General features: G+C 41.3%; 1 protein-coding gene across 21 annotated transcripts; it reads right to left on the reverse strand.

Annotated features, from left to right (window-relative positions):
• Window positions 1–350: 350 nt before the first annotated feature.
• TRIM9 (tripartite motif containing 9) lies at window positions 351–102,600 on the reverse strand. Of its 21 annotated transcripts, none has more exons than XM_059914210.1 (13): window positions 101,764–102,585; window positions 48,703–48,798; window positions 45,944–46,066; window positions 32,424–32,534; window positions 31,143–31,296; window positions 23,335–23,480; window positions 21,998–22,136; window positions 9,464–9,652; window positions 6,869–6,910; window positions 6,421–6,444; window positions 5,290–5,593; window positions 2,827–2,989; window positions 351–785 (listed from the first exon to the last, which is right to left on the reverse strand). In XM_059914210.1, the coding sequence occupies exons 1-13, from the start codon at window positions 102,583–102,585 to the stop codon at window positions 723–725; spliced, it is 2,376 nt and encodes a 791-aa protein (XP_059770193.1). In that variant the 3' UTR covers window positions 351–722. The 21 variants fall into 21 exon arrangements, with proteins under 21 accessions (XP_059770193.1, XP_059770194.1, XP_059770196.1 ...); XM_059914211.1 differs by having other exon boundaries at window positions 9,464–9,616; window positions 23,335–23,492; XM_059914213.1 differs by having other exon boundaries at window positions 5,344–5,593; window positions 23,335–23,492.
• Between the last annotated feature and the right edge of the window lie 15,147 nt (window positions 102,601–117,747).

Below are 117,747 nucleotides of genomic sequence, written 5' to 3' on the forward strand. Positions count from 1 at the left end.
TCGGTTCTCAATTAAAAACTTGTAAATAAATGAACCAAATCATGAAGTCCCCTGCCCTGCCTATATTTAGAGACCTTCGAATTTCATTCAGTGACCAGATTTTCTGGCCTGTCCTAATGACCTAGCTGTCCTGTGAGCCTACCCCTCTGTCTTTGTGTAGTCGTGTTGCTGATATTTTTGTGCTTCAGTGGATAGTAAAACTTTTCATTGCTGAAAAGACTAGCTTTGCAGAGCTAACGCTGCATGAGAGGTCACAGGGCAAGAACATTCAAGAATATTCTAAACGGCCAGCTCCAAATTCAGCTCATTCTTCCTTACCTCTCCCTACTACCTACCTCTTTGACAGAAAGTTTAAGAAAAAAGTTATCAGAAGAATTTTCTCTTGGCAGTGCCAGTTCAGTAAGTCACCAATGACATGATCAAAGGAGAAAGAAAAGATAACTCACCTACATAAAAAAAAATAATGTAAATAAAAGCAAAATCTGGCTGTGGAAACAAAGTGACATGGTGGGCTGTCTAGGTCTTCCGTTGGTTAGAATTGCTGAACATGGAAGAGAAAGCAGGCTTTACAGCAGTAGAGAGCCTGGAGGGAAAGGGGGGCTGCGGGGTGTGAGGACCAGCATCTCTCTCCTCCTCCCTCTCCCTCCAGCTCTGGCTGAGCTCCTTGCTGTTGCGCTCAGGCGGAGGTAAGAACAGGCAGCTGGCGCCTCCACAGCACATCTTTAGGCTATTGACGCTCTGCTCGAGTAGCAGTCGGGGACTGGGAGCCCCGTGTGAAGCGTGACCTGTGGGAAGAGACTGTGAGTCCCGAAGGCACTGCAGGATCCCCGCCTGCACCCCCTCCCCAGAGCACAGTGGGTGTGTTCCTCACTCAAAAGGGGATCTGTTCAGTTTTCTGTAACGTCTATTCTAGCAGACATTAAAGAGAATTCTAGTAGAGTTCAGCCTGTGCTAAGAACCTGGCCACCATGCTGGGCTCCCCAATCTTGGAGACACTTGATAATATGGTTCGCATCCACTTGCTTCTTCAACGGATTCTGGGGAGATTGTGTTCCTATGACTGAAGACACAGGCATTGATCTGCTTGTAGAAAAGCCTGTTGGCCACACGGCAGTGATCACTGCCATGTCCGTGGACAGAAAGCAGATGTGCAGACAACCCTTCCCCTATTATTTGTCCACTAGTTATTCCAGTTAGGATAAGCCTTTCATTTAGGGATGGACTACATGATTGCCAGGTATGAAGAAACATGGGCACTTATTTAATATTTCACTGAATTTTGTCCAACCTCATACTTCAGCTGCACGGACCAGGCTAGAACCATTTCATGCACTGCTGTCTGTCATCTCTCCCCTTCTTGTCTTGTCCCTGTCTTCCCCAGCCCAAGAGTCTTTCTCTAAAGATACTCAGAACGTCCTGGAAACCCCTAAAGAGCGTCGAGTACAATATTCTTTGCAAGGGAAACAGCTGAAAATGTGGAAAACTTTGAATGAGGGCTTTCTAAGACACACTTCTAGGGAAATCTATAGCTTTCTTTTGTCCAATGTAGAGGCTGCACTCTGATAGATTAGATTTCAGCCGTCCAGAAAAACCCATCTAGTTGCAGCAAGACAGAAGGGCAGAGGTCACTGGGTTGCAATCACTTCTACTGCACATACTGATAAACAACAATGGATTTTTAAAATAGCTCCCAAGACGTGGTTTTATATACAGCAAAAATCACCAGCAGTGTTTTGATTCTCAAGCCCTATCTACCCTATCGTAAGGCAGCCATTTGCTGAATGAGGGTCACAGTTGATGATGAGTTCTGGCTCAAGACGGAAGTGAAAGCTCCCGTCCCGGCAGAAGCTGGCAGGGCACACCCTCCCGCATGGCTCTGATCTTCTCTCCCACGGCCCCTCATCTGCCCCAGCTGCCACCTCCTGGCCCTTCCTTGCTTAAGTGAGGCCCCTTGTGCCTTAGAAACTTTGTCCCGGCTGTTCCCTCTGCCTGGAAAGCCCCACACAGCTCACTCCCTCACCCCCTTCAAGGCTCAGCTCACCTGTGACTACAATAAGGCCCACCTATGCTGACCACGCTGCTTAGGACGGCCACTGCCCTCCCAACCACGGCACTCTTGGTCCCTTACTCTTCCCTCAGTCTTCTCTCCACTGGATATCGCCTTCTAACATACTATATAATTAACATAGCAATTGTGCTTATTATTCACTGTCTGTCTCCTATAACTAGAATGTGAGCCCTGAGAGGGAAAGATTTTTGTTTTGTTTTCACTGGTAAACAACAATACTCATAATACTTCAATAGTGCCTGACATATTAAAGGCACTCAACAGATATTTGTTGAGTGAACGAATGAGAAGAACTTGTTGTTTTTATTTACAATAAATCATCAGTATGTGTTTTCTGTCCCCAAAGCGCCTGACAGAACTGATAAGAGTGCAGAGAAAACGCCCCAAATTTCTGAGCGTCGTGCTAGCACTTCAGGCTCACACCTTCACTGCTCAGGCACTCACGGCGCTTTGCCTCAGTCATTTCATTTGTTTTCATGCCAGCTGATTCAAGAGTTTCCTTTCTACTAGAGAGGGATCTAGGGCTCAGAGGGACGATCATTAGCCAGCCACGCAGAGAATCCCATTTTCCCACCTGCTGTTCACTAGATTGTGTCTCAATATAACCGAGGGGCTTACGCCGGTCTGGAATCATCTCACTTGTCACGTCCATCCCACCCGGCGCCCCCCCTTCCTCCGCGCCTCGGTCTGGGCCTTCGGTGGGCAGGGGCTGAGTTCGCTGCCCGCGGGCAGCCTCAGAAGCAGAGTCTGCAGCTCACCTGCACGTTCCTGTTCAGGCTGACTGCCGGAAAGAACAGCCCTTCCACGTTCTCAAACGCGATGGGACCTTGCTGCTCGTCGTTGATAAAAAATGTCAAGGTTTTTCTATTTAAGTCTAGGAGGATCCCGATCGTGGCCCCCTTTGTGATCCCTCCCTCAGTTCTGTGGGAAAAGAAAACATGGGGTTTCACTTGCCTGTCATCATTCTAGAAGCTTCCCGTTTCGTATGGTTAAACCAGTATTTTTTAACTTGTTTAAAAGTATCGTTCCTCATCCCCACCCCAGGAGCCTTTTAAAACATTTTTCCGCCTAATCGCCCCTCCTCACTTACAATTTTAATACCGCAGATATACTGTGTATCTGCTTATGGGCTGTACGTGTATCTGTGCTTTATATATATAAAAAGTAAGATCTTTTGCTCGCTCCCTGGAAAACCAATTTTCATTCCCCTGTTGAGAATGTATAGGTTCACCGCGCTGCTCTGCTGTTGCTGAGAGTGAACTCCTTCATACAGGGTCTCTACACGCAGTCGCCTAGTAGAAAACAAAGCATCAAAGGCCAAGGGCAAAAAGTAACCTTTGGGCTATCAGAGCTCTGTCTAGAGCTGGGTCTCACGCTTTGCACATATGGTGTGAATTAAACATCATTAAATACAAAATGATTTAATTTGAAAGTCAAAGAAGCACTTAAGCTGAACCTAAAACACATGCATGAAAAATTGGATTTGGGCCCTTATGCTATCCATGAAACAGAAAAGCTCATTCCAGAAAGATGGTCATTTGGGGCATGCTGAATTTGAATTGAGAAGTTGGAGGCTCTTCATAAAATGGCAACACCGAAGAAGAGGAATCTCCTCTCTGTAAGGTGAAATAATTAATTATACTGTAGGAGGTGGAGTGACTGTTATTTGACCACGAATTGTGTCTTAACGCTTCCATTGATGGTTTCACAAAAGCCGTTAAGCATGGATGATCAGATGCGTCTTTTTCCTCCTCTTTGAGAGCTAGCAATACTGAACTTCAGCCTCATCTCAGCAGAGCACAGAAATGTTAGGGTGTTGTTCTTTCCCCCGGCACGCAGAACACAGACTGCACATAGTGGTTAAAACACAGGGGTATCAATTTCATCTTGGAAATTCACAGCTTCAGCAACGAAGGCACTGGTGACGTGCCGTTTGCGTGCAAGCAGAGGTGTTCTGCCTTAAGAAAGTGTTTCTCTGCATAGTGTGGCAGTTGTGTTATTACTCACTCCTTCACTCCAAAATAAAGAAGCTAAAACATGGTACATGGCATCAGGGATCTGGTGACAGAGGGTCCCCCCAGATGTGAATTACTGAAGACAATGGCTTATATACATCTAGTAGGATTTGATATCAGGCTGGAATGGCATGTGTGCTCACTTCAAGTGGTGGTGAATAATACACAAGTGAATGCAGATGTATAGAAACTCTCCAAGGGAACAGGAAGTGAAGGCCCTAGGAGTCCTACCGGCTAGAAGAGGGGCAGTGGTGAGGATACAGAAGAAGCTGAGACAGTGGAGTCCACTGCCTATCACTACCTGACTCACTTTCCTTGTGATCCAACTGAATACAACTGTATTTTTGTTTTTTTTCCCAGAGACACCAATGAGAATGTATCCTGGGGAAATCTTTGAGAATAAGGTGGACCAGGATCCATAAAAGACACTTCCCTACCTAGGAAATTTGTGACAAATACATTTGAGGAAGAAAACACAAACCAAATGAAAGAGGAGGTCTAGAAAAAATATGATAGCATGGGTTAAATTATACTTGCCTATATTTTGGTGTTAAAGCAAAACCTTTACCTTTGTTCTCTTTCCCCAGCAAACTGGGTACTCTGAATCCATACAATAATAAGAGGGTTCTTCAAGTATGAATCTCTCCAAATTGGCATCCATACGACTTAGTTTAATGAATGGCTACTATTCTGAGAGGTGGCATTGATAATAATCATAATAAGAAGAACAGTGGCTTCTATTTTCGGGTGGATGGGAGGCATTTTTGCATGATTCATGTAATCGTGGGAACATTTATGCGTGGAAAAACATGATTTTCCTAATTGGTGGATTTGCAAACCGATGTTCAGAAAAACTAAGTATCTTGTCCAACAGTGTTTCTCTGGTAAGTTGTAAGTCTGGATTTTAGAATCCTGGAAGGTTTTTCTATAATGCATATGCACGAGGATTCTTAGTTTCCAGCCCTGGGTGGAACGTAGCCATGAGGGACCTAGGAAAGTACTCACGTCTCTGTCATTATGCAAATAAAATAAAAGAAAACTCCAGGATGGACTCAGTCAAGAGCAGTAGGACTTCTGCTTAATAAAGATCGCCTGCCTGTCTTCCTTCATGTTGTCTGTTTAACAGGCCTCTGAACCTGGGCTCTCGCTCTCGACCGGAAGCCAAGGTGAAGAAGGCTTGGCTGGGGGGTAGGGGCTGCAGGGTACCTGTTGGTGTGCGAGTTGTTGTGCATGAACCAGCTCCGGTTATTATCCACATACATTGCCCAGGCTTTGTCGTCCTTTCCTAACATCACATCCTTCATCACGTCGATGCGAGCCACGCCAAAGGCAGGGTCTGGGTGGTTGTCATAGCGATCCACCGTGAGCTCCCAGTAGTGGACGCCCTTGGAGAAGCCAGTCTTCCCCAGCACCACCCGGTCATCGTAGCTACTGCAGGTCACAGTCAGGTTGTCATTGGAGAAGATGATGTCAGAGTGCGCCGAGCCAGGGTCAAAAGCAAACCAGGCCACTGGGAACAACAGAAGGGAGGGCGGTTACTAAGACGGACCCACTGAGCTCACGCCATAACGCACTCCTGGGCCGGAGAGGAGCGTCTTGTCCCGTTTTCATGCTTCCATGTGGGAAGGAGGTGTCCAGGGCCAGAAGGGGCTGTGAGTGAGCAGACGGGGGGCACTTCCTGGGAGCTAGGGCTCTCTGCGCCCAGAAGGAGACGGAGGACACACGACCGATTCAGCAGGGGTTACCTGACTCAGACTGCACTCCCAGCCAGGTGATCCGGGAGTGAAGTGGCATCGACTTTGGAAGGCGCAAGTCCCTTCACCCGGTGACTGGCAGAACAGTACACCAGAGACATAAGGGGAGAGGGCTGCGCTAAGATGCCTGTGTAACCCTGAGACGGGGAGGCTAGGAGCTAGAGTCCTAGATGGAGGAGGGATAAAACACACTCAGTGAAACAAGGAAATATCCCTTCTGCAGAAGTGCTCATATCTACTCGTTTGGAAAATTTCCTCAGTGTTAGTGAAAGCTCAAAAGCTCCAAAGCTATCAGCAACAGAAACTAATTTTCATGAGTGATTGTGACTTGGATGTAAGACAGGTTGCTTCCTTCACCACAAATGCAGTTTGCGTGTTACTCCTAAAACTAACGTGTAAAACGTTTTGGATGTTAGGTGCAGATGGAATGACGTCTTTGTACACAGCGTTGTGCCCGAGTTCTAAATGTCACCTACCCAGAACATGCTCTGGACAGACGAAATGGCTGATTTATCAAATCTGTGAGCCACCTCACATGCACTTTGGTCTCTGCTATTTGTAACAGAATAAGGTTATTCCATACCTGCCAACAGCTTTTTAATATCAACTGTTGTCATTCCGAGTGAAAGGCATGGGAGAGAGAAATAGGAAGCAAAATTGACATTGATAAGAAAACATGTCTCTTTTGATAGACTAATACCAAAAAAGGGCTCAGTTCAAAACTGCATACACTACTCAGTTTAAAACCGTATCGGTCTGATTAGTACCTTTGCCCACAAGTGCTCTGCTTATAGAGAGTGCTTTGCATTGATGTACAAGAAATCTGGGGGAAAAGTAATCTTCTCTGAGGCATAAAATTTAAAAATACAGACTCATTTTTCTGCGTATGTGAGAAACTGCTATAATGGGATTTGAATGACAATTAGACAATTTTATTGACATAGAATAAGCTGTCACCCTTTATTTTGTGACGGGAGTGGAGCATACCAAGCACATAAGTAAAAGATGACAATGACAATAGGTATACTTGCCTAATTGAGAGTAAGGTGCAGATTGTGTCTCAAAATTGCATCCTATAAAGAGATACTACACATCAAAGCTATGAAAAAACAACCAGGTCAATAAAAATTATTTGTATACATGTAAAAAGCACCAGCTGAAGAGAGTCACCAGAGGCCTGATTCATGAAAAACCAAAGCCCTTTCTATGTTAGTTTACTTGCCTGGGTAAAAATTGCCTCTCTGCTCTTTCAAAATGAATAGTACATCTTTTTTGTTTTGTTTTGTTTTCATTTAATAAAGTCTCCTCCAATTGTTTCTAAACTGTAGAGCTTAAATTTTCATCATCTTCCAAGTTTAATCTTTTCCACGAAAGTTTCCATATTCAGAAGAAAATGAGAAAAATTCATCCAATTGAAATGGAGAAATCACTGAATCTTGATAAAACTCCATTCTACATCATTATTCCATGTACTTCTAACTCTGGTTATGCCCAAAGGCCTTTGCTGTGACTTGGGCTCAAGTCACATGATAATTATATAACTAAATGTGTAATGTAATCCCTATGTTAATAAATACAACTGGTAATTATTAATAATGACATGAATTAAATGTAGCAAATATGAGAATGACCTCATCTCTTTCTTAGATTGTTTTACTACATGAGTGCTTTTCACCTAAGGGAGGGGCGGGGGGATGGTGCTGATTGGGGTGGGAGTGACCTCAGAGATGTATTGGAATCACCTGTGCAACTTTTGCAACCATCTCCCTCTTTCCTTAACATACCCTTACCTACTCCATGAGAAGTTTCATCAGGGTGGATGAAGCAGTCTAGTCTTAAAATGTTCAAAGGTGTGTGAACTACAATTTCAAGTGCTGTCAGTGACTGATCTAGGAAATGTGTTTTTGATGAGCACCAGGGTATCTCCTAGAAAGGATCATTTAATTTTTTTTTCAATTCAGTAAGACCATTATGTGCTAAATAAAGGATAATACACTGAATTAAAAGAATTTTAGAAGAATTAAGAAAGCACCTTAGAAAGGACTAATGCTTAAATTAAAAACAAAATGTAAAGATTATGATCTTACTTTTAGTTTTTTTTTTCTCTGGGATGAATTCATATGCAGAATAATCATTTTCTCCAACTCATGGCTGATACTTATGGTTAGTTTCTATCAATTATCACTTCAGTTCCTATTCACAGGTTAGAACTTAGTGAGTACAGGACACCTGGAGTTTTAAAACTGAATCTCATATCCAGCTTTGGAAATAAATTTGTAGAATCTGAATAGGGCTTTTAAATTTTTTAAATGAATCATGCCTTGTGCAAGTCTTTTTCAAAACAAGTTTTCTGAAATCTTTTTTACACTACTTTAAACACACCATCGTACATTTAAGTTTCAACGATACAACTAGAACAATGGTGTCAAATACAGCCATCAAATATCCCCAAACCCACATATTTTATTCTTGAGACAATATACATTACAAAGACTATAACAATATTTCAGTACATTAGACACAAGTGAAAAGGCTTCCATAACAAAGCATGTTTAAAAGCCAATAGCGCACAGAAAAACAGTAAGAAACATAAAAGCACAAAGAAAAATGTCGTTTTAAAGAGAGCTTGAAGTCCCTGCATCCTTTTTGCACTGTCATGCTGTGGCCTTCTTCATTCCAGGATGTGGGATGAGCAAACAGAATAAAATAACAAAAAAAAGAAACCTTTGGAAATATGAAATGTGCATCATGTGTATCCCTGATTACAATATAGTCCTGAAGAGATCAAATAGGACTGCAGTTTAGATATTTTAAGATTCTATTGGCTAGACAGAGTTCACGGCATAGTATCACCAGTCCAGCTTCCTGAAATCAGCCTGAAGCCGTGTCACAACCCTCTTGGCTGTGGGAAACTTTGGGAGGCCAGACTTTTCAGTGATTCTCATCTTTGGACCTTAGGCTAGTTGAGGGTTTCTGATTTAGCTGGTGGTGGTTCCTCCCCTTTGCTTAGAAAAAAATCAGCCATGACCCCGACTGTCTGACCAGTGAGCACAGGCTTCGGCAGGAAATACTTTCACTTTCTGCTCTCTGGTTTGCCTGCTTTGTATGATGCATTCTGCTGTTGGCAAGTTTTTTACTTTTATTTTTTTCAATAAAGATCTCTTGAGTCTATGTTTAATCAGACACTCCAGGCTGGATGCACTGATCCAGTCTCCCAGACACAGCTGGTTTCCTGGATACAGCAGGGTTGGGTTGCAAACCTCCATACTAAGGCCACAGCCTCCACTCAGCCAGCACCTGCGCGTGCTGTGGCATTGCATGTGATGACAGAGCAGGTTTCCCATGGTGGTACCAGCTTGTGCAAAAAGAACAACTTCACTCATCACTTTCCGACACCATTATATACATTGACCACAGCTCGATGGTTGGTCCTCACACCACACACACACAAGAATGCCACAAAGCTCCATCATCCAAATGCTCCTCGTACCGGAAGCAGGCCACAGACATAGAGACTAGCTCATCACACCCCCTGCACGCACATGAACGCCAAGAACGAAACAGGTATTCAGAGATGCCTTCAAGGCACAGAGATGGAGAGGAGAGGTCAGACGAGCTCAGCTCACCCGGTGCATTGAGAGACTGTAAAGAGGAATGCAAGCTCAGCTGATGGGGTGAGGGCCGGAAATCAAAGTAGGATCTCCTGGGGAAGCTGGGCTGTAGATTAAGGGTGGAGGAGAAAGGACTCATTCTACGGAGCGGCAATCTTTCCGAAGGCACTGGAAAAGGGACTGTCTGTTCTTCTGAATCTGTGTCTAAATGTAAGATCAATGCAAACTAGAGATCAGAAATCCGCCACCTGCTGTGCAGTTTTCCCCGAGATCTGCCTTACGGATGCACTTTCACAAAGCCTCATCCACCCCATAGTTGCCAATGTGGTTTGAGACTGGGAGGGAATTCTCGGCAGGTCGCAACCCATGACCAGAGGATACTTCAAATATCACAGGCAATTGTTTTCTCTTCTCCCAATTTTTAGTGGTAGAGAAAGTATTAGAGGTTTCCGTTTAATTAAATATCTTTAGAGTTGAATTTAGAAACCGTAGAGGTAAATTTTACCCATTGATGACCAAGAGGAGATTAATACTTCACCCTCTCTAGCTCCCTTGGATGTTACTACCTGTACAACAATGGCCTCTTAAAGAGTTTCTATTTAGGAGGTGACGATTTTGACCAACTCTTTGCTGTTCCATATTTTCCCTTTTGCCTCTTATTTTTTCCGTTTCTAAATGGACGAGATGGTTTTTCTATACCAACACACTCAAGACTTGCTCTTTGAATAGGAGAGGAAGATAGGGCTGAACAAGTAATCAGGGAAGGAGCCTTACCTTTGTTTCTGAATTAAGTTGAGACCCTAGGGATGCCCTTGAACATCTCTGGTTCTCTAACAATAAGCAGACCATGGGCAGTGCTGAGGTGCATTTGTGGCAAAAATGTCTTTATTTTCAGATAGTCAGGTCTGGCATGAAGATCACTATTATCCCAGAGTAAGGACATATCAACTACTTGATTTGGTTCTAACATTTAGAGTAATTTAGAGGTAGTTCCTCTAAATTACTAAAATCATTCCTTTCTCTTTTGTTGAACAATAGGTGGTTGTATGCAGTAGGGTTATCTGGTCAGAGACAGATGTTTTACCAATAGGGGTCTTCTTAGAGCTCAGTTTGATAGTAATAATTTAGGAAATACAGATGGCATGATGGTAGTATTCTATGTCCAAAACCACCAAGGAACTTTCTTCTCATTGAAAAAATAATTTTGTTTTGGTGGCCAGAGAGTGTTCCTGGGAATATTTTTCTGGTTTGAGTTTGTTAGCATGTTCCTCTGCGTTGAACACATCCTTATGCTATCCAGGTGCTGTTCTGCACATGCTCAGTGGAGCACGTGTGCGCAGAACAGGATTCTATTTGAAGAGCTCAGAGCAAGGGCATTGGCGGAGCATTTCAGTTTAATACTGCCAACCCAGTCTCATTTTCATTTCTGAACATATTAAAATTAGCTTTTCAGGCTTTAGACTTATCCTTGGGGGAAATTTTATTCTTTTTCTTTTTTTCTTTTTTATAGAAAAGTGTAAAGCAGATTTTCAGAGAAAAGAAATGGCTACTTATGGAGTTAAGGCTTTGTGTTCCCAATAATAATACATTCCAATTTTCTTCTACCTAAACTTCAAATGGTTTGGGTAATTTGGCATGTGTGATCATTTCCTTGTTCAGAAATAATTTACATTATAATGATCTCAGGGGGGAATTAGTCTTTTAGTTTAATGGAAAAATTTGAAAGACAATTGCACAGCACCACAGACTGATATGGGCTTCTTTTAGGGAGAGAATTTACAACTATATTTATCTCAGTAAAATATTTTTAACAAGAATTTGCTTGGAAATGTATTTTTCACCAAGTGATAATAATTAATTCATTATACTTAAAATACTTGTTGCCCTGAAAATTAAGGGAAAGGACATATATAGTAGAATGAATTTCAGAGTATATTGAACTCTCGAGTAATCTTCTGAAAACCAGTGAAAAGACATGTACTGAATCCAGACTCAGGGAGCATATCCAATCCCATCATACTTACCTTTTCTATTCTCAGCACCAGGAAGAAGCACTTAGAGTTGGTGATGGCACCACTCTGCGGGATGGGGCTGAGGGCAGCTATGGTTATTCATGGGATTAATAACTTGACACTAAAATGGTTACCTTTTCTATCCTTTTATGTAGATCCGTTATTTATTGATGACCCAATTGTCCCTGACTCCTCTCAATCTTGAACCATGCTCTCTATTCAAGCAAGCTCATTTAATATACATGTTACCCAATCACTCCATCTCTGTCTCTTGAGTTTTTCCCACCTATGGCCTCCCATACCCTACCAGCTGGGCTCTTACCCCATTTTCTCTAAGAAGCTCCTAAAAAAAACTTCCTACCTCGTCATGAAAATTGTCCAAATGAAGTGCAAGAGAGAGAGCACTTTCCACTTGATCCCAGCAGACTCTTTGTGCCCTTCCCCATGGGCACATGGTGCAAATGTTGGGTCAGTTGCCTACAGGTCATCTAAGTCACTTGATATTACCTTAGGTTGCAGGATTCTTAGAGGGAAGACACTTATCTCGATAAAATCTGAGCAGCAGTCACAAGCTTCCCCTTGAAGTCCCCTAGGTTGAGGATCTCATGGCCTCTGGGCAGCCCCCTCCTGTTGCAGTTATTGCTCACATTGGTCTGGATATATCTCTTTGGGAACTCGACTCCTTAATCGTAGCATTACTATCTAAGGGCCCTACAGAACGGCGCGCTAGTTCTTCAAATATCTGAGAGCAGTCACCAGTCCCCTTTAAATCATTCCTTTTCTGGGATAAATAGAATCGATTTCCAACCTTTCTTCTAGGGTGTGGATTTCAAATCTTTACTCTCCTCATCGTGCCCCTCTGGACATGTTCAAAGACATGAACCAAAGACAGTAAGACAATATTGGGAACAGTGGTGCCACACCCATGTTTAGCCAAATCACACAACTAACACTGAGCCTACACACAGCTACCCAAGAGTGTATTCTGTGTTATACCCAGGATGCAGGAAGGATGTACATCCCACTTCCTTACCTCTCCTTCAAAGCACAATTACTGAGATCTGGAGAAGGCTTTTCAGCCATTAATATTCTGTTAGTCACGACAAAGAGGAATTGGGTTAGTGCTTTTTTTCAGAATACATGATATGAAGCTACGTTTCAGGTCATAGCTAATAACCAGGATAACTATTATTAATTTTTCATGTATAGGTCGCTGGAGGAAGAAAAATAGCCCCTTCGAAGATTTTTAATCTCTTGTCATGTTTCATCACATGCACTGATCCTGTCTGCTGAAGAGCTTTGCTGAGCAAAAGAAGTTTAGCAGGACAGAGCAATGGGAAACAGAATGCCAGCGGAATACTGGTGTGGCAGCTCCGGGCATACCAGTAACTCTGGGATGGGGACTGCATTTATAATGGGAGCGTGACAAGACACACTTTCCCTCAACTCTGTCAGTGACCATCACTCTCCTCTTGCCTTTGCCTGGACTGCTTTCCCTTCCCACCTGGATTGGCTGGACTCTGGAGTTGGGGCCTCTGCTTGAAAGAAGTAATCAAGAATTATCAAAGCAGGGCTTCCCTGGTGGCGCAGTGGTTGAGAATCTGCCTGCCAATGCAGGGGACACGGGTTCGAGCCCTGGTCTGGGAAGATCCCGCATGCCGCGGAGCAACTGGGCCCGTGAGCCACAATTACTGAGCCTGAGTGTCTGGAGCCTCTGCTCCGCAACGGGAGAGGCCGCGATAGTGAGAGGCCCGCGCACCGCGATGAAGAGTGGCCCCCGCTCGCCGCAACTGGAGAAAGCCCTCACACAGAAACGAAGACCCAACACAGCCAAAAATAAAAATAATAAATAAATAATAAATAAAAAAATTAAAAAAAAAAAAGAATTATCAAAGCAAAGATTGGCTGGGGACCACACTTATTATTTATTTACTGACTTTTGGGTTTGAGGCAAAAAAATAATATTTAAGTGGTGTGCTCCTTTTTTGCCTTACTGTATATTTATTTTATGTGTTCATTAGCAGACATTGTGTTAGACCTGAGCAGCTGGGAAATGGGACACATGAAGTTGGGAGGAGAACTGACTGTATTTAGAGAAAATCTGTATCTTATACTACTAATTGGTTTTTATACTTCTGAGGGTAGAATTTCTTGACTGATTCCAACATGTACAGTGCACTAAAGATTTCTACAGATGTGGAATATTTGGAAATGTAAAGTACAGTCTTTGAGCTATTATTTTTGGAATTCAAAGAGGAAAGGCAAACTGACAGGGATTCCATACGCTAACCCAGCTTCTTTTGTGCTCTCGTAGAATTCTTGGTTATCTTCCTGTCTGGTAGTGAACAGCTTCGTAACTTAAGCAGTCCTTGGACGCTGGTTCAACAAGATGGTTGTATTTCAGAGTACAGTAAGGCAAGATATGTCACTAAGAGCTGCACAAGCAGCGTTAAAGATGAGTTTCAGTTCAATTATAAACCAGCTGTAAAATAATTTGCTTTTGTTGGGAAGACTTTAAAAGAGACAAAGAAACAAATGAAGGGGTTGTGTGTCCTTAAATGATCTAATAAGCATCCAAAGTCACAGTTATGTCCCACTGGTACATAATTTACAATGAAAGGTGGTATTATAATCTTTCTTAAGTGTGGCATTAATTGCAGTTGAGAAGTGAGAAACACTTCTGTTCTGAAAAGCTCCTTTTAAAAGAAGAAATGAAACAGCCTCTTTCCACCCTTGGGAGAGCTGCACACTCTGTCACCAAGTCCTCCACTCCAATTTAGAACACCAGGGCATTATTTATAAGGAACTATCATCAGAAGAACTGAAAATTTCTATATTTCAAATAGATACAAAAGATTCCAAAGGACTAAGCTGTTCCCCAGAGTGTCAAGTGCAAAGCACATTCCCCAAAAGCGAAAATAGGGTTTGGTTCCAATTCGGTCCTATGGAAAATCAGGCAATTCCCTGGGATGTCGTGCATGGTGTCAAAATTAAAAGGAGCAAAGCCCCTCTTTTCTGGGCTCTGAAAGCTGTCATGATGCCTCTCACCTTGGATTTCATAAAATCTACCCGGATTTGTTCAGGTATGGTTTACCTACCTTGAGGAATTTGTCCTGGAAACGCCTATCCCTCTAACTAGATACTTTTAATTGGGGCTGCGGGGATGGCTCTGGTGCTCGGAGTCACGAAAACTACAGCCGAGGCAGAGTGGACCATATGCTCTTCCTTGTGTGACCCTTTACCGGCTACTTCCCACTAGTGTTGAATTTTCAGTGTCACAGGCAACCTCTGAGACCCACTAGAACCCGTGGGGGAAGCAGGAGGCAGCTACGCCAGTCTATAGCGTTTCCTGAAATAGTAACAGCTTTCGGCAGTGATTTTGAAGAGAGAAGCCACAGAAGAAAACCAGGGGGTATTAACACTAAAGAACTTAGAGGTCATCTGCTCTAAGTCTATAGTTTTAGAGACAAAACAATCCCCCCCCCCAAACAAAACCCTGAAGTCCAGAGAGATTAAGGGACACATCTAAGTCACACTGCCAGCTGTGATGGGACAGGATAAGGGCCCCAGGCAGATCAATTCCTGGTAGATAAAATTTGAGGGCTGACAAGGCCATTGCTCTCTTTTGTGCCTTGGAAATGTATAAAAGGTAAGGTGGATGCTATAGGCCATGGAGCACATTCCAGTGGTCTCAGGGGTGACCAAGGATTGTGTGGAGGACCTAATTATCATTCTCCACACCCTGCATTATACTGAGGATGAATCTTTCTTGTCTATATAGAGTGGTTCCGTGGACTGTGGTGGTTAGGAATTGAACGGCAAATATGTCACCCTCCCCTTTGGGATTCTGACCACACGAGGCGGGCGGGCTGAAATCAGATGAGGTTCTTTTCCCCCCACAAGGTTACATATTCTCTGGTGGGAAGCGGGGCGGGTGTGTGTCTCAGTACATTAAGGTTTAAGAGTACAGCACTTATCCTGGCCCCAAATCACTATGAAATATCTGCAAAGAGACTTTTGAACAGATGCATCTGGGGTCATTCTGGGCCTATATTCTGCCTGCATCACTGAATATTCTCTGGGTTATTTTCTATGATGTGTGGGAGAAGGAGCTATCACGCTGGAAAGGGTACTGTGATGCTGAGAGCCTAATGGGAAAGAAAAAGGCATTTTAATCTTTATGAATAACACCTTCTATGTCCCCTTTTAGAAAGCAGTTTCTAAGATGTGATTTCGAGAGTCCCAACCCTTTTGTTGTCATTAGATGAAACAATCCTGGAAAGCATTGGGGAGATGGCTTTTACGGCTGTTCAAGTAAGACAATGCTTGAGAGCACTTTTGCTCAGTGCTCTGCACACCTGTGTGCAGAGAATGCTGCAATTTACAGCCTTATCTACAGCCTGATTCTCTCATGATCACTGATTACTCTCCCCACTTTTCCTCACAGTTGAGATCTGGAGGGCTGAGAGCTTCTGTGAATAAATAGCTCTGTGGTTTCAGCCCGAGCAGGGCTCCCCGTCCCAGACCTCACTTGGTGGGGCCTTTCAAGGACCTCAAAGATGTGCCTCTGACATCCTTTTCCTTCCCAGGCAGTGACCCATCACTGCCAGCTGAAAGTGTCCACGTTGGAGAGAAGCTCACCCCGGGGGGCTGGGGAGCCAGAGGGAAGACACGGAAAAAAGGACAGGACCCAAGGAGGTGCTTGGATATTATACTGGAAATGACAGTCATTCCCACATCTCCTTCTTAAAGCAGGAATATTATTCTTTAGAGCAAAAGTCTAACATGACTGAAAGTGTTAAAGTCCTATTTCTGCCTGGGGTTTCTGGATGAACATGTGAGGCAGCTACACAGTACTGCTTCTGCAAGCTGTCTTCAGACATCTAGCAAACAGACTTAGGATAGTGTTCCCTCTTTCCCTCTTTTTGGTTGAGTGCAAAGAGCACTGTTTTAATGTCAGCATCAAAGCATACTGTGCTGGGCATTGGAGCTGAAAGGCCCAGGCCTGGCACGTCATTTATCCTCTCCCAGGCTCCGTTTTGCCATATGTAGAGTGGAATAATAATAATACTACTTTCCCCATAGAGTGTGGTAGGCAGAACAATGGCCCGTCAAAAACTCTCCATGTCATAATCCCCAGAATCTGTGACTATGGCACCTAACATGGAAAAAGGAACTTTGCAGATGTGACTAAGTTAAGGATCTTGAGATGGGAGATTATCCTGGACTATCCAGGTGGGCCCAAGGTAATAAATCACAAGGATGCTTATAAAAGGGAAACAGGAAGGTTAGAGTCAGAAGAGATTGGAAGATGCTATGCTGCTGGCTTTGAAGATGGAGGAAGGGGCCACGAGCCAAGGGATGCCGGTGGTTTCTAGAAGCTGGGAAAGAAACAGAACAGATTCTCCCTTAGAACCACCTCCAAGGAACGCAGTCCTGCTGACATCTCACTTTTAGCCCAGTGAAACCCATTTAGGATTCTGATCTCCAGAACTGTAAGGTGATAAATCTGTGTTGTTTTAAGCTGCTAAGCTTGTGGTAATTTGTTAAAGCAGCAATGGGAAACTAATACATAGGGCAAATCTGGAATGTTGCAGCAACAGAACAGAAGGGAGGTTTAAACAATAGCAATGGGTACAGAGGTATAAGGTCTATATAGCAGTATTAGGGTGAAGAGAAAAGAATCCCTATTTTTAGGACCTTATAGTAAATGGATAGCTTTTATACAATTCCTCCGCTAGATTTCAGTATCCTAAAAATATTTGCTGGCTTTCATATTGCTGTCTTTTTTCATGGAATCTTTTAATGGGCAATGAAGAAAGTTCTTGGAAGCTCTACACAAAATTACCATAGCATTTTTTTTGGGGGGGGGGGTAGTTATACTGTAATTCCATAAAGCCTTCTGATATACTTAATACTCCATTATCAAGAGTTCCAGAATATACACTGACTTTTAAATGTATTAGGTGGAAATCTTTCTAAAATGCATTATATACTTTCTGACTTTCTGAGCATATGCCACAGAACATTCTCTCTCTCTCTCTCTTCTTTTTTTGGATTGTTCACAGTTTTTCCAGTTACCTTCCTTGCTCAGTGCTGCCAACAGCCTCAATTCACTTCTATATCAAATTCCTTTCTCTTCTAATGTGATGTTTCCGGTCTGCTGTGCTCTTTGCAAATGGGTCAATGAGCTCAGCGGAATTGTGCATAAAAAGAGTGAGAGCTGAGTGACAAGAAGGGCTCTGCCGTGAGAACAACGCAGGAGCTTCTGTGCCTGAACTTTGTCCTTTTTTTTCCTACCAATCACAGGTCATTGTTGCTTACATCTTGACTGTAAGATGACTACCTACACTGTAGGGTGGAAATCTTAGTTCTCGAGGGGTGAGGTGGTACCGTAGTTTTAGGCACTCTGAGCCAGGTGCCATGGAGTTCAGGGAAGGAGGAAGAGTAAAGCCCATGAGCACTGGGCAGGGCCACGCTGTATGCATCGCTGTGATTGTCAAATCGGCTCGCTCAATTAATGTTTTTGAGTGAATGAGGCTTCCTTTGCAAAGTCAGCTCAAGGCATATTTTGAAGTTTTTACCTCACCTACAGTTATTCCCTCTGTTAGGATTTCTCTCTCTCCCTTCTCTGAGAAGTCTCTCCTCCCCTTTAGATCATGTTCATTTTCCCTGTAGTGTGTTGCATTTCATGTAGCTATTAGATGTAAGACAATCAGAATATTATGTCTATGAAAATACGAATTAAAAAACCCTCTGTTAGAAACATTTTTACTTTCAGAAGAGGCTGCTTGTTAGTCGAAATTAAACTCTAAATAATAGAATTAAGGTGATATTAAAAATGGAATGGCTCATACATTTCTGGTGTAAAAATCTATCCGGAAAGCAATTTGCAAACATAGATCAAGGGCTTAAGAACGTTCATACTCTTTAGTCTGGTAATTCTACTTCTAAGAATGTGTCCAGTGAAATGATCTTTTTTGCAAAGATTTGGATTAAAGTGTATTTTTTGCACAGAAGGTGCAACCCTGTGTGTTCTAATTCCCTGGAAGGATTGGTGGGCTGCAGCTCCTCCTGAGCTGAGAAGGCTGCGTGAAGCAGTTCCCTGGCTCTGAGAGCTGAGGGAAGTCAGAGAAAGACCTTTCTCCAGCCAGATGATAGTCTCAGTGAATTATTTGAGCACCAGGAATATTATCTTTGGTCTATCTTATTTTTTCTCCAGATTTGAAAAGAAGAAAAAAAAGTAGTCTGTTTAGATAGGTAGAAGGAAAATAGAGAAAAATGAACAAAATTTTTTCTGTCCTATTCTCACCCATGTCTATTTTTCTTTGGGGGTGGGGGGGCAGGAGAATAGTCTCCCAGACACAGAATGAGCCCTAGAACTCTATGTATTAACAAGGCCTTGTCACATAATATTTTAAACAAATACTCTTTTGTAGATGGTTTCAGAGACCGTGACACAGCCATCACAGCTATTAAATGAATTACTTTAAAGATATATACAAACAGGTTGTGGGCCTTATTTTAAAATTTCATTAAAATTATTAATTGCTTACAGTTAAGTTTCTTCTTAAGTCAGGGTAATTTGGTTTAGATCTGCAACTGGCCTTATTCTCATGGCTGTTTTAGGTACATTCCCAAGAACTTTGCTTTCAGGGAACTAAGCAAACGTGAGCTCATATAATAATTTGTTTTCCTTTCCTTTTCTCTTTTGATAACACATTCTTTATAATTCCATTGCATTAAATTATTTTTCATTGTTTTCCTGACTGATTCCCTTATACAAATTATGTCTTCCTTATGGTCCCCTTTCCTTCTCTCACAGTGTTTATCATAATCTGTAAATATGCAATATTTGCGTGTCTATTTCTTTAAGGCCTGTCTCTCTTCCTAGACTGTGAACTCCGTGACAGCTGGGTGACCTCTGCTCAACACTCTATACCCGTATCAGACACTTATCAAATACTGCCCAACAAATAGACAAATAAACAAATTTGCTTTTGAAAAAAAAGGTCAGAATTCACAACAATGTGGACATTTGCTCTCCCCTGCATAATGTTACCTTTAGGTCAGCAGAAGGTTCTGTGATAGTTCAGAGAGTATGAGTGATAAGTGATTTAAACCTTGGACTAAATGCATGTAAATACGAGTTAGACTTGCTATCACATACGAGATCGTACCCTTCTGTGATACAGACTTTTTATTTTGAACCTTGGAAAGGGGTTAACTCTTGCTAAAAAGAACATAAAAGATTTTATTAAAGTAGAAAGCAAACCAACCATCCCATCACCCACAATAGCAGCAAAGAAAAAAAATCTCCAAAGCAAATCTTTCCAGGAATGGTTAGAAATAAGATTAATAAAGTATAAGTTCAGTTAACTTATTAAAACTCTGTTAATGGCATTTTTCTCATTGGTTTCTAAAAAACAAAAAAAAGAGGTATAATTCTTTAGTTCTACAGGCTTTCTCAATTGTTACAGATTGATCAAATCTTATTTTTCCTAATAAGCTATTCATTATATTTTTTCTTGCTTTCTAAATCTTGTCTCACTGTTGGAATGAATTAGAATGAGGGAGAAACAAATAGAACAAACCAAAGTTATGGAGAAAGTATGTGTGTGAACTTTATTTCATCATGAGAAAATCACTTCTGTGCAGTAACAGAGAATACTGATATCTACACGAGGATAGGGTTTTCTTTGTATTTAGATACATACCTTATATTTGTACACAATATATAAAATTCATGGAGGAAATTAATTTCTACAGTACAGTTTCTTTGTTGGAAGAGGACTTGTTCCGTTAGTTTCTTTTAGAAAATGACCCCCAGTTCTGTGACTGTGGTACCAAGGATCGCAGTTCCAATCCTGTAATTTATTAGACACCATAATCTTATGAACATTAATCGAAACTTAGAAACTACACCCTCCTGCAGGATGAAAAGAGAGACATAAGTGCTCAGGCTGCTATGCTAATAACTGATTTTAGCAGAATAGTATGATTTCCATGATGCATTATGAATAGAAATAGTTTTCCCGTAGGTCTGGTGACACATTAACAACGTTGCTGCAAATTGTCTCCCTGCTCTGATGGCATGCACTTCACTCTTCAATCAAACCGCTTTGTACACACATGGGAAACAAGGCCATCCCCATCAAGGGCCTTCTGCATTGCACCTAGGAACACTTCTGGAGGGCTTTAGCATCTAGCACGGTGCTTTGGGAAAAGAGGCAATTGCTCTCAAGCTGATAGCTCTCTTCCCAGAGAGAAGCTGCTAAAATGATCATCCCAGGGGACGCTTGGCTACCACATCCCTATAACCCACAGGGGGATAGGTATGTGGGCATTTCCCCTTCACCAGATCCTTCTCTTTGAGTAGCATCATTCAGAATTACAAGTGCTCCCCAAGTGTGGTTTGCACGACTAGGGGCCTTTCAACCTTGCTGTGGGATTTGAAGTTGTGCTTATTTTTAACCATGTGAACCATTTTAGGGGTGACTGGCACATGCTGAGGTTTGTGGGAAGCGGAGCACAGTTCTTTTAGCTAACATTTGGAATGTGAACAAAATCAACATAATCAGTTCTGCAGAGGGAAGTTACAGAGAATGCCATGGGATGGGGGTGGCTTCTATGATTAAAATGACACCCAGAAGGTCTGAAAATGCTTTGGCACCGACCACAAATACCTCGTCATAGGTTTAATTTCATGTGTTGCAATTGCTTTTAGAGTGAAAATGTTAAGAGCCTCAGAGGTTATACCTGGCCATCAAATCCAAGCCCCTCTCCTGAGATGGACGGCTTGCCTTTGATGACCAAAATATTTACAGTATAGCCAAGAAGCGAAAGTTGTCTGGAGATGGACCTTGTGCGGAGGCCCTGGGCAGCCTAACCAAACCTAGAGGTACTGGCAAAGGTGAAAATGGCGAGGTAATGCAGAGGCGCTGGCCTCTTCCTGGCTGGTGCCCACAGGGAGCCTCAGTCCCAGCGTGTGAAACGGAACTTTCTGGTTAAGCCAGGAGTGGCCGACAGGCCCTCTCGGAACGGCTCCTGCGCCCCACACCCCTTGGAAACACGTTCAGTCGGATAAATCCGCAGCTGGTAAGGACCTCGGCCCCGCCCTCAGACCCAAGCCAGCGCTACAAAGCAATTGAGAATCGTCTGGGCAAAACTGGCCAATGTTGTGTATCGTGGAGAATGGGAGCCTGCCCTAGAGCCTAGATACATCTGTCTCACACACCGCGGCACATTGAGGCCTTCACTTTTCAGCTTCTTCCGCTGCAGCTTATTTAGAGCGTTATCAAAGGAAGCCACCGGCCAAGGCCATTGGAACTGCCGCTGTGGACTCTTTGGTTTGATCACGTCCACATACCATGGGCTCGCTAAAGGCAGGAGAGAAACAGCGGCTCTGTGCCGGAATGCAGGGGAAGTCACGGAAACACTTGCGAATGTGGGCAGTGGTGGGGTTACCTCCGGGCTTGCCAGCCATGCTAGATGCCTCGCAGTTCTCGCTCTGAGGGATACTGCTGAAGGGCCTTACCCTCGGACGTCTGGAGGACCAGGGTCTTGCTGTACTGGCTGACTCCTGTTTTGTTGAAGGCCTTGATGCGAGCATTGTATGTGCTGTTGAAGTGAAGACCATCCACGGTGCACATGGTCTCCTTTCCAACATACACTTCCTGAGGGGCAGAAAAGAACAGGCCACCATTTAACTCCAACCCTTGCCCGGGGCTGGTCAGGAGGCAGTGTTGCAGGGTGGACAGGAGCAGGTGCTTTGGGGTCTGCCTGATCTGAGCTCATCCTGTGAGCTACTGGGCACTGAATTGACCTCTTTTAGCCTCAGTTTCCTTCTCTGTAAAATGGGGACAAAAATACCTACCTTATGAGGTTGGTGTGAGGATTATATAAGGTCATACGTGCAAACTGACTAGCATAGTGCCTTGTGTTTAGCATGGGTCTGGCAGCCTACTGAATGCTAGTTATTAGCAGATAGGGCTTAAAAGATTAAAACTGGGTACTTACAGTTAGCATTATGCTTATTATTATTATTGGCATTTATTCAGTATATTATACCTACTGAGCAATATCTTTATTCATCAGTATGATTTGTAAAGAACAGGTTTGAAAACATGAAGTGGTCTCTATGCTATGTTTATAACCCACTGATAACTTCAGAAACTGTCACAAAGCATAGGGGTTTTGTAGTTTAGGAAGGGAAATCACGAGTATTCAGATTTTCACCACAGTACAGAGGGAAGAGGGAGGAAACAGGGAAGGGAGGAAGAATGACATTTCCAAAGCTTAAAATAAATCCTAGCATAATGCATCCTTAGCATAGGTTAGGCAGTTGCCTCTCTCTTTAGCTGTACACGTTGCAACATTATGCTGATGTAATGAGTAAAAATAATTTGCATCCAAAGCACAGCCTTAAAATGACAACTTGTCAGTGGGATACTAAGTAGACTGGGGTCTGAGATTGCAGTATGCTAAGAATTTTATATGAATTATCTAAGTGGCTCTTAACAACAGTGCACGAGGTGCATGTTATTATTGTCATCCCCTTTTTCCAAATGAGGACCTGAAGGCTCAGAGAGCTGACAAATGGGCACAGTCCCACAGCCCAGTGGGGGAGTCGGGACTTGAATGCAGGCAATCTGACGCCAGCGCTTGCAGTACTGCACGTATCAATATTTCCTCTTCAGAAGAGTGCGGCAGTTTCTAGTCAGGGACCCCTTTGTCCTTCTTTGATGGGACATGGAGAAAGCAGGCCTCAGATGAAGAGCAGGCAGGCCCTGCCGGGATGGGTCGGAGACTCCATGGTGGGTCCTCCGAGGTCGTCACCGGTTTTGGCTGACAAGCCGTAGGTTCTCCACTTACCCGGAACTGACCACCATTGCCGTCATCCAGCTCCAGAATGTATCCGTCGGCGGGCACCGTGGACAGGGGCGGCTGTTTCCAAGACAGCGTAGCGCTGTTGTTGTGGGTGCAGCACTCCTCCAGCTGTAGGATGGGGGTCGCTGGGACTGGAGAGGAAGCTAAACAGAAATTAGTGTCACCCTGGCTTCTGTCGAGCTGCCAACATTTTCAGTATCTAGGAATGAGAAGCACGCCCTTACTTAGGCCAAGTGGCTGGGCTAAGCAGCTAGCCTGGGGTGCATGGAGGTGCGGGGCGCCTGAACAGGATCCCTCCTAGAGTCTCCAGGAGTGGCAGTGGTTTCTGGTCTACTGCGCTGCCTTTTCCCAGCTCATGGTGGCACTTCCTACCTTAACTGGCGGGGAGACAACGGCTCTGTTCTCACCCCCTTGAGCGCCGAAGGCATCACCCCTAAGAGAAGTGTTTCACGTGGGAAATGGATGTCCCATCCAGCCCACTGAAGCCTGTTTCACCCATAACATGCCTGATGAATTTATCATCGAGTTTACTCTGAGCCTTAAACCACATTTAATAAAATGGGAACTGCCTATGCTGAGAAATAGCTCTGAAACCACTATATTTCTAAGGTTCTATCATTTTTTATTAGTGATTCCACTCAAGGTTTTGTGCACATAAGTAGCTATAGCTCTGGATTTTTGAAAATTTGGTACCAAGTGACACAAACAGTGATTTCTCAGTTTTGAAACTTCTGAGGAATTTGACATCATTCTTTCAAAGCAGCTATACCTTGAAAAAGGCACTAGCTCAAGTCTGTTCTTTCTGTAGGTGTAGAGCAGTCAACTGTGAGCCTAGAGAGTAGTATGGGAACAGATGGGGCCTGGCAGGGAAGGTCAGAGTGTCCTCGTGACCTTGTGAGAATCTGTCACAGTGTTACTAGTCACAATACCCCCCTGCCCCCACCCCCATTTTGTGTTGAGTCTTGTATTACTTAAAACTGCAGATTAGTTGAGCCTTCAGACATACAGACATAGAAATGTCAAGGAATGAATAATCCTAGTTCCTAACATATGAACTCAATTTATGTACCTGGGAGCAGTGTTTTTACTAACTGCTTAAAATTATTTTTCAGCACCAAAACATGGATTTATTTTTGTAGCACCTTAACACAGGAGAGAATGGTGTGGACCACGTCCAGGGACATTCAGATGAACAAATGTTAACTGTGGAACACCTGGTATGCTGTACCAAAACTGGGCTTGGAGTGTCATGCACTGAATTAAATCTGCTCCTCGCCAGTCACCCTGACTAAGATGGTTCATTTAACAGCAGTTTAGAAAACAGGTTCTATGGTGGATTACCTAGAAAACAAAAGCAGTGACTATAAGTGATGTGAAGGGGAAGCAGGTCTATTATCTTATACTTAAGAAGGCTGGTACATGACAAGAAAACCATGCCTGAGTTATCAGATCAAACATAATTAAATCAAAATTACGACCAGTTAATTGGAGGTCATCAGTTTAGGAAGGGAAATAATGTTTCAAGTTTCAGTTGCGCGGGGGTTCAGGTGGAATCTTATCAGAGAACAATGGCTCTGCAGCCTCAGAGGAAATCTGGAATTGGAGGAAAGGAAATAAATGCACTGCCTTGTCCAATACATAGACTACAGGACTGGCTGGGAAGAGGAGACAGAAGACAGAACTCCTTTGAATGATTCTAATGACCATCTACATGTAATAGGTATCATCTAGGAGTTGTAATTGGAGGTTAACTTAAGGTCATTATTCCAGTTAGGAACTTACTTTGTCATTTAATTTTTTTTCCGTATAAACAGAATACATCTTAACATATTAACAGTGGAGTAAAATCTGACAAGTTTTAGCAAACCATTCTTCAAAGGGCTTCTAGAGACATGGAATGATTCTCCCTGGGGATATTTGCTCTTAGCTGTGCTTAATGGTTACAGCATTCCATAAAACAACAATTTCTTGGACTCTATTTCATTATCTGCCCTATCAGTCTTCATTTTCCCTTTGTTCATGTTTCAGGCAAGTCTACATTTCATCAATTTTAAAATCAAAGAATAAGATCACAAGATGTTTTCAATTTGAATCATACAAATACTTGCAATGTCTCTGATAAGAAACCTCAAATTTCCCATATAGACATAGGTATAATTAAAAGATTAATTGAAATACATGGTGTCATATGTAATTAAAACATGTGAACTTCATTCATAAGTCCTCAGTGGATACACTTTAAAAGGCCAAGGAGAGAGAAAAAAGTCTAACCAGTCACTAATCTTCAGATCGTAACACTGTCCCAAATTTAAACAAACAAGCAAAGAAAGCAAAGTGTGAGAGAGAGAGAGAGAGGAAGAGAGAGAAGGAAGGAACCCAGAAACATTTGCATGTATCTAAATCTATTTCTCAATGTGCTGAGAATTATTTTTTCTTTTTCCTTATTTACCCCAAAGTGATGTTGCATATAAAAGGAAATGTGACATAATTACAGCCTCATTAGCAAAGACTAAGGCTGGCATTTCAGAACAACGGATTTTATACTGCGTGTTATATTATTATTACCCTTTTTCACTTTATTAGGTATAAAATAAATGACCTACAAGAATCCAAAGTATTTTCAAATTGATTTGTCTCTTGTGTTTTGGAAATGGACAGCATTACAGCTCCTGGGCTGAACTCTGAGAGAGAAGGTTTTATTTTATTGAAATTCCTATCGTTGGAGCTACAATAACTATCTTAACACCTTCATGATCATTCCTGGACATCTTTATTTTTCCTAAAGAACTAGTTTCCCCTGACCTGATCAGAATTCTAGTACTCAGCATCCTTTTAGCCTGTAAAATCAAGCTTCAGGCTAAAAATTCTCTTCGACACAGGAGGGTAGCTGTTCTTACTGACTTCCCTGGGGTCTGGTGGAGCCTCATCTCAAAATTAAATTCTGCCACAGTGGCTTGTTATACCAAGGTTTTCAAATGTCTTACCTTTTAAAGGCCATTCTAGTTCAAATTATCTCTCACGTTTTTCACATTTGTTTACTTTCCCCTCTTCCCAGTACTTTTCAGATTGAGAGCACTCACAATCATCCAGAATTCCTCTGTGAGGTTTCACAGGAGTGTGGTGAGGACAATGGGAGAAAAGAGATCCCGTGATGTGGAAACACTGCAGAGGGCCAGACTGTGGGCAGAGGCTTACATGTGTTCACTCATTTAATTTTCAACATGACCCCACAAGGTAGGTACTGTTATTATCCCTATATTCGACAAAGAAACTGAAACACAGAAAGAGTTCACCACTAGTCAGTGGCAGAGCTGGGTTTTGATGCCCAGCAGGTTGGTTCCAGGGGCTGGATGTTTTTATCGCCTCTCCAGTCTGGGGTTCAGTAATAGTGAATGACAGGGAAAGTGTAGGCCTAATTCCAAGAGGAATGAAACATTTTTGGTTCCTATAATGTGAACAATAAAGCTTCTCAAGAATTGCTGGTATAGATTAAAGAAACATTTCACCTTAAGAGCTATGGTGGTTGGGAAAGCAATTTTACTCTGTCATGTTCTCTGAAGGTTCCTTTGTAGACTGTCTTTCCCTTTTATGGTGGTTGAACAATACAAATGGCATCTGAGGAAAGTTTAGACTTTAGAGGAAGGACAGGCTGTTTCTGGAAAGCTATCACTAGTACTTTGCTAAGGATAAACGTGAACACAGGCTTTGAGGACACGAATTCCAGGCCCTCAGACCATGAACAAATTTCACACGAGTCTGCATGTGTGCTCATCCCCAATCACTGCCAAAGCTCTATGCATTCGTTCTCCATGATTTATAGGAGGGTCTGTTCAGATCATACTGGCCTTGCCCATGACCTTGGTGCATACTCAGGGCTTTTAACATTCAACATTAGTTAATGAAGATAAATGTGTCCTTAGGTGAGTAGAGGCACTCAAGGGATTAACAGCCATTGATCTATGTGCTAAAAACGTTTGATAGACCATTAGGTCAATGTTTCATCCTGGGCTGGAATGAACACACTGGTGTTTCATTTCAGCACTGACTCCTGAACCTTGGAACACTTTGTGTACTTAGGCAATTCTGGGGTAATATTTTTCTGGGAGAGGGTAGGTATCTGAAATCTATTCTGAGCCAAGCAGCAGAGCGCTTGATAGACTGGGAAAAAAAAATTAAAATTTCCTTCCCATGACCTGGTAAGAGTTGAAAATAGCAATTTAGAATTAAGGAAAAATGTGTTTATTACTCCATAATAAAAACAGAAAACAAAGTTTAATCAGTTGTTTTCTACAAAAGAAAAGCCTGAGAGATCAAGCACAACTCCCATAGTCTAGAAAGAGGGTAAGATGATTTTCTAATCAAAATGCAACTGGAAAACATGCCATCACAATTTAGGGGTGTTTGAACAAAGAGGGTACCAGCATTCTCCACTCAAATCTCAATTGCTTGAGGGTGATGTGGAATCACAAAGAGCAGATCAGTTAAATCCTTAACTAATAAGAGAATAATTTTAGGCAATGCATTTTAGCTGAGTAGCAGCTGGCCTAAGTGGAAATATTTTAAAACCAACCACAGACCTATCTTCTTTGATATTAAAAAAAAAAGGCACCTGAGATGAAATTTCAAAACCAGAGAGATACTCAGATTTTGAGTCAGGAATTAAACAGATATTCTAGTTGTAAGTTTGAATCATAGCTTTAAATGCCTATTTCTAGTAACTTTGAAAATATTTTAAACTTTCTACTAATCCACTTCGCACAATTAGATATCATATATTGAAACTAACGTATTGTTAGTCTCACAATGGTCAGATTAACACCATTCCAAATGCTACTTAAATTTGGCCATTTGTACATGGATATTGGGGTGTAATTTCTTGAGATATTTTTACTGACAAGCTGTGAAAGCACAGTTTATTAAACTGACTATGAATATCCTAAGAAAATACAAAGACGAACATTACACCAGGCACGGTTGTGTATATACTAACAGATATCAAAGGGGCCAGTAGGAGAAGTCTTAACTACCATCAATCAAGTTCTACTGTGTCATACCTTTTGGCTTTTTCTTTCCATTGAAAGCATGACAGATGAAAATTATTCAGATTCTAAGGAGGACTGGGCTCTCACTGAATTAATTAAACTTAATGAGCACAAAGCAAAGCTTATAAATGAACTCTGCAGAGGGATACTTAACAGAAGTAAATTAACTTAACATGAAGTGTTGAAAAGGAAAATGGAATAATCCAGTCTCATACCAAATGACCTGCTAATATTAAATTCATAAATAACTGTTCTGGATAATTTTGTGTTCCAGGTGAATTTTTGCTGTGAGAGTTTTCTGCATTTTGGCCTTTAGCATGTGTGGCATTCTCTCCTGTGTGTACAGTCATGTCCACACTTAACTCCTGTGTGCAGCCCTAAATGGCCAAGCGAGAATGCTTTAGGAATGTGGTCTGTGATGCACGACACGTGAGCCTGCAGTTCCCACATCAGATGAAGGGCCAGTTCACTCCAGTACAATAGTTACCATGGTGCCAGCTGGCCGGGACTCCACCATGGCAGATGGACATGACTCAGGACGGATGGGGGAGGAGAGGACTCTCCAGCTGATTAAACCATCTGAAAGCCCTGAGGCTTCTATCCTCTACCTGCCCCTCCTCCTGCCCCATCACCAAGGCTAATTGGATTGGCTCTTTTTTTTTTTTTCTCTTCCACCAAAAGCCCTTACATTACCCTTTTGTGACACATTTTCTCCTCTGAGCTACTTGTGACATAACCTTTCAATGATTCTACCTCCTTGAAGGAACTGGGCAAAGAGAGAGGCTGATCAAGGGGGCTTTACCTCAGGCTCTCTATACTACTTGGATGGTGACACATCATAGGCTACCATGTAGGTGTTAAAGAAAAAAAAATTTTAAAGCTTGAAAGCACTGCTGCAACAAAAAATTAAATTTCTTAAGTTTAAGAGAAGACTTCAGTTATTCCTTGAAGAAGCCACTTAGTAAGGCATTAACTTTACAGCACAAACCAGCAGTTGTAGGTGTGGGTTCTGGAACCATGCTCCCCGCGTTTGAATCCCGGCCCTGCCACTCACTAGCTGGGTGAGCTCAGGCAAGTAACCCAGTCTTCCTGTGCCTCAGTTTTCTCAGCTGCCTACTAGGATTGTGAGAATAAAATGAGTTAATCCGTGGAAAGCAATTAGGAGTGTGTCTGGTTTGGTAGGCAGTCAGTAAATGCTAACTATTTTTGTTACTACAACGAAGCATTTTTATTTATAATCTATACACTGCTTACTTAGAAAATTAAGGCATTATCCCAAAGCAATACATATGAAACAAAAAGATGAGAAAACTGAAAATAAAAGAGGGCCAAAATCCATTAAAAAAATGAGGGAAGTACATGTACCAGGGACAGGAATGACTGTAACTGCACGATGTAGTCTGTAGCCCTAACACTCGCTGGGTTATATGGCTCTCTCTGTCTAATAAAAGCACGCATGCAGATTTTTCTTAAGAAACAAAAATGTTAAGGCACTGAATTCTAAGTTATTTATTACGCGGATGCTTAAATTGGGAGAAGCAAAGAGCAAATCAATTTCTTCAGTTTTAAAAAAAAGATCAGAAAATGACAAAGTCAGAGGGATAGAGGGCAGATCAGTGGTTGCCAGGGATTGGGGATGGGGGAGGGGAGGCGTGTGGGTGTAACTAAAAGGGGTAGCAGGAGGGAAATCTTTGTGGTGATGGAATCGTTCTGTATCTCGATTGCAGAGGCGGTTATACATGTGACCTGATGGCACCGAACTACACACACACACTGTACCAATGTCAGTTTCCTGGTTTTGATATTATGTGATAGTTAAATGCTAGATGTGACCACTGATGGAAACTGGCTGAAGGGTACAGGGGACCTCTCCTTAATATTGCTGCAACTTCCTGTGAATGTATAATTATTTCACAATAAGAAGTTTTAAAAAATCAGAAATATTTTTCAAATGGGCTATTACTTACCCTGCCATAAAAATATCATTGCATGTTTGGTTTGAGTTTTTACCTTTTTTTCAAAGAGTTATTTTCCTTAAGATAATTTTAAGTACTTGTTCTTCCCCTCATCCACCCAAAATCGCAAACAGATCTTGCCATATCCCTGAATTGCATGGACCAAAAAGTTTAAAAAGTTACAATTTATTTCATAGTTTCATTTTCCTTCTGTGTCCAGGCTCTCATTTTCCTGACCACTATAGGCAGGCTGACTCTGATCCTCTCAAATTCCCGCTAATCTACACTCAATTGTTTGCCACTATCTCTACTCCTGTGGAAGCAGTCTCAATTCTAACTCCCTTGATTTATATCAATATATCTGGGTTACTATCTGTAACAAGATTTTATTTATGTACAGCTCTCTCTCTTTCTTCCTCTTTTTATGTCAGCTAGTCTCTGATGCTGAGCATGTGAAATCTCTTAAGATTCTCAAAGAGGCGAGCATTGAGTTGATCTGGATTTATCTGACTTTCTGAGAGGCAGGTCACCCAGCTAAAAGGGTACATTTCTATTACATGATAAGATAGGAGCCACTCCAGATTTTTGTAACATTAACCAGAGGGGTGTGTGTGTGTGTGTTTGTGTATGTGTGTGTGTGTGTGTGTGTGGACTTTCCCACCTCTCAGCTGATTTATAAACCTGGAGGCTGCCTTTTGTTTGCTGCAATCTGGCAAGCCGCCTTTATCCTGCTTCCAGCACCAGGATCCACTCAGGGTACTGCTATGACTGGGTGGGGGGTGGCGCAGGCACTCACTTTTCATCTGCACAAAGTCGAGCTGGTGGATAGACTGCAGCAGAGGGCTGTTGTCCAGACTCAAGTCGAAGTCCGTGGTCATCCTGGGAGTGAGCGTGCCTTTCCCCCACTGATCCTCAGTCAGGTGCACTCTCCTTATGAGGGCGTCAGAAATCTATCGCAACAAAGACCACAGCCTAAGAAATACATCCCCACAATGGACACAGAGCTCTTTGGCCCTCCCAGAGCATCCCACCGAGTGCCTCGGGACTCACACCCTTCCTGTCTCTGTGCAGGCAGCGAGGAGCCTCTTATGACGAGGGTGACCCGTGATTTATCATGAAAATCTGAACACTTTAGGAGTCAGAGGGAGGCACTATATATAATTAGCTGCTGTTAATTGCTCTAATATATGATCTGGATATATGATCATGCTGTTTATGACCTATCAACTAAAAGCCAACAACATTAAATAATGATATGTTAGCAATTAGTTAAATCTACTAGAACCAATGGCCCTAAGTTTCTGATAGGAGCTGTGGGTATCCTGTCAAGACTTAGAAATTAGTTTTATTAAATAGTTCAGAGAGGCTGCATATGCTAACCTGTAATATAGAATTTCCTACACTTTAAGCATATCATCTTCATGTATGACTTTATTCTTTGGTAGAGGACTTTTTCATTCCTTATATTTAGGTCCCCTCTGTTGTTCTTGGCCAGTTTGGTAGAATGTCAGTTGGAAGGAATCTACACATTCCTTAATAAAAGGTCCCGTAATCACTGGGATCAAAAGTTAAGTAAAATTTAGCTGACATCATAACATGTCACTAAAACCACTCTGAAGAAGTCATGAGACATCCAAGGAATGAAAAAACTTCAATTTATTTGGGAAATCACTGACTTACTGGCCAGAAGGAGGTGTCAAAAAAGGTAGAAACCTTGCATAATTACATCTCTAGCTGACAAAACTGTCCAGGATATTAGTAAAGGGACCCAATTCTTAAGCAAGGCAATAACTCTGCTTTGGATGAACTTAGAGAATTATGTTTTAGGGAATTATGTTTTCATAATCAAACATAAACAAAAACAAATGTAAAAGCCCATGCACTTCTCAATCTCGTAGCACGTGGTGGCAGAGACTTCCGAGAAGCCACTGAAGTTCCGCAGGCACCCATGTCCACACGGCCGCACAAAGGTGGGTTCTGCTGTTCAGGGGCCCATGCCCAGCCAGGGCTGTTGGGAGTCTGGCCTTGGCGTCATAGACGCATTGAGAATCTGAAGCAGAAGCTAGTTGACGCTTACCTGCAAAAAGCCACTAGGATCATTTTCCTTAATCACCTCCAGGCAGTACTCCATGAGACCCGTGGTCTGGCGCAATTTCACTGTGCAGTGAGAGATCTGATCTCGAACCACCTAGGATTGAGGAGACAACAGAATGGTCCAAAATGGCAGAAGGTAGAAAAGAAAGCAAACTGGGACTTTGGAAAGCTTCTTTCAACCAGAATCCAAGAGCATCACGGAATGGAACTAAATTTATGAGAATATTTGTGGCGTGGCAATGTCTGCTGTGGACAATGGGTCTGGAAGACCGATTGGATAATGGCTCTTATGGGGAGGGGCTTATAACAACTGGACCCATCAGAAAGGCACGCAGATGTTGGACCTCTGGGAAGCGGGTTACCTTGGTGCCTCAAGGGACATCTTCCACAGGTCCCCCTCACTCCCCTCTTCTGGGAGCTGCTCTACGTGGGAGGTCGTGGAGAGCCTGTCAAGGAGCTGAGTAACCTGAGGTGCAGCGGCAGCTTCTGCTCTGGGACAGACGCCCTCTACTGGTCCCTCCTAAAGAGCAGACATCATCTGAACCCAGATCCTCTCTTGTTCCGATTCTCTTTTCCCTGGGTGGGTGGTACAATAGGGCTAGAGGTGGAACTTGCTGAAAGACAATGAGCTAATGACAGCAAGTATGCCAGAGAAAGATGGATACAGAATCAAGTTATAATCCACTTAGTATCACTCACTGCTTCACTTCGGAAAGCAGTTTCAAAGGCTATTTGCCGAGAGATGAGTCTACCTTAACCTAGAGAGGCATCTCTCTGAACATGCAGTTTTTGTCTCCAGGAAGTTGTCTTTGCCCAGTGTCAAGGGCATGGCAGTCCTTGAAAAGTTTCCTTCTTTAGAAATGTTCATCTTCTGTGTCCTCTGCTCAGTGACCCAAATCCTGAAGCAGTTTTTGAAGCACAGAGTTGAACAAGGGTTTTCTAGGAACCACAATTACTCATCCTCTATATTTATACTACTTGGCAAAAGCCTCAAAAACAACCACCATTCTGGATTTTATGGGTAATAACTAAAAGGGGTTTTAATAACAATTATTTTAAAACTTTTCCTTGTTCCTTCTTTTCAGTTTTCATTATAAATTTATTTTCCATGAAAGATTATGACATCCTCTTTCAAAAACAATAGGAAAATAGGTAAAAAAAAAAAAAAAAAAAAAGCAAATCACCTCACCACTCCAATGTAAATGGTTAAAGCATTTTGATATTTCCTTTCAGTTTTTTTTTCCGAGCTAGATTTAGTTATAGCTGCAATTATAGTATGTGACAATTTTATCTCCTCCCACTTAACACCATATCATAGGCATTTCCCGTGTTGCCGCCATCAATAAATGTTACTGGTTACATAAATATCTGATTGCGTGGCTTATCATAATTTATTTAACCTATTTTTTGACACAAAGTTCTTCCTAATTTTTTGACAGTTCATCCATTTATTATTGTTGATCTTCCTTTCTGATTTATTTTCATAAAATATACATAAAACTTACTATTTTAACTATTTTTAATTGGACAATTCCGTGGCATTACATACATCCACATTGTTGTGCAACCATCATCACCAACCATCTCCAGAACTTTTTCTTCTTCCCAGACTGAAGCTCTGTACCCATTAAACACTAACTCTACATTCCCCCCTCCTCCCAGCCCCTGGCAGCCATCAGTCTGCTTTCTGTCTCTAGGAATTTGACTACTCTAGGTACCTCATATGAGTGGAATCATACAGTATTTGTCCTTTTGTGACTGGCTTATTTTTCTTACATAATGTCTTCAAGGTGTATCCATGTTGTAGCTTGTGTCAGAAGTCCCCTCTTTTTAAGGCTGGATAATATTCCACTGTATGTATATACCACATTTTGTTTATCCATTCATCCATTGATGGTCACTCAGGTTGCTTCCACCTTTTGGCTGTTGTGAATAAAGTTGTTATGAACATGAGAATACAAATATCTGTGTGAGTTCCTGTTTCACTTTTTTTGGTTCTTGTTTTGGTATATACCCTGAAGTGGAATTGCTGGCTCATATGGTGATTCTGTTTAAAACTCTTCTTTTGAGAAATCATTATACTATTTTCCACAGCAGCTGCACCATTTACATTCCCACCAACAACGCACAGGGTTCCAATTTCTCTACATTCTCACTAACACTTATTGTTGTCTGTTTAAAAAAAAAAAATTGCCATCCTAGTGGGTATGAAGTGGTATCTCATTGTGGTTTTGATCTGCATTTCCCTAATGACTAGTAATCCTGAGCGTCTTTTCACGTGCTTATTGTGTATCTTCTTTGGCGAAAAGTCTATTCAAGTCCTTTGCCCATTTTTAAATTGGGTTGTTTGGTTTTTTTGCTGTCTTTTGATGCACAAAGTTTATAAATTTTCATGAAGTCCAATTTGTCTACTTTTTCTTTTGTTGCCTGTGCCTTTGGTGTCATATCCAAGAAATCATTGCCAAATCCAGTGTCATGAAGCATTTGCCCTATGTTTTCATTTAAGAGTTTTATAGTTTCAATTCTTACATTTCAATCTTTGATCTACCTTGGGTTAATTTTTATACATGGCTTTAGGTAACTGCCCAGCTTCATTCTTTTGCATGAGGATAGCCAGTTTCCCCAGCATCATTTGTTACAAAACTTCCTTTTTCCCATTGAATGGTCTTGGAACCCTTGTCAAAAATCATTTGACCATATGTGTGAGAGTTTATTTCTGGGTTCTATTCAATAGTGGTCTTTTGTCTATCTTTATGCCCGTATTATACTTCATAGCTTTGCAGTACATTTTGTAATCAGGAAGTGTGAGAACTCCAATTTTGCCCTTCTTTTGCAAGATTGTTTTGACTATTTGGAGTCTCCTAATATTTTGACAGCTGATTTGTTATTGCTTTTAAACTTTTAATATAATTAAAATAAAAAATAAAATGTAGGCTTTAAAATCTCTTTATCGGAATTGGTGAAAGAAACCAACTTTGATGTGAGGATTGTTTTGTGATTTTGACTGGCGTGGGTGGAGAGATCAAATTTTAAATTCACTGTTTGATTTATTTTCTTCTGACATCTAGCATGTTTCTGTCAAACTACCACCACCGTCTGTTGGTCTGGGCTCAAGGAATGCAAATTACTATATTTTATTATTTTACTTTAAAATCGGAAAGTAAAGAAAGGTTAAGTTTCTGCTTCTTAGGGGGAAAAAAACACCCACAGGTTAAACCCTTAAAAATGCAACACAGGTGACCTACAGCTAATACGCTACTCCTCTCTGCTATAGGAGGCTTGACTAAATTGTTCCCAGAAAATGTTTTTACATTTCAGCCGCCAGTGCATCAATGCTGCTAGGTAGCAGAAACCTCAGCAGTCACCATTCACTATCCAAATGGCATCTGGTCTAGACTATGCAGAAGTGACTGGTACTGAAAGTCCAGATAACAAGCACAGACTGGATCTGAGTGCTGTAACCCAAAGTAAGTCTGCTTTTGAGGCAAAAAAGACAGAATTGTGTTTACTTTCCAGAACATTCAGCTCAATGATCATTTTATGACCTAAATGTGCTGAAATAAATACATTACTCAGGCCTCATAAAATTCTATGTCTGCCTCTATAACTTTCCTTCTCAAGCAAGGTTTTTTGGTGCCAAAGGAGCTGTGGGAGTGTGGGGGGCTCTGACTACTCTGAAGAAGCTTCACTGTTGCACTGCCAAGAGTCTGTGAGTTTCAAGGCTGTTTGCCATTGGCTCCTGTAGTCCACGGTTCAAGCTTCTTGGAAGGACTCAACATCCTTAAATTCCTGGCTCTCAACTCCCCCTGTTGCCACAATGGATGCTGGTCCATTTTTAAAGCATTTTAATGAACCGTTTTGCAATGATCACAGTAGCCTGTGATAAAAATCACTGTTAAAAATTAAACAGTGGGGTTCCCAGAAGCAGCATTTTTGGGTGTTTCATAACTAACTTTTTTTTTTATAAGATTGAAAAAATTTTATTTATTTATATATTTATTTATTTATTTTTGGCTGCGTTGGGTCTTCGTTGCTGAGCACGGGCTTTCTCTAGGTGCTACGAGCGGGGGCTACTCTTCCTTGCGGTGTGCGGGCTTCTCCTTGCAGTGGCTTCTCTTGTTGTGAAGCACAGGCTCTAGGCGCACGGGCTTCAGTAGTTGTGGCACGTGGGCTCAGTAGCTGTGGCTCACGGGCTCTAGAGCGCAGGCTCAGTAATTGTGGTGCACGGGCTTAGCTGCTCCGCGGCATGTGGGATCTTCCCAGACCAGGGCTCGAACCCATGTCCCCTGCGTTGGCAGGGGGATTCTTAACCACTGCGCCACCACGGAAGTCCCTCATAATTAACTTTTAGTTTCTCAATTAATCTAGCAAGATCTCCCATCTTATGGAAATCAGCCAGATAATTAAATCTTTTAAGAGTATAAATATTTTTTTCTCTGAGTGTTTTTTTTTAAAGATCTTTTTGATGTGGACCATTTTTTAAAGTCTTTATTGAATTTGTTACAATATTGCTTCTGTTTTATGTTTCGGTTTTTTTGGCTGCAAGGCATTTGGGATCTTAGCTCCCGGATCAGGGATCAAACCTGTACCCCCTGCATTGGAAGGCGAAGTTTTAAACACTGGACGGCCAGGGAAGTCCCTCTCTGAGTGTCTTTATCAGCTTTCTTACTTGCTACCTTCTTTACTCTGTGTTATTTCTACCACTTATTATTATTATTTATTTCTACATTATATTTTTTTATGAAAAACAATTCTTAGGAAGCCAGGCCATATCACTTTTTCTTTGAGTTCCACATTTCTGTGCAGTGGCTCTGATGCTCCGGAGAAACCCTTGGCACCATGTTTGCAGCTGGCTGGATTTAAGGAGTTTCTTTTATTTATTTATTTTTTATTTAAAAATTTTTTTGACTGCATTGGGTCTTCGTTGCTACATGCAGGCTATCTCTAGGTGCTGCGAGCGGGGGCTACTCTTCGTTGCAGTGCGCGGGCTTCTCCTTGTGATGGTTTCTCTTGCTGCGGAGCACAGGCTCTAGGCCCGTGGGCTTCAGTAGTTGCGGCACGTGGGCTCAGTAGTTGTGGCTCGCAGGTTCTAGAGCGCGGGCTCAGTAGTTGTGGCACACGGGCTTAGTTGCTCCGTGGCATGTGGGATCTTCCCAGACCAGGGATTGAACCTGTGTCCCCTGCATTGGCAGCCGGATTCTTAATCACTGTGCCTCCAGGGAAGTCCGGATTTTCTTTTCTTAAGAAGGAAATGTACAAGTTGCAGGAGTGACACAAATAGGAACTTGGAAACAATCTTCCCTTTTTCATGTGCATTAAAGCCTAAACCAGCTCTTAGGGGACAATTAATCTGTGGTCCACTGTTTCAGAGAAGGCTTCCACAATTTTATAAGCAGTCACCATCTCTTCTGGATGGCAAGTCCTACTGATCACTTGAAGAGCTTTATTTTGCTGAGTGGCAAATTTATAAAGGTCATTTCTTGGGTCAGGATATGACACTGTACCTTTTTGGAAAAGGAGAATTTGAGAACAGACTGTTGTGCCCCTTTGAATACTTAGACTTTTTTAGTGTCAGAGAGTAACCCATGAGAGCTTATACGGTACAAATGTGAAATTTCATTCTGCCTATCCACAACTACATTTTCCCGCCACATCTCGAACAGGCCAATCTCTCGCCACTCAGCTCAGGTGATACAAAGAGCAGCAAGAACTGAGGTTAATTAAGGAGAATTTCATTATTTTATCCAATATTGACCTTGACACCTTTCCTCCACCTCCATTCACCTCTCCATCGTACATGTGGCTCTTTAAAAATTGTTCTTTAAATCTTCTTTTTAATAAATACTTTTTCTCATGTATTCTCTCTCATCATGGGGTCTGGAGGGATAACACTAATGAATTTTTAGTCTAAGTAAATACTAACATTCTCTCTCTCATATTTCAAGATATTCTTTCTTAACTAGAATCTATACATTTCCATCACCATTCAAAACAATTTCCTCTAAGTATAATGCAACTCTTTTTTTTTTCTGTCTAAGATACAAGTACTTTCAAGATACAGTCTTGAAGAATTTATTCTTCACAGGTCCCTTTGGTCAGTGGGGATAGTTTTTTCTGTGTGTTCCATAATGTCCTGAAGCAAGATGCCCAACTGATACTTGGAATTAACTCTTTGGTGAGTTACAGGTGAAGTACTTTGACCATTAGATTCATCTAGTAAAATAATTCTCTTGATTTTCTCCTAGAGTAGAATATTGTCTCCTATATTATTACATTCATTGAAACTTAGAGGCATTTAAATTAAGGAAGAACATTTTTAATTTCTCACGTGCCACCATTCTCCCACATGGTTTATGGAAATATGGCAGCTATTTCCCCCATTCTCTAGATACCATCCTCTGTACTACTGTTATTAATTTAACCACATTGGCAACTAATTATTTCAAAGACAAGTCTGAGGTTTTGAGTTTTTAATCAATAAAAGGATCATTTAGGCCTATTAAATAAATAAAACACATACCTGTTTTGAGGAAGGCTTGAGATTTTAACAGTAAAACTGTGAACTTTCTATCTCAGGAGTGTGAATGCCAATAACCCCATCAATAAACATTGAGTGGAATATCCAAAGCATGCTCTCAGTGTATAGAATACTGTATCCTTGTACAGAGAAGTTAATGAAGGAAGAAATACAAGGTATTTGGAGAGAGAGAAGCATCCTGGTGTGGTCCCACCCACACAGGAGAACATTTACAATTTATGGTGTTCCGCAATGAAAGTGATGCATCCAGTATGGTGTCTTGTAAGATGTGAGATATGGTGGATTATTCCATCATCTTCAAAGTGTGCTTTAAGTGTCCTCTGAAGTTAAGAATGTCACTCATATATGGGTTTAGGCAAAGGGCATTAAAGAAGTTCTGTGACTACGCTTCACTGGCATTGCCAGAGTGGGTTGAGGGTGTTTAAAGGTATGTCCTCTAACCTTGGTGGGTTCCAACTGTGGGTGGTGGCATCCTGATGATTCCACGGGCATCTTGGGCACTCTGTTCCTTACAGGCCCTCTGTGACTTTTGCTCCTACACGGTGGGAAGCAGAGGACCACAGAATTTGCTGAATGAATTCCCCATTAATGGTAGGCTTGTAATCAATAATAACTGTGGTTAAATTATGAAAGTTGACCCCCAAAAGACTTCTGCTGAGGGCAAAGGTTTCAAGCATTCCAGTGTGCCTAATTTTTCCAAATGTCTTCACTGTAATGAACTAATGGAACTCCTTGCCAGTAGTTTTATGGGAATTGAGTGGGTTATTGACTTTTTCTTTCTAGTTTGTTGCTTCTCTTTCTAGAAATGACTGTAACAGTCAAATCCTATCTAATTATTTTTAAATTCTTTGTGAGCTTGGTCATCTTTCCTTCCCTCCTTCCTTCCTGACTACCTTCTTCCTTTTCTTCCATTCTCTCTCTCTTTCTCTCTCAACCTGAATCAAAGGATTACTTGCCTATTATGAAGCATTGGCAAAATGCCTTAAGTAAGCCAGTAATATCCCTAGTGTAAATTTCTACTCTTAATGATATGGCTGTATAACTAATTTTTTTGCTAACATAATGGGGACATACAGGCAATATATGGTAAATAATAACAAAGATAACAATGACAATCGTGATAATGAATCTAACAAAACCCAATGGTACACTTGGATTCAAAATCAAGCATTCCATAGATAACTACAATTGGGACATGGAAGCCCTCTGTAAAAGTGAAAGCTCTATTAAACAGTAAGCTTTATGATTATCCCTCAGCATTCTCACTGAGTAATGTCATTGGTATGTTAATTTACCAACCACACATGGAAATTAAAGATTAGATTTTCTCAGAATATATTTGAATAGCTATAACTATTTTTTTTTCTTTCAGAGGCTCTAGAGTTGCAAGGGAACCAAGAAACCAAGAAGACACCTGTCACCTATCACCTATCATCATAGTTGTGTACTATTCAACACATGAATTCATTCTAAAATATTGGGGAGAGAACACATTTAAGATGATTTTGGAATTATTTCAAATGCTGAATGTTACATAAATAAAAATAATTCTCAGATATTTCTTTGGGCTTACCAAAAGAAAAATGACATTTGTAAAAGTTCCTGAAAAAAAGCATAGATCTCATTAATGGCACATTTTAAGTGTTGTCACAAATTCCCTCTGAGGATCACAGACAATGAAGATATTTTAAAGACTTACTCAGCTAAGGAAGACCTGGGAAGGATGTTAACAACATACGCAGTTCGTACAAGAAAACTGGGGACCCAGCTGACTCTGCTGATAGTGGGAATATTGCCCAAGTAGTACCAAATGTGAGTTAGTAATAGTTTTTGAAAGCTCAAAAGCATTTTTTCCCTCCAGTAGCTTTCTGACATTTGATTAGTTTACCACACCCTGAAAACAGACATTTGGCTCCCAGTGTGTTTTCAAACCACAGAACAGCATTAACTATAATTTATATTTCAGACAGTGTTCCTAAAATATGGTCACATCTGCATATGCCTCAAAGCCTTTTTTTCAGCTTTTAAAAATAGCTCACCAAATTTGGTGCACTATTTTATGCGATGATCAATTATACTCAAGCCGCTAAAGAATTTCCTAGGTTCAGAGACAATCACACCAGCACATAGGCTGATTTTACAATATGAACTCTGGTATTATGGAAAATGAGTCCCTAGGAGCACTTCTTCAGTGTGCTGAGTGAGACCATATTTCCAGTCTTCCAATGACAGCAACCATAAAGCTAATATCTTGAGTACTGTGCTAAGCGCTTTACAATGCCCTGTGAGGTGTCGACTACGTCTAGCCTTATTTTACACACAGGTGAAAGAAATGGAGCTGTAGACTTGTCCATGGTTAGAGATCTAGTAAGTGATAAAGTTTGTCCTCACACCCCATTCTCTATGACCCAGAATCTGGGCTCCTCATCCCTCAGCTCCATCTTGCCTCAGAACCAGAACTGTTCAATCTGCTCAAGCAATCAGTGCTTTCAGAGAGGGACATGAGTAGATTATAAAGACTGCCTTTATGCACACTTGCTTTCCAGCTCCCCTAGCCTTTTGGATGGCTCAAGAAGAGAAAGTTTCCAGAAAAACACACACATACAACTCTCCTCTTTGTCAGCAAAAAGCAGGCCCCCAAGAGAACTCTGCCAAAGGGAAGCGGAAGACCATAAGATTACCCCTGCCAGACCGTGAGTGATGGGCTAGCCAACAAAGACAGAAAGAAGTACTGTGCTTGGCAAGCGATGTCTATAAAAGGCCAGTCTTTTCTCACAAATCTGAGGAGCCACAGAAGTGACAAGAAAGGGAAGAGGCAGGAGGAGAAAAGCAGAGGGAGGGAGACATGGAGGCTGGCATCAGCAGTCACGGTGTCGACCTTGCTGGTTGTTTTCTGAAGCGGTGACATACAATCCGCTGAAAACAGCGGAGAAACAAATCACTCGAGACGACAGAACAGCTTTGCTGCCGTGGGCCACAGCCAGCCACCTGTCTCTCATTTCAGTAGCCCTTTGGGATCTGGGGCAGGGAACTCCACCCTGGGCAGGGTGTAATGAGGGCAGGCAGCTGTCTCTGCTCAGTGGTCCCGGAGTGCATCAGTGTGCCTGGCCGGTCAGACCACCAGCACCGATGAATTGACGCTGGACGTGGGGTCCCCGAGACGTATTTCAGCTATTCCTGTGCCATCCTCATCCGTACCCACAGCACAGCCTATAACTGATTTCCACACAGTCCCGTCCTGCAGAGGCAGCACTAAGGAGAAGGAGACAGGGGGCTCTGCATTTTTTGATATGGATAAATGATGTTTTCTCAATCCTCGATCCCCTATCTGTCCAGATTGCTGCCCTTACATCTCTCCCGTATAGAAAACCCAGAGTTGCCACTATCGTCACCCTATGACTTAACACAAACTGTTCCCAGTGTTCTGTTTAAAGATGCCAGGAAAGTGTCTGCAATGTGTCACAAAAGAGACGTCCATTAAGGAAAAAGTTAACATTTTATGGCTACATATTAAAACGGCTGGTCCACTATTAGAGGGAAAATCCCAGCTGTCCAGCTCATTACCCGAAGACAGCTGTGGTTTTATTTTAGATACTCTATGTGGTTCAAATGACATTTTAAGTTCCACTATAACAATAAAAGTTCTGGGTTTCTGCAGGGTGGTAAAAGGAAGGGCTCTGGTGATAATGTTTTTAGTAGTGTTAGAGCAGGAGATGGACACAGAAAGCATCCATCGGTCCTCATGACGAACTGGATGCAGCAAGACCAGGGTGCACTCTGCGGATCACCCTCTTCCTCCCGCACAGCTTGGCCCATCCCTGCAGGCAAGAACGCAAGTCGCCATCAACACACGCCTCCCAGAGTTTGGGCTCCTCCAATGCCAGCTTTTCCATGAGGCGCTCTGTGACCCTTTTAGCTGGAAGTAACTTTGCCCTCCTCACAACTCTATCGACATGGGCCACCTTCTCCTGGAAACTCACTTTCTACCTGTGTTGGAGTCATCTGTGGGTGTGACTGATCTCATCCACAGGACTGTAAGCCCCATAATCCTGAGTCACCTTTGTGTACCCCTCCCCCTGCCCCTGTGCCCAGCACTCAGCTCCTAGCAGGTGTGCCTTAGGTAGGTGCTGGCTGACTGGTGAACGGATTAGGTAAATCCCCGTATGCCTTCTCTCTGCATTGTACTACCAGCCAGAGGCAGTAGGGGGCCACGGTCCAGATTCTGGGTTCTGAAGCCAGGTTACCAGGACTGGAATTCTGGATCCTTGGACCAGTTCTTAATATCATGGTGCCATGGTTTCCTCATCTCTAGAATGTGGATAATAGTAATAATAACCCTGCAGAGTTGTTGTGAGGAATAGAGGAGTTGATCCCTGTAACACAGTTTGTATAGTGCTGCCTCAAAGAAAGTATCTGCGAACGTTAGCTATTGCTGTTATGAAAGCCAGGGCTTGGTCATCAAGGATGCTCATTCTGTGTTGCTCCTGGGTAACTACAGAATCACATTTCACAGCACTTCTAGATTTTAATTCAGATAAAAAATGGTGACTCCAGAAGAAATTTTCATTTAGGCCTAAATTATCTTGGATGAAAATGCTTATGGATTTAAACCCATTTCCCAGGTTGTTGCAGCTAAATGTATAAGATTAACATCCACATAGTACAACCTTCAGAGAACTTTCTGGGTAAAAAAACAGCATCTTTAATACACCCACACTTGTCTCCCACACATTTTAGGAATGACTACATATGTTACCATGAAACACACACACAGTCCAGTGGCCCTTTACAAAAGTCAAAAGCAAAAAACTTGATCACAGACACTAAGGGACAGGAGCCTGGAAACTGAGGAGCTAGAGAAAGTCATCTAAGTAAAACTCGCCCTCAGTCAGCACTTTGTGAGTCATGCACGACACGGGTCAGTGTGGGTGTCTCCCGAGGAAAACCCAGGGCTCTCTTCATCACCTGCAGTTCACTGCAAAGGTGCCACAGGGCTGGGGTTGGTGTGGTGCCCCTCAGGGGCTTGTGTCCATTCTAAGATGAAACTGGGAGGGTCTTCCAGTTAGGCCCACCACCCCGAAACAGCAATGGCCTATCTGGAAGAAACGGTAAGATCCCCAGCCTTGGTTTGCTGTCCAAGCCAACAGACTGAGGCTCTCTGAACATTCAATCCCCGGGCACTTTTCTTTCCTAACTCCTGGTTCAGATTCCAACTTCGAGACCTGCAATTGTCTTTAACAAAGAATCTGCTGTGCCTCTCCTTGATGCAATTGCTCTTCTGTGTCACATCGGGAACACTCAAAGGGACATGGCCCTGATACAGCACCAGTGAGGTCAGGCCGGCCAACTTTATCGTAGGGCACAGCCCTCACAGGCCCTTTCTGGCTTGGACCCTGTTGTCACAGCTCAACCTCCATGTCACAGGCACCTTCAGAATGACAGGTGGGTAAGTCACAAAGGCAGGGGAGAAAGGTTTATATTCCAGCCACATCACTGCCCTGGCTTTGGGGAAGGAAGAAGCGGGTATGTGGATCTAAATGTGTTTTGAGGAGCTGCAGGTGGGTAGCAGAGGAGGGAACCTTAAGGAAGAAGACAGAGTTGGGGTTTCCTTCAACTTTGGAGAGACCTGTTAAGCTTCCCTGGGGAAATGTTTCTCTTTTCATGCTGCCCAGCTCCCCATGTTCACAGCAGAGTCCCCTGGGCCCTGGGTGCTGGTGTGTGTTGGGCACAGATTAAGGACGGTGACTCCGCTGCTCAGGGCTCAGCATTGCCGTCTTGCTGCAGGTCTTGCTGAGGTCTCGTGCCCCAGCAGGCAACTAGTTTCTTGCCTTGTTTCTAGTAACCATGAACTGGGCGCTGGCCCTGCTTGAAGCTTCCCTGCCACCAAGCTTTGGCCCCAAATCTTGTAAGCTCTGTTGTCTTAGTTCTTCATTTTGAAACTCTCCCTTGGCTCTCCTACTGGAACCCCACTCTTTTAGAAATGGGACCTCCTTTGGTTCTTCAGGGACTAAAGCCTGTTCCAAGCCTGCTGGGGATATCTGCCACTTCCTGGGCTGCTCACCAGACGCCAGCTCCCCCGAGGCTGTGTCCACTCACTGTTGCCCAATACTGAAGCTCCCTGATGCTGACTGCCTGACCCCAACAGAGGACCAACGGTCAGACCTCACTTCTCCCTCCACCCCAATGCCAGGCCAACATGGCACACTGCCCACCCACCACCCTCTGGTAGCCACCCTGAGGCTACTGGTCATGTATGTGGCCCTCTCCTGATGGCCTACTTCTTGCTTCCTTCGGCTGGGCGCTGCCCGTCTACGTCTATCCAGCCTGCTCTCACGTGTCGTTGCCCTGCTCCAAGGGGGCAGTAGATGGGGTATCAGATGTCTCCAGGAAGATCAGTCCTCCTGCCAACAGGGCCCCAGACTCGTAATCAATTGATTTTACGGTGTGATGACCAAAGTCTGTACAGCTGTTCAGTTGCATAGTTTGCTTCAGAAGTTAAGACAAATCTTGTTTGTTTTCTGGAAAGTACAGATTCCATTTCCCAATTCAAAAATACATTTGCCTCTGCATAGTTGTCTGGCCACTCTGTCTAAAATTTCAACCCCCATCCTTCGTATTCCCCATCCATTTTTCCTTAGTTTTTCTTAGCACTTTTTACTAACATACTGCATATTTTACTTACTTATCTTGCTTCCTGTTTATCCCTTCTGGTAGAATATAAGCCCCAGGAGGGCAGGGATTTTTATTTATTTATTACGTCTGTACCCAGAGCAATTCCTGGTCCAGAGAAATCCCTCAATGAGTATCGGTGATGTAAAGGAGGGAGTGAGTGGTGAACGAAGGGACGTGCGTGCTTCTCCCCGGCTGGGCTACTGGCCATCCAAGGCTGTGGGCGGACGTCTGCCTGTCACACCCTGGGAATCTGGCTTGCTGGCCTTCTGCTTCCCCCAGGGCGCGGCACTCACCTTTAGCTTGTGCTCGTGCTCCTTGTTGACACGGGCAAGCAGCTGGGCTTTCCTCCTGTTGAGGGCGTCGATGAGGGCGTCACACTGAGCTACCAGGCAGGCCTCAAACTCCACACTGTTCTCCTGCGTGAGACAGCACAGCTCTCAGCCGCCAGGTGCCTGGGCACCTGGGGCTGCCAGAGACAGCAGAACCCCTGTCCACTCGGGGGGCGGAAATCCCTGCTGAAGGGAAGGAAGAGGAGCCCCGTCCACAGTGCACATTTGCTTTTTACAAATAACGGAATAAATTTTATTCCACAGTGGTGGTGTTTCACTTTAAATTTAGATTCAAAGGAATAAATGTTACTGAATACATTTATCCTTATCAGAAGGAAATCATCTCCACAGTTTGACTTGTACCAAGTAAAATAAAGTTTTAGTTTGTAGAGTTGAACATGAATCCTTTTGAGGGCTGGCATGTGCCCAGCTGTGCACGGTGGAAGGTGGCATTCAGAAAGGCTGGTTGCTGGGGGAATGGGGTATTGTTGAGGCATGAGGGAGAAAGAATCATCGAATCCAGGGGGACAAAGAAGAAAGCGGATGGCAATCGTCTTCGATATGAAACAATAATCCAATGACAACAGAATAATCATGGGCAAAAGCACTTGCTCCTTTCATTAAAAAAGCAAGTCATGAGTGCATGTAGGCAGTGAAGAATAACTGGTATACGTAACAGGCATCAGCCTGCTGTAAAAATCAGATGTGAACCAACCAGCTTGTGGGGAACAGTAAGCATGTTCTAAATGGATTATAGCTTTCCCATGACGTTTAAATTGAATGCTGGAGCTAAAATTTTTTACGTGATTTAAATCTGTACATGCTATAGACATTTCTTTTAAGCAATTCGCTCCCTAAATTATAAGCATTCATTAAAGGTAACCCTTTCAATAAGTTACATATGTAATTCTGATTCTCAAACCATAATCTGGAAAACAATTGTAATTTACAGCAAATGAAAGCTGAATACTCGTCACATATACAGTAATAGTATTGAAAAAATAGCAGTCAACTGAGTAAACTGAGTAAAATTTGGGGGGCTGGAAAGGAAGGAACATCTTAGCCTATCGAATTTTAATTTATTCCCAAAGTCATCAAGAACTGTGTCTCTCTTTTTTTTATATATATATATTCTTGGCTCTGAAACTATGCATTTATTTTATTGTATTTAAAATTTTATTTATTTATTTAATTTTTAAATTTTTGGCTGTGTTGGGTCTTCGTTTCTGTGCGAGGGCTTTCTCTAGTTGCGGCAAGAGGCGGCCACTCTTTATCGCGGTGCGCGGGCCTCTCACTATTGCGGCCTCTCTTGTTGCGGAGCACAGGCTCCAGACGCGCAGGCTCAGTAGTTGTGGTTCACGGGCCCAGTTGCTCCGCGGCATGTGGGATCTTCCCAGACCAGGGCTCGAATCCGTGTCCCCTGCGTTGGCAGGCAGACTCTCAACCACTGCGCCACCAGGGAAGCCCCAAGAACTGTGTCTCTTAATATAAGGATCTATGGACAGGTATTAAGTCACTGTCTCAAATGCAAGGTCTTATACACGCCTGTATAAGGCGTGTATTTGTAATTGCTTCAGCAATGACTTCTACAAATGTTAAGTTTTGGTGTTCATGGCAATTGCTTTTGAGCTCTCACAGAACTCTCCTGGAAAACATCATTGAAGAGCTCTCTATGTCCCAAGCAGGGTAATATTGGTAGGGAGGGGGCAGCTGTCTTCATACAGGCTCTGATTTAAAGTGGAAAGAAAGCTTTGCTCTGATGAAGAGGTGAGGGGCAGAGGCAAGCCTGGGGCTGCACACTTTATGCCAGCAAAAGCAAAGAAGGGACCAACTGATAAACTCCACTGCTTTGGAAAACAGAAGGAAGTGTACAACCGTTAGGTTGTTAGGGAATAAAAAGTTTTAACATGGGCCTGCACGCCAACTAAAGGCAAAGAAATCAGTGTGAGATGCTCTGGAAGCCAGGCTTACATTTAAAAAGCCATTTCTGCCTTGACATAGGTTAAATATTAACTCAGAAAGCCAATCTACTGGAGGCCAGAGCTCAGGTTATTTCTGTGAGGCAAACCTCAAAACATAAGAACAGTAAACAGTGAAGAAGGTCATTATTTTAGCATCTCATGCAATTTCTGGCTTCTCCCCTTCAGCTATAGTAGAGAGCTCACAAGCTCTCAAATGTCAGCTGATCTGTTGGTCACTGTGCAAATTATAGCTGTCAGGGGATCACGGTTGAAAAACATTTAAGTATCTAAGTAGAGGAGAAGCATTATTATGGGATAGGAAGGAAGGAAAGAAGGAAGAAAAAAAGAAAATGTGACCTGTTTGCTACCATTAGATAAGATGTAATGATTGCAAGGTGCTTTGGGAACCTATAGAATTTTAAAAACTCAACAATAATGACTGCATTCACAAAGAAATAGGTATCTTTCTTTGCACAGCAGCAAAGAATTAGGAGCTCAGTGTGGAAGATGGGAACCAGTTGGAAAACGGGATTGTGTCTTTGGCCTGTTGGGGAAACGTAACCACCTTGAGGAGGGGTATATTTGAAGTTGGCCTGTATGTGTGTTCGTATGTATTAGAAGAGAAAGATCAGGAAAAAAATACATAGGAAATTTCCCACAAAACATAAAAATAAAAGAGACAGACAACCCCCCCCCCCCGCCCGCCCCACAGTTACATCTTAACCCACGGGGCGTGCTTTCCGCCTCCGGTGCTGCCAATACCTGGATCTGCTGGACCATGTTGCGCAGCTGCACCAGGAACTCCTTGGCTTCCTTGGCCCTGTCCGACAGCCCGTTCAGCGCCTGGGAGAGCTGGCTCTGCAGAGACGAAGAAGGAAACCATGGAGCTCTCATCACAGGACGCAGCCGCAAGGCCACACAGGGTGGCTTTCATCCAAGACCCAGGAGCCCTCGCCCTCCTCAGATTCCTCTTGTCTGAGCTGGGCCACTGAGCCAACAACTGTACTCGAGGATGCTGGTAATAACAGCATCCCGACTCCTTCCAGAGGCCCCTGAGGACTGTCCCTTCTGAGAAGGTGAAAACTTCTGGCCATCGCAGTCAAAGGCCCTTCCCAGCTGATATCTGCCTGGAAGTTCCTCGTCTCATTAATTACTTAATTAATTCAGCAATAATTTATTTAATTTTAAATTAAAAAAAACAGTGAGTCAGGTGATCTGATACTTATCAATATTATTTAGCTCCATGTGCTACTGATCTGGGATTAGGGCAGAAAGAATGAAGAGAGTTAAGAACAGGATGAGGGAGGAAAGGGTGAGAGCCCGTGTGATGCTCTGGGGTCACTTAAATGTAACGACAGATACAGAGGGCAGGATGATGTTCTTCCTCATCAGCGTCTTCGTCCTTCTCTCAAGTGCAGCTCTGTTGCCCCAGCTCCTCGCCACACTAGCCTCCTAAAGCAAGGTGCACTCTCTTCTGACTTTCCACACCGCCCCGTCCACATGCGGATGCAGTTCTGCTGGGGGGGCCAGGTGTCCAGGTAAGTACTTGCTGCTGGGGGGTGGCACTTGGTCTCTGCGAGGATGGACTGAATTCGTTACCAGTTTCCTGAGCCTAAATAATAGTAGTTCTGAAACATCCTGCACAGGGGCTCCCAATCTCTGTTGCTGATTGACGAGACCTAAGTAGAAGTTGGCTGGGGGCTGGAGGGGTCTGAGAAAGATTCTGCTTTTCTGCTAACATGGGACCATTGTGGCTGGTGCAACCTTTTCCCTTTCGCTGCTGACTTTATGGCAGATGCCCTGTGACTCTCAAGAAGAGAAGGCCAACGTGGTAAGGGAGGACGGTGAAAGGAGAAAGTGCCTGGGTTCCAATGGCATCTTTGAGCATCTGAACCAACACTTGAAGTCTCCTACCACCAAACTTCTTGTTAGGGTGGGGGGAAAATTACCTCCGAGTTTAATCCCTGTACTGGAGTTTACCGTTACTTGCAGCCATTACCACTGTACTTGGTACAAAATTCCTGCTCCTGGCAGACTGGGCAAGTCCTTCCATCCCTCCTATAAATTACAGAGACACGCTGCCTTTCCCCACAACACCTTCTTTGAACACTAAAGCCCTTTCTCCTCCTTGCCAACACAGTGCCTCATCCACTCTGTCCTTTCAGTTAAAGGGCAGAATCTTAAAAATTATATCTCTTGGTCCTATGGCTGTTTTTCACTTATATTTGCATTATTAAATACCCAGTCAGGCACTGAATCTCATTTTTTTTTATTATTCATTTAAATTAATTAATTAATTTATGGCTGTGTTGGGTCTTCGTTTCTGTGCGAGGGCTTTCTCTAGTTGTGGCGAGCGGGGGCCACTCTTCATCGCGGTGCGCGGGCCTCTCACTATCGTGGCCTCTCTTGTTGCGGAGCACAGGCTCCAGACACGCAGGCTCAGTAGTTGTGGCTCACGGGCCTAGTTGCTCCGCGGCATGTGGGATCTTCCCAGACCAGGGCTCGAATCCGTGTCCCCTGCATTAGCAGGCAGATTCTCAACCACTGCGCCACCAGGGAAGCCCCCCTGAATCTCTTTAAAAGTGTGCACGCCACAGGCTTGGTGAGAGCACTGTGGGGGGGCGGGAAGAGCACAGGCTTTGAAAGAGTTCAGATTCTGGCTCTGTCCCTTCTTAAGTGTGACCTTGAGAAAGTGACCTCTGCCTGAGTTACTCCAATGGAAAAAGTGGGAATAATAATATTTTGTAGTTGGATTATTGTGAAGGCTTAAGGCATTCATCAGCATGAAGGCTCCTGCTAATAAAGGATAGTGGTTAGGGGAACTATTCCAAATTCATAAATGCTGACAGTTACTGGCTGTTCATATCTTACACATAGTTTTACCTCATCCTTAAATGAGAACACTACGATTCTTGGATGCTGTGGGCATCACATGAGATACTGTGTCTAAAGTCCAGAACCCTGCTGGCACATGGTGCATGCTAATAAATGTCGGCTGTTATTAACTCTTACTCCCCTCTTCCTTCCTGCCCACAAACACCTGCGAACTGACTGGGGTGGGATTCACAGGGCAGGTTCCTGACACAGGATCTTTTGGAGGATACCCTTCATCACTTGTACTTTGATCGAGGTACTCAAACTCTGGGAGTCTAAACCGATGCAGCCCAGGAAGAAAAAGTAAAAAGTGAGCCTACAGTTGCTGAAAGGGCTACTCAATGATTTATTACTGGGTCCCAGCTGCACTATAACTTGGGGTAAAAGTTTTCTCAAGAACTTTTTCAGGAGCCCAAGGCATGAAGAAGGTAAAGAGAGTCTTATTTGGAAGAGTGAGCAACAGAATGGGAATCATATTCTAAAGGAAAAAGTTTGTTCTTGTGACTTTAGAACTCATATTCTCTCTCCTTCTAAATGAGTCAGAGTTTGCTGGGCTACCACAGCTTTCTTCCCCCTTTTATTGTAACCCATGCCTAGTAACCACATGTGGAGGTTTGAGTAGAGAAGTCAAATTCATTCAGCTGCACGGAACTGGAGTTACCTGATTTCTTACAGTCCAGCCTTGCAACTAAATGTGTGTGTATAATGTAAGTCAGACCTGACACCCAATAAGAATTGTTGACCAGGTGCTGCTATATACTTAGAAGAAAATTATACTATAGTAGAAAAAGAGTGCTGGCCTCAACCACTCCCTGGATTTTATACGGTAAAGCAGTACATAAACTGCAAAACTCAATTTATTTGCAGATTTCCTCCCTTTGTGTCTATGTTCAGGCCTTCTACCTGGCTAATGATTGTTCTGGTATTTGATAAACAACTGCATTATAAGATAAAGATCTAGAAACCTTTCTCTTAAGATTTGCCACCTTGTGGAAACAGAGCAGGAGACAATGAAAAATCCTGGAAACGATCTATCACTAGACAATGCTCTTCTTGTAAGGATTTATATGTGCATTGCTTTTATAGGACAGTCTTTCGATTACATTTATAAGCCACATCTGATGTAGAAGAACATTATTTTTGATTAATTTTATTTCCCAGAAGCATTTAAATTCCTGCTCTATGCTAACAGAGATGTTCTGTATTCAGGACCACAGAGCAGCCCTGTAAATTTATACCAGAACACTGAAGATGAAAATATTTAGTATGTGTTTTCATTTCGGCATCTTTGGCTGTACCTGTAGCCATTAGAAGCTGTTTATAATGCCTAAGCAATGACATCCTGATTTCTTGGATATTTGTTTTCCAATTTACTTTTGAAAAGATGTCATGATCAGAAAGTGAATGGGAGTGGGAAAATGATGTAGCCAAAGTAGCACTGACACATTTCCAGTCCAGAGCTCAGAGAATGCTCGGAATAACCAAGATCGCCCAGAAAGATGGCACGTTGTTTGGAGCTTGAAGGAGAGAAACAAAGAACTCCACTTCCTCCCTTCTTTCTCCCGGGCTTTTTCTCCTCCAGCTTCTACCCTGGCTGGCTCCCCTAGCCTCCCAAAGGAGTGTATGTTATAAGAGGTCAGAGCTCAGTCTGGGAGCCCCTGTGGAGGATGTTTCAGAACCACTATTATTTAGGCTCAGGAAACCGGTAACGAATTCAGTGCATCTTCCCAGAGACCAAGCTTTCCCAGACAGAAGGTCGCGTCTTCTTTCCTTTCCCTGCCATGAACATTATTCTTCTGTCATTTCCCCCCCTCAATTTACTACAAATACTGGATGGAGACAAATCGGAACAAATGAAAGGAAGCTTCCTGGCTGTCTGGGATCTGAAGTTATAAGCACGAGATGGGTCAAAAAGGGTCAACCAAGAACTGGTACAAAATAGGTGAGGCGGCAAATATGCAAAGGCATCTTGATGGCCCCGAAAACAACCTTGCTGCCACCCTGGGCAGCTCTGACATAGTGCACCCCACTTGGGACTGTGGCCCACGCCACCTCTTTGCCAGATACCGAGGTCACCACAAAACACAGGAGAAAAGTGAGGATCGATGCAATGCGATTCAGAAGGAACCACCCCCCCACCCCCCCCCCCCACCCCCCACCTCCCGGGAGAATAACAACTTTTCTTGAAGAAATACTGAATTTTGAGTCTCACTACATTACTGACATTATATAATTAAAAAGTAAAAACAAGAAATTCAAACGGTGTCAACATATTGGTCATTTCTTATGAGCCACGAACTCTGATGGGTGCTTTTATCAGGTGTCCTATTTAACCCCAATCACCTCCCTGCCATTTTGCAGAGGCTCAAAGGTGTGGATACTCCTGAGTTAAGGTTTTACCACTCACTGGTTCATGGAAGAGCCAGAACACAAACCCTAGTCTGATTCCAAAGCTGTGCTCTTTGCTCCAGCCTCCTGAGAAGAGAGTTCTTTCCTCACCCACAGAGGAAGAAACAAAAACAACCCGTGAGAGCACGTAAAACTAAAGAATGTGAGTTGAGGAGGGGATTATGATTATTAGGGAATTTGATTATGCTTAACAGTCAGCTTACATGTAAACCACAGCAAGACTGGTTACCCTATGACATGGTCAACTTTTTTCCTTCTTGAAGCTTTTTTAGTGACTTTAAAAAGGACCCCTGTCAAAGAGAGGGGTCTCATGGGAGAGGGCCAGAAGCTTTAGTTTGGGGTCCAGTACTGGCTTTATCACCTAGTGACCTGAGATCTCGGGCAGGGACTGGGCTGAGTGTGGAATGAGATCAAGGAAGAGAAGAGTGAGTAGAACCCGGGGAGCCTCCAAGCTGAGCTACCCAAGGGGCCTGATTCTCCTTCCAGTTAGAACGTCAGTTCCTGCCTGTACCTTTCCTCCCTCCACGAAGGGCTCTTTCCTCTGGTCTCTCTGTTGGTGGGAGATCCCGGATCTATCCCAGCCCCAGCTCACGGTAGTTAGATGGGTGGGAGGCCTCAGAGGCTGGCCTGCTTGGAGCTGCCACCTTGTCTCTTACCTAACAGCAGGGCTGGGGCAGCGAACAGGCTGCAATCTACAAACTGAGTAGCTGAGCCTAGGAATGGAAACACACAGTCCAGGGGCAAGTGCGTGTGTGTGTGTGTGTGTGTGACTGTGAGTGTGAGAACATGTGTGTGCGAGGCTGTGTATGTGAGTGTGTATGCATATGTGTGTGCGAGGCAGTGTGAGTGTGTATGCATATGTGTGTGCAAAAGCCTACGTGTGATTGTATGTAAATGTGAGTGTGAGTGTATATGTGAGTGTGAATGTGAGTATAGAGTGTGTGAGAGTATGTGACTGTGTGTGTATGAGCTATCTCATCAGTGGTGTATGGGGAGGCTCTTGGCTTTGGATGAGGCTTGTATCACAGGGGTCTTAAGGGTAGGGCACTGGTCCACTAAGCTGCTGCTTATTGCTAATTGGTTGTGACAAAGAGTCTCTCCTTGACCAAACTCTATCTAGCCAGGCTCCTCTGAGCCCTCTTGTTTACTTTATAGGCCTCAATTTTGGCCTACAAAGACTTGAACAAACACTAACATAGTTTCTAATAGCTCAAGACTGCATCCCTAGGATGACCCTAGTCTCCCTTAAAGTGTCTGTCTGTCTATGTTTTCCTCTATGAGTTTTATAGTATCTGGCCTTACATTTAGGTCTTTAATCCATTTTGAGTTTATTTTTGTATATGGTGTTAGATAACGTTCTAATTTCACCCTTTTACATGTATCTGTCTAGTTTTCCCAGCACCACGTATTGAAGAGACTGTCTTTTCTCCACTGTATACTCTTGCCTCCTTTGCAGGTGGATGTGGGTTTCAATCCTAGCCTTTTACTAGCTGTGTGGCCCTGGACATATCACCTAACCACAGTGCATTCTGTGGTGCTCTGCCCAGGTTCCCTTTCAAGGCTGCTGCATCCTTCTTCCAGCTGGGACTATCTGCTGTTGATAAATTACACTAGGAATTGCTCTTGGCCATAGCAAACTGGGTTGTTCAAGGCTATGCCCCCTTCCAGGGGTGTCCCATGGATAGGGACTGGCTGGGACCCCCTTACCTTGTTTTGAGAATAACCCTGAAGGGTCATCCCAGCTCCAGAACTCCCTGCAGGACTGGCTGAGGCTCCTGCAGGTCAACTCCTCCCTCTGCTCAATCCTGGCCTTCTCACTTCCTTGGAGGTGGATCTATGGAGACCACTGAGCAACTAACCATCCCTATTCAACTCTCTGAATCTGTGTCCAGGGGACCCTATCGAAAAAAACAATTTTCTAGGCTTCAGTTTCCTCATCTGCAACACGTGGATAATAACAGTACCTGTATCATAGTGCTGTGGTGAGGATTATGTACTATATAAAGTTCTATACAACACATGGCTTACTGTAAGCATTTAATAAGTAGTATTGTTTTTACAATGAGAATTATGTTAAAATATACATACATAAATCATTAAAACACTTTGTCATACCACATGTCCCAATGTGGGGTTTGGTCAATTACAATTATCTAGACAGTTGGGTATATTGTAGTATTTACAATTGTTTGTTCCCTCCCCATCTTTGCCACAGGACTTGGAGGACCTCCTGTAGATGGAACATGTGTTCCTGCCCCATTGTCACCCTTGGCCATGTGATTTGCTTTAGCTTAAAGAGGCCTTGTGATTTTCTGTCAGCTCTTTTGCTCTTCCTCTTTGTCATACAGATCCAGGGGTGTATTGATAAACTGGCTCTCAAAAAACAAAAACAAGAAACAAACAAATTTTGATTTTCAGTGTTTGCCAATTCCCATGGTGTAAATACATAGTTAATTTTAGGCCACCAACAAGGCATCACTGAACAGAGTTGGGGAGAGATGTGCACCATCAACTCTTTTGAGCTGTGGGCTGGTATAAGTCAGGTCAGTATGCCACAGGGCATATCCCACATGGTGGCTGTGGCCCTTAGAAAGAAGACATGTATAATGGAACTTCAGACTACTTCCTATGACATAATATGAGCAAGAAATAAACCTTTGGTTTATAAGCCACTGAGATTTTGGGGTTGTTTGTTACTGCAGCAAAACTGACTAATACAGATAGCAATTATAACTTTCCCTTCATGATTTATTAATTTAATCAACCTTCCATTTTTACCATAGACCAGGCACAGTGATTCATGCCAGGAAAACAATAATAAAGAAAGTAGACATAATCTCTTACCTCAAGGAACCATCATTTCATTGAAACTTCCACCATTCTGAGCTTAATAATGTCCCCTTTAAAAGTTCTCTCCCATAGGCTCTCTAATAAAGCAGAAGAAAGCTGGAATATTCTAACAACTAACAACAGAAATGTAGCTTCTCCACTTCTCAGGGAAAATGAGAAGTATCTGCTTTCCTAGTAAGACATAGCCAGTTCTGGCCAGAGTTTGATTCCAGAGGTTCTCTGCACAGCCTTTATCCACCAAACTTCAGATCTTTCTCTGTCTTAGACAGAAAACACTCAAAATGGAGATGCAAATCAACACTGAAGGTTTTTTCAGCAATGAAATAGAGGAGCCACTTTTTACCTCATCACAAAGCAAAATAACTGTTGCCTCACCCCAATGTTCATAGTCTCTTGGTGGAAATTGATTTTCCATGTCTCTATGGCTTTTGCTTAGAGTGCTGCAAGCTGTGAAAGAATTCATGCAGAAACTGTTGTGATTGAAGGCTTGAAACTTTAATAAAGTGGCAGGCACACAGGCTGTAAGGTCAACACCACTCTGCCCAAGGCAGAGCACGCCTTTCTGTGGATATTCTAAGCCACCACATGTGTGTTGTTAGGCAGTTACTAAGTATTTACAGCCGAGAATCAGAAATATGCCTTCCTTGGGCTAAGCCTTCGTGCAAATATTGGATTTTACATCCTGGAAATGGTCTACAGGATAGATCTCCTTTGTGTGTGTGTTTCCTTTTCTCCTAGGAGAATTCTAGGGCCCCAACCAGCAGGCTCTGAGTGATTTTCCAGAAAGCTATTTTCTCTGTGGATCCCCCTGGCTGCCTTCACATCTGCACTGGTCCATCATGTTCTTCCAGGTGGTATTACAGTATTCTGCTTTATCTGCTACTGCCAGGGAATTGTTTTAAGACAAGCAAAACAGATTTAAGATCTATAAATTTTCAGTTCTTAATAGTATTTAAATACCTCAGATAGAAACTCTCAGTTCTAAAATAAGGACTTTTCACTAAATAGTTTAAAACATGATCTTAGAAATATACATGAAAAGGTAAAAAATCACTGAACTATTTTTCATATAGAAATGCTTTGTGTTTTTTCAGAGACTCAAGTTTTCAGTGCTCAAAATGGGAATGACTTCTTACTCATCCCTTCAAGTTTCCAGTGAGGATAATTGGCAAGAGCAAGACTTTTTATTTGTTTTAAGAAAAAACTTTTCCCACCTTATTTCAAAGGCAGAACATGCTCATTTCAGAAAAATTAGAGAATAAAGAGACTTAGAAGAAAAAAAGAAAATCCTCAATCTCACCAGAGACATACTACTAATAGCCTTGATAATGAACCCTTGATGTTTATCTTTTGAAATTTTGTATACACTTATAGTCAATTATATATGTCTCCATATAGTGTATATCAACAAAATTGGGATCATGTCATATACTTATTGATGTCTTGAAATCTGACCTTTTCATTTAATATGCTATAAATATTTTTCCATCTGACTAAGTACGCTGACTACCTATCTGACTATATAATAGCTATGTAACACTTTGATAACATTTACTACATGGCAGACACTTCTCACAAAGCTTTACACATATTAACTCATCTTTTTTCACAAAATAACCCAGCAAAGGTGGTGACTATTATTATTCATATTTTTTATAGGTGAGAGATTGAAGGCAAGGGAGGTTAAGTGGTCCAAAGTCATACAGTTGTTAAGAAGCAGAGCAGAGATTCAAACCTAGGAAGTCTGCGGCCAGAATCGGTGCTATTCACCAATAAACTGTAGGGTAACCCACTGTGCAGATGCATCATAATTTATTTAAATAATCTCCTATTTTAGGATATTTAGTTTGTTTCCATCTTGTTGCAAAGAGCTAAAATGAAATTCATGTAGGAAATATTTGGACACATTCTTGATTATTCCCATTTCCAAAAATGAAATTGCTTGATCAGCAAACTTTCATAGTTAGAGGGTTTTAAAAATCATGTTATCAAAATGTCCCTCTAAGTAATCATCTAATTTACACTCCTGCTGAAGGTAATATATAGGCAAGTATTATTGTCTGTATATCTCACTCTAAATATTATAATTTGTATCTATCTTTGTAATCTGATAGGTAAAGAATGGAACCTCATTTTTAAAATTTGCATTTTAAAATTACCAGCGTGGGTGGGTGGGTTTTTTTCAAAAGCTTCTTATTGATCTTTTCCTAGTTAAGGTATAAGTTCTCACTGGTATTATTTGTGAAGCCCTTAGAAGAGGTTCTCGTCCATGGGGTGCTACCTAAGTGTTTAATTACAGAAACTAGTTTCTTCCCACTGCTGATGACCAGACAAGGCTGGCCTCACCACACGTGTTTGCTTACCTTAGGGGTCAAAAACTGGAAAGAGATCTGGAAAATTCAGGTTGCCTGTTGGAGAGGAAGTGAAGTCATAGGTTGCTAGTTTTAGTAGATTATGGTCAGAAAGTCTGGTTCACAAAATCTCTACTCTTTTGAATTTATAATCATTATTTTGTGGACAGATACAAGTACACGATAGCTTCTGGTAAACATGTAACGGGCATAAGAGATGAATATACTCTCTTCTTACAGGACAGGATATGTATAATATAAAGATGATATGCATAATATAAACCTTTGTAACATATTTGTAAACATACTTGAACTTGTTAATTGGGTTATTAAGATACTTTATATTTTTGTTCATTATCTGTCTACTTGACTTATAATTTTCTAAACCAAATAGATATCAAATTTCCCACAAGGATCATGTTCTCCTTTATTTTTAGGAGTTTTTGCTTTCTGTATCTGTGGCTTTCTTCTTTGTTATATCTTCTTTATACCTTTTAACACTAGATCTTATCCTTCTATGTTTCACTTAGTTCTTTTGGCCTTGAATTCAATTTCATATGATACTACTATATATATACCCTCCTGTCTCTCTTGTAAAACTTCGCTCATCTTTCATTTTTTTTTTTTTTTAAACAATGGTTGAGCAGTGATGGGGGGCCTCTGTGTTTTTTTGTTTTTTAAATTTATTTATTTTTATTTATTTATGGCTGTGTTGGGTCTTTGTTTCTGTGCGAGGGCTTTCCCCAGTTGCGGCAAGCGGGGGCCACTCTTCATCGCGGTGCGCGGGCCTCTCACTATCGCGGCCTCTCTTGTTGCGGAGCACAGGCTCCAGACGCGCAGGCTCAGTAGTTGTGGCTCACGGGTCTAGTTGCTCCGCGGCATGTGGGATCTTCCCAGACCAGGGCTCGAACCGTGTCCCCTGCATTGGCAGGCAGATTCTCAACCACTGCGCCACCAGGGAAGCCCTCATCTTTCATTTTAAAACTACATTTGTTTTTAACTCAATCTGATTTTTTTTCATTACCATAGGGAAACGGGCTATTTACACTTATTGTATTAATTGATATAGTTGACTGTATTCCATCAATATTGTTTATATTTCTCTTTGTTATAATCCATTTTTCCTTTTTAAAAAATGTGTGGCTTTATCAGATTTCTTTTAATATCTTAATCCCACTCACCAATTAATTTGGATGTTTTGCTATGCTTTTCCATTTGCAAGCTGCTACCTTCCCATCTTCATCCCATGTAAACCTACATTTGTCCATTAGTGAGTCAAAATTAACTAATAACTTTGATTCTCCTTTCCCACTAAAGTACCCCAAATGCTTTGCTTAATGTATCTCTCAGAAGATAAAAAATACCATTCTAAATAACCCTTGGATCAAACTGGAAGTTGAAACTGAATTTATAATTTATCTAGATATTAATGAGGAGAAATAATTTGTGAAAATATATTACAGTTAAAAATATGATTATTTGGATGAGGTAGGAAACCCACATACTCTTTATAACGTTGTTCCTACTAGAAATACTGTTCTTAGATGGAACTTGGAAAACCAGCAATATTTTTTTCCCTTCTCCCTATCCTGCACCTCCTAGACCCAGAATAGAATCCTTCCCAACTCTAATATACTTTCAAAGGTAAATCACAATGGTGGCCAGATCATAAAAGAAAGCAGAGGCTTTTTTGCACTTAAGTGCTCACATCAGGATGGCTCTGGCAGACTCTTCTTATGTTCTGAACATTCAATAATTTCAGTGTCTTTTTTTCCAGTATTAAGTTATGAGTTGCATGGCAAGATACAGTGGTCTCTAACTCTTTTAAAACTATTTTTCATAACATCAAAGAATAGCTCACAGCTAAGCAATCCTGTAACTGAGATTAAAGTCACAAGTTTCCTTTAAACTTTACTGGGAAACAAATACAAGAGGTGGCATACCATCTATTCTTCAGCTTTTGTGACACCTTGGGAGGAATAAAAGCCACACTTGTGGCATCTACACCATTAAGCAGCATTAATGAATGTTCACTCCAAGGGAGCACCTGTGCCTTGGTAGTGTCATTGAGAGCAGGGCTCTGCCACCATTATCAGGGTGACCAGGTTCAATCCCTGGGTGTCGATTCTATTTCTTGATGTAGTATGCAGAATAATGCCCTTCCCCCAAATGTCCACACCCTAATCCTTGGAACCTGTGTTATCTTACCTCACATGGCAAAAAGAACTCTGCAGATGTGATTAAGGTTATGGACCTTGGTTTGGGGAGATCATCCTGGATTATCTTGATGAGCCCATTCTAATCACATCAGTCCTTAAAAGTAGAGGACCTTCTGGGCTACAGTCAATGAAGGAGAGATGTGACAAGAGAAGAAGGATCAGGGAGAAGCCACATTGCAGGCTCTGAAGCTGGCCATGAGCCAACGGACACAGGTGGCCTCTAGAAAATGAAAAAGGCAAGGAAACAGATTCTCCCCAGAGTATCCAGAAGGGACTCAGCCCTGTGTGTTGGACTTTTAACCTACAGAACTATAAGATTAAAAAATCTGCATTGTTTTAAGTCATGACGGGTTGTGGTAATAGAAACCTAACACACCTGAGAAGGCAGTCAGTTAGGAGCTGGATGCTTACTCCCTTGGGCAATGGCCAGACTGCTTCATCTTATACATTGTAAATGTATTTAGAATATGCATCCTCTGTTCTCCCTTTGACATTGGACTAGCTTCTAAAGAAAAGTAGACCGACCACAAAGAATTTGGCCCAGTGAAATCTGTGGACACATTTCAAGGTTAAGGAACAATAATTGGCTATTCAGCTCTTTACATACACATGTGAAGTATCTGAGGCACCTGACCTCCTCATAAACTAGAAATTCTGTGAGATTGAGCTGTCTCAATAGCCCTGTGGCTAATCACCAAGAGTGAAGCTTCCCCATGAGGCTGGAGTCAGCTACTGAATTTCAGTTATTTTAAAATAGGGACCAGAAACCGATTTTTGGTCTCTTCAGAGCAAGTGGCTATTTGTTCAAGCCTAAACTGACGTGTGTTTTGGATACCAGTGTTCCTTTCCACTTGAACCTGTTATGACCATCAGTTTATATCTACCCTGAAATCTCAGCTCACTTGAAATTTTACTTATCTTGGAAAAGCTACATTTTTCAAAGTCATGGGGTCATTGGGAGGCTGGGAAGTGTTAATCACAATATCTGAATTTTTATTCTGACCTCAGGACCCTCTTATAACACTGAGGCAGATATTAGCACAGCTTCTTTAAAAAGCTTCTTTAGAAAAAAGGGCACACACAGCAAGACCACTACACACCTACTAGACTGACAACACTGAGTGCTGGTGAGGATGGAGAGCCTCACACAGGCTAATGAGAGTTAAAATGGCAAAACCACTTGAGAAAATGGACACTTTCTAGGAAAGTTAAATATACAGCTACCCTACATGACAGCATATGTCCATATGTCCATTTTATCTAAAGACTTAGATAAAATGTTCATAGCATTATTTATTTATAATAGCCCCAAGCTGGAAACTGCCCAGATGTCTATCAATAGTAACATGGATAAATAAATTCTGTATATTCATACAATAGAATACTGCTTAGCAATGAATACATTCAAGGTAATGATATATGCGAAGCATAAATGAGTTTTAAAACATTGTGTTGATCAAAAGAAGTGAGACACAAAAATATATCTATTGTATTTATGTAAAGTTTAAGAACAGGCAGAACTAATCCATGATAATGGAAGTCAGGAAAATGGTGAAAGTGTTATGTGTAGGGATATGTTCTACATCTTGATCTGGGTGGTGGAAATATATATATAAATGTAAAAGTTTGTATATATATAAAAATTCATCGAGCTGTAAATTTAAGGTTTGTATATTTTACTGGAGATACTCTACGCTTTTTATTTTAAAATGAACATTTTTTTCCCAAGGATAAATACTCCTTGTATATAATTAATCTTTCTTTACTAAGACCCCATGCTGTGGGGTTAGTATTTTTTCAGATGACTTTCTTTGTCTTTCAACTGAATCTCTGAATTTAAACAGATACCCACAAAACCCTCAAGGATCTTATAGTTGACTACTAGAAATATTTCACTCAATTTTCTGTACTACTTGATATTGGGAGCTGTTGCTGCCTTGGATGAAGACCGTCATCTCTCAACCCTTCCTCCGACCATGTTGTCACTTCACTTCTTTTGCAGATACCCAGCAGCACCTGAAATCTGGCCACATGGCATCTGTTAACTCTGGTCTGTGTGCCCTCTCACAATGACATCATTGTAATTTAAAAGATGTGTCTGGTTTGATAAATAACAAGGTCCTACTGTATAGCACAGGGAACTAGATTCAGTATCCTCTGATAAATCACAATGGAAAAGAATATACAAAGGAATGCATATATATGTATAACGATCACTTTGTTGTACAGCAGAAATTAACACAACATTGTAAATCAATTATACTTCAATAAAAAATAAAATAGAATAAAGGATGTGTCTGGTTGAAGGTCCTTTAGGAGGAAATGTATGCCTAATCTGAAAAGTAGTAATTTCTCAGAGGGAGCAGGAACGATTGGGGCTATGGAATAAGAAATGGGATGGCTCACACCACCTCTACTAGTACCTCCACCTACGCTTAGAAATGTCCCGTCCTTTAGGAAGGCACGAATACCATGAGGCTCGAAATACACATGTCCTTTCTGGTCAACTCATGACGCCAGAAGTTTGTAGAAAGAAGAACTTGTGTGCAGACGTGCTTGGTTTGACTATGAGTTTGAGATGCATGCGATCCTTTCATATTCATGATAAATCCACATATTACTTCTCTGACAGTCCTAACATTTAACTTATAAAGCCTAAATATAAGGACACTGAATTATCCTTAACTCTCTCTCTCACTACCATGGCTTCAATTATTCTGAGAACAAATTAAAACACAATCTTATTATTCTAATAAATGATCCTCTTCATTGACAAAAGAGAAACTCTTTGGATTATCTCAAATAGCTTCTAAAACATACTTCGATTTTTCTTTCCCCCAGCATTGAAAGGTTTGTTAGGATCCAGTATTTATAGGTCAATTTTCCATCCAAAGTAAGGTTAATAGCGATCATCAATATTGTTCAGAAAAATGGATTTAAGCTCTGTCTGATTTCTTTTTACCCTTTCCCTCTGCGTCTTTGTCAATCCATCTCCAGGCAAGTGAATTGCAGCTCCTGCCTAGTGAAATGGGAATGGTTTCCATGACAACAGCTTTTCGCTCTCCTAGTTAGAATCTAAGATTTGACTCCCGCAGAAATAAATCTCACCATGGGAATTGGTTGATTTTGTAAACGACTAAATAACTGTGCAATCATTTCCAGAGAAAAGCCTGTTAAAAGCTTGCATGAGCAAGGGTGGGTTATGTGAGGTGACTGCCGAATCTGCCGCTGACATCACGCAGACAGAGCAATGTGCAGGGAAAGGCCTGTTTGGAGCTGCAGCTCGCTGCGTGCTGCACCCGCCAAGTGGGGGCTGCACAGCCTAGCCCTCCTGTGAATTTCAATGATGTTTTCATCCGAGGTAGAAGGAATAGATTTTAGAGCACCTCACCGCAAGTGACAAGTGTTCACCCCCAAATGTCTTTCCTCTTATTTCCAGAAACTATTAGTTCTTGAAAAGACGAGATTCCCGGAGCTGTTCTTAAGTATGATATGAATTTAATTGCTTATTATCTCTGTTAAAATAAGGTGCTGCTATTGTCCAAGAATACTCTTTTCTCTTTACCATCATTTCCCCTTTTTAGTAATCTTATTTTATCAATTAAAAATAATTTAAAATATATTATTTATTCTATATGTTAAGATATGTAGGAACATTTTCAGGTTTTTTATTTTCATTTCAAAACCTAACATGATGTTCAGAGTTTCAAATAATGTTTTATAAACATATTTTCCTAATAACATTTATACAACTCATAATGGTTAATTATGATTTGTAAGAAAGAAATTGCCATTAATCTAGCAGTATATAATTAACAAAGTGAATTCCATTAATTCCATTCCTGAATCCATTAAGCCACACTTCCTTCTGAACCATGGGACTCGCTGCTGGAGCAGGAAGTTCTGTTGGAGTGAGGTGGTGTCCTCAGCAGAGAACTGAGAAGGGAATGAGTATGCAGCTTTGAATAAGGATGCTGATTATTCAAGACTGTGATGAGGACCCTCTGCAAAGTGTGAACTTGATAGCTAAATCAACCCCTCCCTCCCCAGCCTAAGCTGCATTATGCTAAGTGGTTTTTAAATGTCATTGCAAGTGTTACACAGCAATTCCTCAGTATCCCACCCGTCATTCTCCCCACCCAGCAGAAGATAATTATGGCCAAATCTGGTAAAGTCTGCCTCTCCGTGCTGTGCACCTTCCTTGTCCCCTCAGCCTGTCCCCTGATGTCAATTCTCCTTCTTCCTCTCATAGCTTAGGAAGGATCGGATACCAGTCACTTAAGAATGATCGAATGATCGACCAAATATGCCATTATCCTGTCACTGAAATTCATTCACATTAAAATTTTATCTAAACCAAAGAGTTCCCTTGTAAATCTTTTATTTCTAGTTGTCAAATGAAAGACTTTGTAGTTAAGGGAATTTTTGGTAATGTTGAGAAAACTGGGAAGAATTTTGGTGAGAAAAGGGGACCTTGAGGTTACATTAGTTTTACAAATGTGCTGGCCACAGAGGCAAACCTGAAATGATCTTTTTAGGATAAAGTTTCTCTCCTCCCATCCCTCCGATTGGGCATCTTCCTCCTTAGGGTAAGAGCAGCCCTCTGAGGCCTTTGGAGGCCTGGTCCTATTGGCAGGTGTGGGTGGAGGAACTGGTGTCCCTTCATCGTGAGCCTTTCCCAGGAGCTGAGCCAAGCCTGCTCTGCTACAGACCTGCCTGCTTCTTCTAGACCTGGCCTCAACCTTCTCTGGGTGAACACAGGGCTGGCCTCCTCTTCTGCCACTTCTAATTACATATGTATCACACATATATATTCCCAGCATAAAATATTAAGCTCATGGTTAATAATGTTAACAGCTTAACTTGCTTATATGAGGTCCTAAAATGCATACATTGTAACTCCTATAGTGTTTTTACCTCTGAATTTCTGACTGAGAATGTTGTTACTAGAGTGAATCAGCTTTATGGGAATTGTCTACCTGAACTGTCTTATATTTAGAATATCATCTTCCGTCTATTTCTAGTTATATATTTAAAATGACAGAACTCTGGTATGCTGATGGCTAATTGATTAGAGTTAAGTATGGAGAGAGGAGAGGTGTTGGGGAAGGAAGAAACCAGAGTGGGTAGAATATGTGGTCTCATGGGCAGAGCACAGCAGAGACATCAAGCTGGTGGGGGGGCATCCAAGAGGGGAAGGCAGAGAATTGTGGGAACGATGGAGAGAAGAACAAGATAGAAATGTAGAAAGAGAAGATAGAGAACAAGTTAGAATCAAATACTAGACCATCTGGGGTAGTGTTGAAATGCCTGTTGACTCCTAAGCATTCTTGATCAATTCCATCTACAGAAGTTTTATGTGAAATTTGGTCAGGAAACCAAATATTAGGATTTATAACTTAGAGATCCTTTACCTGTTTTTATAGGATGTGCATACAGAGTTAATAGAACTAGGCATCTCACTAATTATATGACTACTTTTCAGTTCTCTGCTTGTAGAAAGAAACCAAGAAGCGGTGGTGGCTTTGAAATGTGTGAAGGAAAGTGGAACTGCACTCTCCAGAATTCCCTTTCCTGGATGTCCAGTTAGGGTGGGCCACAAGAGAGATCCTTGAGGGAGATTTGGAGTGGGGGAGGGAACTATCAGTCATTTGGTAACTTACACACATTGTCACTTATCTGCTGGTTCAACTAGTTGGCATGAGGCAGCCACTGAGCCAGCAATTGCTCCACCTTCCCCTGGACCCTCCAGCTTCTCCAATTCCTGGGCCAGGTGTGTGTGTGGTTTAGTTCTATGACAAAAGGCCCCAGATTCTGCAAGACACCTGCATCACATCACCAAGGTCAGAAGCAAGAAGAACTGACATGGGTTTCGGTCCGTCCTCATGAGCTCCAGCTTGTGCTTGTGTGTTTCAGTCTCCTCTAGTTCTGCCCTGTGGACTTCAAGTTCCAGGATCAGATATGAATTCAGATAACAGCCTTACAGAGACTGCTTAATCACTTCCTCCTACAATTGTGTGAGGTCAAATCCTTGTCACAAATCCCCTTGTCTGTCTAACTAACTAACTAACTAACTAACTAACTAACTAACTAACTAACTGGCATATCTCCTAGTGGTTCTGCTTCTTTGATTGAACCCTGGCTGATATAGAAGGGAAAGAAAGATTTGAAAAACATTTAGTTCTAGAATAAGCAAATAAAGTCTTCTTTAATGCTAAGAACTCTGTGCGTATAAAAGTCAAATTAAAATGCAAACCAAAACCCACTGAGATACCATTTCATCCCCACAAGGATGAATATAATAAAAAAGACAGACAATAACAAGTGTTGGAGGATATGGAGAAATTGCAACCTCATACATTGCTGGTGGGCATGTAACAGGGTGCAGCCACATTGGAAAACAGCTTGGCAGTTCCTCAAAAAGTTATAGAGTTACCACATGACCCAGTAATTCCATTTCTAGGTATAAACTCAAGAGAATTTAAAACATATGTTTACACAAAAATTTGTATAGAAATATTCACAGCAGCATTATTCATGAAAGCCAAAAAGTGAAAAAAATCCAAATGTTCAACAACTAATGAATGGATAAATGAAATGTTATATCTATGCAGTATTATTGCTGAATATTATTCAACAATAAAAAGGAACGAAGTACTGACATATGCTACAAAATGGATGACCCTTGAAAACACTGCTAAGTGAAAGAAGCAAGATGCAAGAGGACACATGTTGTATGATTCTATTTCTATGAAATGTCCAGAATAGACAAATCTGTAGAGCCAGAAAGTATTATAGATTAGTTGTTCCCGGTGGCTGGGGGAGGAGGAAATGAGATTGACCGCTAATGGGTACAGAACTTCTTTTTGGAGTGATGAAAATATTCTGGAATTAGATTGTAGTGATGGTTGCACAAGTCTGTGAGTACTATACTAAAACCCACTGAATTGTAAACTTTGAAATGGTGAATTTTAAAAGGGTGAGTGAATTACATCTCAATAAAGCAACTGCTTAAGAAATCAATCTCAAAGTCTTTTTGATCAATGAAGCAGGGTTTCAGCTATATAAAATCTAAATAAAATTTGAAATGTAGGCAATTCTATTTTCAGTATAAGCTAATAGAAATCATGAAAGAAAGACTATGAGCCTTTGTTTCTTTCTTAGTAAAAATGGGATAATCATAGCACCCACGTCATCGAGTTGTTGTGAGGATTAACTGGCTCAGTATATGTACAATGTTTACAACAGTGTTGGCATATCTTAGGTGCCCAGTAAATCATTGGTTCTTATTGCATGAACACTATGGTACCACTGATATAAAGGTGGAAAACAGGGATATGTATATTTATAGTAAGACTATAAAGAAATGCATGGAGGTGATAAATACAAATTCAGAACAGAGTCACCTCTGATAACGGGGAAGGGAATGTCCCTGGGGAGGCACACACTGGGAGCATCATTTGTCTGGATAGTGTGTTATCTCTTGAGTCCTGTAGCTCAAACATCACCTCCCCTGAGATGCTGCCCTTGACTGCCCTGCCCCAGGTGAGACCATCAGTCACACTCAGACAGCACCTTCATCTACCCCTGCCTCAGCACTCATTCTTCCATGGCTGTGTCCCCACCGGAGCTCTTTGATAGCAAGGTCAGGCCCACTGGGCAATGGTTGAATATTGAGGAATGAACATAATGCTTAGAAATCCATCCTGTAGGATGATGAAATCATGGGACTGATTTGTTACCAGCAGTGTTGCAAAGTTAGGAATCAAGAGAGAACAATTAACACTCTGCAGCAGTTATTTGATTGGTAATTAATTAAAATATTCCGGATGCATCTAACATGTGCAAGGCACTGGTCTAGGCCCTGCTGTACAAACACAAACAGGACAAGGGACATAAGATCTAGTACAGGCAAGACTTGCACATATGATCTGTATCTGGTAAGAAAAATGGCCAAAGAAGGGTACCAACCAAATGCTATGGGAAAAACTTGAGAGATTCATTTTTTTTTTCCCCAAGTGAGAATAATGCAACACATTTTAGAGAACAAGAACTAAGCTTTCAATGGAAGTATATAGCTTTTAGCAACATTTCATATAAAAATATTTTCAATGGAAATACATAGCTTTTAACAAAAATTTATATTTCATTGTAATTTAAAGAAACACCTAAAAGAACAATCTATTTCGAATACATACGTTCTTATATAATTTATTCTTTTTAAAAAGTCCCCTTAGCTAATCTTATCATTGTACAGTCCATGCCTTCATTCAGGCCTTGAAAGGTAATATTTTCCTTCCTGATTAATAGCTTGCTCCAAGATGCCATTTCCTAAATTTTACTCCCACAAGCCTCTATCGTTAATGTTAGAAAAATGAGTATCTAGCTTTACCAAATTAAATTCTCCAATTGTTGCACATGCAGAGGTTTTCAGGGTTAAACTGGATGTCTGGCAGCTTAGGGAAGGATCATCACATGGGTTTGACTGCAGGTGATATAGAGGTCGTGCAGCTCTGTCCCCGAAGGCCTGTCCTGAGAATTCTCATCTCACAGACTTTACAGACAGGAGCCACAGTCAATGTAACAGTCTAGGAAGAGAGCCACTAATGCTTTTCCCCAGTGAGAATGACAGCAGGGTGCTGAGCACGTCTTCCCTCATATTTTCAAGAGCCATTCTCAACAGAGCACTGTTAAGAAAGTTCATGCATTTGTCTGTCTGCCTGTCCATCCATCAAATCCTTCTACTGAGTGTGTCCTATGTCAAAGTCATTGGTTAGTTAGTAGGGACACAAAGACCAGCATGACCCCAGACTTCTCTGGAGAAGCTGGTGATCCAGGAGAGGGGGCAGGCACGCGAACTTACATAAATGCAAAAAAGTGTTATGGTGCTGTGAGAGGTGTGCGTCAGGCTACTGTGGACTTAACAGAATGCAGCGCCTGGTTCTACTTTGGGGGGTGTGGGTTAAGAGAGCGTCAGGAGGTAAAGCTCAAGAGCTGTAGCATTCCCAGTGAGCAAAGGCGTGGAGGGGTAAGATGGCCTGGCTTGGTTGGGAACTGTGAGCCTTTCAGCATGGCTGCAGCAGAGCAGTGAGGAGACCTGGTCCAGAGACGTCTTGATGCTTTCCCTGCTTCCTGTAGTAAGCAGAACCATCACTGATCAAGTTGTTGCTAAATTTCTTAAATGAGTAAGCACAGGCATTATTTTTGCTTTTATTCTGCTGGCTTTCAGAAAAGGTCGGAACTCTCAGCTCCTTAGCAGTATCATTTCCCTTGAACCCAGTGATACGCAAGGCAAGCCTGCCTTTAAAATCCACTGCAGAATGCTACTTACCCTGAAGTTTTAACTCTTTGATATATCATCATTAAAACAGTGTTCCACTACTTCAAAAAGCCTCCGAGATTGTTGATTTTGGCACAATCAACAAACGCAAAAGCAAAGCAAAGGGCTGGGTTGGACTCTGAATCCACAAATTAAAAGTCATCCCGTCTCAGTCTTATCATTTACGTTAACTTAGTTTAGTGTAAGCACCATGATGGGCTTTTCTTATTCTTTCATCAAGACTGAAAAGACTATACTGGGTCTCACTGAGACTTAGCAGCTAGAAGGTGTACATGCTGTGGAGCGCTGCCCTTCCTAAGCCTCCCAGACACACTCATTACAGTGCTGCCAACATTGATCAGAGCAACTTGGGAATGGCCTTCAGGAAGAGGTGCCATCCTTTTTTATTTTCATTGACTCATTCAACACACACACACACACACACACACACACAGTGAGCACTTACTCTGGGGTAGACACTGTTCTGTGTATTGGAACTCACTTGGTGAACAAAATGAGTTCCTGCCCTCATCGAACACATATTCTGCTGAGAGGCAAGAGAACAAAGCTATATCTGTATCTAATATATGACATTATATAGATATAGATCTCTATCTCTTTCTATCCATCTATCTATCCATCCATCTATCCATCTATCTCTCTATCCATGATTTCAGGTAGTGACAAGTGCCTTGAAGAAAAATAGAGTGAGGTAAGGGGAAAGAGAGGAGAGAGAGAAAGTGAGTGTGTACGTGGGCAAGTAGTGAGGGGTCACAGGGAGGGCCTTTCTCCGAAGGTACCCTTTAAACAGAGACCTGAATAAAGCCAGGAAGCAAATCATGTGACAATTTGGGAGAAAACCAACCCGCGGAGAGTGAATGTGTTTAGCAGCTGTGAGAAGTGTCAAAAAGATGAGCGTGGCTGGAGAGGGGTGTGGTGGGACAAGGGGAGTAGAAGAAGGGCTCACAGTGAAGGGCTAGGTCATGTAAGGTTTTGTAGGTAAGGAGTTCTTGAAGGTAACTGATGGAGAGCCATTAGACCAACTGATATTACCTGATTTACCATTTACATAAAATAGTTATTATAACCATATAACCACAGGGAACCCTCCCCGTGGAAGACTGTATTTTTCAAAGATGGCCGTATCTATATATTTATCTCTTCCTAGATGTACTTCTAACAACGTGACCCACGAAGAGAAGTGGTCTATGTTCCCTCTCCTTGAAGCTAGAGAGGGGCTTGGGATTGTCCCAATCATTGCAGTATGACAGAAGTGATCTTATGTGCCTTCCAAGGCTAGGTCATAAAGAGGATAAAGCTTCCTTCTGCTTTGCTTCCAATCTCTCTCTCCCTCTCTTTCTCTTCTCTCTCTCCCTCTCTCTCTCCTCTCTCTCTCCCTCCTTCCCTCTCTGTCTCCAGAGATGCTCACCTATAGGAACCCACCTGCCAGGTTGTGAGGAAGCCCAGACCCCTTGCAGAAGCTGATGCAGAGGAACTGAGGCTTCCTGCAAACAACCAGCACCGATGTGCCAGCCATATGCGTGAGGCTCCTTGGATATGGATTCTCCACCCCTACACAAGCCTTCAGATGACTTTGGTGCCAGCCAGCATCTGACTGCAACCTCATGAGAGACTCTGAGCTGGAATCACGAAGCCAAGCCACTCCTGATTCCTGACCCACAGAAACTGTGAGAGATGACGAATTGTTTTTAGTCACTAAGTGGTGTCACTAAGTGCTAGATCATGCAAGCCTTTGCAGGTCATGGTAAGGAGCCTGGATTTAATTCTAAGTATGATGGAAAGTCATTGGAAGGTTTTTAGTAAGGAACTGATATGATCTGATTTGCCAGTTACAAAAAATATTATCATAACCAGATAACTACAGGAAACCCTCTTTGTCCCTGAACATGTATCTATCTTTTCTCCTTCCTCCTGTCTCTTTATCTCATCTCTCTCACCTGTGCTCTCTCTTTAATGCCCCTCTCTCTTGTTGTTGCTCCTTTCCTTTCTCTCAGTTACTCGCATTCCCTCCCTCCTTGGCCTCCCCAGTGCCACTCAGAGGAGCTGTGATTCTCTTAGCCAAACCACCACTGTGGGGAGAGGATTGAAGAGGAATTTGGGGTGGGTGAGGTGAAGGCAGGCAGTTCTCACCTGGCAGGCCTCTGCTGCACATTGAGATTGAGAGATTTTTTACAGAAAACACCCAGGAAGAGATGCATTCACCTAACTTGCCAGTGTGGGTGTAATTAGCAGAGGAGTAGAATGCAAATAGCTAAATCATCCTAAATTTGGACTGTTAGTGAGGTATAAATGGAGGCTCCCTGAAGAAAAGATGGAGCAGTCAAACAATCCATACTTATGGTCTTTTTATCTAACAGGCACAATGATCCAGCTACTGAATTCTATTAATACCTTATGTGGCTTGTCATTAAATTAATTCTCTCAACGTGTATTTTTCCGAAATCATTAGTATGGTGGAAAAAAGGCCTATAAATGTTGTAAAGCAAACTGCCAACTCCCTAACACTTGAGGAGACACTTTACAAATAACAAAAGAGCCAAGGTCTGTGAAAAAGATTAGGAATTGCTTTTTAGTTAATAAAGACTCTTCAAAACATTTTTACCCCCTGTTGTGTGTCTGCTGGAATTCCTCTTCTCAGGAGAATTAAATTTAATCATCAACAGTCTCGTCCCTTAGTATTTTGGCTATCGTTGCTATTAGCAACATTTAATTTGTGTTTAATCCCTATGGATTTGATTTTGAATGGGAAGGAGACAGTGATTCTGTTGCCTGAAGCAGCGTACTCTGATAATATCATCACTCTTCAAGTGATACAAGTCCCCGATTTCAAAGCAGAGTTTTGACATAGGCACAGAGGTTGCCAAGATTCTATAATTCAGTTTAGCGGCTGCCACTATGCACTCAGACTCCGTTACTTAAGCAGTTTCCTCTTTAACCCTCATTTTTGACCCCAGATACAGACATTGTTGGCTGTAAATCTCTAAGTGTTGAGAGTTAGGATTCACAGGTCACATCACTTTATTGATGCACAGTATAAGCCCCATACCTCATTCCTGACACTGATGGAGAGAACTTGTCATTTTACCATCTGTAGACTAAACAAACCAACAAAAAACTAAGAATTGAAAAGAATCTTGAAAAATACCTTGCACTAAGCACTCATTTCATATTTATGAAATGTTTTATTAATGATAATTAGATGAGCTTTATTTTAGGTACTCTCACACTATTTATCAGACTCTTAAGGGTCCCAAGATGAGTCAAGGTGTCAAGCCCATTTCCTCCCAAAGTCCTGAGGGAAATCATCTGTTTCTTCCTGGTACTTTCTTTTAAAGAGCTTAGTCTTTATGGAGCTGGGGAGGCTCTTATTGATGAGAAGCGATGCCCTGCACACACTGACAACAGGGGATGAGGCTTCATTCAATTCAAATGCAGAAAAGTTCATTCAACACTCAGTTTGTAGTTCATACTTCACACTCTTTGGGAGTGTCTCAGACACACAAGCTCAACTGCAAGATTGATCAGAACGAGTATTCTTAGGGATGAGAGGGGTTACAAATTATCACCTGAAGATAAAGACTATCAAATGTACAGGAAATATTTATGGGCAAAAATGAATCTACAAGCGTCCGCTTTCTTAAAATCTTTAATAAAAGAAGTTGTCAGTTTAATCAGCCATCATCTCTAAAGATAGATGAATGGTCAACCTGAATTTTAAAAATTCATTATCTTAAAATTTAGTAATTGAAGTCCAGGGACCATCACAGAATTAGTTCATCTTTCTCTAGAAAGAAGTTTGACATCATTTTGAGAGTATGATTTATGACTCACACAGAAAAGAAAGCATTAAACCTTATTTGTACTCATTCGGCATATTACTTTGAAGTTACCATAAGTTATTTCATTAGGTCTAAATGCCATCGATCCTAAGAAGCACCATCATTTTATGTTCCAATAAGAAAGAAAAGCATTGCCAGTTAAACTATGAAGCAATTGTTTTAAATCATATTGATTGTAAGTCATATCCTGATTGCAGAAATAATAAAATGTGAAAAAAAATGTGTGTGGTAGGCAGAATAATGGCCCCCAAACGTGTCCACAACCTGATCTCCAGAACGCACAAACATGTTAGGTATTCATATAGATGAATACATGCAGATGGAATTAACGTTGCTAATCAGAAGATGGGGAGATTATTCTGGATTATAATCACAAAGGTCCTTGAAGTGGAAGACAGAGGCAGAAGAGTCAGAGGGAGATATGATTACAGAAGAATCGTCAGAGAGGAGCAAGGTTGTTGGCTTTGAAGATGGAGGAAGGAACTATGAGTGAAGAAGTGTGGGTGGCCTCTAGAAGCTAGAGAAGGCAAGGAAATAGATTTCCCTCTAGAGCCTCCAGAAAGAATGCAGCCCTGCTGACACCCTGATTTTAGCCCAGAGAGATCTGTATCGAACTTCTAACCTACGGAACTGTAAAAGGTAATAAACCTGTGATTGTTCAAACCACCAAGTTTGTATAATTTTTTTTTTTAGTGAGAAGTTGTCGTTTATTTTTTTTTAATTAATTTTTTTTTTTTTCGGTCGTGCGGCATGTGAGATCTGAGTTCCCCGACCAAGGATCGAACCTGTGCCCCCTGCAGTGGAAGTGCGGAGTCCTAACCACAGGACCGCCAGGGAATTCCTGAGTTTGTGTAATTTTTTATGGCAGGGATAGGAAGCTAATACAATGTACATCTTAGAATCCATGAATATAACTTGTACAAATTTGAAATTATAATATTTATATTTTACTAGATATATAAATTCGTGAGACTTATTCAATTGTTATTCATAAACAATTTTAGACAAGCCTGAAAAGCTTAATTATGCACTCCATTCCCATAGGGGACAACCTTCATTAGGATGTATAAATTCAGATAAATATGTTCAGGAACCAACCTCACTACTCAACATTTCACTTGTCTCTGATGTTTTGCTCACTTCTATTTATTACAGACATGGAAAAAAACCCTTTACAATGGGACAAAGTAATGCCTATGCATGCATAATCCCTGATCCAGCTAAAAAATTAGAATATTCCAGAGTATTAAAACCTCTCTAACCAGACCAGACATTAGTTTTTAGTCAGTGAATCTTTATCATGTAATGGAATGAAAAACATTAATTGGTATTTATTTGGTTTCAAAAATTTTTAAATATCAAATTGTTTGTGTTAGCCCTCAGTCTAGCACATAATACATTCATTCTATACACATGTATAGTTTGCAACTGTACTACCTAAATCCAAAGCTGAATTTCTAAAAACAAAATAAACAAACTAATCTTTGAATAATCCCCAGCACCAGGTCTACTATACTCTAGATCCCAGATCTCATAATCTCATGTATAAAACCTTGACATTAAACAAACGAGTCCAACATTTTTCAGGCAATTTGGAAATGTCACCTCACATGGGCACAGTGAGCTATCCCTCAGGGGGCACAGCACTCTGAATACAAAATAGATGACCTAAGCATTGGTTTGGAGCACCAGCTCAGCAAACCATCAAAGAAAATTATTATTTTGTTATTCTTATGTCATTATCCTTCGAGTTTCACAATTCCAGGAAGGATCTTAATTGTGGCTGGTCCAAGATCTTGTTTTTTCTGGCCAACAGTTTTTTTCTTTTTATTTCTTTGTTTCCTCTATCATTGTTGTCTTGTCATACATAATGCAATTTTCCCAACCCTTTCCCTGATCCTCTTCAAATCGAAGGTCAGTGTTTCCAGCTTCTGGGATCAAGAAGCAAATATTTATTACAGTGAAATAGAGATTTAAGGCAATATTTTGTACCTTAATATTCATCTGGCTTGGCTTAGCTTCTGCCCATCAGATAAAAAAATGAGTAAATGAACCCACTTCCCATTCATTAACAGAATCATTCTGGAGATGTTCATTTTTTGGAGCACTTATTGATAAGGCTCTTTGGGCAGCCAGCATGGGGTTTCAGACATATTATACCTGCATGGCCATTGATGCTGTGCTCTAAGTCTTCTGATCCTTATTTCATCACCCTAAACCACCCCCCACACTTTGACAGAAATTGCTGCTCACACTTTCAATGGAAAGCAAATTGCTTGGGTGGTCTCAACAGCAAATGACTGAGCTAATGAATTGTTCTATTACTGTTATTAGCCTGATTATTAGAAGTGCTGCTCATTTTACAGAATTGAAATGTTTCTGTTTTCTAAAATAACCCAAAGAAATTTACAAATATTCTTTTATCTGTCTTCAGGAAGGTTATAATGCAAGTCACACTATTTCCTCTTAAAGATGAAGGGATTTGTTTTCTGGGAAGTCATAATAATTAATATTATTAAAACTTGAGTCCCCTATCTTTTAGAGTAATATTCTATCTGCTAAAATAAAATACATTAAATTAAAAATACTGCTTTGTCATATTTGAAATGTTTTTCTTAGATTTTATCTTTAAAATCTGCTTGTCAACTGTTCATTTGTGACCCACTGAAAATATGACATACGGTACATGGGCAGAATAGCATTGCACATCAGCAAATTTCAGAAGGTATGAAAATCATGTTTTATTTTTGTTAAAAAACCAAAATCATGGTCTTTTAATCTGAATTTATTCATCTTTCTTCTAGTAATATAGTCTGTTGACTAAAAAATCACCAAGGTTAAAAATCCATAAATTAAAAAAATTCTTTTGAGACCAAAACAATTTGTACAGGCTAAACCATCTCTCTGGAATTCAGTAAGAAAGAAGAGGTGGGTTGGAAAAGATGTTGACAGAGCCAAGTTGATATGCAAGGTTATCCGCTAAAGATCAATTCAAGATAATTTACTCAGAGGAGAGAAAGTTGGGCCCTGATTCCAAGACAATTTACTCTGATTTTAAATTAAATTCTAACAACCTTGATTATTTTGTTTCAAAGTCTATGGCTCATTGAAAGTAACGTTTCTATAAACAGATTACAGCAAGAGACAACAGTTGATAGCCTAGTAAAGAGACTTGAAAAACAAGTGAAAATGAAGAAAAGTCCCATGGTGATCTAGGGGCCTGGGCTAGCACATTTCAACCTTCCTCAGTAAGGCTGAGAGGGTCCTGGACTTACAGCACAACATAGTCTTGCACTGGAACTGAGAGCTGAAACGCTAGTCTAGTCCAGACATAACCACTTATTATCTGAGTGCCCTTGAGCTAGTTACTGAGGTGCTATGAGTCTCACATCCACCTAATGCGAAGAGTTATTCCTGCGTTGCCTATTCTATCAATGTTACAGGTTGGGAAGACTAAATGAGATCACGTATGTATTAGGTTATTGATTCAGCTGCATGTGAATTCTTTCCATGAGAATAAAGACTATTTCTTAGCCTCTGGGTGTGGCCCTAGAACTAACTCTGGCCATGGTGGTGGTGAGAATGCAGGTGTGGTGGTGAGCAATCCTGGGCCGTGAGGATGATGGCAGCAAGACCAAAGGGACCTACATTCCTGATGACTCCTTCAGCAGAACAGGTACACTCAGCTCAGATTTTTATGTAAAAGAAGAAAATTTCCATCATGTTTAAGTGCCTTCAATTCAGCTGCATGTGGTGTGTCTCTATCACACTAAATCTGAATGACCTATGCCCTGAAAGTTCTGGATGGGATTTGTTATAAGATGTTTGAAGAATAAGAAAACTATTGCTGTTTCTTAAGCTTAAAAATTATACTCTTAGCTCTCCACATACAAGTAAGAATTCTTGTGATGATTTGCAGTTTTCTTTGGAGATCGTAGTAGGAAACAAGGATTTTGGGACCCATGGGCTGACTGCACAGGTCTCCAAGTTCTGTAGGGCAGGTCAGAATGTGTTTGTTTGTTTTTTTAATAAATGTATTTATTTTATTTATTTATTTTTGGCTGCGTTGGGTCTTCATTGCTGCCCGCGGGCTTTCTCTAGTTGCGGCGAGCGGGGGCTACTCTTCGTTGTGGTGCACGGGCTTCTCATTGCGGTGGCTTCTCTTGTCACGGAGCATGGGCTCTAGGAGCATGGGCTTCAGTAGTTGTGGCACATGGGCTCAGTAGTTGTGGCTCGTGGGTTCTAAAGTGCAGGCTCAGTAGTTGTGGCACACGGGCTTAGTTGCTCCGCGGCATGTGGGATCTTCCCGGACCAGGGCTCGAACCCATGTCCCCTGCACTGGCAGGCAGATTCTTAACCACTGAGCCACTAGGGAAGTCCCCCAGAATGTGTTTTTAAGGAAGAAGTGATGAAATGGAGGCTAAGTTGGCTAGGCCTAGGACCAGCCCAATATTAGCCCAAAGCCCATCCTCCCCATAATGGTTTTTGGGAAATCAGCTCTTTCCTCCAAGGAAGGAAACAGTGGAGCACAGAAGATCAGAGATGAGAAGAAGGGCTGGGGTTTTTCATTTCCCCTAAACACTACTTCTATAACTTTGCCTGATGTTACCATGGTTACCACATGACTTTTGAATTAAGTTCTACAGAAAGAGCAGTTGTGGACACCATAAGCATAGCGTTTACCCAGGTGCCTTCGTTAGTAATAGGAAATTACAGGCCATCTGCTAAAAATACATGATGGGGTAGTCTTGTCTTTCAACATTTACTTTCGATTGTTCACCACAAATTGGGGACATAGAATTGGGGACACAATGAGAAGAATGGGAAAAAATACAGCTTTACTAGGGAACTTAATATTCCTCTAGCTACAGATATCAGTGCAGTTTCTTTAGAATACTGGTTACTAGCAAGGCTTTAAAACCAGGTTCCAAATAATTCATTAAGTGGAAAATGTGGAATAAATTCTGTAAAAGAAATGTTTTGTCCCAGTTTCAAGATTTTTATGGCTCTTTCACTCAAAAAAAAATTCCACTAAACTGGAATACACAGGTGAATCACCTCCTGCCTGGAAAACTTCAGAATTTGTAATGGGTTTTCTAGCTTTCTGTTTCTTTCTTCTATAAAGAAAAATGCACTTGACTGGCAGGATAGTCTTCAGAAAGCATTTTTATCATATTACTTACCTGTCAAGAGTCTAAATATTATTATTTTGTTTGGTCAATTCTCATTCTCTAGACTACCCTTCGAAGTCCTATATCAGCCAATCTTCCTGTTACCACCTTGCCAACCTCTTTATTCCTTCATTACTTCTTAGGTCAACATCATAACATTCTCTGCACATATCATACTTTTCTTATTTTTTATAGAACCATACAGTATATGTTCTTTTGTGTCAGTTGCTTTTCCTCAACATCAAGTTTTTGAGATTCATTTGTTCTGTTGCATGTTCATTCCTTTGTGCTGATGAGTAGTATTCCACTATGTGGATATTCTACAATTGTTTATCCATGCTCCTATTCATAGACATTTGAGTTGTGTCCAGTTTTAGGTTATTATGAATATGACTACTATGAATATTCTTGCACAAGTCTTTTGTAGACATATGTTTTCATTATTCTTGGGTAAATGCCTAAGAGTGGTATTATTGATTCATAGTGTAATAGTGATCAATTCATTATTGATTCATGTTTAAATCTATGAGAAATTGTCAGCTTTCCAAAAATCATTTATTCGCCCACCAGTGATGGATGAAATTTCTAATTGCTTCATACCTTTGCTAGTATTTGGTATTGTCAGTCTTTTTAATTATATAAAAATTATATAAAATATAATATAATGTAAAAAATAATTATAATGTATAATATAATATAAAATGGTATCTTATTGTGGTTCTAATTCACACTTATTTAATGATTAATGATGTTGAGTACTTTTTCATGTGCTTAATGGCCATTCCTCTATTTTCTTTGGTAAAGTGTCTATTAAAGTATTTTGTCATTTTAAAATTGGATTGTTTGCTTTCTGTTGCAGGAATATATATACCAGATTCAAGTTCTTTGATATATGTTTTATTTTTTCCTAGTCTACATCTTGATGCCTTTTGATCTGTAGAAAAATTTTAAATTTTGATGACATTAATTTATATATTTTTTCTTTTATGGTTAGCACTTTTTGTGTCCTCTTTAAGAAATTTTTGCTTTTTCAAAACTGAAAGTATATTCTTCTATGTTTTCTTCTAGAAGCTTTATGGTTCCAACTTATACTTTTAGGTCTATGATCCAATTCAAATTACTGGGAATATCCCCAATTCTTTCTGAAATATTTCAAGAAATTTATTTCTGCCTTCTCATAGGGAAACTTAATTCTCACTCCCAAAATAGTTGTCTTCATACTTTGTCTTATTACATGAGAAAAAATACTGAAGGAGGATAAAGTAATTAGGCTTCTATGGCAAACCTGTTGGTGTATCTGACCCACATCCAGCCATCCAAGGAAAGTTCCCTAAGCTCTGAAATAGTGAACTATTCTTTATAATTTTCTATATTCTTGCCAAAGAATCACTTATAGATGAATAGATTGCACTCCCATATCTAAATAAGGATTTAAAAAATAAGACAGCTCACACAATATGCAAGAGGAATTCAATTTTTAGTGGACAAGGTTCTAAAAAAAAAGACGGAGGATACGGAACAAAGCTTTTCTATTGAGATAATTGAAAGGAAAAAGAAGCCTTACCTCTGGAAACTTTAGAAAATTCATATTTAATAAGGAATCAGAATTACTTTTTTGAGATTACTTAGGTTTCAACTCATTTTTTTCTAACAGAGTATTTGAATAGCTCTTACTTTCATTTAAGAAAGAATTGTTCTCTTTTGAAAATGTATTTGCATTTGCACTGTTTGCTCTTAAAAAGCCCTTTTCCCTAAATTGCTTCACAATACTGCCAAGTGACACTATGAAATATGCACAAAATCTGATGACTTGATAGGCAGATGTACAGTGTAGAGAAAGCAGAGGTGGCAAATCTTTTCTAATTAGCACCTCTGGGCCCCAAGGAAAAGCAGCTTATTTCAGAATTAGGGATTTTTTAGTATCTGTGAGTGAAAAAAAAAAAAAAAAAAAAAAGAAAGAAAGAAAGAAAAGAAATTTAAAAGACAAGTGAGTAGGACTTCCCTGGTGGCACAATGGCTGAGAGTCTGCCTGCCAATGCAGGGGACACGGGTTCGAGCCCTGGTCTGGGAAGATCCCACATGCCGTGGAGCAACTAGGCCCATGAGCCACAACTACTGAGCCTGCGCGTCTGGAGCCTGTGCTCTGCAACAAGAGGGGCCGTGATAGTGAGAGGCCCGCGCACCGTGATGAAGAGTAGCCCCCGCTTGCCGCAGCTAGAGAAAAGCCCTCGCACAGAAACGAAGACCCAACACAGCCAAAAATAAATAAAGAAATAAATACTTTAAAAAAAAAAAAAAAAGACAAGTGAGTAATAAGAAGGCAGACAACTCAATGGAAGAGTGGGCAAATTACTTAGCTGACTACATGTAAAAGAAGATATTAAAATGACCAGAAAAACATATGAAAACCTTCTCAATACCATTGGCTATCACAACACTGTGATACCGCTATATATCTACCAGAATAGCTAAAATGCAAACACAATTAATAGCAAGTGTTGGTGAGAATGAGGGGTGCTGCTGGTGGGAACGCACTACGGCACCGCCACCTGGTAACACTGTTTGGCAGCATGGACTAATGGTGAGCTTACGTGTACCCTATGACCCAGCAGCTCCCTTCCTAGGGATATAACACACAGAACTGCTTACGAGCGTACACCCAAAGACATGTACTATAATGTTTACAGCTGCACTACTCGTAATAGCCAATACCTGGAAACTGCCCAGATGTCCACCAATGGTAGAATGGATACATTGTGGAATATTCCTAAAATGGAATACTATAAAACAATGAAAATGAATGATTTAAAACTACATGCAACAATATGAATGAATCCAACAAACATAAAGATAAGCAAAAAAAAAAAAAAGCCATGCTGGAGTGTGTGCTGATTACATTCACGTGAAATACAAAACCAGGCACAATTAATATGCTGTTAGAAGCCAGGATACTTGTACCCTTGGCAGGGGCAGGTGCTAATTACACAGGTGTGATCAGTTTGTGAAAATTCATTGAGTTGTACATTCACGATTTCTCCACTAAAACTTGCTGTAACGTTTCCTTTTTTTTTTTTTTTTGCAGCTGCAGGCTCAAATAATTTTAGAAGTAATTTCAGAAAACTTGCAATCTGGCACTTCCTGGGTCTGACATAAAGCAAAAGCATTAACAATGAGTGGTGGTGTGCTGGAGCTGGCTTGTTCTGACTCTCATCCCAGCTCCAAGGTCATTGCTTTCACATCAGGATAGCTTGAAGTCAGATATGGCAAATCCTACAAATCAGGGCTTTACATTTTTTTTTTCTGGTGTGCCACTGAATCACAGCAGTGATAAATTTCTTCTGCATAGATAATAATCACTTGAAATTGAAGAAATTTGGCATCTAAAATGAACATTCCCCTTAGAAGATTAGCACCAGACTGGCTCTTGCACTGAGATAAGGAACTCCACATCAAGACTCAAACTTCAAAATCCTCATGGTGGGTAAGGGAGAAGGCAAAAGCACATTTACCCATTTTGTTTTCACCTTTTATCTCTCTCAATCACATCTTCTCATTTTAGGAAGTAAATAATCAAAGCAGCTTTTTTATTCCTTTTTGAGCACCCCCCTCCGCCCTGCCTTTTTCTTTCTCTGCAAGGAGGTGACAATGAGTGTCATCTGTAGACAGGGGTCATTACAGACCCGCCAGTGGGTTGTCCCGCCCAGGATAGAGAAGCAGAGGTCAAAGCTGGGGGGCACGTGCTCCCCTCTCCCCACCTAGCTGCCTCTGCCCATTCCACCCCGTGCTGTCAGCCTCCCTCTCACACGGCTCTGGAGCCCCTGGGGCACTTCCAAGGCCAGGGTAATAGGAGGGGAACGGAAGATGCTGCAGCTACCCGGTCCATCTTCTTTTGATCCCCAAGTATTGAAGCCCCAACTGAGAAACTTGAAACACTAGGAAAATTAAAGGGTCTCTTCACAAAGGCACAAGCAGCAGGCAGCAGACGGTTTTATCCAAGAAACTCTTGTCAGGAAATGAGCCAGAGAAACATCAATAAATCTAGATCCCAATTAAATTTGACACTGACGGTGACTCTAGCTCTCATCTAATCTTACATCCTTATTCTATACATAAGAAGCTGGATGTCCAGAGAAGCCAAGTGGGTTGCCCAAGAGGTAGACCCAATGTCAGAACAGGGGCCTCTAACTCCGTGTCTCTTGCTTTTTCTATTTATATTGGTATTTGGTTGCCACTTTCATAAATTCCTGATGGACCCCTCCCCAACTCTTTCCCCCACTCTTACTCCATGTTAATGTTTCTGAATTTGGGATGTACCTTGTAATTCTTTTTAAAGTTCTTTTTCTTGTTTATCATTTTTTTTCCTAGAAATAAATTAAAGCCTGTTATTAACTTGTTGGTGTCCTTCAATCTAGGCAATGTAGATTTACAACAGATATTTACATTTGAAAAATATATACTGGAGACTTCTTTGTAGGAAGTGTTTCTAGTACATTTAAAATATGATTTTGTTGGGCTTCCCTGGTGGCTCAGTGGTTAAGAATCCACCTGCCAATGCAGGGGATAGCATTCGAGCCCTGATCTGGGAAGACCCCACATGCCACAGAGCAACTAAGCCCGTGTGCCACAACGACTGAGCCTGCGCTCTAGAGCCCGAGAGCCACAACTACTGAGCCTGCGTGCCACAATTACTGAAGCCTGTGTGCCACAACTACTGAAGCCCGCGTGCCTAGAGCCCACGCTCTGCAACAAGAGAAGCCACCACAATGAGAAGCCCGTGCATCGCAACGAAGAGTAGCCCCTGCTCGCCGCAACTAGAGAAAAGCCCGCGTGCAGCAACAAAGATCCAACACAGCCAAAAATAAAATAAATAAAATAAAACTAATTAATTAAAAAAATTAAAAAAAATATGGTTTTGTTTACATGAAGTTTTCAGGAACACATGCCCACTTGGGGCTGCATTTTGGAAGCAGTCCTTAGCAGCTTGTTGCCTGTCAATCTTTTTTTCCATTTTTGCTGTTCTCCGTGAAGTCATGGCCCGAATTCCTCACGAACACCCAGAGGTGAGTGAGAGTCAGGAATCCTTGGAGCAGCCACTGGGGAAGAGCAGACGGCAATGTGGATGGCTGCGCTACCCTCACTCTCAAGCCTTTGGGGAGAGGGGTCCGATCTATCTGAATCTCTCACTGCTCTTGGCCAGCTTCTGACTAACCCAATGTGATGATTAATTTTATGTGTCAGCATGACTGGATCACAGGTATTTGGCTACACATTATTTCTGGGTGTGTCCGTGAGAATGTTGTGGGATGAGATTAGCATTTGGATTGGTAGACTGAGTAAAGCAGATTGCCCTTCCCAGTGTGAGCAGGCATCAGCCTGAGGGCCTGAATAGAACAAAAAGGTGGAGGCAAGGAGGATTTGCTCTCTATGACTGACTGCTTGAGCTGGGACCTTGCTCTTCCCCTGCCCTCAGACTGGGAATTACACCATCAACTCCCCTGGTTCTAAGGCCTTCAGACTCAGAGTGAACTCCATCACCAGCTTGCCTGTGTCTCCAGCTTGTAGCTGGCAGATCATGGGACTTCTCAGCCTACAATTGTGCGAGCCAATTCCTAAAAATAAGTCATATACATATATGACTTATTATTATTTCCTGTCCTATTTAACAGGTAACAATAGCTCACATTAATCATGCACTTAATTCTGGTCAGGCTCTGTTCCAAGGGTGTTGTATCTACCATTCCTTTCATCCTCACAACAATCCTTGGAGATCGATCTGATTATTATCTCCATTTTACAGATGAGAAAACCAAGGCACAGAGAGGTCAAGTAACTTACCCAAGTTCATGCAGTTAAATGGTAGAAAATCTAGGGTTTAAACCCAGGCAGTCTGCTTCAAGGTCCGTGTTCTTAACTCCTCCATTGTGTTGCCTGAATAATAGCAAACCCAAGAACAGAACACAGCTCTTCTGGCCCTATACTAACTTTTCTGGCCCAGTACCATGCAGGCAGTTCCACTACAGCTTTATCATGAAAAGGCCTCTTCAGCTGGGCTCTAGTCCTTTGGTTCTAACTCTCGTTACAGCGCTTGCTATAAAAGGGCTTAACCAGAGACTAGTTTTTACATTCCGCCATGCTCATTCTATTTCCTGTTTCTCCTATTTTATTGTCTGTTACCTGAATTCCTGCTGTGCATCTCAGATTCTTCTAGCTTATATATAGTTTTAAAATGCTTGCCATCATTTGCTCTCAGCCAACAAGGCATTGATGTGGCAACTTCACAATGGCATACATGATCAACTGCTTTTAGGAGTGGGGAGGAAGGAGTCTCATGTTTCTGGTAGGTGACATGGTGGCCTCAACAGGGTATTTTAAGGTTTGAGGTAAGGTGATCATGAGCTGCCAGGCTTTAGTCCTGGCCCTGAGTTTCAACTTCAACATGCATGAAGCCCTCCTAACCCAGTTATAATGATGACCACTGTTAAATCAAGGAAATAGTTCATGGTGGAAAAGACACTGATGCGACATCACATCTCATAGCACAGTTCACACAGCAAATCCTGTTCTAGCAACAACTGTTTTGTGACCTTTGTTTTAATACATTACAAGAACCAATTCTTCTCAGAGGTGCTTGGGAGTTAAAATGGTCACACGCCATTATCTGTGTAACCATTATCCACTCCTCTTTCTGGGTGTATAAAAGTGCTTTGTTTCTATGATCAAACTGAAAATCTCCCTCATTGTATGAATTTCCCCAGTTGAGCAGCTGAATAAACCCAGATCTCAGTGCTGGCTAAACAGCCAGTGGTCTCACGCTACACCATCAGTATCCTGAACTTGATTCAACAGCAGTAAGGTCCTCACTCAGCCCACACTGGGCCTTGAGGAAGTTACAGTGAGGATTGAGCTCTGAATACAGACCATCTTATTCCTTAGCATGGCTGGGAAGATTAAAGTACAGTAGGCACGTAGTGGGTTTAGTAGACCACTGATAAACACGATTTAATCCCTGCAGAAAATCATGTGATACGAACAAATACTAAATGAAATTAGTTTTCAAATCTAATATTTATGCAAATTTAATACCAATCCCTTCAGATATACTAACTATAGAATTTCTCTAAAAACACTGGATTAATTTTTGATGGCTGTATCTCACAATAATAACCTTTTATACATAGTTTTAGAAAACTTAATAATTGACCATAACCCAAAAGCCCTCATAACATGCAAATTAAATAATGTAAATTGTAAATTGATGACTTTGTTCTTATAAAAGTAAATATAAGACCTAAGGGAGTGAAATTGTAATATAATTGAACTATTTGGCTCCACTCAGAAGAGAGTAATTGACCAGTCTTTGGCTAGCCTCCAAACTGGGTAATAATCTTCTACCTACTAATTCATTCCTTCCCAGTTTTGCAGATAAAATTTATAAATTATTCTTTAATTCCTGCCTTCAATGTAAGCAGAGCTTCCAGGTTCTACTAAATAGCTGCCATATTTCATTTCGGTGGTGGCTATAAGTCAATGGATTCTGTGTTTGTATTTAGTTAACTCATTTTATGGCATGTTTCAAAAGAAAAGTGTTATGTGAGTTCATTTTTATACAACCCAGATATATATGTTGGAATCTTATGTTAACATTACAGGTGATTGGCCAAGTACATTACAGTAATCTTTTGCTCGGATCAGTGCCGGCCCTGCAGCTGCTACCCACGTGGTATGAGCTGAGGAGCTGTCAGCACTGGGACGTTTACTGGGAAGGAAGCCAGGGCTGGGAAAGTCAGTGTTAGGTTGGAGGCAGAGGGTGCACAGGCCAGATGGGCTGGGCAGAGAGACTCCCCGGAAGTTGCTATCAAGGGTCTGAAGCTAGATGAGCAGACTGGAAACACACTGGTCAGAGCAAGGCATGCAGATGGCTGGAGGGAAGGTACATACATTGAAACCAAAGCTGGGTCCGCAGACAGGTGAGCAGAAACGAGGAGATTCACAGGAGACCACAGCCAGGGGCGGGGGGAGGGGGGGTAGGAGTAGAAAGGGGTGGCGGCCAGTAAGGTGCCAACAAAGCTGGCAAGCAGTGCACCAGAAGGGGGAGAGGAGCAACAGGAGACTCTTTTGCGTCATCTCATAAACTTCTTTTGTGCTTTTGGCCAGGGCGGGAGCCAATCAGGGGACAGCCATGCTGCAATGCAGCAGTTCTCCCCATGAGAGGGACAAAGGAAAGCCTGTTGCCTACAAATTCTTCCTTTTCCAGCCTTTATGCTGAAATTCCTACCATTAGATCGATGCTTTGAGCAAAGGCACTATCTACTGAAGGCAAATGTTAAAAAAAGACTATCATTTATAATGAAGGAACATTATTCAATAGTATAGACATATATAATTTCCCCTTAAAGACAGAACAACAAGGTTAAGGTAAACTTTGATAGTTGTAGTCATGGAGTGTGGGAAAAAAAACTGTGATTATGCTTGTCTGGGGGCACGAGAAGGCCTCCAAAAGAGAGAAAAGGTGTTTCAATTGAGCTTCACACGCATGTGCGTGCAAACACACACACACACACACATACACACAGAAGCAACTGAAAATAGGTCCTTGGTTGTTCAGAATAATTAATATAAGTTCTGAGAAATCAAAGGCATTTTTGGTAATACATACTGTACATAATTTACTGAAGTGCTCTGGGATTTATTTCTCTGACTTTTGAGGGGGTTGGGCAAATGATCCCAATTCTATCATTTTATAACTCTCAAATGTAGGGGAAACATCCACCACTTTGACACCCTGAAGTGACTTTTTTGAATACCACAATGGTAACCTGTAAGTAACAGAAACCACAGAACCACTGGAACTTTATAATATTGTACTAAAGTGAACTCCATCACTAAAGTCAGGAGGAGTGGAACTTGAGGTAAAGAGGAAGCACAGCCATCATATTCAGGGATTTTGATAACGAAATTATTTCCTCCCCCTGCTTTTGGATTTTTCCATGTTTCCTATTTGTCATGAGCCAATCCTGGTAGAGCTTATCCAAGCTCTGCTTCAGAACTGGCTGATAGAGGTTACTGGGTAAGGAAGCAGCAGTAGGTCCTGGTAGGCCAGTCTTGACAAGTTTTTTCTCCCACTCATATCTGTGTCAGCTTTTTATTTCCTGTGTCTCTGAGAGATGAGAGGCTCACATCTCTGTTCCTGTCATTCAAAAAGTGAGTAAACTTCAGAATATATAAAGAATTCTTACAACTCAACGATAAAAGAGAAGTAACCCAATTTCAAAATGGGTAAAGGCTTTGAATAGACATTTCTCTAAAAAAGATATAAAGATAGCCAGTAAACACATGGAAAGATGTTCAACATCACTAGTCATTAGGGAATTGCAAATCAAAACCACAATGAGACACCCGTTCACATCAACTAGGATGGCTCTAGTCAAAAAGCCAGGCAATTACAAGTGTTGGTGAGGATATGGAGAAATTGGAACCCTCATCCATTGCTGGTAGGAATGTAAGATGATGCAGCCTCTTTGGAAAACAAGAATCAAGGATATTCTCAATGCTGGAAGCATTAATTTTCTCTTTGGCTTGCTGTTTTTTTAAATTAATGTAAAATATTTGTGTGTTGATTTGCCAATTAATACCAATATTTATTAATATGTTTTTTAACCTACATAGCAGGACCTTACTGCCAAGTCAAACTTTTCCACAAGATGTCTATATACAGTGACCAGAGCAACCATTCTTAGTTCAGGTGGAAAGGTGCCATTTTTGAATGGTAAGGAAATGGTAGTTACACTCTGTACACTTGCTTATCATGTTTGTTAAAGCTAGCCTGGAAATTCATTGCTCATACAAGTTCCTATATTCCATATTTTTTGTTCCTCCAAGTAGAATGTAGAGAAAATTTTATTAAATTCTGAATAATATTTTAGTTCCACCAACGGCAGATTTGCTTCCATAATGGCAGAAGGTAGCCAGATAACATGAGCTGAATGTAAACATGGAGCTTCTTCACACTGCACTGACTGTGTGCTAAAAGCTGTTTATCGTATTTCCTTGCTGAGCCTGGGCCAGATGATTGATGGTCAATAAAATCAATAATAACTGCTTGTTAAAAGCACCACAGATTTATCTGTGCCGTGTAAGATTTATTAGATTGGATGGAAGTCCTATATGACATTTGATTTTATGTGACTAATGCTCTTGGGATAACATTTCATAGACGTGGGGGTAGGGATGGCATAGCACAAGTGACACCATCTTCTCAAGTTCATGAATTCGTGTGTCTGGGTGATGGCATAAATACGTTCAGTAAGTAGCACTATGTAATGGACACACATCTATAGTAAAATCAGCTATTGATTATTTGCATTGATGAAAAGAAATTAAAGTATAGATGATCAAAACTGGTAGATTATGTTATAAAGTCACTTCCCTTTGGCTTTGGGTGAGTTATAATTATAACTGAATCTGTGTATATCTGACCTTCTGAGCATTTGCTCCTTACAAAATCAAAAAGCCTGTTATGAAGACCTGCCTTAGGTAGAAACTGTTTAATTCCCCACGTTCACATTTACTTCTCTCTGCAACTGGCTTTGTTCAGAGACTAGATAATGTCTTAGACTGATATACAGCACAGGTCAGAACAGCACGGCCTTCTCGCAGGCTCTTCCTGGAGCGTGGCAGAGAGTGATAAGTGTTTGGTGTCAAACAGTTGCTTCTTAACATGCAAGCTGCAAGGAAAGTAAGAGTAAAGAGAGAATAAAGAAAAATCTCAGTAAGGCTGAATAGATGCTATCTGGCTGGAAAGTCAGCTTCAATGAATAAATGAGCAGTAGATGAGGATTAACCATCTATGTGTACTGCCTAATGACAGAAGGTAGTTATTCCCACACCAAAGCACAAGGTTCAGCATTCTACTTCCCAAGCTAATTTTTTAAGGAACAGTTTCTTCTTTGATCAGAGCTATTACGATAAAATGTGCAGTTCTGGTTCTATGCAAGGCTTATGAAAAACCATTTTATTTGGTTGTGCTTTAATCCATTCTTAAACAATAGGCTTTTCCAGGTCACATATTCCTTTTTATATTTATGGTAAAAGGCAGGTTAGGTCTTTTCCTGAACAGGAATACACATAATTTTTTTTAACCATCTTGGCAAAAGATGCAAGAAAAAACTGAAAGTAAACAGAATTAATAACTGCTTACAGGTTTGAATGCATTTTTATGTTTTCCAGGATAGACTTATAAATGTTTTAGATTTACAGAAATATACTTAAAATGCCAAAAAAAATCTACTTGTTCTTTTATATCATTTCTGCCTATAAATTTTAAGACGATTATTTTGTTAGAAGAGGACAATGAATCCTTGGCTGAGCTGATAGAACCTTACTGCCTATCTGTCGCTTGCTTGGTTCTGACAAGGCCGAGGTATCTAGCACACTTCCGATGATCTGGTCTACGGAACACTCAACATACTTGTCTCTCCCTTCCCTCTACCCCCTATTTTCCTCTTTAAACTTATTTTGTCACAAGGGGACTTAGGAGACAAATGACTTTTAATTTCTCACTAATTTTCATACATGAGAACTAAAAGATCTCAGTTATGTCATTGAATTTATAAGACCGTAAAACTGTGCTTTGCAGTCATATGTTTCCTGGGATTATCAGAAGGTAGGACAGAAAAGCAGTTCGACACAGGAGCTCTGGAGTCAGCCTGGATTCAAACTCTGGCTCTGCCTCTTACAACCGGTACGACTTTATAACCTTTAAAGTCCCAGTGCCCCAGTTTTCTCAGAGGAAAATATGTGAATTCTGGAGATTAAATGAGAAAGTGGCTAGAAAGGGCTTAGAACAGTGCCTCGCATGTAGTAAGTGCTCAATACATCTTTTTTTAAAAGAATAATTTATTTATTTTATTTTAGGCTGCATTGGGTCTTAGTTGCGGCACGCGGGCTCTTCATTGCGGCGTGCGGGCTTCTCTCTAGTTGCGGCCTGCAGGTTTTCTCTCTCTAGTTGTGGCACGCGGGTTCCAGAGCACATGGGTTCTGTAGTTTGTGGCACGCAGGCTCTCTAGTTGAGGCGCAAGAGCTCAGTAGTTGTGGCACGTGGGCTTAGTTGCCCGGCGGCATGTGGGATCTTAGTTCCCTGACCAGGGATCGAACCCATGTCCCCTGCATTGTAAGGCGGATTCTTTACCACGGGACCACCAGGGAAGTCCCAGTGTTCAGTACATTTTTAACAAAAAGTGTGAAATACAGGTTTTCAAGTGTAATTATTACAGTCAGCCTCATATGAGAAACAAAATATTAGGATATGTTGCTAATCATTAATCTTTTTCGTACTGATTCTTTTTTTCATTAAACAAACCTTTTTAAAACATCTTCTGAGTGCAGAAATGGGGGGAAACAGAGATATATAGGAAAAGTCTATGAATTTGAGTTATTAGGGTCCAATGGGAGATTCTAAAACATGCAATTATAATACAGTGGGAGGACGTTCAGTGTTAGAACACAAAGATGGGAGCTCTGCGGGGGTGGATGGGTGGGGTGGACAGAAGGTAGAACAGAATTTGGGACCACACTGTGAACGGGCAGGGCGCTGAAATGACCGGTTCTGTTCCAGACATGCAGGTACATGTGGGAGTTGAAGCCATGGGGTAGATGAGTCTCTAGAGACAGGTGTGTTGAGAACAGAAAAGTCAGTGATGTTTCTTTATTCATGACTAGATATTCAAGACGAGTTTTCTTGCTCTTTCAGCTTAAAATCAATCAGTCAAAATGAAGAAAACTCTTTCTACAGTTAAGGAAAAAAAGTGTCTGTAATTAAACCCAGCTGGGGTGGGAGTTCTGCTGGCGCAGGAGAGGCTCTGCTGGAACGCAGAGCTGCACCCAGGTTCCCGGCGGGCACGCCGCTCTGGGGCAAGGCTACTGAGGCTGGCTCCTGTGAGCTGGGCCTGGCAAGCTTAGTGGGGTGACTTGAAGGTCTAGTCTAAGAAAATGGTGGAGGGAGGCCTGGTGGACCGGGAGAGGGCTGGTGGGGAAGCTGGAAGGCCATGAAGGTCAAGAAGGAGGAGGTAACTTAGACAGGCAGGTGGGACTATGGCTGTATCTGTAACATAAACCAGAAAAGTTAAGAAGATGGCAAAGTCAGGGCCAAACAGAAGTGAAATGACAATTTCCCTGACAATGATGTCAAGTGCCTTCCGTGCATTCTGCTTGGGTTTTTCTGAGTAATCTTACTCTGAGATAGTTCTCAGTTTAAGACAGGGGCGCAGTTTCAGGCTAGGGATAAAACTGCTGTGAGAACACCCCAGGACAGTGGTTTTTGGCTTTGAGATGTTTTGGGGGATGAATTAGACATGCTGTTGACAAAACCTAGATGGTCTCTGATAATCTAGGTTCTCTGCTGGTGGCCATTTTATACTAACTCCTTTTCCAAGGTTAAAAATTGATCCTGAATGTCAATATGAAAATATTAGAAAGGCTGGGATGTAACAGGCGAAGTACTACTCTTAACTTTCACACATTGTTCTGCTCTGTTGTCACAGCAGCAGCACCAGTTTTGACCTTTTAATATTGTCCTTTTTTGCTTTATAAAAGAACATTTAAAACAATCTATTTCTATCTATCACAATTTAATGAAAAACTCAATCAAGGGCTTCCCTGGTGGCGCAGTGGTTGAGAATCTGCCTGCCAATGCAGGGGACACGGGTTCGAGCCCTGGTCTGGGAAGATCCCACATGCCGCGGAGCAACTAGGCCCGTGAGCCACACCTGCTGAGCCTGCGCGTCTGGAGCCTGTGCTCCGCAACAAGAGAGGCCACGACAGTGAGAGGTCCGCGCAATGCAATGAAGAGTGGCCCCCGCTCGCCACAACTAGAGAAAGCCCTCGCACAGAAACGAAGACCCAACACAGCCAAAAATAAATAAATAAATAAATAAATAATTAAAAAACAACAAAAAAACACCAACTCAATCAGGCCAGTCATTTGGCATCGTGTATACAAAGTGTAAAAGTAGTCAGAAGTAGATCAAAGCAGTTATTTTTAGTTATATTACATTAGTATTACTGACGTCCAAAATCATTTTTCAGTTATTTATAATAGAAAGAGAAGCAACATATATTAAATATATGTACATACATACTACAAAATTTATATAATTGCTTTACCTCTTTGTCTTTGACTTTAATATTTAAGGAATAACATAAATTTAACTTTTAATATTTTAGATTTAACATAAGATTTAAGGATAGGCTAATTAGGGACATTTATGTGCAGGGTAGAGTTTTAGAGTAGTCTACTCTGCACACACAAGAAATTAAGAACACTGACCTCCTTACTGACTTACTGGCTAGTCATTGCCTAGAATGATGTCTCCCAAACTTGTGTGGAAGCAAAGAGAGCTTCCACAACCTAAGTGTCCATCAACAGATGAATGGATAAAGAAAATGTGGTATATATATATACATAAATATATATATATATATATACACCTACACACACACATACAATGGAATATTATTCAGTCATAAAAAGAAGGAAATCCTGCCATTTGTGGCAATATGGATGGACCTCGAAGGTATTATGCTAAGTAAAGTAAGTCAGACAGAGAAAGACAAATACTGTATGCTCTCACTTATATGTGGAATCTAAAAAATCTGAACCCAAAGAAGTAGAGAGTAGAATGGTGGCTGCCAGGGGCTGGGGGTGGGGTGGTGGTGGGGGGAAGTGGAGAGATGTTGGCCCAAGGGTTCAAATTTCCAGCTATAGGATAAACGTTATGGGGATCTAACGTACAGCATGGTGACTATAATTCAAACTGCTGTATTATATACTTGAAAGTTAAGAGGGTAAATCTTAAAAGTTATCACTGTAAAAAAAGAAAGATAATTATGTGAGGGGATGGAAGTGTTAACTAATCTTACTGTGGTAATCATTTTACAGTACATACATGTATCAGATCATCATGTTGTACACCTTAAATTTATATATACATCAATAACGTCTCAATAAAGCTGAAACAAAAGGAAACGAACAAACAGAAAAGAGTTTCCAAAGTCAAATAAGCTTGGAAAATTCTAGGTTGAACCAAGCAGGTTTCTCCGTCTCAGGATCGATCGGTATATGGATATAACAATGCAGAATGTGGACCACCAAGAGCATGTGTAGAGTAGAGAGTCTCAAACTTATTTAATTATGGAAACTTCGTGGGAACACACTTTAAAAAATTCCAACCTAGAGAATGGGTCAAAACAACATGCATGTCTTCAGAAGTTTCTTGCCTTTGAAAACAAACAAAATTGATTTGGGGCAGAAGTTTGATTTCAGAACCTCCCTGTCTAGCCTGTTGGTCTTAACTGTAACATCGCCATATATGCCGAGTAATTTAGAATTGGTTAAAAAAAAATCCCTGAGGCTTCTTTGTAAGCAATCTCTCAATAAGAATAGAGGAGACTAGCCAAAAACTAGTGACGATTACACAGTGGTCAACGAGTAGACAGAATTAGATTAAATATTATATAATTTCTGCTTCATTGAATCAAAACTACTTTTTTTGTATTTATGGCATCAGAATGCAGCCTTCCAACTATAGTATTCTAGAGATGATACTTAGAATGAATAAGAATTAGTATCTTCAGATACAAATGTTTATATGTGCTAAATCTCAGTTGGAAGTGACAGAAAACCAATACAAACTAGCCAAAGAGAAAAAGGAGGGGGAGGATTGCTGACTCACATAACTGGAAAGGCAGGAGGGGGTAGAAGGGGGTTATGAAGGGTTCCAGGGACTCAACAGTGTTCTCAGGAGTCTCTGTTTCTTATCTCTGTAACTCTGGGGATTGCCTTACTTTCTTCTACTAATGTAAGAGGAAGAGGAAGAGGCAGGGACACAGACACCTCTGGCTTTTATTCTAGCTGCACCAAGCCCAGAGGAAAGCAATGCTCTTCTGTCCCTGATTCAGTATCTATAAACCTCAGAAGAGGACTCTGATTGGATTGGCTTGCTTCATGTGCTCATTTTTCGAATTAATCACTTTGGCCAGTGGGATAGGGTGTGACGATTGGTCAGGCCTATGTCACATGCCCTCCCACTTGGCCAGGTAAGGCAGAGCACTGGACTGGCAGCCCACCAGAATCACAAGGGCTGGGCAGAGGCAGGAATGTGGTGGTGTGGGGAAGCACTTAACTAAGTAAGAAGAATACTGCCGTTATGAGACCAAAACATAAACAACACGAAACACTAAACTCTATGGTTGCTATACACTCTTTTCTTCTAACAAATAGATGGAATTATTGAAATGAAACTATATGGTTCCCCCCCACTCCCAACCCAATCACATACTTTTAAAGAGGCACCTGAAGTTAGTGCAAAATTGTGTTTTGGCATCTTCTGTCCTCCTTCCTCCACTCATACACAAGCCAAGTGAGGGATCACTTTGCTCGTAGGTGGCCACATTTACCATAATATATAATAGCAGTAGGAATAACCACACAAACTGCTTGGTGGTGGAGCATTACTGGGGAGAGGAAGCACTGAGCTATAGCTGTCAGTGTTCTCTACCCTTTTCTGTCTTCTTTTTCTTCATCAACTCTGTTGCTCCACTTTTGAAGCATCTCAAGAAATTAGTGCTGTATTTAAAATGCAGAAGATCCAGGGAGAGCAAAAGGGCTTTCTTCTGCACTCAGAATGGTTTCCTCTTAGACTGTACAAGAGGCGCCGGTCAGTGCCTCCCTGCCCCTGCTGCTCACAAAGGCATTCTGCCCTGGGCTTTCCTCCAGCTGAACAGTGAAACCAGGAGCCAGGTTTGTATCAAGTGTCTGTTCATTAGGGCCAGGACTAGGGTGAGGGGAGTAAGGCACTCTCCTTGGATGCAGAATTTAAAAGGGTGCTAAAAAACCTCAGTAGTCAACGTTAATATTTTAATGGAATATTTTTAAAAATAAAAATGAATGCCCCAAAATACATGATGAACAAAAGAGCAAAATCTTAAACAAAGATAGGATCAATACTACTGATTTTCCCTTCTGACTCAGGCTCCAATATGGCTCAGTATGGCACTGTAAGTGATCAACATTTAAAACGTTGATATTCTGCTCATCATGGATTTTTTGTATTCATCTTTGTTTTTTAAGATATTGCCTTATAATATTTTTTATCCTGATTACTGAGTTTTTGGTACCCCCTTATGTTTTTCACCCAAGGTGAGTGCCTCACTTGTCTCACCCAAGTCTACTGCATACACCTCACTAAAGGGGTGGGCTTGTGACCTAGGCAGTCATCAGTAAACCCCTGACTCAAGCTGGGCCAATCACATTCTTTCTCTAAACTTCAAAATGTTGCCTAAGAGACACAGAGACACTAATTAGATGAGAGTGGATACTTGAACTGAAATGTCATGCTGCACTGGGGCTGGAGGAATCATGTCAGGCCTTGTGCAGCCCAAGGAAGCCCATCCAGAGAGAGAAGCAGGCATGAGAGTTAGGCATATGACAGACTGTATTATTTGTTCAAAATATTCTCTGTCCTCCTCTACAAGGCTCTTCTCTGGTGCCTTTCTCTGTTGGAAGAGTGAATTTCCTGTAGCACAGATGTCAGTCTTGGCCACATGGTTTGTTTTAGCCAATGGAATGTAAGCAGAAGAGACACGCAATGTCTGAGTGGAAACTTTAAGTGCTATTGAGTGGTTCTGCTCTGCTCCCTTCTCTCTGCCGTAAGGTTGGCGTGTTCCAAACATGCTCTTTCAGCCTAAGTTCAAGAACAAGGAGGATGTGGAGAAGGGCCAGAGCTGACTTTCAGTGGGTATTATTGTAAGAAATTATATGGTATTGTTGTAATTCACTGAGAATTTAAAAATTAATTTTTTAATTAAAAAATTAATTTTTTGTTTTTTTAAAACAAAAAATTGTTTGTTACTGCAGCATAACTTAGTCCAAGCTGACTGATACACAGAAGTGAATTTAATCTCTAGCTTTCCAGTTCCAGTCTCCTTGTGAGTTGATTTTATTTCCCATGAAATCCTCTGAGATCCCCTAAGTGGGTTTCTGTTCCTTACCACCAACAATCTCTGATAAAACTGATAAAAAACAATATTATTTAGAACTATTTTTTTCTTACACATTTATCATATAATAGGTTCTAGCCTCCTCTGTGCCAAGGCTAAGTTATACGAATACACACACTTTGAAAGGTGCTTAGGTGAGAGAAGTGCAATTTATTGTACTCATGGTAAGGATAATTTTTGCCTGTGCATTATATTTATTACTCAATGACAGATGGCTGTGACAGTTTTCTCTAACTTTATGGAAACTGTGATTTGATCTGAAATGCCAGTTAATAGCATCTTTTCATGGTATATACAGGAAGAACAATTTCTGCTGCTTCAAAAGTGATAATATCTTCAAAACTGAATTATATCAGTTATCATTTTAGCTTTGTAATTGAAAAACAAAATATCTTTGTTTAATATACAAGTAAATCTTTGTGTGCGTCCTTGTTCCTTGGGGTTAATTCAAATGACTATTCTCAGAGGACCCATGAGGATCTGGCTCACTCTTTTAGGCCACCTTTAAGAGTAGCCTTTGTACGGCACCTTGTGCTCTATAAGGAGCAAGCAAATTATCCCAAGTTGGGGGATGAGATTTTTATGCAGTAACTGTTGACTAGTGAGACAATAACTTCCGTTTTACGCAAAAACTTTCTATTTTGCCAAACTGAAATTAGTAAGTTATAAACATCTAAATTACTTTTTCAAAATATTTTCACAAATATAGTTTTAGGTTCTTTACATCCTGTGTGTAGGAAGCACAGAGAAGTTATAGACTTGCTTAAAATTACCAGCGAGTAAGTGGAAGCATCAGGTCTGGAACCCAGAACCTCATCTAGTTCTTTCTATTTTTGCCTCAGTACAAAGAGGAACAATTCATTCCTCTGTAACATTCTCCTTAATAACCTGTAAGAATATTTACATTGCTCACAGAATGTTCTGATTATACGAAAAGTAAATTTTTAAGAATTTAAAAACATGAACATATGTTACCTGTTACATTTACCATACGGACATCTAGATTATATTGTATTTACTACTGATATATATATATAATATATTATAATATATGTAATATATTATAATATATATAATAATATGTATATTATATATATTATAATATAATATATAATTATAATTATAATATATATAATATATTATATATTTTTTAATATATATATATAAAACTGAACACCACTTTGGTTACATTAAATAACACATTTACTACACAAATATTTGATGAGATGCCACCATACTACAAAGCAGGTATTTTTTCCAGAAGGCTTTGAAGGTGAAAGCATAATAACTGATGGTTTATTTTAAAATGTTTAACTTGCAAATCTTTGTTTAAAACAAAGAAGGTAAGAGAGAAATAACATTTGAGACAAGATTCAGAATGAATTGTCAGTGTTTAGAGTACAAAGGAAAAGAAAATTCTTGCTCAACAGTACAAACACAAAGGAACGGTTACAAATATATTACTGATTCATTGATTGATAAAATACACCAAGAATTCAAGGATAATGTTAGATTTAGAAATATGAATTGCTAAAATTATAAAGTAATAATAATGGTTCCAATTGCCTATATGAAAATATCTACAAAATCTTTTTTTGTGTGAGTAGCAATTCTTTATACCAACCTAAGTTTGATAAGGAATAGAGCAAGTGCTGATACTAAATAAAAAGTGTCACCAGATATTTGCCCTATAAGGCCACTTCCTGCATTATTTTTCATGGATTTTGAAGGCCATCTATATCTGAAACATATTTTAATTTAGTCAATTGACAACTAATGAATTTCAACCAGTTGTTTTTAATACCATTAAAAAGATAAACTTCAGCCATTTTGTCTTAAATGTGTAAGATGATGACTTTCTGAGGGAAACAGTTATTCACAGGGTTTTCTTTATCACTGGAGATGACTAAATATTAATGAAAACTTTCAGGTCTAGTGATAACTTGTGTGGATAACTAACTGCCCAACTTTGGGAGAACTACTTAGTGTAATTCTTTGCTCTCCTATGTTTTGAAGGACATAGAAATTCTGGCCCATAAGCTTTTTGTGAGAATGGAAGATAAACAGACATAGGAGAAAATCGCACGTTATCACATTACCTTATTAAGGAGATAAGGTGGAATAATGTTTGTTGTTCAGCTAACAGATGATAAGTGAATGTTAAAATCTGTCATCCTTCTGCCTTATATTTATTGGCAGTTTAATAATCTTGATATTGACTGAACAAAAAATATAACTATTTACTCTTTTGAAAAAATGTGCAAAAGATCAGAGAAGAAATGGTCTTTTTAAAAAATGAACCAATATTCCCTTCCTAGCCTACTTATGTCATGTCTGAAGGGCTTTACATTATTCTTTTTTAGCAGACATCCGAATTTCAACCCTGTCCACGCCACAATGTCTACTCACAATGTCCATCACCGATAAAACAAATGGTTTAACATTTCAAATCTACATGGGGCTTGGCGGAGATTTAAAGACTGCCTTTGGTCTTAATGGATAAAGTACAGGCTCTTCTTCTTCACAGAAGAATAATGCAGTGGTTTGACCATCCTAATTAGCATGTGCCTCTAAGTTCTTTTTCCAGAGAGGTGATTAGTTTCTTAGTTCCAAGGAGAGTTTTGTAGGGCAATTTAACATAGGCTATAGTTAGCAGTTTAAGAGTGAAATCATAATATGAAGAAAAAATTGGCCATGAACTAAAGTTCTGAAAACTTTCAAAATTAAACATCATTTAAACAACTTAAATTGAAGTGTTTAAAAAATAGTGGCATGTGCCTAGGAGGGGAGCTCAAATTTGTGCTGAATTAAGTCTCTCCATCAGTACTAATACAGTTTAATAGACTATATGTGAGAACATAAATGACTGTAAACATGGATCCCATTCAGTATTCAGTATTGAGTTGAGCTCCCTGATTGCTGAATATGGTGATGTTTTATTTTATTTTTTCTTGTTGCAAATAAAATATCAATGTTCCCCTCCTTAACCCCAAGGCCTCTCTCAAAGGCTAGCCTTTCTGGTCTCCAAGGAATGCCAGGAAACCCTGAGTGGGGCAGAGCTGATGCCTGAACACCATCCCTACTGCCCTGCCTCATCCTGGGGCTTGCAACTCAATGATGTGAAGAAAACCTCCCTACAACAGTCCTGAACCCCTGCCTTGCCCTTTGCACCCCCAACTAAGTGGATTATTTAAAAAGTAAAAGTCCAATTCATGTACATCTCCTCAAGAGTGGTTTCCTTCCTTCTAAGCAGTGTGGGCAATAACATTGTAAAGATCTCTTTCCTCACGAAGCTTATTTTGTGTGTGTATGTTGGGGGGGCAATAGATAAATACAAAAGTAACATGATAGTTAAAATATATAGCGTCCCAGTTAGTGGTTAAGTACTACCGAGGAAAATAAAGCGGGGAGGGAACCAAGGGGTTCAGAAAGGTCTCACTGCAAGGGTGACATCTGAGTAATGATCTGAAGGCGGCAAGAGAGTGAACTGTTCAGATGCAGGCTGAAGGAACATCAGATGCAAAGGCCCCGGGTCCAGAAGGGGCCCGGTGTTGGTGGAGGAACAGCAAGAGGGACTGCGTGCCTGAAGCAGAGGGAATGGGAGGAAATGAGGGCGATGAAGCCAAACGGGAACAGGCCATCTGAGGTCCTGGTGGACTATCCTAAGGACCATCTAAGAAATGCGGGGGGCAATTGGAGGATTTTGAACAGAGGAGTGGCATCACCTAACAAGTCGTTAAAGGCCCTGTTCTTGAGGCTAGCTCTGGCGGAGGTACCATCAAATGACATCAGAAAGATAAATTTGGTAACAGGTGTCCCCAGATTTTCACAGACAACTACTGACTGTGAGGAAAATGGTTGAACTCTGGGCAAATGGGTGTGTGGGTGATCGATAGGAAGGGGTTACGCTGGGAGACTGGGAGATGCACCTGCCTAGCTTTCAGGCCGCGACCGCGCAGAAACCTCCAGTCCTGCTACTCCAGCCCAGATCCCCTCCGCGAGGGTCAGGGCCGCAGCCGTCAGGCCGTGTTGCCATGGCGACTACAGGATTTTTTTTTTTTTTTTTTCTCCACCCCACTCCACATTCGCACACCTCTTGTGCGCAAAGCACCCGGACCCGCATCCTTACCGCGCTGCCGCTGCTGGGCTTAGGCCAGCGCCGACTTATCAGCATTCAGCTCGCGGCGTGTTCCCCGCCCCCGCTGCGACTCCAGGCTCCAGCCTATCCAGCAGCTCCAGCACCCCTCGGTCCGCGCCGCCCAGCCGCGCCCACCTCCTCCCCGCGGGACCACGGCCGGAGCCCCACAACCGGCTCTGCCCTGGAGCTTCCCTGGCGGCCCTGAGCACAGCCGCGGATCGGCCCAGCTACTCATCGCCTTCCCGCACGCTGGCGGCCGCCGAGAGCTGCACGTCCGCGGCGGGGAGGGGGCGCCCTAAGCCTGGCTCGCAGGCAGCGTGCACCGGGAGACCCGCTCTACGCATCCCCGAAACAACTCTCTGGAGAGGTTCAACTCTCTGGAGAGGTTCAACTCCCCTGTGCGCCGTTTACGGTCCCCTGCGCTTCCTGCAATGCACCAGACGGGGGAAGTAGATATTGGAGGCACCTGTACTGCGCCCCAGTTGGGAGGCAGTGTGCGTAGAAGAGGGGGATCGTCTGCTGCAAAACCGGAGGATCGGAGGCGCGGGGATTTAGGGGTGGGTTTTCTTAGGACTCACCTTGTGCAGTTTCCACATGGCTCCTAGAGCCTTGACTTCGTGGCTGGAGTGTTTGCCCTCCTCCAAGCACTGGTAGCACACGGGCATCTTGCACTGCACGCAGTACATGCTGTGGTTCTCCAGCTCGTGGTCTGTGCAGGTGGAGACCTTTCTTGGGCTCAGCCGCCGGCTCACGCGGCCCTGGGCCGGGGGCACCAGGCGGTGCTTGGCTAGGGGCCCCCGGGGCGGGTGGCAGCGCAGGCGGCACGGATCACAGTAGAAGACATCGCACTGTTCGCACATGACGGTGGCCTCCTTGGGTGCCTTCTCGCAAAGCTGGCACTTAAGGGCCGCAGCTTTGCTCTGCTGGTAGCGGTCAATTACCCCTTCCAGGACGCGGTTCTTGGGGAAGCCGCGGAGCCCCCGGTCATCCAGGATGAGGCTGCGGTGGCACTGGGGGCAGGTGATACAGGAGTTGCGGGGCACCGGGGCCAAGGCCGGTGACAGGTGGGTGGCCGGTGGCGGCATAGCCGGGGGGAACACACGGACGCCGTTGGGGGACTTCTGGCACGGGGTAGTGGGGGCGCTGGCGAACCCCCCGTAGGAGCCATAGCCGCTGTCCGCCTCGCTGTACAGGCTCATCTTGTCAAGGTCCAGATAATCATAGTCGGAGACCCCGGAGCCCGAGGCCCGTCGGCTCTGGGGGGACTCCGACTCCGGGGTCTGCACCAGGATGTTGCGGGCGCACGCCTGACATATATTGTGAGAGCAGGGCAGGATGATGGGCTCCCGATAGAAGGAGCCGCACACGGGGCATTTTAACTCTTCTTCCATCTCTTCCATGGGGACCTGGCTGGGAGCGAAGCAGAGGCGGCTGCAACTGGAGCCTGAACTGACGAGGTGGCCGCCGGCCTGTCGTGTCCAGCACCTTGGCCAGCAGCGGCGGCGGTGGCGTTGGCAGTGGCGCCTTCCCGCGTCGCTTAGGCGCCGACTCCCTGTGAGGCGCTCTCTCTGTGAGCCACCGAACCGCGGCGCCGAGCGCCAACCCGGGACCGCCCCCTCCTGCCCCTCTAGTCCCGCCCCAGCCTGTAAGCAGCGGCTTATTGGACGGCGGGCGAGAGAGCAAAGCTCTCATTGGCCACACGTCCCGTCCTTCTCCTCTCCTCCGCAGGCCACAGGGGGTTTGGTGGAGGATTCTGAGGATGAGGGGAGTCTTCGCTTCGGGCTGCATGATCTCGGGAGGGGGCCGGCGTGCGGAGGCGAGGGGACCGGGAAGGAGGGATTAGGCGGGATGACTCATCCCTCGCCCCGCTTCCTTCCGACCTCCGGCTCAGTCGCCCAAGAGCGGGGCGTGAGAAACCCCTCCCCGCAGCGAGGGGGCTGACAGAGGGGCTGGTGCCTGTCGACGGCGTCTGCGTTTGGCTTGCAGCTGTAGTCTCCGCGCCGATCTCCGCTCGCCCGTGCTGCGCCGCGCGGGAGACCACCCCCCCCCTTCTTCCGCTGCTGGCGCCTCACCCAGGCCTAGGTTTCTGTAACCCAGCCGGGCTATTCTCCCGCTCAGGAACCCGCGGAAGCCGGCCCCTGCGCTCCTGCATCCCGGGGGTCTGACGGCGCAGGCCTGGCAGGAGCCTTCTCGCTTCTTTTTCTCCCAGTTCCTGGTGTCTAAAAGGGGATTGACAATATCGATTTCCTAGTGTTGCTGTGAGATTTAAACTACGCGACCCACGTAAAGGCTCACTATATTCGTTAAAATCTATGCCCCCCTTCATTTCACGCTTTCAATTCAGGCTCGGCCCAGAGGCTTCTTACCCTGTGGTGGGAACGTGTCTCTATATCCCCACTTCATGTAAAAGAGCTTCTGTCCCCTCTTCAGTCCCCCTCCCCCCAAAGCTGTCCTCTCACCGGGGCGCTCAGCACCTGGCTGAGCTTTCACAAGGCCAGTAGAACCTTTGGTTCAGTTGAGGCAGGAACGGGTTGCTTATTTCTGAGTGCCCATAGTTTAGTAAACTAGCTCTGTAGATGAATCACTGTGTCGCTGTAGAGTCTCAGTGTGTGACTCCAAACAGCTTTATTCAATGTTATGTGGCCCGAGCATCTACCACAGCTTCCAGAAGGATGGGTTCTTTCTGTTTCTTCTAGTGAAGTGCGAGAGGTGCTGGTGATGGTGGGGGCCTAGTTCTAGTGTTAGTACTCATATATTAAGCTCCACTCTTCTCCCTCTCCCCAGACATCGCTGGAGATAATTGGTCCTGCCCCTTGCCTGCAGAACTGTTGATCTGATGATGGCGAACAAGAAAATCCAAAAAACAAAAAACTCATATTTAGGTTAAGTGACTTAGTGATATTCTGAGGTAATAACTTATTTGAAGTTGCACATGGCTGTTTTGCTGAGTGATTCATGAAGTAAATGACAAAATTTCTTTCCAAGTTTTAACAAATCTTCCAATTTTCCGCCTTCCAAAAAAGAGATAACTTGATTATATGCAGCTCATTTAAATCACTCTGCTGTGCAGAAAAAAAAAAAAAAAAGGACTTTTTATAACCCTGCCCTTGGAGAAATAGTCCGTAAACTAGGTTATCTTTCCCACCTTCAATTGCAGTAAAAACAGAACGTGATCATTGTTTGGGGGAAAAAGTTTTCATTGTTTTCTAAATTATGCTAATTACAAATGCTATGTGATTTAAAAAAAATTTATTGGAGTATAGTTGATTTCTATGTGATTTATTTCTAACCTAGCTTTTAACTAGTTGAGTCCAGAGCATCCAAAGGCATATGTACTCTGTTTATAAACATTGAACTTCTTCGAGGTTGGAACATTATCTATTTGCAGGATACATCTAATTTATAGGTCCCAAGAGAATTTGCTAATAACAAGTAGTTAATAATTAATAAATTGTTAGAAAGGAGCATCAGTACCACTCATAATTTACAATCCTTCAAATGACTTTTATATGCGTTTGGCTGATTGTAGTAGCCTTGGGCCAGTGCTTTGGACATTTCAAGGTGTGCAGCTGTTACTCTTTTTAAGAGTTTGAACTTTGCTTATCACAGTATAACATCTGCTATGGATTGAAAGTGTCGCCCCCAAATTCCTATCTTGAAATCCTAACTCCCAAGGTGATGGTATCAGGAGGTGTGGCCCTTGGCAGAGCCTTCATGAATGGGATTAGTGCTCTTATAAAAATAGCCCAAGAAATCTCCCTTGCCCCCTCCATCATGTGAGGTTACCATGAGAAGACCACCACTGTGAGGATCTTCACCAGTTACCAAATTTGCCAACACCTTGATCTTGTACTTCCCAGTCTCTAGACCTGTGACAGATATATATGAAATCTATGAAATATGAAATATATTGAGATGATTTGTTAGATCTATTTGGTCAGGATTAGCTAAATCAAACCCAGGAGATTTAAATGACTATCATTTGTTTAGTGTTCACACTGTTCCAGGAAGTAAGTTAATTTACTTACATGCATACCTAGTTCAATCTCTGTAATAACAAGAAGAGATGGGTATAATTATCCCCATTTTAAAGATGAGTAAACTGAGGATAAGCAAAGTTCTGAAGGTCAAATATTGGTGAGGCTGGGACTTCTTTCTTTCTTTGTTCATTCATTCATTCATTCAACAACTGCTGAGCTCTACTCTCTGTCAGGCTCTGTGTGTGATAAATACCCCAAATGATCTTTTTTAACTTCCATGCTTATTCTGCTTACCTTCTCTGATAGTTCAGCATTTTCTTGAATTTGTTTCTCTAAAATATTTTATATTTTCCCCTCATGTTGCAGTATTTGACCATAATGTACTTTACAACCCTCCAATGAGTTGTATTTAAAGGAAATAAAAATCTGAATGTAGTTGATACTATAGAAATACTATAGGGACTATCTTCTCTCTTCCAGCTGGTGATCAGCCCATGCCCTGAAGCATGAGGATTGATAGCCCTGTAATTTTATCATTCCTGGGGTGACTGCAGATGTTCTCATTTGTGTAAAGTGCCTCTGAAGCTTACTATTCACCCAAATGATGTTCTTTAGCAATAAGTTGAGCAAATTTAAAATGTACTAGCGGCTTTTCCATTTTTTTTTAAAGTGTTTTCCAATGAAAAATTTAGGTGCTTTCCTATTTACTTTTGACTACAATGCTTGATTATTAACATAACTGTCTCTGATTATAAAGAATGAACACTCCGAGGAGAAAGAATTCTCTCTCTTCCCCCCACGTTCTCTTCTAGAGCCATCAATCCTTAGTTACAGGGGGGAAAAAAAATCAATGAAAGGAGCTGATTAAAGGCTCTGGCACTTTAAGATTCTCTGACAAACAGATAAAAATATTCTGTATTTATTTTGTGATTAAGGATATTGCTGAATGTGGTTTGTAAAAACTGCATTATTTGAAAGTAATGGAGGTGATGTTCTATTTCAAAAGAAATTTTGAGGAAACTTTTTTTTTGATGGGGTAACTTAATCCATTAATATTTAATTTTAAACTTGTAATGTTTGTGCCATCCTTTAATAACTTACATATTTATTTATTGTTGATATTCCTTTTTCTTTTTAATTATGCAATAATTACAGTAAATTAAGAGTGTTTTGCCCATTTAGTACTACTGGAACATGACCTTATTCAAATTCTGTTTCTAACTACAAGTAATATGGGACTAGTACTTTGGAAAGGGTAGACAGGAGAATCTGGGAAGATGGAAATCTAATGAATCTTATATTAAGGTAAAACAGCTGGAGAATAAATCCAGGAGACCCAACTTGTGAATAATAGGAATCCTAGAAAGAGGAAAAGGCACAGATGGAGGAAAGATCACAACTGAAAAAAATAATTTTCCTGAATCAAATAAAGATATAAGATTACAGATTGAAAGGATTTTAGAATTATATGTGACATTGATTTTAAAAAAAGACCCAAGCACATACAGATACAATTCTTGAACTCCAAGGAAAAAAGAACATCTACAAGCTCTCAGACAGAAACAACTTAATTATAAAAAGAAAAGAATCAGATTGGCATTGGATTTCTATTTTGCAGCCCTGAAGGCACGAAGAATGTGAAATAAAGTCTACAGCCTACTAGAAGTAAAAGAAGACGTCTAAGTATTTTATAGCCAGCCAAGAGATCACTTGATTGTCAGGTTAAAAAAAGATTTTGCAAGAATTTAGAGAATACAGCGCTCACATATTCCATCTAAGAAAAATACTTGAGAAGGATTTTAAACTAAATAACAAATGAATCTTAGAGTCCACAAGATGCGTAAGGAGCTGATGGGAAAGTAAAAGTATTCTGAGGACCTCAGAATTGGGGAGAGAGAAAAAATGTGAAAGGATAGGTGAGAAATAGAATATTTTTGTTGGAGGGATTACTTATTATCTTTTATTTTTCACTTAAGAGTAACTATATGCATGCATTATGAGGCCTGGGAAAGGAAATATAACTATTAATATAATGGAAAGTACAATATAACTCACAATTAACAAACCTGGGGGCAGTACTATGTGAAACTCAATGACAACAAATTTTAAAACTTAAAGAAATGGATATTTTCCTGGCAAAATAATATATTAACTGAATTAATCCTTCAAAGTAGAAAGCTTAAATAGACCAACCTCCATTAAAGAGATTTGAAAGGTTAAGTTTTGATTTATCATTAAAAAGGATAGCATGGTTGTACAGATGAGCTCTAGTTAACTTTTTAAGAGCAAGTAATTTTAATGTTATTGAAATAACCTAAATTAAAGAAAAATATAGAATGTTCCCTAGCCCACTTTATAAAGCCATCATAAGTTTAATAACACAATATAATAATAATAATATACTTAACAGAGAATGCAATAAATCAAAAACTATAGACCTAAACCACCTAAGTAATAGATATAAAGACGCTAAGTAGGATATTAGCAAACAGATTTCAACACTGTAGCAAAAGATTAGGATCTTAGGATTTCCCCAGGAATCTTAGTACAGTTGAGTGTCAGGTAAACTATCAACACAAATTATTACATGAAAAATTAAAGGGGCAAAATTCCCTCTTTTGGCCATATGGGAATAATCCTCCTTCCATAAATGACTAAAAAGCAGGATTAACTATAGGAATCAACTATCGTCAGACAGTAGATAACAGACAGTGTAGGGTTATAATTCCTGAGAGAAGGCAGACAAAGAGGTGAGCCCTACCTTCAACCAGGCTTTCGACCAAATGGTAATTTCCAGGCTGTGATACAGAGGAGGAATCCAAACAAAGCCCACCAATCTCCCTGAGTTGAGGAGAAAGAGATTCAATTTTGGGGAGGTGAAGGAAGCTAGAATTGGAGAGAGGAAAGAATTAGACAGTTTCAAGGAATCTGCATGGGGATTTGCTTGAGTGCTTGAACACAATGTGTGCATATATAGGGTGACTCTCCACCAGAATGGGCAATAACAACTTCTGAGGAAAGAGCAATTACTGGATTTGTAATATAAACAATTCTCAGAGCACACATAGGACCAGGAATCATTCATATTCTCTTTAGCCGGAATGAAGAGGAAGCATTGAGTATACAAAAATACATTACCAATGCACAATCAGCAACTGATATTAAAACTGTACCATTTATAACAGCATCAAAAACCATGAATTTGAATTAATAAAATATGTATAAGATCTATACACTGACAACTACAAAACGTTTCAGAGAGAAATTAAAGCAACTTTAATAAATGGTGAGATATGCTGTGTTCATAGATTGGTAAGACTCAATATTGTTTAGATGGCAATTTCCCCCAAAGTGATTTATAGATTCAATGCAATTCCAATGAAAATTTTCAGAAGGCTTTTTTTGAGGGTAAGCAATTGACAAGCTGATTCTAAAGTCTACTTGAAGATGCAAAGAAGCTTGAACAGCCAAAAGTATTTTGAAAAAGATCCAACTTGAAAGATTTATACTGATTTTAAGACTTACTAAAAAGCTACAGTAATTAACCTGTTGTGTTAGTGGCTTAAGGATAGAAATATATATCAATGAAGCAGAATAGAGTTTAGAAATAGACTCATATATCTATGGTCAATTAATTGTAAATAAAGATTCTAAGTAAGCTGTGTGGAAACATCTATTAAAGTTAAAAACAAACATCAATAAAGTTAAAAAGTTTGAAAAGCAAAGAAAAATGTTGGCTTAGCCTTTATACACTTTGTTCTAGGTTATTTCACTTTTTGTAACAAACGTGTTACAAGTGTGTTATAACTTGAAAAATATCTAAAAAATAATTCTTACAAGAATTTTGAAATAATTTCTGAAGGAGTGTGACTACTGTTACTTGTAATTCCCTTTCTCCTATCTAATCTTCATTGTTACATGCCAGAATTAAAAAGCATCTCATGTTTCTGATCTTAAATTTTGGAATTCTACTTTACATATGCTGTTACAGTGTTAATCTGACTATATATCATTTATTCTATCCTAATAGGAAACCAGAGCTAGTTTCTACTTAAGCTTCCCAGTACAGTTCCAATGCCATTGCTTCTTATAGTGTTCTCTGGAGCTGTCTTCCTGGTGAATTTCTCTACTTTCTACAAGTTTTCAAATATTTTTTCCCTGCCTTTAAGAAGCAGATAATTTGCTAGAAAAATTAACTTGTCAGCAGAATTCTTTTGCTGTAGGTGTTCAGTGAACATTGCCCCAAGCTCTTCTCTGTTTAAGTCTCAAAGTCAGGAGTCATACACAATTTCTTTTAAATTTAGTTGTTATTACTTTTGGTAATGCTGGAAGACCAATAGAGGAGAATATAGGAATTCTTCTCTTAGGATTTTGAATTTGGGAAACTGAAAGACTGAGTATGTTAATTGGAGGTGCAAAACATAAAGGTCATGAAGTGTACTAGAGGCCAAATTAGCCAGTATGGTTATATGTAAGCTAAAGTTTCAAGGAACATGTCTGGCGCGGCAGATGTTATCAGCGCTTAGCAATATCTTTTCCCTCCTGGGTGTATGTATGGGAGACTATGCAAACTTTTGTTGTTAGGCAAGACTTTGAGACCAGGTCTGGCCATACAAATGTGTGCAGAAATGTGTGTCACTTCCAGACTGAGTTAATAAAAAGCTCCTGCACAAAGTTATGGAAAGTGTCTTGAGATATTGTTGAACCATAGATCAAAGCTGTTTGGATCCCTGAACCTGCACATAGAAAGCAGCTATCAGAATTGGTGATTCACTGCCTGAAGAACTGAGGAAAATTTGCTTTTGTGTGTTAAGCCAGAGATGTGAGGGTTGTTACTGTAACACAGCACAGCCTAACCTGACTAATATAGTAGTAAAGAGAGATAAATGGAAGAGACAGGCAGAGACAAGTCATGAGTATAGCCCTTAAAAGAGACAAAGTAGCTATGTTGCGTCTTACCTGTTTATTTGTTATAGTTCCCATTAGACCTGGCATTACTTTGGTTTCTGTACTGGTATGCCACAAATTTACTGGTATCTTTACAGTAAATTTAACTTTTCTTGGTTAGCTGAAGTGTGCTCTCTTTCCTTCCAATCAAAAGACCAAAATCAAACTATTCAGTTAGTCACATTTTAATCACTTAGATATTGAGATCTGCATTGTCGTAGATGCTGTTGGTGCTCTGTCCACTTTTGTTTAGCATGTACCTCTTCATGCTAAAGGCCACTTAGTGCAAAAAGCTGTGAGTTTTTGAGGGATTTTTCTAGCCAAGGAGCATGCTCAGCCAAGACACAGGGGAAGCCTGGAGAATTAATGCCCCTGGAAGCAGCCCCAACAAGTGATGCTGGGTAGGTGAGGGGTTGGTGGATAAATAACTAGGTTCCTAACATCTCTTGGTTGAGATAATTTTGAGACTTTTTCCACATTGTCTCCCAGAGTTCCCCAGTAGGATCAGCTCAAGTTGTCCAAAGTGGCTTAATAACTCACCCTTTACTGGCTACCTTCTTGTCTTTTCTTACTTCAATTCCTTAACAGTGTTCCTTAGGATCATCCCCCAAATAAAATACTTGCACTTAAATTCATGTCTCCAGATGTGCTTCCAAACCAAAATAAGCATTTTGTGTGCATAAGAAGGCAATGAAGAGAATCTTCATCTCATGAAATTGTCATTTTTTCCCCCATTTTTTGTGATGTTCGACCCATTCTGCCTTTTATACTACCTAATTTTAACTCCAGAATTTTAAGTTGGTTCTTTTTTAGTTTCCATCCTTTGTTTATGATTCATTTTTTTTCATGCATCATTTTCCTGATTTCATTTAGTGGTTTGTTTATGTTCTATACACATTGAACTTAAGACACCAATTTTGAATTCTTTTTCAGGTAATTCATAGACATCTGTTTCTTTAGGGTCAATTACTGGAGATTTATTTTTGTTCCTTTGATTGGGCCATGTTTCCTTGTTTCTTTGTATGCCTTGTAATTTTTTTCCTCTGAGAGTGGGATATTTGAAAAAATAGCCATCTCTTCCAGTCTTTATGGAACAGTTCTGTACAAGGGAAGGACTTCACCAATCAGATGAGCTAGAGATTCTGGGGACCTCTCAAGCCTTTCCTGGGAACCCATCTTCTGTGGGCTTATGCAGATAATTTCCCAATCAAAGAGATTTGCTGGCTTACTTTTTGGGAGCTTGTTATCTCATGCTCTTTCTGTCTGTTTGTGGTACTGCAGGTTCTTTGGTGCTGCAACAAGTCCCAGAGTTCTCTTTTGTTCTCCAAGACCCCCAGACATTCAAAATATCGGGAAGGCAGAAGTCAGTCCCTTGGGAAGCCCCTGAGAAGCCAGAACGTTGGATGCACATTCCAAGCTTCTCTTTCCCTCTCAAGGGAGAAACCACGAGTTGGGTGTTCTCTCCCTATTGTGCCAAGCTGTGCCAGCTGAGGTGAGGTGCAGACAGAATGCAATGGCTTTCCTTACTCATATCAGCGCAGCTGTTCTTGGCTTTGCACTCACCTGGCGTTCTGCAACAGCTTGACTCGTTTCTGAAGTTCTTGTGAAGGCATTTTGGTCTATATATTGTTGAGTCAGTGTCTCTGTGTGGGAACGAGGGCTGGAGCTTCCTATTCTGTTATCTTTCTGACATCATTCTATTTCTTTTTAAACATCTTTATTGGAGTATAATTGCTTTACATTGTTGTGTTAGTTTCTGCGGTATAACAAAGTGAATCACCTATGCATATACTTATATCCCCATATCCCCTCCCTCTTGTGTCTCCCTCCCATGCTCCCTATCCCACCCCTCTAGGTGGTCACAAAGCACCGAGCTGATCTCCCTGTGCTATGTGGCTGCTTCCCAGTAGCTACCTATTTTACATTTGGTAGTGTATGTATGTCGGTGATACTCTCTGACTTCGTCCCAGCTTACCCTTCCCCTCCCCATGTCCTTAAGTCCACTCTCTACGTCCGCGTCTTTATTCCTGTCCTGCCCCTAGGTTCTTCAAAACCATTTTTTTTTTTTTTAGATTCCATCTATATCTGTTAGCATACAGTATTTGTTTTTCCCTTTCTGACTTACTTCACTCTGTATGACAGACTCTAACTCCATCCACCTCACTACAAATAACTCAATTTCGTGTCTTTTTATGGCTGAGTAATATTACATTGTACATATGTGCCACATCTTCTTCATCCATTCATCTGTCGATGGACACTCAGGTTGCTTCCATGTCCTGGCTATTGGAAATAGTGCTGCAGTGAACATTGTGGTACATGACTCTTTCTGAGTTATGGTTTCCTCTGGGTATATGCCCAGTAGTGGGATTGCTGGGTCATATGATAGTTCTATTTTTAGTTTTTTAAGGAACCTCCATACCGTCCTCCATAATGGCTGTATCAATTTACATGCCCACCAACAGTGTAGGAGGGTTCCATTTTCTCCACACTCTCTCCAGAATATATTGTTTGTAGCTTTTTGTTTGTAGGTTTTTTGATGATGGCCATTCTGACAGGTGTAAGATGATACCTCATTGTAGTTTTGATTTGCATTTCTCTAATGATTAGTGATGTTGAGCATCCTTTCATGTGTTTGTTGGCAATCTGTATATCTTCTTCTGAGAAATGCCTGTTTAGGTCTTCTGCCCATTTTTGGATTGGGTTGTTTGTTATTTTGATATTGAGCTGCATGAGCTGCTTGTATATTTTTGAGATTAATCCTTTGTCAGTTGCTTCGTTTGCAAATATTTTCTCCCATTCTGAAGGTTGTCTTTTCGTCTTCTTTATGGTTTCCTTTGCTGTGCAAAAGCTTTTAAGTTTCATTAGATCCCAGTTGTTTATTTTTGTTTTTAATTTCCATTTCTCTAGGAGGTGGGTCAAAAAGGATCTTGCTGTGATTTATGTCATAGAGTGTTCTGCCTTTGTTTTCCTCTAAGAGTTTGATAGTGTCTGGACTTACATTTAGATCTTTAATCCATTTTGAGTTTATTTTTGTGTATGGTGTTAGGGAGTGTTCTAATTTCATTCTTTTACATGTACCTGTCCAGTTTTCCCAGCACCACTTATTGAAGAGGCTGTCTTTTCTCCATTGTATATTCTTGCCTACTTTATCAAAGATAAGGTGACCATATGTGCGTGGGTTTATCTCTGGGCTTTCTATCCTGTTCCATTGATCTATATTTCTGTTTCTGTGCCAGTACCATACTGTCATGATTACTGTAGCTTTGTAGTATAGTCTGAAGTCAGGGAGCCTGATTTCTCCAGCTCCATTTTTCTTTCTCAAGATTGACTTGGCTTTTCGGGGTCTTTTGTGTTTCCATACAAATTGTGCAATTTTTTGTTCTAGTTCTGTGAAAAATGCCATTGGTAGTTTGATAGGGATTGCATTGAATCTGTAGAATGCTTTGGGTAGTAGAGTCATTTTCACAATGTTGATTCTTCCAATCCAAGAACATGGTATATCTCTCCATCTGTTTGTATCATCTTTAATTTCTTTCATCAGTGTCTTATAGTTTTCTGCATACAGGCCTTTTATCTCGTTAGGTAGGTTTATTCCTCGGTATTTTATTCCTTTTGTTGCAATGGTAAATGAGAGTGTTTCCTCAATGTCTCTTTCAGATTCTTCATCATTAGTGTATAGGAATGCAAGAGATTTCTGTGCATTAATTCTGTATCCTGCTACTCTATCAAATTCATTGATTAGCTCTAGTAGTTTTCTGGTAGCATCTTTAGGATTCTCTATGTATAGTATCATGTCATCTGCAAACAGTGACAGTTTTACCTCTTTTCTGATTTGGGTTCCTTTTATTTCTTTTTCTTCTCTGATTGCTGTAGCTAAAACTTCCAAAACTATGTTGAATAACAGTGGCGAGAGTTGGCAACCTTGTCTTGTTCCTGCTCTTAGTGGAAATGCTTTCAGTTTTTCACCATTGAGAACGATGTTGGCTGTGGGTTTGTCATATATGGCCTTTATTATGTTGAGGTAAGTTCCCTCTATGCCTCCTTTCTGGAGGGTTTTTATCATAAATCGGTGTTGAATTTTGTCAAAAGCTTTTTCTGCATCTATTGAGATGATCATATGGTTTTTATCCTTCAATTTGTTAATATGGTGTATCACATTGATTGATTTGCGTATCTTGAAGAATCCTTGCATTCCTGGGATAAACTCCACTTGATCATGGTGTATGATCATTTTAATGTGCTGTTGGATTCTGTTTGCTCGCATTTTGTTGAGGATTTTTGCATCTATGTTCATCAGTGATATTGGCCTGTAGTTTTATTTCTTTGTGACATCTTTGTCTGGTTTTGGTATCAGGGTGATAGTGGCTTCGTAGAATGAGTTTGGGAGTGTTCCTCCCTCTGCTATATTTTGGAAGAGTTTGAGAAGGATAGGTGTTAGCTCTTCTCTAAATGTCTGATAAAATTCGCCTGTGAAGCTATCCCGTCCTGGGCTTTTGTCTGTTGGAAGATATTTAACCACAGTTTCAGTTTCAGTGCTTGTGATTGGTCTGTTTACATTTTCTATTTCTTCCTGGTTCAGCCTCGGAAGGTTGTGCTTTTCAAATAATTTGTCCATTTCTTCCAGGTTGTCCATTTTGCCTGGCATATAGTTGCTTGTAGTAATCTCTCATGATCCTTTGTATTTCTGCAGTGTCAGTTGTTACTTCTCCTTTTTCGTTTCTAATTCTGTTGATTTGAGTCTTCTCCCTTTTTTTCTTGATGAGTCTGGCTAATGGTTTATCTTCTCAACGAACCAGCTTTTAGTTTTATTGATCTTTGCTATTGTTTCCTTCATTTCTTTTTCATTTATTTCTGATCGGATCTTTATGAGTTCTTTCCTTCTGCTAATTTTGGGGTTTTTTTGTTCTTCTTTCTCTAATTGCTTTAGGTGTAAGGTTAGGTTGTTTATTTGAGATTTTTCTTATTTCTTGAGGTAGGCTTGTATAGCTATAAACTTCCCTCTTAGAACTGCTTTTGCTGTATCCCATAGGTTTTGGGTAGTCGTGTTTTCATTGTCATTTGTTTCCAGGTATTTTTAAATTTCCTCTTTGATTTCTTCAGTGATCTCTTGGTTATTTAGTAGCATATTGTTTGGCCTCCATGTGTTTGTATTTTTTTACAGTTTTTTTCCTGTAATTGATATCTAGTCTCATAGCGTTGTGGTTGGAAAAGATACTTGATACGATTTCAATTTTCTTAAATTTACCAAGGCTTGATTTGTGACCCAAGATATGATCTATCCTGGAGAATGTTCCATGAGCACTTGAGAAGAAAGTGTATTCTGCTGTTTTTGGATGGAATGTCCTATAAATATCAATTAAATCCATCTTATTTAATGTGTCATATAAAGCTTGTGTTTCTGTATTTATTTTCATTTTGGTTGATCTGTCCATTGGTGAAAGTGGGGTGTTAAAGCCCCCTGCTATGATTGTGTTACTGTCGATTTCCCCTTTTATGGCTGTTAACATTTGCCTTATGTATTGAGGTGCTCCTATGTTTGGGTACATAAATATTTACAACTGTTGTATCTTCTTCTTGGATTGATCCCTTGATCATTATGTAGTATCCTTCTTTGTCTCTTGTAATAGTCTTTATTTTAAAGTCTATTTTTTCTGATATGAGAATTGCTACTCCAGCTTTCTTTTGATTTCCATTTGCACAGAATATCTTTTTTCATCCCCTCACTTTCAGTCTGTATGTATCACTAGGTCTGAAGTGGGTCTCTTGTAGACAGCATATATATGGGTCTTGTTTTTGTACCCATTCAGCCAGTCTGTGTCTTTTGGTTGGAGCATTTAATCCATTTACATTTAAGGTAGTTATCGATATGTATGTTCCTATTACCATTTTCTTAATTGTTTTGAGTTTGTTATTGTAGATCTTTTCCTTCTCTTGTGTTTCCTGGCTAGAGAAATTCCTTTCGCATTTGTTGTAAAGCTGGTTTTGGTGGTGCTGAATTCTATTAGCTTTTGCTTGTCTGTAAAGGTTTTAATTGCTCTGTCAAATGTGAATGAGATCCTTGCTGGGTAGAGTAATCTTGGCTGTAGGTTTTTCCCTTTCATCATTTTAAATATGTCCTGCCAGTCCCTTCTGGCTTGCAGAGTTTCTGCTGAAAGATCAGCTGTTAAAGTTATGGGGATCTCCTTGTATGTTATTTGTTGTTTTTCCCTTGCTGCTTTTAATATTTTTTCTTTGTATTTAATTTTTGATAGTTTGATTAATATGTGTCTTGGCGTGTTTCTCCTTGGGTTTATCCTGTATGGGACTCTCTGCGCTTCCTGGACTTGATTGACCTTTTCCTTTCCCATATTAGGGAAGTTTTCAACTATAATCTCTTCAAATATTTTCTCATTCCCTTTATCTCTTCTTCTTTTGGGACCCCTATAATTTGAATTCAGTGGGTTTAATGTTGTCCCAGAGGTTTCTGAGACTGTCCTCAATCCTTTTCATTATTTTTTCTTTATTCTGCTCTGCAGTAATTATTTCCACTATTTTATCTTCCAGGTCACTTACCCGTTCTTCTTCCTCAGTTATTCTGCTACTGATTCCTTCTAGAGAATTTTTAATTTCATTTATTGTGTTGTTCATAATTGTTTGGTTGCTCTTTAGTTCTTCTAGGTCCTTGTTAAATATTTCTTGTATTTTCTCCATTCTATTTCCGAGATTTTGGATCATCTTTACTAACATTACTCTGAATCTTTTTTCAGGTAGACTGCCTATTTCTTCTTCATTTGTTTGGTCTGGTGGCTTTTTACCTTGCTTCTTCATCTGCTGTGTGTTTCTCTGTCTTATTTTTCTTAACTTACTGTGTTTGGGGTCTCCTTTTCGCAGGCTGCAGGTTTGTAGTTCCTGTTGTTTTTAGGTGTCTGCCCCAGTGGCTAAGTTTGGTTCAGTGGGTTGTGTAGGCTTCCTGTTGGAGGGGACTGGTGCCTGTGTTCTACTGGATGAGGCTGGATCTTGTCTTTCTGGTGGGAAAGACTGCATCTGGTGGTGTGTTTTGGGGTGTCTGTGACCTTATTATGATTTTAGGCAGCCTCTCTGCTAATGGGTGGGGTTGTGTTCCTGTCTTGCTAGTTGTTTGGCATGGGGTGTCCAGCACTGGAGCTTGCTGGTCATTGAATGGAGCTGGGTCTTAGCGTTGAGACAGAGATCTCTGGGAGATCCCTCGCCGATTGATATTACATGGGGCCGGGAGGTCTCTGGTGGTCCAATGTCCTGAACTCAGCTCTCCCAGCTCAGAGGCTCAGGCCTGACAGCCGGCCAGGGCACCAAGACCCTGTCAGCCACACGGCTTTTGGGAAGTCTGCAGTCTTCTGCCAGCATTCAGTAGGGGTTCCGTAGGAGTAGTTCCACATGTAGATGTATTTTTGATGTATTTTTGGGGAGGAAGGTGATCTCCATGTCTTACTTTTCCACCATCTTGAAGGTCCTCTCTCTTCACACCTCCTGCTGCTAGAGGGTCCACATTTCATTTGGAAAGGACATAAATCTGGCAATCTCACTTCAGGCCTAGCCCATCCACCTTTTTCCCCTTTGTGCTTAGTCTGTTTCACTTGCTCATAACGGGCCCCATGCAGAGGCCTTGCCCCCGGC

Source organism: Balaenoptera ricei, chromosome 2, assembly GCF_028023285.1.
Source record: "Balaenoptera ricei isolate mBalRic1 chromosome 2, mBalRic1.hap2, whole genome shotgun sequence".
Taxonomy (NCBI): Eukaryota; Metazoa; Chordata; class Mammalia; order Artiodactyla; family Balaenopteridae; genus Balaenoptera; species Balaenoptera ricei.

Coding starts and splice junctions, on each gene's coding strand:
- TRIM9 (XM_059914206.1), bottom strand. CDS start 102,585: ATGGAAGAGATGGAAGAAGAGTTAAAATGCCCCGTGTGCGGCTCCTTC. Junction 31,297..32,423: donor ATCCTAGTGGCTTTTTGCAG/GTAAGCGTCAAC, acceptor TTGTTGCGATAG/ATTTCTGACGCCCTCATAAG. Junction 786..2,826: donor GCCTGAACAGGAACGTGCAG/GTGAGCTGCAGA, acceptor CTCTTCCCACAG/GTCACGCTTCACACGGGGCT.